The 144,179-nt window shown below is 45.0% G+C and overlaps 1 protein-coding gene across 2 annotated transcripts; it reads left to right on the top strand.

Moving 5' to 3' along the window:
* Positions 1-26,633: 26,633 nt before the first annotated feature.
* Positions 26,634-132,084, top strand: CMTM8 (CKLF like MARVEL transmembrane domain containing 8). 2 transcript variants are annotated; one of them, XM_045776105.2, is made up of 4 exons: positions 26,640-27,527; positions 118,988-119,161; positions 129,736-129,852; positions 131,648-132,084. In XM_045776105.2, the coding sequence occupies exons 1-4, from the start codon at positions 27,381-27,383 to the stop codon at positions 131,729-131,731; spliced, it is 522 nt and encodes a 173-aa protein (XP_045632061.2). In that variant the 5' UTR covers positions 26,640-27,380; the 3' UTR covers positions 131,732-132,084. The 2 variants fall into 2 exon arrangements, with proteins under 2 accessions (XP_045632062.1, XP_045632061.2); XM_045776106.2 differs by lacking the exon at positions 118,988-119,161 and having other exon boundaries at positions 26,634-27,527.
* Positions 132,085-144,179: the final 12,095 nt, after the last annotated feature.

The raw sequence follows: 144,179 nt of genomic DNA, 5'->3' as shown, positions 1-144,179 counted from the left end.
GGAGTCTAATCCGGCATTATGTCCCCAGTGGTCAGGCCTGTGCCTGCCTACCAGGGGATCTTTAGTAAGTATTTCTTGAATAAATAAATAGATTTTTTTTTTAATTTTAAAGATTCCTTTGACCTGCTATTTCCCTCTGTTCAGTAGTTCTGGCCTATAAAAATACACTGTCATGTTTTCCAAGCCTCAAACTTGGAAATAACTTCAAAACTGCATTGTGCAAATACCCACATTACCATTTGTTTTCCTGGATGTCACTAAATGCAATCTCAGGAGTGAAGGAAATGACGCACGAAATGTAGGTGTTTCCCAAATAAATTAAAACCCAGAGCTTTTGAGAAACGAATGTTAAGTGCAGTCTTACAGGCAGGGTTTTATGATGCAACTAAAACACTGGCGTACTTTAAAGAAAAACTTATTTCCAAAATCATTACCGCTAAGTAGACATGTGCTTGACCCACTGATGTCATTTGTTACTTTCAATTCAGCGTCTTGAAACTAGGGTGGCACAGAATTTAAACGAACACCGAGTCCACCAAAGCCCATTAAATATTCTGTGTTGACATCTGTCCGGCCTGTGACTTGACGTCGGATTACACGTAATAATAAAATTTGTTAATAGGTCCTTCTACGATATAGATACTTCGTAGAATAATTTTATTTGGGCATAAAGAATCCTAGGAGCCTCTTGTCGTATAAATAGCAGGACTTTCCCAAAATACTTGGATGTTTCAAAAAGAAATGATCTTGTCAGGTTCCTGACTCAGCTAGTACACCGTGGTTATCGGATGTAACCATTAGGGGAAGCTGGGTGAAGGGCCCCCGGAACCTCTCTACTGATTTTGTGACTTCCTTTGAGACTTTTCTTCATCCGTTTGAGCTGCTATAACTAAGTGCCATAGACTGGCTGGCTTTTAAACAAGAGAAATTATTTCTCAGTTCTGGAGCCCAGAAGTCTGAGATCAGGGTGCTGGTATGGTTGGGTTCCAGTGACAGCCTTCCTCTGGGCTGTATCCTCACATGCTGGAAAGACAGCAAGCCAGCTGGCTGACCTCGTCTCGCAAGAGCACTAATCTTACTCACGCGGGTTCTCTTCTTATGACCTCGCTCGTCTCCAAATACCACCACCCTGGGGATTTGGGCTGCAGCTTACGAATTTGGGGGGAGGAGCACAGATATTCAGTCCATAACAAGACTATCATCATCTCAAAATAAAAAGTTTTTTAAAAAGTTAAATGATCTTTTGGATCAATAGATCCTAGCATTGTGACTGGCAGGTGATTTGCACACCATTAAAAAGTAAAGAGATATTGCCCTTTGGGGAAAAAGTACCCTTGCATTGATGTTAGCATATCTATTCATAATTTTAAAGATTTTTTTCTTTTTCTTTTCTTTTCTTTTCTTTTCTTTCTTTCTTTCTTTCTTTCTTTCTTTCTTTCTTTCTTTCTTTTTTTTTTTTTTGAGAGAGAGAGCACAAGTGCAAACAAGGCAGGACAGAGGGAGAGGGAAGAGGGAGAGAATCTTAAGCAGGCTCCATGCTCAGCACGGAGCCCAATGCAGGGCTCGATCCTACAACCCTAAGATCATGAACTGAGCCAAAACCAAGAGATGGAGGCTTAACCAACTGAGCCCCTTAAGGATTTATTTTTAAAAATCCTGCTTAAATTGAAAATGAAAGTGATGGTTACTTCTGAAGGGTGGCCTGGGGAAGCAATAATTTTCATTTCTTGCATTTCTTTACTGACGGAATGTTATACATGAAGTTTTATTGCTATTGTAATTTGGGGGCACAGAGAGCTCGCAGTGGACATTTCCTTAAACAGCGACAAGACTCAAAGCACCCAGGGGCGCCTGGGTGGCACAGCGGTTAGGCGTCTGCCTTCGGCTCAGGGCATGATCCCGGCGTTGTGGGATCGAGCCCCACATCAGGCTCCTCCACTATGAGCCTGCTTCTTCCTCTCCCACTCCCCCTGCTTGTGTTCCCTCTCTCGCTGCCTGTCTCTATCTCTGTCGAATAAAAAAAAAAAAAAGACTCAAAGCACCCAATGAAAATGTTCCTGAATATTCTTCATTATCAGAAGGAAATCTTAAGCCATTTTCAGTGGTTCTGAGAGTTATGTTTTGGGAATAATTTCAGCAAGGGAATACATTTTAAAACATCAAAACTACTATTTCTACCACTCTGCTAAATAAAAGTAAACTACTAAATTAAAACTGAATCTTAGCATACATTTCTCCAGGTATTCTAGATCTCTTCATGAAGGATTAGACAGTCATTATAATTTCATAAAGTAACATTTTTATATTTTCAGGATCAAAATGTATCATTCTGCAGCCACAGGCAAGTGCACCATACATAATTTTATCTTTCCAGCACATGGTATCCCTGTAAATACTGAAAGATCTTAATAATTTTTGACTGCAAGCTAGATTGCATTTTCCAGCTGGTCTTGCAGTGGCTAACCCTGCTAAATAAAAAGATTCTGGAACCACTGCTGTATTTGGAACACTCCCTGGCCTTTGATCATATTTAGCTCCTTCTTCGTTTCCCCCTGCCTAGGAGGTTAGTATAACACTACCATTGACTTTCTCTTCCCCACCCTAATAATGGCCAATTGCTGATTAGCTGATAGGCTCAAGCATAATTCAGTTAATAGAATGAAATCACTAAGCCTGGGCTTCATCAATGTATCTCGATAAGAATACAAATGGCTAACAGACACATGAAAAAATGTTCAAAATCATTAGTCATCAGGGAAATTCAAATAAAAACCCCATTGAGATACAACCTTATGGCAGTGAGAATGGCAAAAATCGACAAGTCAGGAAACGACAAATGTTGGAGAGGATGTGGAGAAAGGGGATCCCTCTTGCACTGTTGGTGGGAATGCAAGTTGGTACAGCCACTTTGGAAAACAGTGTGGAGGTCCCTTAAAAAGTTAAAAATTGAGCTACCCTATTATCCAGCCATTGCACTACTGGGTATTTACCCCAAAGATACAGATATAGTGAAGAGAAGGGCCATATGCACCCCAATGTTCATAGCAGCATTGTCCACAATAGCTATACGTGGAAGGAGCCGAGATGCCCTTCAACAAACGAATGGATAAAGAAGATGTGGTCCATATATACAATGGAATACTACTCAGCCATCAGAAAGAACGATTACCCAACATTTGCAGCAACATGGACGGGACTGGAGGAGATAATGCTAAGCGAAATAAGTTAAGCAGAGAAAGACAATTATCATATGGTTTCACTCATTTATGGAACATAAGAAGTAGGAAAATCAGTAGGAGAAGAAAGGGGGGGTAAACAGAAGGGGGAATGAACCATGAGAGACTATGGACTCTGGGAAACAAACTGAGGGCTTCAGAGGGGAGGGGGGGAATGGGATAGACTGGTGATGGGTATTAAGGAGGGCACGTATTGCATGGTGCACTGGGTGTTATACGCAAGTAATGAATCATGGAACTTTACATCAAAAACTAGGGATGTACTGTATGGTGACTAATATAATAAAAAATTATTATTAAAAAATAAAAAAAAAAGAAGTATCAGTCCTTTAGTGACTGGTTCTCAATTCTTCAGTAAACATTTCCTGAGTACCTACCACATGTCAGATCCCATTGTAGGCACTGAGGACACAAGGATAGAAAGAAAGGCACAGGTGTCTCCTCCGTAGGGAAACACCAGAACCCAGTGTGACCTGCAGAATAATTGGGGTGACCAGGTAATATATCCTTAAAGACAGCATTGAAAGTCAGAGGGGACAAGAATAGTATGGTATCTATGCAAGACATGTAGACTCAGATGGTTCCCGGTCCTACAGGAAGTTTATACAACGCGTTATTTAAAAAAAAAAAAAAAAAAAAAAAGGAAGGAACGAGCTGGAAAAACAGAATTGGGATAAAAATCACCACCCATTTTGAATCCCCCAGTGCGTTAAAGCTACACTCTGAAAAATCATGTGCAGCTAAGTTATTTAACTTGTAAAGGATCTTCATTCAAAAGACTATCGTAGAGAAGGCATTTTTAAAAGCAAGGTTGCCCAGCGTAATTTTTGAAAGTTGTTTGGGCATTTGGATATATCGAGAAGGTTAAAGATAATTTATTCCTGGAACAAGGATGTCATAGATCTATTCATTTCATATCAAAAGTTAATAAACCAACTCTAATGGAGTAATTATTTGAAAGCTCCCATCCAAATCTCTTTCTCACCTAGTGCTATTCCCAGCACCCTTTAAAACTGCAACCCTAGCCACGGCAGACAATTATATATGCTTCTCTGGTTTAAGGAGTAAATTAATTTTGCATGTAATTCCCCCCAAAGATCTACGTGAGGGGCAATTCTATGTTACACTTTTTTTCAGAATGGCAGTAAACAGTACAAGACACGGATATGAAACCACACCTTGCTGTGGTTAAAATGTCAAACTCTTTAAAACCTACGTGCTGAGATATTTCCAGTCCAAAAAGCCAAAGGTTTTCTAGAGGGACTTAGCTGGAACCCTGTAAAGTAACTTTTCTGTGTATGTCTTTCATGGCTGCGCCTATCAACAGATACGTTTGCTTCCCCAAATCAGCTGCATGGGGAAAGGTGGCCACGGATACTCTGTATACAGAGGCGTTCCGAGGGAACAAAGTCTTGTTTGCCATCCAAACACGCCACTCCATCAGGCCGGCTGGAAATGACATTTGCATGTGTGTTGCAGATACCCGAGCAGTAGGTCCATTGTGAAAAAACACCTGCATACACACCACCTGATATTTTGACAAATGTGGGCTGTTCCTGACCTGGGGGGGGGACCCAGGCTGCTGTAGGGAAGAGTACTGAGTTCGTGTCCTAGCTTCGGGCACTCACCCACCGAGCTTGCTCTTGCATCTGAGAGTTTGGGGCTCCGTGGGCTCTAAGCCTCCCTCCCACCTTCCTGGCCCAGTCCACAGCCTTGAGACAACATGTCATTGGGAGCAGCTGATGGGAGCAATTTTCTTTTCAGATGAGCATTCGGGCTGAACTAGATGGTACAATGTGCCAAAGAGGACAGGGGGAGGTGATGAAGGAGGAGAGGCCATAACCTCTATCTGGATGCACAAGGCTCTGCCCACCCCCCCACCTGTGAGTCCAGCAGGGCTGGCCTTCTGTGGGACACTTAATAGCATAAAGATTCAGGGCAATAATATAAAAACTCAGAAGTCATCTACAGCGTGGCCTCACTTGCCAACAAATAACCATGATGATTATCACCCAAATAATAATAATTATTGCCACTGATAATAAACTTTAAGAAGGCAAGCCCAGGTCTTGCGGCGTCAGAAACTTTTGCAATCTCAAGGGCCATCCTTAAGAAAGACAATATACAATTATAAATACAAAATTAGGCAAGAAATGTAAAGACATTGGTAGGGGCCCTCAGAGAGCTTTTGGAAGGATCTGAGCAATGGAGGAGCTTAGAGCGTATCACCTTTACTGTAAGCCTAGCTCTGCTGGTGCTACTAACAGCCTAGGACGTAAGCCCCACCAGGGCAGGGGTATTAGTCTACTGTCTTCACCTCTGCTCCCCACCCCGCATGCCCAGACCGCACACAGTGGCCGCTAAGTACTTGTTGCACAAATGAACGAAGGGCGAACGTGCCATCTAACACTGCTATGTGCAGGAACTATGCTGAGCATTCTACATGTATGAACCTGTCTGATACGTGCCGTGACACTGTGAGACCATAACTGCCCATGGTTATTGTTAGTTGGTGGCAGGTGGTGGCTGTTCTCAGCGCTTTACAGTGTGAATATAATTCTGACAAGAGCACTAAAAGGCAAGTGCTTTTATTAAGATCCTTGGTTTCCAAACGAGGAATCCAAGGCACAGAGAAGTTAAGTCAGTTGCCAATGGTCACACAGCTAGAAACGGCAGAGCTGAGATTCAAAGCCACAAATTCGGGCTTCAGAATCTGTGCTTCTGGCTATACTCCTGCCTCCCAGATAAGACACAGGGAGCTCCAGTGACCAGCAATATTGAAAATAGGCCAGCTTTTGCTCATGTCTCAATTCAGTCCAAGCCTCTTGCATTTGCCTAAGATATACGCACCTTGGATACCACAAATATTGACTACCTACCAGCAAAGGCGACAAATGTGTCTCAGCTCAGTCCTTATTAGAATCCAGTCTTTGCTGAAACATGAGAGGAAAGTAAGAATTGAGTTGAAGTCACACCGGAAACCTACTTGGAAAAAGGGGGAAAGTATTGGGTGCCTTTCCATTTCTGGGGTTCTGTGGCAATTACATCACCACTGCTGCCTCTCACCCCCACCCCTCTACTCTTACCCCAGCCCGGGGGCCCAGCCTGGTGAGAGAAACACTTTCCCAGTGAGGCCACTTGACATAAATCGATTTTAAAATAAGATTGGAATATATTTAGGTCATGTCCCACTCCCTCCACCACCACCAGCAAATAAAAATCTGGCTCTGATAATATCAAGGAACTTGGATTCAAGACATATTTATAAAGAGGAATGACTGGGCCATCCCTCCAGGGAGAGTCATCCATTTCCTTGTATTTTGGGAAAGTTATTTAATCTTTTTTGAGCCTTTACCGGTTTCCCACTGAAAAGTAAATCGGGACAACGACACTGAGGGGGATGATTCTGGTTGCCCTCTGGATCTCCCCTCGACCCTTTCCCATCCTCTGGCACCAGGCTGCCTTGGGTAGACAACAGGGAGCCTCAGCACGTGGCTGGAGGAAGGAGAGAAGGAGGAAATGAGGTCAGGGTGTTCATTCTTCCAGAGTCTTCCCTGCAAGGTCAAGGTAGGCACGGGCTGGCTGCTTCAGCTTTCGTAGGACAGCACCCCCACCCCCCACCATCATCACTCAGCCTCTCCTGTCCTCCCTCCCCCAGGCCCAGGAGCAGTCACATCACCACCTGGTCCTCACCCTAGGCAACCGCACCCTCCCACGGGGTTTCCCATTCTTCTCACAACTTCCTAAAGAGTACCTTTGCTAAACTCTTCACCAAGTACCCAATCTGAGTGTGCGGTCAGTTTCCAGCAGGGGCCCTGAAATGGGGAGAAAGGGAATTTGGAAGACTGTTCCTCCTGCTGGCAGCTCAAGGGAGCCAGCTGGGCCTTGGGTGGGGAGAGGGGAGGGGCGGGGAGCGGGTGCACAGCTGCCACAAGCACCTGCCTCCTAGAGCCTAAATGCATACCACCTGTGGCAGGGGACGCACTGGGTCTTTGGGAGAAGGATGAGTCTTAGAACTGAAACTGTTTAAGAGACCCCAGCCGGAAGACAACACTATTGGTTATTAGACAATTCTGCAAGTAACACTGCATACGAAAGTTCATTATTAGTGAAATAATTATTATTAAAGGAATAATCTATCTGCTTTATTAAGTTAGTATCATTGATATAAAAAGTTAACATTTTGGAGTTAGTAAGAAGTCAGTTTTTAGAAAGGAGCTTTGTAGACCCTTCCCTGACTGACCCCTCACAAAGAGCCTGTCCATAAATATTTGCAAACCTCTATCTGATAAGGGGTTAATATGTAAAATATATAAAGAACTCATACAACTCAAAATCAAAACAAACAAATAATCCAGTTAAAAAATGGGCCCAGGGGCGCCTGGGTGGCTCAGTCGTTAGGCATCTGCCTTCGGCTCAGGGCATGATCCCAGGGTCCTGGGATCGAGCCCCACATCGGGCTCCACGCTGGGAGCCTGCTTCTTCCTCTCCCACTCCCTCTGCTTGGGTTCCCTCTCTCGCTGGCTGTCTCTCTCTCTCTGTCAAATAAATAAATAAAATCTTAAAAAACTGAGGGCTTCACAGGGGAGAGGGGTGAGGGAATGGGATAGACTGGTGATGGGTAGTAAGGAGGGCACGTATTGCATGGTGCACTGGGTGTTATACGCAACTAATGAATCATCGAACTTTACATCAGAAACCAGGGATGTACTGTATGGTGACTAGCATAATATAATAAAAAAAACATTTAAAAAAAAAACGGGCCCAGAGGCGCCTGGGTAGCGCAGTCGTTAAGCGTCTGCCTTCAGCTCAGGGCGTGATCCCGGCGTTCCGGGATCGAGTCCCATATCAGGCTCCTCCGCTGGGAGCCTGCTTCTTCCTCTCCCACTCCCCCTGCTGTGTTCCCTCTCTCGCTGGCTGTCTCTCTGTCAAATAAATAAATAAAATTAAAAAAAAAAAGGCCCAAACAGACATTTTATGGATGGCCAACAGGTGCATGAAAAGATGCTCAACATCACTCACCATCAGGGAAATGCAAATCAAAACCACAATGAGATACCACTTCACACCTGTTAGGATGACTTTTATCAAAAAGACAAGAGACAGTAAGTATTGGTGAAGATGTAGAGAAAGGAAACCTTTATATACTGTTGGTGGGAATATAAACATTGGTACAACCATTATGAAAAACAGTATGGACACAAAGATAAACTCTAAATGGATATAAGACCATAATGTGAGACAGGAATCTATCAAAATCCTAGAGGAGAACATAGGCAGTAACCTTCGACATCGGCCACAGCAACTTCTTTCATGACACATCTCCAAAGGCAAGGAAAACAAAAGCAACAACAAACTTTTGGGACTTCATCAAGATAAAAGGCTTCTGCACAGCAAAAGAAACAGTCAACAAAACTAAGAGGCAACCCATGGAATGGGAGAAGATATTTGCAAATGACACTACAGATAAAGGGGTGGTATCCAAGTTCTATAAAGAACTACTCAAACTCAACACCCAAACAACAAATAATCAAGTCAAAAAATGGGCAGAAGACATGAACAGACACTTCTCCAAAGTAGACACACAAATGGCTAACAGACACATGAAAAAATGTTCAACATCATTAGCTATCAGGGCAATTCAAATCAAAACCACATTGAGATACCACCTTATCCCAGTTAGAATGGCAAAAATTAACAAGTCAGGAAACAACAAATGTTGGAGAGGATGTGGAGAAAGGGGAACCCTCCTACACTGTTGGTGGGAATGCAAGCTGGTACAGCCACTCTGGAGAACAGTATGGAGGTTCCTCAAAAAGTTAAGAACAGAGCTACCCTATGATCCAGCAATTTCACTAGTGGGTATTTACCCCAAAGATACAGACATAGTGAAAAGAAGGGCCACATGCACCCCAATGTTCATAGCAGCAATGTCCACAATAGCCAAACTGTGGAAGGAGCCAAGATGCCCTTCAACAGACGAATGGATAAAGAAGATGTGGTCCATATATACAATGGAATATTACTCAGCCATCAGAAAGGAAGAATACCTACCATTTGCATCTACATGGATGGAACTGGAGGGGATTATGCTAAGTGAAATAAGTCAAGCAGAAAAAGACAATTATCGTATGGTTTCACTTCTATGTGGAAAATAAGGCATAGCATGGAGGACATTAAGAGAAGGAAGGGAAAACAGAAGGGGGGGAAATCAGAGGGGGAGACAAACCATGAGAGGCTATGGACTCCGGGAAACAAACTGAGGGTGTCAGAGGAGAGGGTGTGGGGGATGGGTTAGCCCAGTGATGGGTATTAAGGAGGGCATGTATTGCATGGAGCACTGGGTGTTATAGACAAACAATGAATCATGGAACACTACATCAAAAACTAATGATGTAATGTATGGTGACTAACATAATAAAAAGAAAAAAAACAGTATGGAGATTCCTCCAAAGAAACAAACAAAACAAAACAAAACTTGCATGGTCACAGGCCTGGATGCTTGACCATGCCAAGGAGAACTATAGTGAAAACATTTCTTGGGTATTTGCTACATGCCAGATGCAAGTCTCTTACCTATACTTACAAAAACCCGATTAGAAAGGAAGCACCATTATTATTCCCATTTTTCAGATGAGGCCCCTGAAAGCATAAGTAGCATGCACAAGGTAAAAAAGTTAATAGTGGCTGTTCTGGTTATCTGTTGCCATGTAGCAAACCAGCCCAACAGCTAGTGGTGTAAAACCACCACCATTTTATCATGTCAGGGGTTCCAAGGATCAAGGATTCAGACAGGACAGTACAGAGCTGATTTGTTTTTGCTCTATAATGTCTGGGAAGACTTGGGCCTGGGGGCTGGAATAATCTGAGAGTTCTCACTCACATGTCTGGCATCTCGGTGGAGATGTCTCCAAGGCTGGGCTTACCTAGGACAGTAGTCCAGAGTGCCTAAACATGGCCTCTTCGTGGGGCTTGGGCTTCCTCACACCTGGGGGCCTCAAGATAGTCAAACTTCCTACACGGTAGCTCCAGGCTTCAAAAGTGAATATTTCCACAAAAAAGGTGGAAGCTGCATAGCCTTTATGACTTAACTGTACAAGTCACATAGTAACACTTCCACACACATACAAAGGTGGGACATAGATGAGGGGACACAGACCCCTCCTAATAGGAGTATCAATTAATTTGGAGCTGTTTTAAAACCATCACCATAGTGGAACACAAATTCAACCCTGGCCAAGACATCAGAGGTGAGTGACGCCATCTTGGATGCTCCAGACCAGTCCATCCACCAGTTGAGCGACCTCAACTGACACAACAAAGGTCAAAGAAATCACCCAGCCAAGTCTTCCTCAAATTCCTCATCCATGGAATCTGGGGGGAAAAAACAAAACAAAACAAAACAAAAACAGTGGTTGCTTTCAGTCACTTAATGTTGGGTAGTTTGTTACACAGAAATAGTCACTGGAGCTCATGCCTTTATCTCACGCAATCCATATGGCAACCACTATTGCTTCCAGATTAGGAAACCAGGGGAGGAGATGGTAAATAGCTCCTCTGGCACTGCCCAGCTAAGAACTGGGGCTGTAACCCAGATCTTTCTAAGCAAGCAATGCCTGTTCCTTCTACTGTCACACACTGCTTCTAGAGGGTGAGAACAAACCTGGATTTAAAAAACTGCGGAATGCTGAAGAAGCCCTGGGATGCCTCCCTCATGCTTTTGTCTGGACCAGGCTTGTTCAAAGATTACTAATGATGAAAACAAATACCTCTCCCCACGGTTCTAGGGCTAGACTCCAGTAGTCGCTTCTATGGCTTCAGCCTCAGAAAGGTCTTAGAAAAAGGTTTGTTTGTTATTTATACTTCCCTGGGTTTCATGTAGGACAGGAAGCAGCTGGAGAGAGCAGATGGGATGCCACTCTTGGGCTGGGATGGGACTGTCCTTCACTGCCCTCCCACAGACTGACTTCCCATCTCAGTTAATGGCAGTTCCATCTTCTTGATGCTCAGGCCGAAACCTTGGAGTCACTGTCAATTCTTTTTCTCACACCCCAGACAACCCACAGCAAATCCTGTTGGCTCTATTTTGAAAATACATCCAGAATCCAACCGCTTCCCACCTCCTCCACTGCGACCGCCAGGATTAAACTGCCATTATCATTCTGCTGGCTTGCAGAGGTCACCTCCTCACTGGTCTTCCTCCTTTCTACCCCCTACAGTCTAGTCACATGAGTGGCCCTTGTAAAATCCACATCTGAATGTGCTCTTCCTCTGCTTGAAACCATCCAGTGGCTTCCTCCTCTCACTCAGAACAAATTCCAAGGTCCTCACTATGATCTAGAAGATGGGGATTTGTCCCCAGCACCACTGTGACCTCATTCCTTCTGTTTCCCTCTTCCAGCCACATTAGCATCCTTTCTCTGCTGGGATGTCTCTTGGTGCCCACTCTGCCTAGGGGGATCTCTCCACATCCTTCCATGGGCACGAGCGCCATGGCTCCACTGAGATCTTTGGGGTAGATGCTGCCATTCCCTAGAGGCCCTCCCTGGCCACCCTAGGTGAACAGCATACACTTCCTTTCCTCTTTCCTCCATTATTTTTCTACATGTCACTGATCTCCATTCACAATTTATTTTCTCTCTCCCTCCCTGTTATGTAAGTTCTATGAGGGTAGAGATTTTGTCTGTTTTGTTCACTGTTTTCTCCACAGCATCTGGCACAGTTCTTGGCATGTAATTGGCACAGGATTATTACCAATGCTGTTGAATGAATCGAGTCAAAGACTCTCCTGAAAAATCTGATGACAGCAAAGATCTTCCCCTCAGATAAATGCCCAGACATGGATCTGCAGACAATTTCTGGGGGCTTCCAGGTCCCCAGAATGTGTAGGTTAAGAGCCTCTGTTTAGAATGACAATTTAGGGGCTCCTGGGTGGCCCCGTCGTTAAGCGTCTGCCTTCAGCTCAGAGCGTGATCCCGGAGTTCTTGGATCAAGCCCCACGTCAGGCTCTTCCACTGGGAACCTGCTTCTCCCTCTCCCACTCCCCCTGCTTGTGTTCCCTCTCTAGCTGCCTGTCTCTCTCTCTGTCAAATAAATTAAAAAAAAAAAAAAAAAAGAATGACAATTTAAATAACCAGGAACTCTAACCTCTAACTTCTTGAAAGCTGAATGCCTATCTCAGGTGCTAATTAGACATGAATCACTAGTTAGAGTATTCATATACCGATTCAACCAATATTTACTGAGTGCCAGTTGTGACCAAGGTCTGTGCTAACCCCTAGGGGAATAGAGGTACATGTCCTTAAGATACTCACTATAGAAAAAAGACTGCCAGGTGAACGCCTAATTCTGACAAGGTCATTCCAACAATAGAGTATTGTACATGGTCTAATGATGGCAGAAGGGAGGCCATGACTAACTGTTAGGTGGGGCAGGCCCTGGGGCAGGGTCTTGAAGCATCAATAGGAGTTTGTCTGGCAGAGACTAGGAAGAAAAGGCATCCAGGCAGAGGGTCAACACGCATCCACAAAGAGAAAGCGACGCATTTGGTCTAAAAATACAACTTGAACACAACTGTCTTAGTTTAGATTTCCCCCAGAAGCAGACCTGAGAGAAGGAATTGAGCATAAGTAGTCTACTCTGGCATCTGAATGGAACATGAGAAGAGAATTGGGACGTGATAAGGGGAAGGGATGGCAGCCAATAAAGAGGGCATTGTTAAATTAGTTACAGACTCTGAACACCTGAAGCTTAGTCCCTCGAGGAAGCTCCAAGAAACGGTGTGCAACACGTGACTCAGAATTCTCCCGCCCAGGGGCACAGGAGCCGGGGTATGTATACTCTGATTCCTGAGAGCCATCCCTGAGGGCTCCATCTCTGTTTTTCAGCTCAGTCTACCTCCCGCAGTCCAACTTCCCTTCAGAATAATTGGGATGGCAAAGGAGGTAGGATTCTCCCAATTGTCTTCAACCAATCAGGGTCCAGCCATGGGGCTATGAGTGGGGTCAAACTCATTTTCCCACTATGGCTATCCCATAATGATGGGGGATATGATAAATGTTGGGGAGGTAACCTCAATGTCCACCAAACCCATCCTGTTATACATGAACTCATCCTTCAACTTTAAAGACCTGGTTCAAGAAGATTTAAGGAACCATGGCATATCTTCATAGTTCCAAATGCCTGCTCATTTGAACCAGATTTGGGGAGATGACCAAGCTCCTGGTTCATTCAGTCTTCTATCTCTGGCTGTGCCATATTTCACCAGCCTCTGATGGCTGGAGTCACTGATTGCTGCCTACCTCCCACAGATTTAAGTTCTCTGGTTTTGAGTTTCAGTATCTGCCTCAACCCATTTTAGGAAACATGATTCTTCCCCAAGGGGGAAAAGGAGGGAGTTGAGAAGATTGAAAGGTGACAATGAAAAGCCCAGGATTGGGTGATGATGGCCATTCAGGGCAGAGCACAGACCCTTTCCTGTGAGGCTAATTTTGAGGATAATAAAGCAAAGGGGTCCCCTCTCCCAGTAAAGGTCACCTTGTATAAAAGGACAATTGTTCCACAGTAGTTTTCTGGCCGAAACTGATGCTATCTGGCCAAAAAAAAAACATGAGCTTGCTTGATGGGCTCTGGAGTGCTTTTTGGTTTAGCTGCTCAGACCAGGAGCAAAGCACAAATTGAGTAGCCCAGAACGCTGAGCTCTTAGGCAAAATGGAAAATCTCTCCACGCGGAGACATCCGACCAAGAAAAAAAATGACATTCTGTGCTGTGGACATAGAACTGAGCCTCAAAATGTCTTCCCTTTTCCCTGCCTTCAGAATGTGGCTTGGAGAGAATTCCAGGCTGACACCTAGGGGTGCAGCTCTAAAGAGGAAAGGGCTAGGGGATTAGGCATACAGTTTTCAAGTCAATACTCATAAAGATTTAAGTTGAATCTTTGGGGCTGTATTTTGCCTGGAGCTATTTACCATCCTTAAGCCTAAGTCAAATAGCACAAACAGGATAACCACTTCTCACAATTGATTCACCAACCTAACATGTGGGCTTTGCAGTGTTGGCTTCCCTAAATTATTTATTTATTTATTTTTTGGTTGAGGAGAGGGGTGTATGGGAAGGAAAGACTGTTACAGCCCTGGTTCTCAAATGTTGCTGCCTACTACGGTCATCGTGGGAGCTCTTAAAAACCCCAATATCCAGACTATACACCAATTAAATCAGAACCCCTGAGGGTGGGACCTGGCCTCAGTAGTTTTACAAACGCCCCAGATGACTCCAAGACGCAACTCTGCTTGAAAACCAGGGTCTTGGGGCAGCGCTTCTCAAATTCCAATGTATACACGAGGCACCCTTGGATCTCGTTAAAATTCCGATTCTAGTTTCACAGATCTGAGGCCGGGTGCGGGACTGAGATTGTGCCGTTAGAAGAAGTCCCCAAGAGATTCTAATGCTGCCAGTATGGGAACCACTCTTCAAGTAGTGACATCTTCAGATGTTTCTTTAATGGAAGAAGTGACAAACCATAGAGCAGAGGGGACAGCCTATCAGAACACGCAACTTTGTGCTTAAAATCTTTCTGAAAGAGTTCTTCTTTGCTGCTAAATACATTGCAAACACCTTACTATGGCCTACAAAGAATCATCTGGGGGACCTCCCCAAAACACCGAGGCCAGGATTCCGTCCCATCTAGACCAATTAAATCATAGTCTCTAGGGGTAGGGCTCGGACTTTGGTGGTTTCAGTTTCCCCAGGTGATGCGAACATGCAATTAGAGTTGAGGATCACTTTACTAAGTCATCTGGCCCCTACTGCTCCTGTGGGAATGTTTCTCTCCCCAAATCCACATGGTCGCAGTGCACCTATCATTGTTGATGGCATGAGGGGGGTAAGCAAGGGGCTTAAGCCCTTGCTAATTCCCTTCCCTGGCAATTTGGGTGGGAGATATAGATTCCAGCTTGGTCTGGCTGCCTGTGTTAACCCAGGAGATATAAGGGGGAAGTTTGAACATTTTCTCTCAAATAGACCAGGAACCGAGAAAGTTGGTCTCCTGCAGGAAAAGAAAGAGTTCAACAGTACTTTGGACTCGGGGGTCTCCAGGTCTCCCATCTTGGGGCTATATGTGGAGGGAGCAAGTGAGAACCTCAGTGACCACTGCCTTTGTCTCTAGAAGAGGACCAGCTTCCAGGTTAGGAAGCAAACAATCCTTGCAATCTGGAAGGTCTAATGTGACCAACAGACCTTGAACATAGTCAACTTTTCAGGAAAAACCTCTGAAACTCAGGTTAAACACAGTAAATCTGTGTTGTCAGCAATTGGCTTTCCTCCCTCCACCATTAAGATTCATGAACATGAGAAGACACTCGGCAAGTGTGACGAATAAAGACTCTGGGTTCTCTTGTATTTGGAGAGGAGTCATCAGCCCTGAATTTCTACGGCTGTGTTGACTAAACCTACGCCCTCTGTTGACTTTGGGGGTATAATTGCTTGTCTTGTCTGTTTTCTCATCTACAAAGTGGAACTAAGAGTACCGATCTGATCAGATTGCTTTGAGGAATAAGTAATAAAAGGGTTATGAATCACGATATAGATGTTGTAGAAATGCCTCTTATGAATGAGTCACCTTTCCCCGGAGCATTGCTGTAGAAGAGTGAAAAAGAGGCCTTTGGAGAAGGTTAGTGGAAATCCCAGCCTATCTACGTACCAGCTCTGTGATCTTGGCAAGTTACTTAATCACTCTGAGCCTCAGATTGCTCGTTGCAGGTACTGGCTCACAATGCCTATTTGCAGAACTTTGTGGGGAGTGAAGGAGATAATGTGTGAAGACACAGGATATATAGCAGGTGCTTAGAGACCTGTTTCCCTTCTCTCCGTGACCTCTTTACCGAAGGTAGATTAATTATGATATATTAACTACCTGTCCCTCCCCAAATAACTGTGGTTAAAATCAGATAGTCTTTCTCCTGTAACAACCTGAGCATGGGCAGTCCAGGTTGATGGGGTAGTTCTATGATGCTGGGCACACAGTCGCCGTCTATCCTGTCCTGACATCCTCGACGTGCGGCTTCCATCTTGTAGTTTAAGATGGTGATTTCCAGCCAGCAGGAAGGTGGGGGTGGGCAATAGAGAGCAAGCCTCTCCCCTTTGAGGCCATGACCTGGAAGTTCCACTCACATTTCATTGGGCTAAATGTGGGCTAGAATGCAAACTCGGGAGCCCCACTGTTGGGGCTCCAGTTCCAGCTCTAGCACTTGCTTTCCACGTGGTCTTGCTAAGTCACACAGTCTTTGCGCCTCTGTTCCCTAACACTCCATGTGATTGTGAAAATCAGATGGGCTATATGTGTAAAGCACTTAGAATAGTTTCCTGTCACACGTGAGTGTAAGCCATTATTTTTATTAGTTTAGCCACTTGGCCACATCCACCTATGAGGGGGCTGGGAAATGTCCTTTGGCATGTGGTGTGTGTCCAGCTAACGCTCTGAAGCTCTGTTAGTAGAGGAAAGAGGGGAGAGGGGACATTTGAAGACAACTTGAGTCTCTGTTATGTAAGAGTGGCCAAAATAACGAAAAACACTACAGACGGAAAGTGACTGAAATTTCTAATGCAGGTCTAAAAAACCTACGTAAACTCCATATGTGATGGGGTGGGTGTGCTCCATTATAGAGATGGAGACAATATTAAACATAACAGCGTGTCAGGCTCCGTGCCACGCTCTGTCTCTGTCATCTGTGGTGACCTGTTGACAGGCTCCATATTCCTCTGATTTCATGAAAAGGAGCACTTCTTTTTTTCTTTTCTAAAGATTTTATTTATTTATTTGAGAGAGAGTGAGAGAGAGAGCATGAGAGGGGTGAGGGGCAGAGGGAGAAGCAGACTCCCCGCTGAACAAGAAGCTCGATGTGGGACTCGATCCCGGGACTTCGGGATCATGACCTGAGTTGGAAGCAGATGCCCAACCGACTGAGCCACCCAGGCGCCCAAAAGGACCACCACTTCTTTTTACTCCATTCTCTCCTCAGATTTTGTTGAGGGCTTCCCCTCTGCCAGCACTAGGCTACGTGTCCATGGTGGACTCCATCATCGCTGGCACGTTTAGGGTATGTTTTGAGGGTTCTACAGGCAAGGCACCAGAACTCCCCACCCTGAAGAGCACAGATGTACTGAAGGCGGTCCACTTGCTCCTGCTCCAGCGGCCCGCACCTCTGAGCATCCCAGGAGACCTAACTGGCTTTTCTGGTCACAGATTCACAGGCCAAGGAGGGGGAGGAACCACAGTGCAGTTTGTCACCCAGCAGTAAATCGGATGCTACTATGACTTCAGCTGTATAAACGAGGCCGAACTATCCAGGCTCAGAGCCTCTCCCCCAGCCCCCAAAGCAAGCACATACCTCCACCGAAGGAACAGTTACTAACCTTTGCGCAAAGCAGATCTGATCGCAGGCATTAAAAAACCAAACAAGGTGATATTTGGTATTGTAAACAGAGAAGTGACAGAATTTCCAGAGCAAACCTACAATATACTTTACGTTTTATTGGCCTGCGACTCTTCAAGAATGTATCTCTTTGTACAAATCTGGTGTTTTTTGGTGCTTCTGGGACTCTTTGGAGAAAGACTCTAGCTCCCTTTACATTTCTCAGCGCCATCATCTCTCCTCAAATAGTTAATCATCAATAAGCAAACCCTCCAATTAATTCTTTCTAAAGCAAAACCACATAGTAAGCAAATATCCACTCCCTAAATTCCTTGCTTTTTAAAAACATTTATTTGAGAGAGTGTGTGTGTGCCCGAGTAGCAGGAGGGGCAGAGGGGAAGGGAGAGAATCTCAAGCCACCCCCCACCGAGCACGGAGCCCCGTGCAGGGCTCCATCTCATGACCCTGAGATCAGGACCTGAGCTGAAATCAAGAGCCGGACGCTCAACTCATTGAGCCATCCAGGTGCCCCAACCTAAATTCCTTGCTTTACGTGTTCCTCTCAGAATCTTCTGGTGAGACACATTATGGGTATAATTGCTCTGCTTTTCATCTCTGCTGTCTAATTTTTTTGGTGCAATTGTGCCTTCACTTTGGAAGATTCCTGGCACTTCTTTGGGTGTAGTCAACTTTGAAAGGGCAGGTCTTTGCTCATGCAACACCTTGGGCAGAAGAATTTGCATGTGGGTAACTCATTCATGCTAATGAATAAAGGGCATTGGGACCTTCACATTCACCTCTGTTTTCAAATTGTTATGATGGCTTAGAGTTTTTTCAGTCCTACAAATAAAGCCTGGAGGTTTTGGCCCATGGAACCTTGACAAGGTGCTATTAACAAGCGCAAGATACTTTTAGCAGCAGCTGCCTTCCCTTTCCCAGCATTCTCTGGAACTTCTAAGGCGGCTTCTCCCAACTCTGCGGATCTCCTCTCTGAAACCGACATCCACGTGGCTTGGCCTCATCCTCAGACACAGTCCATCGGTGGGTTTCCGTCTGCTTGTGATCTGGGCTGTTGCCGTGTTTGAATGTGATCAACAGGCCCCTGCGAGATGTGTTGCAGCAAAGCTGGCCCTTCTTTCAACAAACCTGTTATTTTCCACTCTGCAATCTGGCATGGGGGTCAACTAGGCTGCCTTAGGGGGGAAAGTTAATGGATACCCACCCCTCCACCCCCCACTCCTCTTAGTGATTTTTGGTTTTGCGAAAATAGTGTAAGTGTCCTCGATCTAATTTTCTACTGGGTTATAAAAGAAATTGCTGAAAATGTAAACAATCTGTGGACCAAAAGAGCCTCAATTATCTGACCTTGACTTTATTCACCCCTCTAAGAAGATTATATATACATACACAAGCGCGCGCACACCCACACCCACTGCTGCACTTCTCCACGACTCGCATAGGAGCGGGTATGGTATGGCCTCCAGAGGCATAAATGCCCATGGATGGGATTTCTCCATATCTTCCCTTTGCCACATGCAATGTAATAGACGTTTATTGACCAAATGGAGAAGGAGCAGGAAGGGCCCATTGTTTTCTACCCTGCAAGGCCAGGAGGGCTCCAACTCCCTCCAGCCACTTCTCTCAGCAAACACACTGGTCCAGCGCTTCCTGGTGGGGAGGGGGGGAGAGTTGCATCCCTGCTCCTGAAATTTCCTTCTCTATCCCCTTATTCTTTGCTTAGTTAACTTTGAAGGGCCCTTACACATAGTTAAAATGTCTGCTCCTTGAGGAAACTGTCTCTGCGCCCCAGGGTGACCTTGCTGCCCTCCCCCTGTGCTGGTTGCCCCTGGGCCCACCCTGGCCTGGCAGGGATCCCACCCCGCTCACTGTCCAGCTCCTGAAGACATATTCCCAAAGGGAAGGGACAGTGACCTTTTCCCAGTCTTAACGTTCCTTGGCTTCAGAAAACCCTCTCTGCCCTTAGCACCATTCCATTTATTTCACATTTCACTCACCACTCTCCTTAGAGTTCCCTCCAGCTCCTCTGCTCTTAGAGTCACCCTCTCTACCTAAACTCTGCATGCCCCAGGCCTCCACAGGGCCTCCCAGAGCAAGTTGGGGGTCTAAAGGGCTAGAGAGGCAGAAGGGGGCCTTCTCCCTTTGCCTGAATCAGATGGGACCAACTGATGGTTCTCAGATATGTTTGTTCAGCCCACAAAGGTGGCATATATAGTTTTAAAATAATGTACATTAGCTGCCCATATATAAAAATCAGATTTGCTAATGATACCAGGGCCCAAATTCTTACATGGTAACAATCAGGTGGAGCAGAAACGCAGCTGGGCCCTTCAGAGCATTAGAGCTCTTTTTCACCACAGACCCCACTACTCTCTATTGCATTCTCCACAACCAAGTTTGAAAGTTGGGTGCTGATTTTATTGCATTCCCAGATTCCCAAATGTTGCCTTATGGTAATAGGAAAGGGAAATATTTCTGGTTCCTGTGTGTTTTCTGTACTAAAGCAGACAAATGAAAGTACAACCCAGGAGGTCATATATTTCAAAAAACATGGGAGTGAATATACACCTTTGTATGATTGAAGAACTTTCTACAAAGTTAATATTTAAGCTCAAGGGTGTCTGGTTCAGAAGAATACAATTCGAGAAGCCATTCTGAAATAAATCTAGCCTGATTCGCTTGTCTTACCTCATCTCCTAACCCCAGAGGATTTAAAACCTCTGTTCATACTGATAGAACCTTTCAGAATCCAAACAAATCCCAGACCCAGAGATTTGTTGGCAAATGGATTTGGGCCCTACCTCCATTGTTTTCAGACTGAAGCCAGACCCGACCTCCCGGTAGCTTTCGGACTGGAGTGGGAGTACATTCTTACTTCTCAGCCAAGCTCCTGGTTTCCCTACAGGATGTGTTCCTAAGAGGAGGGGAGGCAGGAAGTTGTAAGGTAGATAAACCCCCAAATCAAACGTGTTTGGAAAACGTGAGCTACAATTGGAATTAAATAACTTTATTCTTAATCAACCATAAATTAAAATTAGTTTTATCTTAACTTTTCCTTTTGAAGTAATTTCAGACTAACAAAAAAGTTGCAACATAAATAAATGAATAAATGAATGATGAATGAATAAAGATTTGCTGTAAACTTTCACCCAGAGTCCTCAAATGTTAACATTTTACGTATCGAGAGTACCAGGATTAAAACCATAGAATTAAAATTGATACAATGATGTTATCTAATATACAAAGTTATTCAGATTTTACCATATGTCTCGCTAATGTTCTTTTTCTGACCCAGGATCCAATCTAGGATTTCCCATTGCATTTAGCTGTCAGGTCTCCTGAGTTTCTAGCAGTGTGGAACAGTTCCTCAGTGTTTCTTTGTCTTTCATGACCTTGACACTGAACTTTAAAATGTCCCTTAATTTTGTTCTGTCTATTCTTTCCTTGTGATTAAATTCGGGTTATTCATTTTGGTAAAAGTATCACAAAAGTGATGCCTCCTTCTCAATGCATCGTATTAGGACATTCATGCTGTCTGGTGGTACCTTTGATGTCTGGTGGTGTCCCGCAGGTTTCTCCAATGCAAGGTTACTTGTGAATTACAAAGGGAAAATGGTATCTTTTGGAGAATCCATGAAAACATGCTGTACACCCAAAGCAACGTACAGATTCAGTGCGATCCCTATCAAATACCTATGACATTTTTCACAGAACTAGAACAGATAATCCTAAAATCCGTAGGGAATCACAAAAGACCCCAAAGAGCCAAAGCAATCTTGAGAAAGCAGAACAAAGCTAAAGGTATCACAATCCTAGATGTCAAGACATACTACAGGCTGTAGTAACCAAAACAGTATGGTCGTGGCACAAAAATAGACACACAGATCAACGGAACAGGAAAAAAAAAAGCCCAGTAATAAACCCACGCTTATATGGTCAATTAATCTACAACAAAGGGAGATAAGAGTATATGCTGGGGAAAAGATTTTTCAATAAATGGTGTTGGGAAAACTGGACAGCTACATGCAAAAGAATGAAGCTGGACCACTTTCTAACACCATCCACAAAAATAAACTCGAATGGATTTAAGATCTACATGTGAGACCTGAAACCATAAACTCCTAAAAGAAACCACAGGCAGTAATCTCCTGGGCATCAGCCTTCGCAACGTGTTTCCAGATATGTCTCTTCAGACAAGGGAAACAAAAGCAAAAGTAAACTATTGAAACAAAAGCAAAAGTAAACATCAGAATAAAGCGTTCTGCACAGTGAAGGAAACCATCAACAAAACAGAAAGGCCACCTACTGAATGAGAAAAGATATTTGCCAATAACATATCTGATAAGGGACTAATATCCAAAATATATTTTAAAAACTTCAACACACACACATACATACACACCCCCCAAATAATTCGATTAAAAAATGGGCAGAGGATCTGAACATACGTTTTTGCAAAGACATCCAGCTGGCCAACAGACACATGAAAAGATGCTCAACATCACTCATCATCAGGGAAATGCAATCAAGACCTCATCGAAATATTACCTCACACCAGTCAGAATGGCTAGCATCCAGAAGGCAAGAGATAAAGGGGCATCTGGGTGGCTCAGTCAGTTAAGCATCTGACTCTTGATTTTGGCTCAGGTCATGATCTCAGGGTCATGAGATCAGGCCCCACGTCAGGCCCCATGTGAGGCTCTGCGCTGGGCATGGAGTCTGCTTGAGATTCTCTCCCCCTTCCTCTCACTCTCCCTCTGCTGCTCACCCCCCCCCCATGCACTCTCTCTCTAAAATAAAATTAAAAAAAAAATTTTTTTTTTTTAAGATTTTATTTATTTATTTGACAGAGATAGAGACAGCCAGCGAGAGAGGGAACACAAGCAGGGGGAGTGGGAGAGGAAGAAGCAGGCTCATAGCGGAGGAGCCTGATGTGGGGCTCGATCCCATAACGCCGGGATCACGCCCTGAGCCGAAGGCAGACGCTTAACCGCTGTGCCACCCAGGCGCCCCCTAAAAAAATTTTTTTAAAAGACAAGAAAAGCTAGTGTTGGTGAGGATGTGGAGAAAAGGGAACCCTCACATACTACTGGGGGGAATGTAAACTGGCACAACTGTTGTGGAAACAGTAGGGAGGTCTCTCAAAAAATTAAAAATACAATTATGATACGATCAGTAATTCCACTACTGGGCATTTATACAAAGAAAACAAAAACACTAATTGGAGATACATGCACCCCTGTGTTTACCGCGGCATTATTTACGATAGCCAAGACATGGAAGTAGCCCCAATGTCCATAGATAGATGGATGAATATGGATAGAATCTTACCCAGCCAAAGAGAAGAACAAAATTTTGCTATTTGCCACAACATAATGGACCTGGAGGGTATTATGCTAAGTAGAAGTCAGAGAGAGAGAGACAAATACCATATGATTTCACTTATATGTGGAATCTAAAAAACAAAAGAACAAACAAAAAACCAGACTCTTAAATACGGAGAACACCCTGGTTGCCAGAGGGGAGATGGGTGGGAGGATGAGCAAAATAGGTAAAGGGGATTAAGAGGTCCAGATTTCTAGTTATAAAATAAAGAAGTCAAGAAAACAAGAGGTATAGCATAGGGAATATAGTCAATAATACTGTAATGATGTTGTATGGTGACAGCTGGTGACGACACCTACCATGGTGAGCACTGAGCAATGCATAGAATTGTCAGATCACCATGTCGTGCACTTGAAACTAACATAACATGGTATGTCAGCTATACTTCAATGATAATAAAAAAAGAAAACGACTTTATAAATGAGAATGCCCCTTGTTCCTCTCTCAGATAGCAGGTAGAAATCACAAGGCGTCCACTTCTTTCATCAAATTATTGATAAGCCCTGGGCCCTCATGGAATGGTCTGGGCTCCACGGACCCTTGAAAGTGCTAGGTCTCAAACTTGCTTGTTGGGTGATACAGTCTTATGGAAACCATATCTCAGATTCTGTATAAGCCCTCTCACGTATTACACACCACACATCTCCCTCGTTCCATGCAAACAGGTCACCTTGATTCCTCTATCTATTCGCTCATCCTGGCACTTTGGTGTCACTTCGGCTGTTCCTGTAGGCTCCTTCTCCTCCGTTTTTATCAATTATATGCTTCCCACAAGTCCCTACTCAAAGCTTTATTCTGCATGAAGTCTTTTATGGGAGAGTAGGGCCTATCTTTTCTTTCCTGGCTATTTTTCTGCACTTAACAATAAAGTTGGGTTTCAATATTCATTCAATACCTCCTATAGCAGGGGGGAGGGAAAAAAGGTTCATTCATAGACCCTGAAGAAATGGAAAAGAGAAGGGCACAAAATTAATGAATTCTGAGGCAAAGAAGAAAAGACCAAGCTTTATGGATATCCAGAGGAAATCACAGAAAAGGAGGCAAACTAGATTTTGAAGGATGCAGATTTTGAACTGTGGGTGAAGGCAGGCAGCTTTCTAGGTTGAGAGTAAAGCTGGTTATAAAGTGGTCACACCCACAGGGACATACGAAAATGTACCTGGGGCTGGAATGGGAAGCATTCTAGATGGGTTGGGAAGAGACAGGTTGGGGCACCGAATAGAGGCCCTTACAAAGTGCACAGAGGAACATGAGCCCGGCTTTGAGCCTGGGATTTCAAGACGATAATTCTGGCAGGAGGAAGGAGGGGAGTTTGGATAATGGTATTATTGGAGGAAGGAATACCAGTCAGGAGGATTCCAGACAGAAGAGGAACACCTGAACTTAGGCAGCAGTTGGAAAGAGGCAGCCCATTTGTCAGCATCCAGTGCATAACTGCTTGCTTGCAATTCTGGAATCTAAAAGGCTGGAAACTAATAGTTTCTTCTCAAGTTTGCAGAAAATTTATTTTATGGAAAACCTGACCTAAACTGATGTGATGCTATTTATGGTCTTTATTTATCCTACTTCATGGATTAAAAGATGGCCACCATTCTTTTCCGCTTCTCCCAGCTAGAGGTGGTATCTATTTCCCCCCTGTTTGAATCCAGGCTGCTTTTGTCACTGGTCTTGACCAATAGAATGTACTGGAAATGATTCTGTGTAGCTCTCAAGGCTGGGCCTTAAGACATCTACAGCTTCTGCTTTTGCCCCTCTTAGAATGTTCTGGAAGACAGTCATCATGTAGAAGTCCAGCTACTCTGAGCCTACCATACTGTGAGGACACCCAGATTTCATGAAGAGAGGCTACGCAGAAGAGCACTGAAGTGCCAGATGGGAGCCAACAAAATGTCAGTGAAGACTTTTTGGACTTTCTAGGCCTGCCCAGCCACCAGCTGAAAGCAGCCGAGTGAATGACTTCAAGCAACACCACACAGAGCAGAAGAATCTGTCAGCCAAACCCTGCCCAAATTCCTGACCCACAGATTCATGAGCAAATAAGATGGTTATTTTAAACCACTAATGTTTGGGGAGTGCTTACTATATTGCAATAGATAACCCAAATACACACTTGTGTCACTTATGTATTTTTATTGCAGAAAATGGCTGCCTTGATGAAAGTGCCACCCTAGACCTCACCAAGGGTGTTATGTAGTATATGGTCTGCGTATATTTTACCTTTTTAAATTAAAAAAAATCTGAATTTTGAAATCCACCTGGGCCCAAGGGTTTTTGTTTTTTGTTTTTTTTTTTTTGAGAAGGAATTGTCCTTTGTATTACAGAAATAGAGTTGTCTAGACTTCCTTCCTGTCTTCCTGCATTCACTAAATGTTATGCATGATGCCATAGACTTTTTCCCAGCCACCTCCTATGTGCACCCCTGATTTCCCAGCTGCATGGCCAGGTTCTCTAAAGCAGAAGCTCTCTAAAGTATCGGAGTCCCTTGGAGGGCCTGTTCAAACGAACACACCTTCTTGGGCTCTGTCCTCAGTTTCTGACTCAATGGATCTAGGGTGGGGCTTGAGAACTTGCATTTCTGACAAATTTCTAGGTGAGAGAACCATTGCTCTAGGGGATGGTGCCATTATTTCAATTTTTGTTGCGTTTACCCACCAGCGCAAGATACTCAGTAAACACTCATGGATGGGATTTCTCCAAACCCACATCTTTATAATGCTGTTGAAGCCTTAACTTTTACTCCCTGAGGTAATCCTGACTAGGCCCTAGACTTAGAAGAATCGAATTCCTTGTTTTATTAGATTCAGTTTTTGCTTTCTTCTCACCTGATAGGACCTCGTGAATAAAATGTCCTACTGGCCTCTTTTTTGATCTGTCTTGGAGCAGATCAGAGGGAAGGCTTTCCCTGTGACCTGGAAGCAGTCCTCTATGTGTGACCAAATTCTTATTCTTTTCCTTCTGGTGGTTTCCGAATAAAATCCGTTTCCTGCCAGCCTTTTACAAAAGAGAGGAAGGGACCCCCCCCCCAGACGATCCTCTTTTTTGGCGACAGGCCCAATCTCTCAAGGCCCTCATTTTACAGGTGGCACCACTGAGGCCGAAAGAGGTGGAGCCATAGGCTCCTGGTCGCAGCTGGAAAACGCAAGCGCCGTGCTGGAGCTCTGGGCTAACCTGACCCCATAACAAGCTGTCTCCCTCACCGGGGCACCCTCGTCCCCTCCCCCATCCCAGGAAAGCACAGCCCGTTTGTCATAAACTTCGCTTTGCATAACCCACACCTTTCAAGCTTCCCCCCCGCCCCCCCAAACATTCCTTCCGAGTGCGACGGGATGGTCACACTGATTCATCTTGACCAGGGACCCCAAATAACTCCCCCGTCCAGTCTCCCGGCCAGGCGCCGGCACCCAGACTCCATGAATCCGGGAGAGAGCCACTGCGAGCGCCGGGAAGAGTCTCGCCCTCGAAGCCCAGCGATTAAGTTGGTTCCTCAAATTGTTCCCGGCAGGAGGGGCAGGAAATAACGCGGGCCTTCGGTGGCGGCCGCACAGGGAGGGGGAGAAGCTCAGGCCGCCTCCCGGGCAGTCGTGGCGGCCTCCCATCGATCTCGGGTGTAAGGTCCGGCCGGGTCACAGTTCCGGCCGCTCTTTCTCGCGTTCGAGTCACCACCCGACCCCCGGCCTCTGTTGTCGCGCAGGGGCAGGCTCCCGGAGCCGCGGAGCCCCCAGGGGCCTCGCTCTGCCGGTGGCCGCGTAGCGCCAGCCCCGCCGCCAGGTGGAAGGAGACAGGTCAGCGGAGCGGCCCGCGCGAGGGGGCGGGGCCAGGCGGGCGAGCTGCGGCAGGCGTCCGGGACCCCCGCGCCCTCTCCTCCGCGCCGCCCTCCGGGTCGTCCGCCCCGCGACCCCGGCCGCGACCCGGCGCCCTCCCGGCCGCACCATCCCGGGCAACAGGTGAAGAGGCTGCCCGTCCGCGGCGCCTCCGCGGGGCGGTCCTTCTCCAGCCCGCCTCGCGCCCGCCCCTCTCCACGCCCCCTCCCCTCCTCCCGGCCTCCGCCGCCCGGCTCGGCCGCCCGGCGGTCTCCCCTCGCGCGGTTTCCTTCTCCTGCCGGACCCCCGCGCAGCCCGAGAGCCCCGCGCCGAACAACCGGGGGCGCCGCGCACTCGCACGGCACGCGCCGCGGCGGGACTGGCCCCGGGGGGCGCCCCCGGCGCGCCTCCCTCCCCGCGCCCGCCGCGTTCCCCTCCCCCCCGCCGGTGTCCCCAGGGCTCCGGGCCGCGCGTCCAGCCCCAGACGCGCGGGGGGTCCCCGAGGAGGGGCCAGCCCGGCCGAGGCGCGGCGATGGAGGAGCCGCAGCGCGCCCGCTCGCATACCGTCACCACCACTGCCAGCTCCTTCGCCGAGAACTTCTCCACCAGCAGCAGCAGCTTCGCCTACGACCGCGAGTTCCTCCGCACCCTGCCCGGGCTGCTCATCGTGGCGGAGATCGTGAGTGCCGAGCGCGCGGGGGGAGGGCGGCGGGGGCGGCGCCGGGGCACCCGGGCGGCGTGCCTCCGCGGACCCGCTGCCAGGGAACCCTTCTGGCTCCGTCTCGCCTTCTTCCCAGAGTGCACAACTCCGAGAGCACCTCTCCGGGCGAGGTCCGATCACCTTGCGCTCTTTTGGGAAAGAGGGTCGTGACCCTCAGGATGTCTGCTGGGGGAGAGACCCGACTTGCTGGGCCCTCTCGGTGATCGTGGCGTATCTTGGGAGCGGGATGCTTGGTGGGCGTTGAGTTTGTGTTAATGAGTGTCGCGGACACCTGATGCCTCCCTTGCCTGATCTCCACGTGGATTGCCTCCTCCCTAAAAGCAAAGCTTTCTAAAGCTCAGGGGGGCGGAGGGGACTTTTTTCTTTGCCTGTTTATCTCCCTGGTAGTAAAATTGAGGTGAATTAAGAAACTTTTACTGATTAAAATCTGAGGGCCTCAGCTCCGTTGAGGACCAGAAGGTTTTCTGCCTGGTGCGGTGCACATCTTGGTTTAGGCTCAGAACATTCCTGGGGAGGAGGCCTGGCATGTGCATTCTCCTCTTCATAGGACATGGAAGCTGAGGGGTCAAGTGATTTCTCCTGAAGTCCCAGCCAGTCCTTCTTGGCTGGAGCCCCTTTAACAGCTAGTGGTGGCTACCGTCTGTTGTCCTCACCGTGGGCCAGGGTCCCCTCAAGACCTTTGGATGCCTTTGTGCCTTCATATAACCCACATAACAGCCCTACCCTGTGAGGGTAGCTTCAGTTATTCCACTTTACATGGGAAGAGACGGAGACATAGAGAGGGGAAGTCAGTCAAACCTGGGGGTGGTGGGACTGCCCTTCAGCCCCAGGCCTGCCTGACTCAAGGGCCCTGCTCTTAACTGCTAAGGGGTATCCTTCCCAGCTGTCTAACCTGTCCCCTTTCCATCACATGTCACACACATTCATTTACACATTGGTGGAGTTGAAATCTAGCTTACCTGGAGTTAGAGAATGTGAGCTATGGTGGTATAGACGTGGCAGAAGACCCAGAATTTTCTCTGAGAAGCCCCCAATAAAGCCTGGGTACATCAGGTAGCTTACTTGCTCCTGGGAAGCCTCAGACCCTACCCCAGATCTACTGAATCGATTCCCATGCACAGAAAGTTTGAGAAGTGTTGGCTCAGCTCAGCCCCCAGCTGGTTCCCTCAGCTGGTATTGAGGATTCAGGAAACCCAGTAAATCAAACGAAGATATTGGACTCACTGTGCAGGGCCCAGCTTATAGGAATTCAACAAATATTTGCTGTGTGAATGAAGTACTTGGCATGCTCCCCTGCTCCGGCAGCACAAAGCTAAAGGCAGAGATGGGGGCTTCTCGCCGCCGGGGTGGATTCAGACCAGGCATGGAGTAAAAGTAAAAAAAACAGCAAGAGAGGCTGTTTTGTTTTCTGATTTGTGATCAATATGCTCCATGTTCCACGCTTTTTCAGAAAATAGAAAAGTGAAGGACAAAATGTAAATGGCCCATAATCCCATCACTGGAAATAACCATAATGGTTGATATTTTGCATGTATCTTTTTAGATTTCAATAAATTTTTTTTAAGATGGAAAAACAGGTAGGAAAAATCACCCATACCACTCCAATAGGTTAATTGTTATTTTTGACAACATATATATGCACTCGTTTTAAAGAGTCAGTCTTAGGGGCAGGGTTGTAAGTTTGCCCCACCGTCTCCACTTTCAAATCTCTTAGAACCATACATGTTTATAATGTGTTCCTTGATTTTTTTTTTTTTTCAGTTATAAGTATTATCCACTGGCTTCCCCCTCTGAGAGACAAGGCTTTAGTGCTCTCAGACCACCTTTTACCTACCCCACCCACCCCGTGTTATACATACATCCTTCCTGTCTCCCATTATATTTTAGGTTAGATTAATAACCGGTGTCGTGTTGACCTTAGGACACCATCGACGCTGTTCACAACTGAGCCACTGAGTAGTCTGGAAGCGCTTTTACTTTCCTTTCCAATTTGTTTCCCTGGAGTCAGTATTTTTTTTTTTTTTTTTCATTTCTTCATTCTCAAGCTGTTTAGTCACTCCTTTTACCTTAATTGTTGAAATCTCCTACCAGGCAACTGAGAGACATCTGGGATTCTATCAAGATCATCTCATGACCAGCTCTCTCTGGGAGCCTCTGACCTGCTCCCACCTGGCCTGCTCACCTGAGCACAGGTGACACAGCATGGGGTCTCCTGCAGCAGCCCCCTGGAGATTCTTTCTCTGCCCTTCTCTTCTGGGTTGGGTCCCCTGCTTCTCCTGACCAGTGTCCCTCTCTGTTTTGCCGTACTCCCAGTGGGGGAACCACACGGACTTTAGTCGTTTCCTGAGAAAGGATGTATGTGTGAATTGAAATTTATGTCTTTCCAAAATATCTTGATTTAACTGTTACATATAATTAGTAGTTGGACTAGGTAAAGAATGTTAGATTGGAAATTGTTTTACTTCAGAATTTTGAAGTATTCTTCCATTATCTTTGAGCTATTATGTTTTTTGTTTTCATAAATTTCAATTCTTCATCCTTTTTTTTTTCTTTCCCTTCTAAAAGCCTGTAGACTCTTTCTCCTAAGAGATCTCTCAGATCACACTACGTGCCTTCTTCTGAGTCCATCTTCTTCCATTATACTGAGGACCTCATGTCCTCTCTCAATCAGGAAAACTCATGTATGTGTAAGGAGATTTTTTTTAAATTGATTTTTACCCTTCTGTTTTCTTTTTTTGTTTTTCCTGAAATTCCTTTTACCCTTTTTCTTCTATGCATGTATTTTCTTATAATTTTACTCGTGGGTTTGTGTTTCGTGACATGCTGTGTTCACTTACCATACCGTAAGCATTTCTCAGGATCTCAGATCTCTCAATTATTATAGTTTTCTGTTTTAAGGAAGTACTGAATTTTATTTCCTCCATTTTCATGTTTCAGGGTGCCGGGGTAGCTCAGTTGGTTGGGCATCTGCCTCTTGATTTTGGCTTGGGTCATGATCTCAGGGTTGTGGGATCAAGCCCACACTGGGCTCTGTGCTGGGTGTAGAGTGTGAAGCCCGCTTGGGATTCTCTCTCTCTCTCCCTCACCCTCTGCCCCCGCCCCACGCGCGCGCACGTGCTCTCTCTCTCAAAAGAAAAATAAATAAAAGTTAAAAAAAAAAAGCAAAACTAACATGTTTCTAGATTTTACTAGTATAGCCAGTGCTATAGCAATTTTCCTTCTTTGTTCCTCTTCCCACATTTATCCAGTGATTTTTCTCAAGGGAAAGTTCTTTAAAGTACAATTATGTGTCAAAGAGTACACAAGTTAAGGGTTTGTTACATATTCTGAAATTTCCACAAAGTTCTGCTGGTTTAAATTATTATCAGTAGTGTGAACATATTAAATTAAAAATACTTTTAAGTTAGGAGAATTTCTAAAATAAAAATATGAAGGATCATTTTAAACGATATATGCTTTATTGATCTAAGATACTTTTTTGTTCATCTTTTAAGGTCTAAATCAGGATGTGGCTTATCGTGGATGGCTTCTTGGTGGTAATGCAATATGGTACCACTGATTCTTTATGGGGGGGTTAGGGGAGCAGGTTTCAAACTATTGCTGTCCCACCCTGGCATTACGATAGACCTGCCCCCAGAAGAATGTTACTTTCTGCCTTGTTTGTTTACAAATACTGAGAGAAAGAATTGCTGAGACTCTGACTTCCTGCTTGAATCTGGGAGAAATGAAATAATAGAGAACAAAACACATTGTTTCCCCAAATCTGTTGTCAAATTCGCTAGCCCTGGCTTTCCCCCAGGAGTGAGTGGTCATAGTTAACCTACTCAAACACTTTGGGCTGTGCCAATGTAACATTGTGTTGAAACCAAATTGTAGTCATTTCCTTCCGTTTCAAGTTTTATAACAAGCTAGAAGCAATCCAGTACTTGACCTGTGATTTGTAGGATGCTGTGATCTTATGACAATTACGAGTACTTGAAGAATTGAAGTGATTTGTCAGAAGCTGAGTTAATTGCACCCTTCCTGTTATTGGTGACTTCAAAATGAATTACAGCATCCGTATAATAATGTTAGGTCACCTTTCATATACTACTGTCATGAGCGGGCTTAGGTGGGAGAGGACGAATAGAGTTTACTGAGAGCTGGAATCTAAATCATACTATCCTGTTGAATTCTTAAAAAAAAAAAAAGAACATAGTTTCCATTTCATAAAAAAATACCTAGTCTTTGGAGAAAAAATAGAAAAATGTAGTTAAGAAAACCCTCCTGTAATTCTAGCCCCCATGGTGGTTCCTAACAGGCATGGTACTAGGAGTGGATAGGATTTAAAAAAAAAATTTTTTTTTTTTTTTGGTTATTGTAATACCTGAAGCTTCTACTGGTGTTTAGTGCCCTGGGGGTCAGGGTCGCTAAATGTCCTGAAGTGCTTGGGACAGTCCCCAGCAATGAATTGCTTTACCAATTGCCAACAGCACCACTGTTAAGAAACTCTGAGTGCATCACTATTTAGCACTTGGAATAAACCATTCCAGAATTTTTCAAGTGGTTATGTATCATTTATCTGTAATTTTTTTTTTTTTTTTTGATGCAGTCACTTGTAAACTATTCTTTCTGGCCATCTGTGCTGGATATCTCCCATGTCCCTCAGATCCACTCTACACCCTCCTCCACTCTGTTCTCCTCCCTGAAGGCTAACTTGTGTGGACTGTCTCAAGGGGCTCCCCTCTGATGGGTCACTGGATTCATCAAAAGTGGTACCCGCAGGAGGCTACGGGGTGAGAGGAGAGCGGGTTCTGGGTATTCAGTCCCTGGGACTCCTCCCTGCTGACTCTGAGCAGCTTGACTGTCCCTCCGTGGAAGGCGGGCTGTCTGGCCGCCCCTCCGCACAGCTGTTTTCCCTGGCTCTGATAGCCCGTCACTCCCAGCTGCTTCCCATTGCCAGGCCCTGCACTATCGCTGTGGTTTTCCTGCACCCTGCTTTATAACTAACACCTTTATTAAACTCAACTCGGATGACCCAGTCTGCAAGTGCCGGGTGTCCTGCTGAGCCCTGATAAATGACCTTTCCTCATTAATAATTAATTTCTTAGGACATTCTTAATGGCCACATAGTATTCCATAAATATCCAGGCTCCTAGTGTTTAGGGTATGTCTCTTTCCTTTATTTATTTCGTTTAATTTCTCTTTTTTTTAAGATTTTATTTATTTATTTGACAGAGAGAGAGACACAGCCAGCGAGAGAGGGAACACAAGCAGGGGGAGTGGGAGAGGGAGAAGCAGGCTCCCAGCGGAGCAGAGAGCCCGATGTGGGGCTCGATCCCAGGACCCTGGGACCATGACCTGAGCTGAAGGCAGACGCTTAAGGACTGAGCCATCCAGGTGCCCCTGTTTCTTTCCTTTATTTATTTATTTTTTTTAAAAAGATTTTATTTATTTATTTATTTGACAGAGATAGAGACAGCCAGCAAGAGAGGGAACACAAGCAGGGGGAGTGGGAGAGGAAGAAGCAGGCTCCTAGCGGAGGAGCCTGATGTGGGGCTCGATCCCATAACGCCGGGGTCACGCCCTGAGCTGAAGGCAGACGCTTAACCGCTGTGCCACCCAGGCGCCCCTCTGTTTCTTTCCTTTAAACACATAACAAACTTCCTTTATGCTAACTCTTTCTGGTGGTTCTTTAACGTTTCCTAAGGATGAGTACTTAGAATTGAATAAAAGGTCTATGAATTTTCTTTGAAGTCAAGTTTATTGAGGTATCCAGTAAAATTCACCCTTTTTAGTGTAGAGTTCTGTGAGTTTTAGCATATGCATTCTTAAAAAGCAGTTCTATGGAGACAGATCATAAAATCGACCCTTTTAACGTGTACAATTCAAGGGTTTTTAGGATACTCACAGATTTGTACCACTATTTTAGAACGTATTTGTCACCTCAGAAAGAAACCCCATACCTATTAGCAGTTACTTCGTATTCTTCCCTCCTCTCAGCCCTTGGTAACCACTAATCTACTTTCTGTCTCCATAGATTTGTCTATTCTGGACATTTCACGAAAATGGCCCTATAATATGTGGTCTTTTCTGTCTGGTTTCTTTTACTTAGCATGATGCTTTCAGTGGTCATTCCTGCTATCGTATGTTTCAGTACTTCATTCCTTTTATTGCCAAATATTCCATTGTATTATATATATATTATTTTGTTTATTCATCAATTGATGGACATTTGGGTTGTTTCCACATTTTGGCTATTTTGAATAATGCTGCTGTGAACCTTCATGAACAAAGTTTTTTTTGTGAACATATGTTTTCACTTCTCTTGGGCACTTACGTAGGAATGGAATGGCTGAGTCATAGGGTAACTCTTTGTTTAATATTTTGAAGTGCTGCTAGACTGTTTTCAAAGTGGCTGCACTACACTACTATCCCGCCAGCAATCCGAGTTCCAGTTTCTCTACATCCTCACTAAGATTGTTTATTTTCTGTCTTTTTGATTCTGGGGTGTGAAGTGATATCTCATTGTGGTTTTGGTTTGTATTTCTCTAACGACTAATGGTGTTGAGCAGCTCTTCATATGCTTATTGGTCATTTGTATATCTTCTTTGGGGAAATGTCTATTCAAATCCCTTGCCATTTAAAAAAATTATTTTATTGTTGAGTTGTAAGAGCTCTTTACATATTCTGGATACAAGTCTTTTATCAGATACATGATTTGCAGATATTTTTCTTCCATTCTGTGGGTCGTCTTTTTGCTTTATGTGATGGTGTCCTTTGAAGTGCAAAGATTCTTAATTTGATAAAATCCAATTTATATATATTTTTTCTTTTGTGACTTATGCTTTTGATATCATATCTGAAAAGATTTTCTTAATCCAAGGTCCATAGTAAATCCAAGATTTACTTTATGTATTCTCCTAAAAGTTGTATAGTTTTGTCTTACCTTTGAGTCTCTGATGCATTTTGAGTTACTTTTATATAGTGTGTGAGAGGGGTCTAAGTTGATTCTTTCCCATATGGATATCTAATTGTCCCAGCACCATTTGTTGAAGAGACTATTTTTCTCCCTTTGAATTGTCTTGGCACCCTTGTCAAAAATCAAATGTAGTGTAAGGATTTACTTCTGGATTCTCAGTTCTAGTCCATTGATTCTGTGTCCTTTTGCCAGTCCCACACTCTACTGATTACTGTAGCTTTGTAGAAAGTTTTGAAGTCAGAAGTTGTGAGTGCACCAAATTTGTTTTTCTTTTTTCCAAATTGTTTTTTGGCTATTCTGGGTCCCTTGCATTTCCATATGAATTTTAGTATCAGTTTGTCAATTTCTGCAAAAAGGGGCAGCTGAAATTTCAATATGGATTGTGTTGAATTTGTAGATCAATTTGGGGAATATTGCCATCTTAACAAAATTAAATTTTCCAGTTCATGAACATGGGATGTCTTTCCATTTAATTATGTTTTCTCTAATTTCTTCCAACAATATTTTGTAGTTTTCAGCACACAGGTCTTGTTTTTCTTTTGTTAAATTTATTCCTAAGTATTTTATTCTATTTGATGCTCTTGCAAATGGAATTATTTTCTTAATTTCATTTTCAGACTGTTCATTGTTAGATCATAGAAATCCAATTGAGTTCTGTATCCTTGATCTTGTATCCTACAATTCTGATGACCTCATTTATTGGTTCTAATAGTTTCTTTCTTTTTTTTTTTTTGTGGTTTGGCATATATGTTTTTAAGACTTTAGATTCTGCTGCCAAGTTGTACAGAAAAGTTTATACCAATTTGCATTTCCTCTAGTGGTGTTTTAGTGTGTAACAGGGTTTGTTTCTGCAAATAATCAAACTTTCTTTTAATATTTGCCAGTTTTGTTGGAGTGGGAGATACTCAAAATAATAAAAACTAGTTTGGCATAGACACCACTAGTCAGAAAGAACATCAGCTGATATTTAGGGGAACCCTGGACATGTGAAAAATAACAAATTGTTTTTATTTGCATTTCTGTGATTATTAAAGATGAATATTTAAAATATGCTCATTAGCCATTTATTTCTTCTTTTGGTAACTGCTGGTTTTTTTCCTCCACTTAAAACATGGGCTCTTTCTTTCTTTAAAAAAAAAAAATGTTTTAAAGATCTAAAAGAGAGAAAACGGAAATGAAAATTACCTCCCAGGAGAGAAATAAGATTGGTTTGGTGAATGTGTTTGAATGGGTTGTTTGCTTTTTAACTGCTTATCTTTTTATAGGTTTACCTTTTTTGATAACAAGAATATATTTATGAGTCAATGGAAGTAAAGAAGCCTACAGCAAAGAATAAGTGCTCATTGTAAAGATAAATTTCAAATCATTTATATATAGAATGAAAACTGAAAGTCTCTGCTAACCTATGTTCTTTATTCCATCCCTCATCTACCCACCTGCCTTGATGTACTTACCATTCACATTTCTCCCAGACCTTTCTCTGTATATATGCAAATATACAGTATGACACATATACATGAATGAGCATGTTACATATATTCTGCAACTATTTCATCATTTAATAATATCTTGATCTTTTTCTATATTCTTTGTTGATTTGTAAGTTTCCTATATACTATGGGTATTAATTTTCTCTGTTGCTTGTTAATAGCATCAGTCATGCCATTTTCATCAAAATACATTTCTAAGTTGCATGAAATCTAAACTGGTATCTTTGGGGCACCTGGGTGGCTCAGTTGGTTAAGTGTCAGACTCTTGATTTTGGCTCAAGTCATGATCTCAGGGTCATGAGGTCATGACCAACATTGGGCTCCATGCTCAGCGTGGAGTCTGCTGGAGATTCTCTTCCCCTCTCTCAGCCCCTCCTGCTGCTTGTATGCTCTCTAAATAAATAAATAAATAAACAAATAAATAAATAAAATCCTTAAGCCTTTGTCTTTATTTAGCCTTCTAGGGTTTACTTTGCTTAAACATGGCTTCCCTACCCCCAGGATTATGCAGATATTTGAAGAAAATATAGAATTTTTTTTTACTGTTAAAAGTATTTACTATCTTAAGCTATAAGTTCCTTTTGTGTGTGATTTCACTTTTTTCCCCAAATGGATATGTAGTTGTCTCACCATTAATCATATCATATTCTCATATATATGTAACTATTTCTTGACCCCAATCTGTTCTATTTCTGAGTCAATTCCAAACCCTTTTAATTACTGTAGCTTTATCATGAAATTTAATATCCAGTAGAGTCTTACAGATTTTTGGACTTCTTTACTATTCTTGTATATTTACACTAATACAAGTGATTTTCAGAATCAGTGTTCCTTAAACCACCTTACAACTTTGAGTTGTATTAAATTTATAAACTAATTTGATAATTTAATTATGTATAAATAAATTAATTATAATATTATAAATTAATATGATATTGAATCTTATAACCTAGGAATATTGTATCTCTCTAGTTATTTGGGTCAATTTATGCTTTTGGAGTCCTAAGTTTTTTCCAGATGAATCTTATGTATTTTTTTTTTAAGATTTTATTTATTTATTTGAGAGAGAGAGCATGAGTGGGGGGAGGGGAAGAAGGAGCGGGACAAGCAGATTCCCCACTGAGCAGGGAGCCCAATGCACAGGGCTCAATCCCAGGACCCTGGGATCGTGACCTGAGCAGAAGGCAGGCACCTAACTGACTGAGTCACCCAGGCATCCCCTTATATATTTCTTACTAGAATTAAGGATTCTTAATTTTGATAAGGGAGATTTGTCAGAAATTGATTGGATTTATCAATTCCTGATTATTTGTGGTATATAAGGAAGCTGTTATTTTTCTTATTTCAATCTTGTGTGTAGCCATCTTATTTGAGTTACTAGTTCTAATAGTTTTATTTATTTTATAAGTAAATTATAGTAGTATCTGTAGATAAGGATTATTTTCTTTTTCCTTTTTTTAAGATTTTATTTATTTATTAGAGAGAGAGAGAACACAAGAGAGAGAGCACAGGAGGAGGAGAGGGGCAAAGGGAGAAGCAGCCTCCCTGCTGAGTGAGGAGCCCAATGCCGGGCTCGATCCCAGGACCCCAGGATCATGACCTGAGCCAAAGGCAGATGCTTAACCAACCGAGCCACCCAGGCACCCTGGATTGTTTTCGTTTCCTTTTTATATTTATACTTTTCTTTTTTTTTCATTATTGCATAGGTTGGGACTACCAGTGTAATGTTGAATGATTGGGGTGATACGAGTGTCCTTGGCTGGCTCATAACTTTAGTTGGGCTGTTTCCAGTGTATTAATGATAGTACAGGTTCAACTGTAGGTTCTGGTAGATATTCTTTGTTGAGTTAAAGGAGGCAAGTTTAACTTGTACCTATTTTAATCAAAAATGATTGTTGAATTTAGAAGATAGGATTTGGGGGAAGGAGTGTTTATTGTTGTGATCATCCAGGGTTTTGTTTCCCTTAATTTGCTAATGGAGTGAATTATATTAGGAAACCTAATGTTGAATTATTCTTGTGATCTTGGAATAAAGCTCTACTTACTTATAATATATTCTTTTAATATTCTGTTGTATTTTAAAACTTTTTTTTTACTCTTGAATTTAATTTGTTAATATTATATCTGGTTGTTTCTACACTCATGTAAGACCAGCCTTTTTGATTCATTTGCTGTGATCTATTTTGTTTGATTTTAATATCACCATACAAGCTTTTTTGGCTAACATTTATCTGTTACGTTCTTGTCCCTTTATTTTGAATTGAAGTGAGATTCACAAAACCTAAAGTTAACTGTTTTATTTAAGTTCTTATTTTAATTCCAGTTAACATACAGTGTTATATTAGTTTCAGGTGTACAATATAGTGATTTAGCAATTTCACACATGGCCTAGTACTCATCACAATAAGTGCCCTTCCCAGCCCCCATCATCCACTTCACCCATCCTGTTACCCCCTTCCCTTCTGGTAACCACTAATTTGTTCTCTCTAGTTAAGAGTCTGTTTCTTGTTTTGTCTCGTTCTCTCTTTTTTCCCCCCTGTGCTTGTTTGTTTGTTTTGTTTCTCAAATTCCACATATGATTGAAATAACATAAACTATTTTAAAATGAATAATTGAATGGCATTTGGTACATTCACAGTGTTGTATAATCACCACTTCTGTGTAGTTCCAAAACATCTCATCTTCCCAGAAGGAAACTCTCCCTTTATTTTTCACTTTTTTCTTCTTGTTATAAGTACATCTTCTATACTCATCATAGAGCTAAATTTTATTTCTTTACCCAATCTGAGAACTTGTTTTCAACATGGAAATTTTATCACATTTATATTTATTGTGATAACTTATTTAGAACTTTTAGTTTTCCTTATTTTTTCCTCTAGTGAATGAAATTGTAAATTCTATTTTGTTTGAAGTTTGCTTTTTAAATTTTAATCAATGTACCTAAACATATTTTTCTAACTACCCAGAAAATTAAAACCATTCAAAACCTCAAAACCATTCAAAAAACAATACTGTCCTCCTTACCTATTCTTTACCATATACTTTGTGTTAGGCAATTGTTTCTGGACTTTTAAAATAATGCCTTTATTGAATACAGTTTCCACATTAACTCATTTAAAGTGTGCAGCTCAAGTGACTTTTAGAACATTCACAAAGTTGTACAGCCATCACCACAATCAGTTTTAGAACATTTTCAGCGTCCATTCCCAAAAGAACCCCATACCCATTAGCAGTTATTCTCCATTTTCCCACAACCTCTCCCCACTTGCTCTAGGCAACCACCAATCTATAATCTGTTTCTATAAAATTTGCCTAATTTGGACATTTCATATACATGAAATCCTATACTATGCAGTCCTTTGTGACTGGCTTCTTCACCTAGCATGATGTTTTCAAGGTTCATCCATGTTGTAGCATGTTTCAGTACTTTATTTCTTTGTATTTCCAAATAAAATCCATTTTGTGGCTATATCACATTTTGTCCCTTCATGAATTTATGGACATTTAATGGTTTTTTCCCTACCTTTTAAGTATTGTTAATAATGCTGCTAAGAATATTCATGTAGAAGTTTTTGTGTGGACATATATTTTCATTTCTCTTGCATGTATTCCTAGGAGTAGAATTGCTGGGTCATGTGAAAACTCTACATTTAACCATTTGCAAACCTACTGACTTTTTTCCAGAGTGGATGCACTGATTTATAATCCCTGCACTACTTTTTAGTTATTTTTAAAAGATTTTTTAATGAATTTGTTTTTTAAGTAATCTCTTCACCCAGCACAGGGCTCAAACCCACAGCCCCAAGATTAAGAGTCCACTGACCAAGCCAGCCAGGCACCCCTTGGCACTACTTTTTAAAAAGTTGATTTCTTAGGAATCGTTTCTTGCTGGTTGTCTGAAGCTTCCCACTCATATGACTGAACAACTATTTAGACTTAACAAGTTTCGATTTTTTTCACACTCTTTTGTCAAGTTTTTGTGTCACTTACTTTCTTGATTTATTTTTCAATTTCCAGATAACTCCTTGAGTCATTGTTTTAGAAAGAGTTTGAAGATGGTAACCTTCTTAAATTATTGCACATCTAAAAATATTTTTCTTTTAGCTTCATACTTGGGTGATAATTTGGTATAAAATTACAGGTCTTAACATTTCTTTTCATTAATTCTTTGAAAACCTTGCTTCGTTGTCTTCAAGCATCTGGTATGGTTAATAAGAGACCTGATGGTCTGGTAGACCCTAGACAGGCCTGTGAGGTTCAGTCCCTCCCAGGCCTTGTCCATCCATGATTGTGCATTCCCACACACTTAGCTGCAGCACAGCCTTGCATGAAGTGACTTGCACATTGCATTACCCGTGAGAACGTAGAAGGATGGCATTGGTGGTATAGCAAGAAATTGTGGGTGGAATATTGTTTTATTGGAGTGAAATGGTTTGTAAAAGGTAGTTTTGCAACCATATCTGGTAATTATTCTGGAGCTTCAGGTCATTGTGGTTGGGAATTAAAGAAGATTGTTAAACCCTCACTTGGAGTCTTCTGAGTCCTGATGGGGTCTCTCCCTGGGCAGGCAGAGTGCTGTTGCCCCGACCTGGGATTGATGGAGAGGACCGGAAGTCCCTCTCTCAGGGCAGTTCTGGCCTGATGGCCCCCCGTGTCCCCTGCTGAGAACATGTCCTTTGCATCTCTTGTAGGACATAACCTTTGTAATATTTAAGTCAGAGCGCGTGTTTGCCCTCGGCTATAAACCCACTCCTCTGTGGGGATAATGTTCTTATTTCCTTTTAAGCAACCAAATGTGTTGTTGTTGTTGTTTTTGATCTCCATAGAAGCTTTGACAATTTTCTCCCTATCTTTAGAGATCTGTAGAGATGACATACTTTACCACTGTGTGTCTAGAAAAGCGTTCTTTATTTATCAGCCTTCATTGGACTCTCTCTAGCTACTATCCAAATCTCTCTTCAGCACAGAGAAACTTTCTGTATTTCCTGCATCTGTTCTGTTTTCTCCTCCCCAAAACTCTTTATTCAATCCAGGGATTCCAGGAGAGATTAAACTGTCTTCAGCATCTCCTTGCTTCCCCCCACCCCAAACTTTCCTTCTCTTTGTTCCTTTTCAGAGTTTTAGAGAAATAACGGTTCCAGCCCAAATTCAGATTTTCTGTGGAGTATGTTCTTTTGGGCTTTGATATTTTGAATTCCCAACAGTTTGTTATTCTTTTTCGTTTGTAGCCTGGTTGCTTCTTTTTTAATTGAATCATTTTAAGACCCTTTAGTATATTTGAGCTTTGTTTGCAGAGAGACCACTTCTGCTTGTCGAGTCTGTTGGCTCGTTCTCTGGCTCATTCCCTCACTCATTTGGTGATTCATGTTTGTCGGTTTGTAAGTGCAGATGAGACGGCTGGAGAGAGTTCGCTTAGTGTGAATGAGAGTCCTGTGCCCCTGGCAGTGGACACAGGTTTTCATCACATGACCTGTATCTAGTGGGTTTTGTGTTGTTTTGTTTCCAGAGGAAGAGAACTGTTAAGCCAGCGGAGGGGGAACATTAAGGAATAGCGTACCTGCGTGGACTTTTCTACGAGGTGTGCACATAGCGTGTTGGGGCATCTGGCTGTCTTGAAGCTTTGTCTTGGGGGCTCTTTCCAGAAGTAACTGCTGGAGGGAACTGGGAGACGATGATTAACTTGGCAGCTTCTAAGCCTTCGAACTCATACTTCGCAGATGACTCTTGGCCTATTCCTTCCCCCACTTCGGTTGTTAACTCTAGTCTGGATTTTTCTTAGGGTCTGTTTGAAAGCTCACCTTTTTTGATAGGTCCTCAATTTTCCTTTCCAGAGCTGAAGGTTAGAAACCCCACGTTTGTCATTATTTTGTTCCCGTGTCCCTCCCAGGGGTCCCTTACTGCGCCAGGCTGCTCTATCCAGCTTTTCACCACTACTCTGTAGTTTTTTTTTTCTTCCTTTTTTTTTAGATTTTGTTTATTTGACAGAGAGAGTGTGCATGCACAAGCAGGGGGAGCAGCAGGCGGAGGGAGAGGGAGAAACAGGCTCCCCGCGAGGCAGGGAGCCCCATGTGGGGTTCAATCCTAGGACCCTGGTATCATGACCTGAGCCGAAGGCAGACGCTTAACCAACTGAGCCATCCAGGTGCTCCAGCACTACTCTGTATTTTTAGATTACTTGTGGGTTTTGTTTGTTTTGTTTTGGTCATTTCAGTGGGATTTAGGGAGGACGAAGAGGTAAGCATACAGGTCTGGTCAGCTACCTTGAAAGAGAAGTTCAGCTGTTTTGTTATCCACTTATAGGTACTTTTAATGTACAGAAGGAATATTGACCTTCTTTCTGTGTTATAAATATTTTTTCCAGCCTATCACACCGTTATTTTATTTATGATGATTTTATTTACAAAGTCCGAAGTTCATCTTCAAATTGATTCGTCTCATTCCCCCCACACTTGACATGGTGCTTAGAAGTTTGTTCCTCACTAACAAAAACCAAATACATTAGTATTTAACCTTTTTCTTTTAGTACTTTTTAATATTTAACCTTCATATTGAAATTTATTGTAGCAGAAGGTATAAATTCAAGTTGTAACTTTGTTTCCAAATGTCTGTTGAGTTGTCCCAACATGATATACTGACAACTCTATTCTTCATTCACTAATCTGGGTTGCTTCTTTGTTTCATATACTTAATTCTTGTATCTTCTTGGGTTCAACCCTGTACTTTCTACCCTATTCCAGTCTTTGTTCTCATATTTTAACGTCTGTAGTTCTAGGATACATTTCACCATCTGCTAGGGTAAAACCGCCTCAGGCATAACTTCTAGAATTTTTTTAAGCCCTGTGCTGCTGTGTCCCCTCTCTCCTGTCAAACCGTATTGGCTTTTGATTGGATTTTTATATAATGTGTGGATTAATTTTGGGACAAAGGATTCACATTACTTTAGTTCCTACGAAGATGACTTCTCGACTGTTCCCTTGTCTTCAGTGATATGGGATGTTTTAGTATTGATTCTGACGCTCTTCAGGGTCTTTTCCAGGGTTTTACAGTGTAAGTTAATAATGCATCTCTTATTCAATCATCAGGTATGTGGTGAATATTTATTGTGGGCCAGAATCTGTGTTTGGCATTTAGAATATAGTGGTAAACAGCACCTTTCTATTTTTATTATAACAAATGATCAGTGATAGGACGTAAGACATAAAAAAGAAGAATATGCTTAGGGAGGTACTCAAGGATAGTTTAGAACTTCAGATTTTCAAATTTGAGCTGAAATTCAAAAGGCATTTATTCCTTGGAGGCTTTTGGTCCATTATTCATCTCAAAATCTAAAATATAACAGATGCAAAATATAGGGTTTTTTTTTTGCTAAGATTTATGACTAGAACTATTCCCAAGAAGGTAGCAGTACTTTTCCTTAAGTGAGTATTTTACCATTAATTTTTTTTTTAGATTTATTTATTTGTTAGTGGGGTGAGGGGCAGAAGGAGAGGGAGAGAGAGAGAACCTCAAGCAGACTCCCCACTGAGTGCAGAGCCAGACGTGGGGCTCGATCTCACGACCGTGAGATCACAACCTGAGCTGAAATCAAGAGTCGGATGCTTAACCAACTGAGCCCCCATGCACCCCATTAATTTTCATTTAAAATGAAATTATTTATTTATTTATTAGGTTTTATTCATTTGGGAGAGAGTGAGTGAGAGAGAGCATGAGCAGAGGGAGAGGGAGAAGCCGAACAGGGAGCCCAATGAGGGGCTGGATCTCAGGGCCCTGAGATCGTGACCTGAGCCGAAGGCAGACACTTAACCGACTGAGTTACCCAGGCACCCCACTGTTAATTTTCATTTAAAATGAGATGAATTTTCATTCTTATTATCTCAATTGATATTAAGCCAGCCCAAGTTTTGGGGAATCCCTTCTCACGTTTACCTCTCTAGTTGAGCCTTGATTTGAGGAAACAGTTCCTAAATGATACATGAATGAGCCAACCATACTTGTGGAGTGCAGAGTGAAACAAGTTCCACCTAACTGCTTCTACCTTTTCCATACCCACCCACGGATATAGAAGAGGGAGGCTCTACCTGTCCAATAGAATCTCCTTTCAGTGGGAAAGCAGGAGACCCATTGTCTTGGTCAAGGTTCAGTTGCAGATGACAGTATCCACTCTAGCTGGTTGAAGCAGCAAGGGATTTATTATGCATCGTTAGATGGCTTCCAAAATTTTTTGGAGGGCTGGAAGAGCAGGCTTTCAGTTAAGCTTCCAGAAAAACCTTTCAGAGTCACATGTTGGAACTCCCCTGTCATGAGTAGAAAGGCAAAGAAGTAGGATTTACTCTCACAACTGCTGGATCCTCGGCCTCCATTGCAACACATGGCCCCAAAAGGCTGCCTCCTAACTTGCCTCTCAGCACTATGAAGCAAGCTGCGGGACCCTGGGATTCGAGGATAGCGGCCACAAGCAAACCACTTCTTGGTGTGCGGTGGGGACACAGAAGCAGCCAAAGCTTGTCTTCCAGCCCCATGATGTTGTCTTTTGCTTTCCAAGCCTTGGATGAGTGTGTCTGCCCAAGCTACATCGTGTGCGGAACCTGGGCTGTAGTCCGCTTTCCAGCCTCTGGTGAGCAGAAGGCATATTGCAAGGGGAACCGAGTGGAGTTGAGGCGACCTACCTGAAGAATTTAATCACAGCCACTTTCATTGAATTCTATGAGGCTCAGTGTGTTGGAAGTGAAAGATCTGTGATTTGTCATACCTCTAGGACATTCTAAGGACTTGCCCTTTTTCAGTTTAGACATGCATTCAATTTCTAGCTATATGACCTTGCACAACTGACCTAATATATCCTGAACTTCCATCTATAATAATGAGCAGGGCGATGATGACTTCATTGTTAGCGGAAGATAAAATGAGCTAAAATACATGTAAGCCCTGTCCCGGACGTAAGCATTAGTTTATTTCCTGACTAAATATAGATTTCTTGCCTTCTCCCCTCAGTAGATCCAGACTGTGTAGATTAATCCCACTTGGACAGGGCTGCCTTGAGAATGAATGGTCATATCTTAGCTTCTAGTGAGTTTTTATGCACCCAGCAGTGAGCTTGAACGGAGAATTTAGCTTCTGGGGTGTGTACTGAGGATAGGAGTATGATGATACTTACAACTAAAGAAAGCTTAAAGGCTACAGCGAGAACTACAAAGACCCATTTATGTAACCTTTTAACATGATCAGTTCGCTTGGACTGTGAGCAGCTGCAGTTATGAATGGTACCAGCTTTGTAGCTGCAGTGGAAACATTTCATCCACTTAACGTTCCTGTGTAAACTCTGTTCAAAGAAGGTCTGCAAAGCTATGGGGTAGGTCAGTTTTCCGGAGGTCTGAGTTTAATGGCCTGTTTTGGAAAAACATACAAAGTTCTGACCTTCTTATCTTACCTTACCCTGTCCTTCATCTATCCACAACTTAATTATAAGTGGTGCCACTTTCTGGGGGGGAAATAATTCAGAGGAGAAAGACATCTTTATTGTTGATTTGTAACCTGCCTTGTTTCCAGAAAGGACTGGAGACAGGACAGGCGTCTTTAAATCGAGGTGGGTGGCTCAGTCTGCCTTTTGCTCAGGTCATGATCCCGGGGTTATGGGATCGAGCCCTACATCGGGCTCCTTGCTCAGCGGGGAGCCTGCTTCTCCCTCTACCTCTGCCTTCTGCTCCCCTTCCTGTGCTCACTCGCTCTGTCAAATAAATAAAAATAAAATCTTAAAAAACCAATAAATTGAGGTTTTAAAGGATACAAGAAGAATCTATACAGGGGGCGCCTGGGTGGCTCAGTCCGTTAAGCGTCTGCCTTCAGCTCAGGTCATGAACCCGGGGTCCTGGGATCGAGCTCCATGTGGGTCTCCCTGCTTAGCAGGAAGCCAGCCTCTACCTCTCTCTCTGCCTGTCCCCCCGCTCATGCTGTCTCTTTCCATCTCTCAAATAAATAAATAAAATCTTTTTAAAAAAGAGTCTATACAATCTTTACCAATCAAGGATTGACAAGCATCAGAGATCACTTCAGAAAGAGAAAAATTTTATCGTAAGCACTAAACCGTGAGCAGACCTGAAGGGGCATTCCTGAATAAGATTCTTCAGAGACAGAGAACCGTTGTGCGGCCTGACACTGTGTGTGGTGGTCAAGAGGAGAAAATATCCAGGACTTCTCAGCCCATCTGCCTCAACTCTACGTTTACTTTAGGGGGAAAAAAGATCTGTGTGCTTTGAGGCTCTGGCCTCTTTCTGGTTTCACAGACCCAGAAATTTCCTTAGAGATGGAGTCTTTTGAGGAGACCCATGTAATCGCTGTATTTCATATTCTACTAGCTTATACTTTGGGAATCATGTCTCAGGTTCCTTTAACTGTGACATGAATCTTGAGTGGTTTTCCTGTTCATTCACATTTCAAATCACGAGCTTATGTTCGCGCTGCCCTGGGAAGCTAATGTTGGATTTTTTTTTTTTTTTTTAACTTCCCTCTATGTGACGAGGTTGATTTAGTGAAAGGTGGAAGACGAAAGCTCAGTGAACTAGGTCACCGGTTAATACCAGGCTGGCTTAGCTGCTAGCCTGTGGAAAGGGAGCTCAGATGGGAGGTGGTGCTTGTGTTTCCTGTCCCTTGGGGGCCTGGAAAAGGTTGGGCCACAGTAGTTCAGTTGCTGACTTGCTAAATCGAGGAGTAGGGAGGTTTCTTCTGCAGACTCGTACCAAGCCCCCAGAACTAAGAATCCTTAAACCTCTTTTGTACGTGAAATATCATATGGTACTAAACTTATATATGGTCTAAAGAATAATAACACAAGTATATGCCAACCACTCAGCTTAAGAGAGAGAACTCTACCATATCTTAGGGGCCCCTTGTGTGTCCTGTCCATTTTCCCAGAGGTAACTCCTATCCTGGCTTTGTGTTCTGTGAAGTGCAAAGTGTTCCAGCCATTGTTTAGCCTTGACTCATTTTGACCTTTACAGAATATAGAATCATGCGATACTTTCTTCTGTTACTTTTATTCATCATTGAGTGTTTTCCATGTTGATCCATGTAGCCGCCCATCGACTTTTAAAATTGTATTGTTATAGAAACGTATCATCATTTGCCCCTTCTATGTCGATGGCCACCTGGATTGCCATGTTTTAGAATGAGTAAGTTTTCCATTTTGTATTTCTTATCCGTTTTCTTCTTTTGTTTGGAAGTTCTGCTGTATCTGTCCTTTGGTGGATTCCTTAGCTATCTTTTTTTTTTTTTAATTTTTAAGATTTTATTTATTTATTCGACAGAGAGAGACAGACAGCGAGAGAGGGAACACAAGCAGGGGGAGTGGGAGAGGAAGAAGCAGGCTCATAGTGGAGGAGCCTGATGTGGGGCTCGATCCCATAACGCCGGGATCACGCCCTGAGCTGAAGGCAGACGCTTAACGACTGCGCCACCCAGGCGCCCCTGGATTCCTTAGCTATCTTAACATTCATACTTAGTCTGCTATACAGGTTGAAATTAATGTGTATTTTTAACCTGTTCCTAAGCAAAAACAAGGACCTCAGAACTCTAATTCAGATGACATCCCTCACAATTTATAATATTGTACTCTTTTCCACCTACATGTTAAGCATTATAATTATTGTATACAGTCAACAGTTTTGTTTTACCCACAACGCACATGGTTGCCCAATATCTTTGCTCATTGCTTTTTCTTATATCTCAGGCCCACCATCTGTTTTTGTTTTTACCAAAATCTTTTTCTTCCTCATTCTTGAAAGATAATTACACAGACTACGGAATTCTAAATTGTCAGTCCTTTTTGTCTCCGTTTATTGAAGGTGTCATTCTTTTGTCTTAGTGGTTTCTGTGGCTGCTGTTGAAGTTGGCAAGTTGCAGTTTGCCTCTCCTTTTCAATGTGGCTTCTTTTTCTTTTAAAATTGTCTTTGTCTCTGTATACAGCAATCTCATTGTATGTCTACGAATTTCTTTTTATTTATCCTTGGGTTTAATAAGGATTCTTGGGTCCAATTATCCATCTTTCAACAATATTGGAAAATTCTCAGCCATTATCTCATGAAATGTTGAAAATGTTGTCTTTCTCATTTTATTTCATCTCCTTCTGAAACTCTAATTAAATATGTATTAGATCCTCAGACTTTATCTTTTGTCTTTTAAATTGATAATTTCCCATTCTGTGTTCCTGGCCTGCATCTTATTTATTTACTTATTTACTTACTTATTTATTTATTATGTCTTCTATTTTAATAATTGTTTTTTTTTGGCTGTTTAATCCGTACATTCAACTTTTAAATTCAATTCTTTACATTTCTAGAAATTCCTTAACTTTTTCAGATCTACTGTGCTCTTTATAGCCCACATAGACTCAGACCCAGACCAAAGGAGAGACTGAGTAGGGCTCTGAATTGAAGGGGATATTTTTTGCTCTCTGCCCACTGCTAAGATTGAGATAGCTGTTATCTTGCTGTTCGCTCTGGACAGTGAGTTAATTCTTACCTACCTTGACATTGAAGGCATGGTCCTTTAAGATTCCAGCTGTACATGGGTGGGGGTGGGAGGTTGTTTCCTGTTAGACTTTTCACCTTGGGTGGGCCCTTGGCCTTAATTATCTTCTACCTTCCAGCACCAAGATGGAAGCTTGGCAAAGGATCTGAATAGCAGTTTCTGAAAGAAAATATACAAAGGGCCAATAAGCACATGAAAAGAGACTTTCTCCTTAGTCTTAAGGGAAATGCAAATCAAAAGCACAATGAGATATCTCCGCCCCCCCAATAAGGTGGCTCCAATGAAAAAGACAGGCAATAAGGAGGCTTGGTGAGGGCCTGGAGGAATTGAAACCCCCAAGTGCTGCTGTTAGGATTGTTAAAATGGTGCAGCTACTTTGGAAAACAATCGGGCCATTCTTCAAAAGGAAAAACAGAGTTATTATATCACCCAGCAATTCCATTTCTAGGCATATGTTCAAAATAACTTAATAAAACAAACTTCTGTTAAAAAAAAAGTTGAACATGGGCACCTGGGTGGCTCAGTCGGTTAAGCATCTGCCTTCGGCTCAGGTCATGATCTCAGGGTCCTGGGATCAAGTCCTGCGTCGGGCTCCTTGCTCAGAAGGGAATCTGCTTCTCCCTCTCCTTCCGCTCATTCTCTCTCTCTCTCTCAAATAAATAAATAAAATCTTTAAAAAAATTGGACATGAATGTTCATAGCAGCATTAATCATAATAGCCAAAAGGTGGAACAACCTTAATGTCCATCCACTGATGAATAGATAAGCAAAACCTGATATATTCATACAATGGATTCATTTAAAAAAACTTTTATTGATGCGTTTTAGAGAGCAGGCCTGCAGAGCACGAGTTGAGGGGAGGGGCAGTCAGAGAAGGAGAGGGAGAGAATCTAGAGCAGACTCTGAGCTCATGAGATCATGACCTGAGGCAAAACCAAGAGTCAGAGGCTTCACTGACTAAGCCACCCCATGACCCCCATAGAATGGATTATTAATTTAGCAATAAAAAGGAGGGAAGTACTGACACAAGCTACAGCATGGATGACCACTGAAAACGTTACGCTAAGTGACAGAAGCCAGACACGGAAGGCGACATACTGTAGGATTCCATTTATATGAAGTGTCCAGAAAGTAACTCCACAGGAACAGAGAGTAGGTGACTGCTGTTGGGGCCTGGCCCTGGAGGGACAGTGGGGAAATGATAAGCGAGTGACTGCTAATGGGTGTGGGGTTTCTCTGGGGATGATGAAATGTTCTGACATTAGATACTGGTGATGGTTGCACCGCTTTGTGAATATACTAAAAAAAAGTACTGACTTGTACATTTTATGGTATACAAATTAGATCTCAAAAAAGCTTTTCAAAAAAAAAAAAAAAAAAGGAAACTCAAGGTAGGTCCCCATGAGTTTCAAAAAACTGTCAGCATGAAAACTGGCTTTGGCAGTCGATGATTCCCCAGGATTCCTGTTTTATTTCCTTTTTGGCCTCTTCGGGTTCTTTCTTTTCATGGCAACTCAGCAACATGTTTAAGAATGTTTTAAATTTTATCTCTCCTTGTTTCATTTGGGAGGATAACCAGCCTGTCCTACCACTAGAAAGTGAACGCAGAATCCTTTTAGTTTTTCAATTTTAAAAAAGTTCAAGTTGCTAAGGAAAATGCTAAGAACAGTATAATGAATTTCCTCCTCCATTCACTCTGGTTTCTCGAATGGAAATATCCTACTTCTTCCTCCCTGTCTATTTAATATTTTTGTATGGAACCATTTTAGAGTAGGTTGCAAAATTCACGACCCCAGATACCCCAGATATTTTGGCATGTGTCTCCCAAGGACAAGAATATTCTCCTTTGGAACCACAGTATAAGTGTCAAGTTCAGCAGATATACCCTCAATACTACGACAGTTCATACTTAACTTTTACCATTTGTCCCCATAATGCCCTTTATGTTTATTCACTTTTTTCCTATCAGGATGTACTCCAGGATCATGGCTTACATTTACTTGTCCTGTCTCTTTAGTGTCTTTTAACCGAGAACAGTTCTTCAGTCTTTCTACCTTTCACGACTTTGGCAATTGTGAAGAATCCAGGGGAGTGGAATGCTGTGTGGAATGCTTCTCGAGTTGGGCTTGTCCAAGGTTCCCTCCTGTGTAGATTCTGGTTACATTGTCAGAAATACCACTGCGGTGACGTGTGTCCTTCTGGGTGCAGTGTCGCAGGAGGCACGCGATGTCGCCGTGTCTCATGATGAGGGAATCTAACCTAACGCCTTTCCCGAGCACCACACGTGGCATATTTCTGAGCAGAAAAGGCAGAATTTGTGGTCAGATGTAGCTTTCAGTCTTGGCCTAGCAACTAGTAGCTCTCTGATCATAAACAAAATATTTAACATTTTAAAGCCATCTGTAAAACAAGTTCAGTAACACCTACTTCTTGAGACTATTGAAAAAGCAAATGCAAATTCGTGGAAGTTGTTTAGCACGGTGACTGGCACGGGAGGAACTCATAACTCTTGTTTTGGGAGAGGTGATGTTACACCTAAGTGTCCTAGGAGCCTCCCTGGCCCTCGAGGGTATCAGTGAAATTACTCAGAATCTCGGTCCTAAAAGCCTCCCACAGGCTTCTGTAATTCTCAGAGAGCCAGCGTTCTCTTGGTCTTCTCTGCCTTCTCACCCATCTCCCCTGCCCCTTGCTATTGTCTATCTCCAGTGCCCTAAGAAGCCCACTTGCCTGACTGTTGGGTTAGTTTTAGGCATTGACCAGCGATGGGCAAGAGGCTCTTGGTAAAGGCAAGCAGACATCCCACTCCATTCTCCTCCCCCTCTCGTTTTGTCACCTTCCCTCCCGGATTACTCATCCTCCTCCCCTCCAAATCCTTCTCCTATTCGGGGAAACTCTCCAGCTCCTACCTCCAAACTTGCGTGTCTTACCCAGCGGGAGCACCACAGAACAAAGGCTCTGCACCAGACTGAACACCAGGTCCCTGGAGGGCAGAGGTGTTAGGAGTAGGAACCTCTTCTCCTGGAACACGATCTTTATAGTGTGTTCATTGTGATCCTTGTGCAACAGTAACGCCATGGTGTTTCTCCTATCTTTACATCGGCTTGCGATGGCAGTGCACGGTTTCAACCTGAATGGGGAGTATCTTCATGGAGCCCCTGCCCTGCTGGCAATTAGAGCGATCGATCGCCTGTGGCTAGTCGTGGATGTTTGCATAGACGTTTAAACCTGAATTCCAGGGGAAAGATGGGCTCAGCTGAAGTTGCGTCACACGGGATCTTACTTTTTAGGAGTGTAAGTTGGGACCCTGCAGAGGGACGAGGCCACCTAGGTTATTTTCTTGTAACCATTCTCGTCGATGGGTCCCACAAAATGAACATCAGATGTCACATCTCCTATGTCTCATGCCACCGCCCACTCCTTCTCCAGGGAGTGGTTTGTCTGGGTAAACTTGTTTGGTGAGGCTACCGGACCTTCCATATGAAACGGAGGGATGCCTTTCTCACCTTCGATTTTTTGCATGAATGGGTGACACTTGCCTGATACTATTGTCTCTCCCCCATCTCGTGAGAAATTCCTTCATTTTGAAAAGGAGGGAGAAGAAAGAGAAAGAAAGGGGCAGTGTTCCACCTGGTAAAGGCCTCTAGTCTCCAGGGAGGCTGTGCAGTGGGCAGGTAAGACCCCAGGGCCGTTGCTGCTGCTGCCTGACACGCTTGGGCGGTCAGTTCTCCAGGGAATGGAGCTGCCATGGAGACCCTGTTTGAGGGTGATGAGTGTTTGTGGGAGCACTCTTGTGTTCCCCAAGCTTTCAGGACTCTGAATATCTTGTCACTATTATCACCCTAAATTATGTTGTGAGTTCCAATAAAAGGTCTTCGTTTCAGAGAAGCCTGAGGAACAGAAATGCGGATGGCCCCCTGACTGGTTTTGTTGGCCTGTATAGTGTTGGAAATTGGAATTACTTGCCAATATGTAAAAGTCAGACATCTTAAGAAAATCTACATTTCCACATTCTCTTGGAAAATTGGACAAATGTACAGGATTGGACCCATAATCCCTCATGGCAACAATCCTTTGGAGCCAAGAAATGGCTGCCGTCTGCATGTAAGAGTGTTGGTCAAAATGCATGTTTGACTCTTACGACAATGACCAAAATAAGTGTCTCAAACAAGATAGGAGCTTGTTTTTCTCTCATTTGACAGTCAAAGCGCTAGTTGTCCAGGGCAGAGAGGATGACTCCACAATGTCAGACTTCCAGCTGCTTCTGTCTTGTTTTCTCTGTCCTCCACGTTGGGTTCCATCTCGTGGCCCCTGTGCTGTTTCCCGCCATCATGTCCACTCCAACCAGTAGAGTGGGAAGGGGAAGTGGAGGGTGCACACCTTCAAGCCCCGGCCTGGAAGTTGCATGTGTATCACTTCTTCTCCCACTCTGTTGGCCAGAATGTACAGGTGTGACCACATCTGGCAGCGGATAAGGCTGGGGAAGCATGGGCTCCACCTCTATGGCCATGTGAATAGCGAAAATCCAGTTCTCACTAAAGGAAGAAGGTGAGAGTGGGTATCGTGGACAGCTAGTGTTCTGTGCCACCATAGGCCAAGAGTCATGGTCATTCATTGCTTTATACTGATGTGTTTCATTCATTGATGAATGTTACCTGTTTGATCCCTATAGACAGTTGAAGTTCCATTCTCAGCTCTGCCCTGATAATCTCATGCAGCACACTTCCATGCTTTTTTTTTTAAATTCTTTATTTAAATTCAATTTAGTTAACATATAGTGTGTTATTAGTTTCAGGGGTAGAATTTAATGATTCATCAGTTGCATAGAACACCCAGTGCTCATTACATCATGTGTCCTCCTTAATGTCGATCACCTAGTTACCCCCTCTCCTCCAGCGACCCTCAGTTTATTTCCTATGATTAAGAGTCTCTTATGGTTTGTCTTCCTCTCTGATTTCATCTTATTTTATTTTTCCCTCCCTTCCCCTATGTTCATCTGTTTTGTTTCTTAAATTCCACATATGAGTGAGATCACATGGTATTTGTCTTTCTCTGACTTATTTCAGTTAGCATAATACCCTCTAGTTCCATCCACGTCATTGCGAATGGCAAGATTTCATTCTTTTTAATGGCTGAGTAATATTCCATTGTAGCTCTATACCACATCTTCTTTACTTTCTGCTGCCTCTGCTTAGAATTCTCTACCCTCCCTTTCAGGCCTGGCAAACTCCTCCTCAGATAACTTGGCCCCTTCTTTCCCTTCCCAAATTGACTTCTCTCTCTGTTGCCTCATCCTAATACATAAATGCTAATTTTTATATAATACCTTTTAGTTTATATACCTTTATATATTCAGTATACCGACTGCCTGGCAAAGTACTTGGCATATAACAGACTAATGATCAGTACCATTTACTGACCATTCAGAGAAAGATACTTTCTAAAGTTTTTATAAACATTTGTAATATCCCGCAGTGAAATAGCGAGTTAGTCATGGCTTTTGCAGTTGTAGATGATGAAAACTTGGCCTAGACTGATTTGAACAGCAGCAAAAAAGGACGAGTACTTGTTAATTCATGTATCTGACAAGTGGAGATGTGGGTCTAGCTTCAGGTATGGCTGGGACCAGGAGCTCCCATGATAGAACTAGGTCTCTTTCCATCTGTTGGCCATGCTTTCTTGTTTATAGACTTTGTTCTCAGGAAAACTTTCTCTGCATGGTGATAAAGGTTCCACTCACAATGCAGTATTATCCTTATAGTTTACTGATTCTAGAAAAAAAGAACATGAATCCATTTCTTCACGGCGGTAACCAAGTGCTGGAGGAAGTCCCTCATTGACCTGACTCGGGTCCTATGGCCATTCCCAGTCCATTAGGTAGGGCCAGGGAGATAGAGTACACTGGCCGTACTTGGATCATCTGTCTACTTCTGGTACCAGGGTGTGGAGTCAGCCCTGCTCAAATTACATTACAAAAACATGAGCCTGCTACATTTGAAACTATCATTATCCCATTTACAGATATGGTGCCTGAGGCTAAAAGTAATGTGGTGACCTAAGGTCAAACCTGAAAGTGGCAGAGGTAGGAATCGAACCAGGTCTTTTTGGAGCTAGACGGTAGGTAGGCTCTTCATTCACTGCACTCAGTTTTTTCTGGAATGAAAGATATTGGAACTCCTCTCCATGTATGGGGAAAACTCTGAGGTTTGGTGCTGCTGTGTGTGGCAGTCAAAATATGGAAATAGCTGATAGCCCCACAAGGGCAGGGTTTTATGTAGAAATACAAAGGTAGCGGTGAGCTCTGTTTTCCCTGGAACACCTGCAGCGGCTAGGCGTGAAAATGGTTAGTTGGCCAACAGAAGAACTCATTTCATGGTGATGAGAATGGGAGGAGTTAGGTAGCTAGATTCTTCTCTTCTCTTGGAACACTTTGGTTTCTTTAGCACATGGATTCTCAGCAGAGGTGATACTGCCCTCAAGAAGCAAAACCGGTTCTTGGTGAGAGGACAAGAAAAATCTTATCCTTTTTGTGTATAAAGTATATATATATACATATCGTATATAAATATACAGTTTATTGTATTAAAATTGCATGAGGAGAGGCGCCTGGGTGGCTCAGCTGTTAAGCGTCTGCCTTCGGCTCAGGTCATGATCCCAGAGTTCTGGGATCGAGCCCCGCTTCGCGCTCCCTGCTCAGCGGGAAGCCTGCTTCTCCTTCTCTCACTCCCCCTGCTTGTGTTCCCTCTCTCGCTGGCTGTCTCTCTCTGTCAAATAAATAAATAAATCTTAAAAAAAAAAATTGCACGAGGAGGATATGCCATGGTGGGTCCCCTCTTGAAAGCAACAAGAAATTTCCCCTCAAGGTCATCTGTACCTTCAGTTGTCCCCTCTTTTCTCTGCTCCCCTTTAAAGCAAAACTTCTTGAAAGACTTGTCATTATTTCCTGACACTTCCTTTCAGCCATTTGTTCTTGAGATCCTCTCCAATCAGCCTGTCACTAACCCACCCAGCCAGCTCTGGTCAAGGCCAGAGGTGGCGTCCGCTTTGCCAAACCCAGTGGTAAACTTGCCATCTTCATGTCGCCAAACCTGTGGACTACATTGACACAGTTAACCACTCTCTCCTTAAGTACCTCCTTTTCTTGACTTTGGGGTTACTGTCCTAACTGCTCTCTCTTACCTGACTGGATGAGCTCCTCATCTCCCCAGCTGTAAGCACAGGAGAGCCAGGGCTTGGGCCTTCCAGCCTTTCTCTGCCTAGCCTCGTTCCCCAGGTGCTCTCCAGCATCATGGCTTTACACGCTGTCTGTCCAGGACTCCCAGTTTCTTCCTCCAGCCTGGACCTTTCCCCTGAATCCCAGATTTGTAATTCCCCACACACTGTCCCTCCTTGTGTCATAAGCAACTCAACCCCAAGTACCACTTTTCAGGAAATGTAGGGGACAGAGAAACATGTAAAAGGACCCATGAGAATGCAGCCAGCAAAATCATCACTAGGACAATTTCTCCAAAAAACCAGTGTTAAACTGAAACACAGAAAGGCGTGTTGGAGGAGAAACCTGCCGATGAAGGGACACTTAAGAGGTAAATGTCAGTCAGTTGCAATATACAATATATAGACCTTATTTGGATGTTGATTAAAACCAACAAATGTAAAAGAATCAGGGCTATTTGAATATTAATAAATATTGATATTAAATAATTATTGTTAATTGGTTTTTTTTTTAGTTGCGACTGTGGTGATTTGGTTATGTTAGGAAAAAAAGTTCCAAAAAAATGTACCCAGAATGTTATCAGTACTCACCACCTCCAGTATTTCCATCCTCAGCCAGACTAACATCCTCTCTTGTTTTATTTTGACAGTTGCCTCTTTTTTAAAAATTTACTTATTTTTTTGAGAGAGAGCGAGAGCAAGCAGCAGGAGGGGCAGAGGGAGACGGAGACATGCAGACTCCCCACTCAGCACAGAGCCTGTGGGGGGTGGTGCTGGATCCCAGGATCCCGAGACCAGGACCTGAGCTGAAATCAAGAGTCAGATGCTTATATGTTAATTAATTGATTTTAAATAAAAAAAAAAGAAAAAAGATGCTTAATTGACTGTGCCATCCAGGCACCCCCTTGACGATCGCCTCTTAACTGGCCTCCTTGCTTGTACCCTCATCTCCGACCCCCCAGTCTGTTCTCTAAGGTGTGTCATATTATGCGACTTCCTGCCTCATTTGGAGTCAGAACCCAAGTCTGTTCAATCTGCAAGGCCCCGTGTCCCACTCCCCTCCTGGGTCAGCCCCTCCAGCCACTCTGGCCTCCTCCACTCCACTTTACTTTTCTCCATACCATATATCACCATATGACAATCTTTTTTTTTTTTTTGTTCTGCTACTTCCCCTAGAATGTGAGCTGTATGAGAGTAGAATTTGTATTGTTCATTCCTGTATCTCCAGGGTTTCAAATAACTCCTTGCACATAATAGGCACTAAGTAAATGTTTAAGGAAAAAAAATTTTTTTCCATGGGAAGAGGAGTGGGGAGCATTAGGAAAAAAGTGGTTTTGCAAAGGTTCCTTGGAGTTGAGGAGCCCTAAGGAAAAAAGATTGAAAAAAAGGCCTTAGCTCCTGGGGCGCCTGGGTGGCACAGCGGTTAAGCGTCTGCCTTCGGCTCAGGGCGTGATCCCGGCGTTATGGGATCGAGCCCCACATCTGGCTCCTCTGCTATGAGCCTGCTTCTTCCTCTCCCACTCCCCCTGCTTGTGTTTCCTCTCTCGCTGGCTGTCTCTCTCTCTCTGTCAAATAAATAAATAAAATCTTAAAAAAAAAAAAAAAAAAAGGCCTTAGCTCCAGCCATGAGGAGGGACATGGTTCTCTAGGGCCTGCTCTTGTTACTGAATTTCTCTTTCCTTTTCCCCATCATTGGGACGGTCTGTGTTGTTTTATCTACGACGTCTAGTTGTCATACAGCAAAATTTTGCTAGTTGGCTCTCGCCGGGGAAAGGCCATTTACATTCCTTCTTTTTGGACGGAACCACAGCCCCTTGAGCTCTTCCCGTGTGGCTAATATTCTACCAGTCACGATGCGGAGCTGCGGGAGATGTGGGCTTGCCCTGCGCCTGGAGACGTCTCGGACTTGCAGAGCCCAGGCTCGCGCCCACTATAGGCGTACGCAGCCTGCGCAGCGCACAGTAGGGCAGTGAGCGTCCTGTCCTGGACGTGAGCCGGAGCTCGCGGAACGGCAGCTGGGGGAGCTCACTGACGTGCCGTCGTCCACGGGCCGCTTGGCGTTTTAGGCTCGTGGTAGGCTGGGCAGTGGACCGTCGTGTGGGACTGTCTCCTCCAGGGCGGGATAGTCAGCACCCCTGGCTCCCAGGACTTACCTCGACACCAAAGACAGGTGCAGTGTTCACGCATGGGCACGCATCCCCCCGATCTGAGAGCTGAGGTACCCGAGGCGAAATAAGGAAGACATGAAGGCAATCCGTTCAGAGACTCAAATACACCATTAGTTTGTGGCCAGAAGACGGTGCTCTAGATATATTGAGGTGCCTCTGGCATCTTTTTCTGAGACGGTTCGTAATAATTTGTAATTGTAGCCCACTTCTTTCTAAAAAGAGTTTGAAGTGTGGACATATGAGGACCTATAAACCTCCATGCACATAGACACGGAGATTTAACAAAACGGGCGTGGAAAAAAAAAAATCTGAGCAAACAGGACGAAGCAGGAAAGGGAGCCCTCGGGCTAGGACGGGGCCTCTGTTGGAGGACCCCATGCCGCCTGCCACACGTGCCCAGGGACATGAGCTGGCGGGTCCGCCCCTCTACGGCCACTGTACCTTTCCTCATGATGCATACAATTTTTTTCCTTTATTCATCACATTTTTTTTTAAATTAAGTAGGCTCTACACCCAATGTAGGGCTCGAACTCATGGCCCTGAGATCAAGAGCTGCACCCACTGAGCCCACCAGGTTCCACACCCCCATTGTATTTTTTATTGAAAAAATTGACGTAACTGATTCTATACCATTATTTTAAAAGTGGGTCTAGGCATTTTCGTAGACATTCTAGACGATTCATGTCTGGCTTCAACACTGGTCGGTGATCACAGCTCACAGAGGCCACGAACTGTGTCGATTCACCTTTGTACTCCAGTACCTGGAAGACAGGAGGAACTCAATACATAGTTTACTGAATAAATGAATGGTGTTACAGTTCTCCTTACGGGAAAAGAAGAAACCAGGCAATTGTTTGAGGGAGAGTTGTTTTTCTCCGTCCCCCAAGTCTATTTTGAGAGTTTTCCATGGGGGTAGTTATTACTTTTTTAAAGATTTTATCTTTTAAGTAATCTCTGCACCCAACAGGGGCCTTGCACTCACAACCCCAAGATCAAGAGTCACGCTCTCCACTGACTGAGCCAGCCAGGCACCCCCTCGTGGGAGCAGTTATATCAAGAATGTTAAATGGTGTCCTGAGTCTTGTTCTCAAGAAAACTTGGGAGAAACTTCTCGGAATTCATGTGGCCTTTACTCATAGAGGGGAAGTTGAAGGTGTGTCACTGAAGGGCAGTTGAATGGAGGAGAGTCTCAGAGACCCCGGCTAAGGCAGTCTAGGTAGGCGCATGCCTTCTGGCCATCTGCCCTGATCCAGGAATGAAGCTTAGAACCCTCAGGGAGGGTGGAGAGCAGTCCTTAAATACACTGCTTCCAGGGCAACTGTGTACACCCCAGGGGCTGGTTCTGTTCGAGGTTATGTAATACAGCAGTAAAGAGCAGGCACCTTGCGTGGAATGATGAACAAATCTACACCCCCATCCTCCCAAAAAAGACTATATGCCAAAGTGGGTGAAATCCATAGACTCCGTAGACTAGTGAAGTACACTGTGCATGTATCCGTGTCTTGGTTTTGGCAAAGCACTGTTGTTATGTAAGACACCGCTGTTGCGAGAAGCTGGGCCATGGGTACGGAAGACTTCTGTCCTATTTTTATATCTTCTTGTGAGTTTATGATTAATTCAAAATGAAACTTTTTTTTTTTTAAGTGGGGTCATGGGAGTGCCTGGGTGGCTCAGTTGGTTAAACGGCCGACCCTTGATTTCCGCTCAGGTCACGGTCTCAGGGTCCTGGGATTGAGCCCCATGTCGGGCTCCCGGTCACTAGCAACAGAGCTGGATTCCTTCCCATCCTACCCCATGCTGAGTGGTGACTCTTCTCTTAGCACTTACCGTGACTGGAAGCTACGTATTTGCTCGTTGCCTTTCTTCGCTTGGAATATAAACTCCTCGAAAGGGGAAGTGGATCTGTTTTGTTCATTGCCGAATTCTCCAGTACCTAGCACAAGGCCTAGCACCCATTTTTTTTTGTACTCAAATGTTTGAGTGAAGTTAGCACCGCTGATTTAAACTCTGAGACTGTTCCGTCCTTGTCACAGTGAGAACAGTCCCACCTGCTCAGGATCTCCGGAGAATCATGTGTATGTAACGTTGGCGAGGCTCAGGGCCTGCTGGAGAGCAGATGCTCCACTCCAGAGGTCAGCAAACTTTCCGTAGAGGACCAGACAGTCAATGTGCTAAGCTCTGGGGGCAGCACAGCCTTGTTGTCATTGTCCCCACTCCCTCGCCACTGTAGCACAAAAGCAATCATAGATAACATGTAGTGAATGTGATCATGGCCCAATGAAATCTTATTGGTGAACACGAAGACTTGAATTACATATGGTTTTCACATCACAAGGTATTCTTTTTTTTACCCCCCAGCCATTTAAAAAATATAAAAAACACCCTTAGCTCATGGGCCATACAAAACTACGCAATGGGCTCCATGTGGCCTCCAGGCCCCAGCTCGCTCAGTATGGCAGGCACCGCGATTTCCTGCAAGTGCGTTCTCCATATTGCCACAGGCTCACGCACACACTGTGGAAACTAGACACTTTGGTGGCAAAGTTAATGTTCCGTCACAAGAGGAGATTTGTGTCCTGGATCATCTCTGGGCTGGGAGCAAGGCTGCTCCTGTGGCCTAAATCAACCCAGTCTGCATTGTACTCTGGAAGCCCCATCCCCCACATGAATTCTTAAAAATGCTCTTGCTGTAGGTACTTCTAGAGTGTTCTCCACTTGTCTAGTGGAAAGGTCAAATTGAATTGGGCTCAGACCCCCTGGAACAGCCTCTTCAGCTCCATGAGCTTGGGCAGGCCACTCCACCCTCTAAAACTCATTTGTCTCCATTTAAAAATCAGAATGAGGATGTATTGTGGCTGCTTCCCATCTTGTATTTTGGGCTAGGTAATATCCTTTAAATTCCTTTTCTGCCTAAAATAGTTCTACTCACCCAGTACATTAAGAGGTTGTTTGAGAATTGGCACAAAACAATATATTAAGGTACCAAACATTTACCCACCATTTTTGTTGGGCACCTTCTGTGATATTTAAACCTAGATGAGGGAAGGGACTTCCCACCTCAAATGGAAAAAGGTAAGATTGTCACCATTCTTTACACATACACAGAGCTACTCAGTTCTCTCGGTTTGAAGTTTTTCTTCAGTATTTTGTCTTTATCAGAATTAGCTTGACATGTAGTCATAATCTTTTCCCCAAGTTTTATTTAAACTTCTCAGATATTTTGTTCTGGAACAGGGTGGAGACCAAAGTGATAGTGTTTTTACTCTTAAAATCATGAAACACTTTAGCTGTTAATACTATTAAATTATTACTAGCTGAATGCTTTTCTTTTCTTTCTTTCTTTCATTCTTTTTTTTTTTTTTGAAAGAGACTGGAAGAGGGGCAGAGGGAGAGGGAGAATCCCAAGCAGAGAATCCCATACTCAGCACGGAGCCCAATGCAGGGCTCAATCTCATGACCCCGAGATCATGACGTGAGCTGAAATCAAGAGTCGGATGCCTAACCGACTGAGCCACCCAGGCGCCCCTAGCTGAATTATTTTCTTTGTGTTCAGATAAGTTGTAGGTAGATTGATTGGGTGAAGACCACTAGTAAAGTTTTATATTTTGTCTTTGTATGTGCTAGGAATTCCAATTTTCTGCCAATTCAGAATAAAGTTAAATTAGAACATTAGGGAAATAATAGTTTCGTGGAATATATAAATGCCTCTTGGAAGGTGTCTAGAGGTTGATTAGATAGAATCAGAATAAATATTTTCAAAAATGATTGGTTAAATAAAAATCTACATTATGCCATGTGTCCTCTACCTTATGGAGACAGCCAGATCAAAAAGGATGGTGCAAGTCTGTTGAATCAGACTTCCTTGATAGGATTATAGAGAAAACCACAAGAGAAGCTGGAAATACACTCATATGCCAGCTGACTCTCACAAAGCAGCAGTGTTCTGGGCTTGAGGTTTGGCAATGAAAGAGGCAGTCTGTCGAGGGCCTTTTAAAAAAATATTTATGAAATCTTAACTCACGTGATCTATACTATTCACTTGACATGACACATTTTATTGTGGATCATAAAACTAAGGTTCCAGAAGATTAAGTCACTTGCCAGATAACAGCTAGCCCTGGGATCTGAAGCCACGCAGCCAGACTGTACAACCCATGATCTTTTCACAACGTCTCTGTGTCCAGGAGTCTGCAAACACAAGATGATAGATAACAGAACCCCTGCCCTCAAGGGGCTTGGACTTTAGCTGAGGAACTGACTTTCATGCAGGACGGTAACGAGATGAAAATACAGCCATCATTTCTAAAGCCGTTTTTTCCAAACGGGCTATCTCATTTGAATTTCCTGCAACTGTAAACTAACGGAGGCACGTGCCATTAGCTCCCTTTTTCCTGGTGAGGAGACCAAAAGTCAAAGAATTAGTGACTTACCTAAAGTCCTACCAGCAAGAACAAAGCAGAGTCCTGATCCTTTGTCTCTCCCAGTTTCCTTCATACCTGAAGTTGTCGACACCACTGCAAATAGGGGCCAGGCGGGCAGAATGAATGAACAAGCAGGCTGGTCACCGGGCAGCACGGAGCGGTGGGTGTGTGGTGAGCCAGAGACTGCACCTTCTGGCTACAGGACACTGCTTCCTGGCTGCAGCTGAGTGCTGCCAGAGAGGAAGGGGAGGCTCAGCGGACCTGCTGATTTTTCAGAGAAGCCATAGTCTGAATTTTAATATAAATTTTCTTACTGTCCTTCTCTTAAAAAATTCTCAAACTGCTGTACTTGTTGGTGAGAAGGTACAATGGTAAGGCCACTGTGAAACCCAGTATGGCAGGCAGTTCCTCAAAAAATTAAAAATAAGGGCACCTGGGTGGCTTAGTTGGTTAAGCGTGCAACTCTTGATTTCGGCTCAGGTCATGATCTCAGGATCATGAGGTTGAGCCCTGAAGTCAGGCTCTACGTTCAGCAGGGAGTCTGCTTGAGATTCTCTCTCCCTCTCCTTCTGCCCCTCCATCCCCCCACCCCTGGCTTGTGTTCTCTCTGTCTCAAATAAATGAATAAAATCTTAAAAAAAAAAATTAAAAATAGAACTACCATATGATCCAGCAGTTTCACTTCTGGGTTTAATCCCAAAAGATTTGAAAGCAGGGTCTTAAGGAGATATTTGCACATCTATGCTCATAGCAACATTAATCGCAGTAGCTAAAACATGGAAGCAACCTGAGTGTCCATTGACAGGTGAATGGATAAGCAAAATGTGGTATATACATACAGTGGAATATCATGCAGACTTAAAAAGGAAAGAAATTCTGATGTGCTGCATAAAACATGGATGAACCTTAAGACCTCATGCTAAGTGAAATAAGCCAGTTACAAAAAGATAAGTACTGTATGATTCCATTTAGATGAAGTAGCTAGAGTAGTTAAAATAATACAGACAGAAGGTTAGAATTCTGGTTGCCAGGGACTGTGGGGAGGGGAAACGGGGTTTAGTGTTTAATGGGTATGGAGTTCAGTTTTACACAACGAAGAGAGTTCTGGAGATGGATGGTGGTGATGGCTTCACAACAAGTGAATGTCTTCAATACTACTGAACTGTGTACTCAAAAATGGTTAAGATGGTAAATTTCATGTGGTGTGTATTTTACCACAGTTTTTTTTTAAATTGGGGGAAAAATTTTAACACTATGTAAAAACACTGTGTGTACTAAAAAGATTTGGCTGTTGGTCCTCAAGTGTGAGAATGAAGTCTGCTGTATACTCTGTGGCTTCTAAGACAAACTGTGATTGCATTTCCCCAAATGCGTGGCAAGTCAGGAAGCTTCAAACAACCATGGTGTCAGGGAAGGCTTCCTAAAAGAGGTGACATCTGGAAGGGGGCTTTCAGGATGGATAGTAAAAAAGAGCAGCGAGGTCTTTCCCGACTAGGAGAGGTAATCCGAAAGGAGAGAAGGTGTACAATAAGTGCTGAGCACCGTGGCGCTCAAAATATTAGCCAAAGTAATAATACTAACAGTGATACCAATATGCTCTTAATGTCATATTAACAGGAAAGCCAGTCTGATTGAAATGGGTGCATGGAGAACGTGGGGCCAACCACCAAAAACCTCCAGCAAGCTGCATACTTAATGATGAAACTTTAAAAGCATTCTAATCTGAAATCAGGAACATAAGTGTGTTCATTATCACTGTGTATATTCATCACAGTATTGAAGGCCCTAACCAGTGTGGTAGAACAAGAAAAAGAAATAGCAAATATAAGGATTGAAAAGAAAGAAATCACGCTGTCCTTATTCATAGTCAATATTAATTATCTACAAAGAAAATCTACAAGTGATTAGAATTCTAGTGTTCCGCAAGGTTGCTTGATAGAAGATCATAATACAAAGTCAATTCCGTTTCTGAATACAAGCAACAAACAGTTTGCAAATATGACTTTTAAAATTTATATATGACCTTTGTGGAGCAAAACTATGAAACCTCATTGAAAGCTAAAGATCTAAATAAATGGAAAACTATACCATGTTCATGAATGAGAAGCATAAATATCACAAAGATGACAATTCTTCCCCCAAATAAGTACATTCAAAGTAATTATAATTCAAGTCACAAAAATTTTATGTGGGTAATTATAAGGGCATGTCACTTAAGCTGTTTCTAAAATGTGTTGTATGTAAAGCAGTCTGAAGCCAAATTTAGAGGTCTTTGGTGCCAGAAGATGAAATTTTGATCTGATCTGAATGCTAAATGGCAGTGTTTCTTAGGCTAGGGTCAGTGTTTGTATCTTTAGGAATTTAAAAAATTGTGTTATTTTAATGTGATAAGCAAATTCTGGACATTCTGAGTTTTCCCAAGGGCCTCCAGGTGACTTCAGGGCACACACTTGTGTTTGTAGTCAGCTTGGTGCTGTTACAGGAATACGTCCTAGGCTATGGAGAAAAGAACAAATGGACTGATTGATTGTATAAGTGTCTAGTTGACCAAGTGTAGGCCATGTTGGGTGACAGTCCAGAAAGGAGCTTGCAGCCACTAGAAAATAAGTGATTGAATAATACTTTTTTTTTTTTAAGATTTTATTTATTTATTTGACAGAGAGAGCACAAGCATGGGGAGCGGGAGAGGGAGAAGCAGACTTCCTGGTGAGCAGGGAGCCCAATGCGGAGCTCAATCCCAGGACCCTGAGATCATGACCTGAGCCGAAGGCAACCGACTGGGCCACCCAGGCACGCCTGATTGAAGAATTCTTATCACGTAGGATATGTTAGATGATACTGCCATAGTAAACACAAAAGAACTAAGATGACTGCTGTCTAACCATATCTGACTTGCAATTAGTGATCCAGTTTCATAAAATCTTACTACCTAATAATATCTAATATTGATTTGAATTTCATTGGATTTATTGTTTTGTTCTATTTAATTTGCAAATTTGATTTGGTTTTCTCATTGCGGAGGAACCATAAGTAAAATATGTACCTTTAGGTCCTGTTCCTACTGACATTACATGACTTGGCCATGAATGAAGGTTGTCTCAAGAATTATTTCCACTTTAAAGAGACCCAGACACCATTCAAGCTTGAGAAATACTGAAATAGACTGAACAGGGCTGGGATATGAGGTAGATTTTGTTTTTGTTACTCTTCTTGCAGTTTGCAGGATAGATGGGAGGTGAGAGGCAAAGATGAGTTTGGGTAGAGAAGAATATTCGTTGAAGGTCAACTGTTGACAGGTCTCGAAGCATTTCATTTAATCCCCTTAAGACAATCTGTCAAGTTAATTTCCTCATTTGAGGAGGGCGTAAAAATTACAAATGGGGAAACCAAGGCTCAGTGAAATTAAGTGACCAGAGCTACAGAGCTAGAAGTGAAGCAAGTGGGATGTCAGTTCAGATGCTACCAAATGATAATACAGGGATGAATGGTGGCCTCACTGGGACGGTCATAGCTGGATCCAGAAAAAGGAATGAATCTGGAAACCTTATATCTTGAATTTTCCTTTCCCCACCTAAAGGTCTGAGGTACCCAGCACCTGCCTGGTGTATGACAAGACCAGCCAGTGACCCTGGCTCTGGAAGGTCTGCTCCTCAAACTCTGTCTCCTTAGAACACACTCCGCTCTTGTGAATTTACTTTCCAGACCAGCAGAGGCAGCCCTGCCCCTACTCTACATAAGGCCAGTGGGAGAGAAGATGCCCAGCCTGTGTTGTTGTTTTTCCATATTGGTGATTAAACATAGGACGTATACTTTTTCTTGGATGTTGGGAAAATAAATCAGGTGAGATTATGTGTCCTTAAGCCCCTCCGTTGCTCTGTTGCTCTCATTATCTTCTATCCAGATTTTTCTCCTGTGGTTTGATTTTTAGCTATCTGGTCTGGAAACAGAGGATATTTCATGTCTCGGAAGGCAGGTATTCAGAAAAACCCAAGCATTCCTGTGCTTGAGTTTGTGTGTGGTAGAAAGGCTGCCTCCCTCATTCAACCCACATCGCCTTGGATTTTGCCCCCGCCCCCTTCCCCTGTGGTGCAGGGCACCTTGAGATTGGAGCAGATCTCGAGGAGACCATCAGCTCCTCATACAGAGATGCCACACTTCACAGTTGACAAGGCCGAGGCCTCGAGATGGGCACACTGCATGTTCCTGACAGAGTTCGATCCCCAACCCAGGCTTCTGACTCCCTGGCCGGAGCTCTCCTGCTGCTCATACATCACAACTTTGTGTTTCTTCTCTCTTCAACTTAATTTCCAAATAGGTGTATACTAGGTACTGTGTCTACATGGAACAAAAGGCGAATTGGAAAAGCAGCACAGATCTCTTGGTGTCCCCATCCCACCCCACCCCCGCCATGAACCCCACCTCTTACTCTTACACAGGGCAACTTTGAGTTTCTTTTTTTAATTTTTTAAAATTTTAAAATTTTTATTTTATTTTATTATTATTATTATTATTATTTTAGTTTATCCTTCTGTTGTTTCTGTAGGCCGGGATTTCTCTACCTCAGCACTACTGACATTCGGGGATGGGTAATTCCTTCTTGTGGGCGGCTGTTCTGTGCCTTGTGGGAAGCTTACCATCCCTGGCCTCTACACATCAAATGCTAGTAGGCTCCTGTCCACCGTCCCCTCCCCAAGCAGTGACAACCAAAAATGCCTCCAGACATCGCCACATGCTCCCTGGGGAGCAAAATTGTCCTTGGTTGAGAACCACTGCTTTAGGCAAACAGAAGCAAATGCGAATATATATCTTAATTTCCCACCCCTTTTTCACTTAAAGGTGGCAGTCTGTGTGCAGTTGGCCCTTGAACAACACGGGTTTGAACTTTGTGGGTCCACTTACACTTAGACTTCCTTCAACAAATACAGAACAGTACTGTAAATGTATTTTTCTTACGATTTTCTTAATAACATTTTTCTAACTGTCTTGTGAGAACATAGTCCATAATACATATGCCATAGAAAATATATGTTAATGGGCTGTTTATGTTATCAGTAATGCTCCTGGTCAATACTCGGCTATTAGTGGGTAAGTTTTGGGGGGGTGGGTCACCGGTTCTACACAGATTTTTGACTATGTCGGGGTCAGTGCCCTGAACCCCTGCGTTATTCAAGGGTCAGCTGTACGCAGCTCCTCTTCCTGAGATGTCTAGCTGTATTTTTTCCTTTCACATGTATAGATATCCTAGAGATCCCTGGTCAGTACGCGGAGGTTGTCCTCACTTTGGCAGCTGCCTGGCGTTCCGTGCCGTGGAGACGTCATAGTCGGTTCCACCAGTCCCCTCTTGTTGGGCATGTCTTTTCAGTCTGCTGTCATCCGGCTGTGCTCGGCTCTTCCTTGCGCGGGGTTATCTGTGGGATAGACTCCGGAAGCAGGGTTTCTGGATCAAGGGTAAATGCACTGTCAGCGGATTTCCCCTTCCCAAGGGCCATGACCTTCGATACTCCCATCCGCAATGATTGAGCGGCCTGCTTCCCCATGGCCCCACCAGACGTGTTATGAAGCCTTTTGGATTCTTGCCAGTTCTGTAGATGAGACATGCTTCTTGTTCCCTAATAGACGAGCACTGCGTTTATTTTCATAGTCTTGTTCATTCTGAGCAGGAGCTCAGGGAAACCTGCTCTGCTTTCCCCTGAGTGGCAGGTGCCCTACACCGGTCTGGTTGGGGGCCTCTGCCCTTGCCATGCCCTCCACTAGGAACGCTCTTCCTCCTTACTTTCGAATTTTTCACTGTTCTTTGAGGCTTCCTAGTGCTATCTCCTTTGAGAAGCTTCTCGATTCTCAATTCTGCTTTCTACCCCATGTTGCAGTCATTTCCTCCTCCATCTCCCCTCTGGCTTACCCCAGTTGCCTTGTGCTATTGCCCCTCACAGGGCTGTCATGTTGCCCGGAGTCAGGTGGGAGTCCGACGTCACACAGGTCTGGTTTTGAATTCCAGCCTTGCCACTTACCATCTATATGTCTATGGTCAAATTTCTAAACTCTGAGCCTCAGTTGGGGCGCCTAGGTGGCTCAGTCGGTTAATCATCTGCCTTCAGCTCAGGTCATGATCCCAGAGTGCTGGGATCCAGCCCTGCACTGGGCTCCCTGCTCAGTAGGGAGCCTGCTTCTCCCTCTTGCTGCGCAGCTCCCCAAGCTTGTGCTCTCTCTCTCTGTCAAATAAATAAATACAATCTTAAAAAAAAAAACAAACCCAATTCTAAGCCTCACTTTCTGTGCCTGTAAAATGGGAACAATGCTTCCTTGTAAGATTATGGAGAAGAGTAACCAGAGAACCCACATGATGTATGCAGCAGCATATAGGCATTTAATAAATGCCTGCCCCCCCAAAGCAGTTTCATCCATTTGTTTTCTACAGTGTCTTCCATGTACTCTTGCACACAGTAAATAAAGGTATCACATCTATTCTTTAAAAAAACACAAAAAAACCTCTTTGTATAAAATGAATAGTAATTTATTCAACACGTACTTGAGCACCTATTGTATTCCAGGCACTGATCTCAGAACTGAGGATTTAGTGGTGAAAAGAGACCAAAATCCCTTCCTGTGTGGCTTACATTCAGTTGTGGTGACAATTAACAGAAATGAACGATACCTAGTAAGTACAGATACATCTATTCGATACCATTTCTGAAATCCTGTAGCATCATCATTTTTGTTAATTGCTTCAAGAATTATTCATTTCTTCTTTACTGCATGGTAAGTTCCCTAGGGGCCCGAATGATGACTGCTTTTTGCAGAACCTCCTTGGTGCCCAGTCTGATGGGAGAAATACAAACCTGGACCTATTAATGTCTGCCCTCTGCTCGAACCCCTCCAAAGCGATGCCGTCCAGCCTCCTTCTGGGGCCCGCCTACTTTTCAGCCTTGTCTGTTACCTGCCAGTTTGCCTGTCCCTGATCCCTGCACAGGCTTCAGTTCCACTGGCCCTCTATGTTCTAGAATGCCCTGTGCTGTCTCACGTCTGGGCTTTGTGCATGCCGTTCTATTTGCCTGGAATAGTTTCCTTGCCTGCTGCCCCTGGCCAGTGTTCTTCTGGTGTCCGTTAGATGTCACTTCCTTCGGGAAGCTGTTCCTGATCCCCCCATCCCTCAGTCTGGGTCACATGCCAGGCTTGTGTTTTAGTAATAATCAGGATTTCCTTCTCTGCAGACTTCCACAGCCTTATTTTGAAATTGCAAGTTTACTTGTCTCAGTCTCTCTAATTGTGAAGCCCTCCTGGGATTAGGGATGTGTTTGTCTCTCTCATCCTATAGTCTGTCCACAATGAGTACCGATGAGTGTTGGATGGACAGATGGATAGTCAAAGCCTAGAATGCGCCATGGGTACTTGTTCTGACTTGTCTTTTTTATTCAAGTCAGCCCAGTTGGAACCTGTTTTCCTTCGTGGGAGTCTGGTTTTTCTTTGCCACTCCCTTGAGATAGGCAACATGTTCTGCTTCTGGCTCCATTACTGGTCTGATGACCCTTGAGAGATCACATATTCTTCTGGAGTCTTTATTAAATGACCTACTGGGGCTGTAGAGTTGCTTAACTCTGAGGGCTCTGTTGTCATTGTATTCCATGGGAATGGTGCCCTTAGGGTTGCATAATTAGCTGTGTTGCTTCACGAGTTCCTGCCAGACTTGAGGTTCCATAGGTCAGGCCCCTGCCTTTCCCATCCAGGTTTTTTTTTTTCCCCAGGAAGAGCAGTGCCTAATTCAAACACAGGGGACAGGAGGGGCGTGTGTGTGCACCCCTTAGTGTGCCTTTGTGTGTCTGTTGGTCCTGAACCTTGCCAGTAGAGGGCAGCAGAGCAGCCCACCATACTGTTTACATTTTAATTTTTTTTTTAAAGATTTTATTTATTTATTTATTTATTTGAGAGAGAGAGAGAGAGAGAGAGCACGAGCCGGGTGAGGGACAGAGGGAGAAGCAGGGTCTCTGCTGAGCAAGGAGCCTGATGCGGGGCTTCATTCCAGGACTCTGGGATCATGATCTGAGCCGAAGGCAGCCGCTTAACTGGCTGAGCCACCTAGGTGCCCCTAATGTTTTTTCTTTTTAAGGATGATCCTCTTTTTTTTTTTTCCGCTAAGAAGGCTCCACACCCAGCGTGGAGCCCAACGTGGGACTCAAGCTCATGACCCTGTGATCAAGACCTGAGATCATGAGTCAGACATTTAACCGACTGAGCTCCCCAAGGTGCCCCTTACATTGTAATTATTTTGATAAGCCATCATGAGGTTAACCTTTTCAACTCACCATCTATGTGTTTGCTCCCAAAAGATGGTTGTTTCCTGGAAGATTTGTGGTCTAGCCACTGAACAGAGAGAATAAATCCTATTATGTGTTAATGTAAGAAGATGATTTTAGGAGAATTGCTCTCTGCTTATGAAGAGAGATCACACCATTTCCTCACCTTGAGTTGATGCAGTCTACCTAGATTTGAGCAAAGCCATTCTCTTCTGTGAGCCAACATCTGTGACTAAAAACTCCTGTTGTGGAGTAAATGGTGGCCTCACACAGAGAATACCCCAGCCCCTGTCAGCCCAGTTTGCGGCTGGGATGGACATTCTAGGCTGCTCTGTCTGTCTGAAACCCAGCAGTATCATCACAGCATCTTGTGCAAAACGGTGAAAGATAACAATTTCTTCTATTGTGCACCAGCCTTATCTGGAGGAACATTTAATTACCAGCTGTGGGAGTTAAGGAAAAATAAAATTCTTAAACTCGGGGGGATTTGGCAGTTGAAAATAAAGGCCTGTGTGTAGGAAAATAAGATCTGTATGTGGGAAGGAATTGGGGAAATCATTCGGGTACTAATTTAAGGACCTGAAGTGTTTGTTTATGAAGGAGCTCTGGATAAGAATAACATTTTAAAAGTCAAGATGGTGAGAAACTCAAGGGCAAAGAGGTCTGGTTTGTGTTCTCCAGCAGGGTTCATGGTCATTAGCCGTGTTCATTGCTCATAGAATTCCAACAAAATCTTTATAATCTCCTAACTGACTACAGGCTTTCTGTGGATATTAGAATATCTAAAATATGAGAAATGCTGTTGACATGTGACTTTTTGCTTTTTGAAATCTTTCCTTGTCTTAAAATTTTTTTTTCAGAATAAGAACTCTTGGTGTGTTTCCAGGGAGACCCTAGCTAGGAATTTTCCTTACATCCAGCCTCCACTTATTAAAACAATCCTGATTTCATATTTTTATTTGCTCTCTTATCATCCAGCCCCGCATCAGATGAGGGTCACATCTCAAAGAGTGCTGTTTCCATACAGAATATTCTGTGGACCTGGATATATAGTAGGAAGTGAGAGAATGTCAAGGCACCATTTCTAAATGTAAATGTTTTTTCTTTCTACCCCTCCTTTTCGGACAAGAATTTAAAAGAGAACATTGGTTTGAATCAATGAAAATATGGGCTTAGGTTACCCTATATTTTGTAAACACCTTGGAATGCCAGACTTCTATCTCCTCCGCTCTCCCTACTCTGGAGATAGGTTTCCCTTCTACAGGAGTCATTGACCCAAGGGGAAAAGCACACATAGATTGTTAGAAAGGCATTAAAAAAAAAAAATTATCTCAATGTTGGAAATAAGGCAAGAAAAGATTAGTGAGTGCCCTTTTAGTATTCTTCTAGAACATTGTTTTTAACAAGTTCGCTGAAGATCACCTGATGTTCTAGGGCAGAAGTCAGCAATTTTTTTTCTGTGAAGTGCCAGATAGTAAATATTTTAGGCTTTGCAGGCCATAGGGTCTCTGTGGTAACTACTCAGCTCCTCCGGTGTATTGTGAAAGCAGCCGTGGGTAAGACATCAACAAATGCATGTGACAGTGTTCCAATAAAACTTTATTCGTGGGCATTGACATTGGGATTTAACATGATTTTCATGTGTCATGAAATCTTTTTAAAATTTTTTCAGCCATTTAGGGGCGCCTGGGTGGCACAGCGGTTAAGCGTCTGCCTTCGGCTCAGGGCGTGATCCCGGCGTTCTGGGATCGAGCCCCACGTCAGGCTTCTCTGCTATGAGCCTGCTTCTTCCTCTCCCACTCCCCCTGCTTGTGTTCCCTCTCTCGCTGGCTGTCTCTATCTCTGTCAAATAAATAATAAATAATAAAAAAAATTTTTTTTTCAGCCATTTAAAATTTTAAATATCCTTCTTCACTCACAGGGGCTATGAAAACAGATGGCTGTTATTAATAAGTTGCAAATGATTTTTGTCCAGTTGAGATGCAGCTGATTTCTCCCAGGTAGAAAAGGACCACGAAGGGTTTGACTTTACGGCCTGCAGCACATGAACTTAGTTTTGTACCTCCATTTCCTGTCTTTTCGAGCATTCAGTTTTCCACAGGTTCCTTCCTTCACTTAGGTTTTTATAACCCCCTTTGGGCCAGTTTTGACATCCTGTTGATGCCATCATCAGTAAGTTAAATCAATCTGTCATGCGCGTCTGTGTATTTATATGAGAGTCAAATATTTAACGTTTTGAAAATGATAGTTAGACAGCCACATTGACCAAAAATATGTGGAACATTTTGAACGATGTATTAAATTCAGTTCATTGATTTTTAGAACTAAGAACGGGGCCACTCAATCAGTCATTCAGTATAAGCGTAAAGGGTTTACACCTCATCGTCCCTCCTGCCAATTAAATGCAGGAAGTGGTCGAGGGAGAGTGAAGGTGGATGAAGGGGGGCAAACAGGGCAGGTGGGGTCCCCTCTTGTGCTCACTTGGACTTGGCAGGGTTGGAGTGTTGCTCCTCCCAGCAGAGTGGGGACAATGCCCTGGGGGTGCTTGACATCTCATCCAATTTTCTGGCACGATTTCGTTTCCAGTCAGAGGTTCTTATGGTAATATTTTTAGAAAGAAGAAGGAAAGGACTTTTTTCTTTCAGAAGGCCTTAACGTGAAGAAGCCAGGTGAGGTCCCAGAGACCATTGGACTGGGTGTGAAGAGGTTTGTCGTTTTGAGTCTGTGACCAACTGACTATGTGACATTGGGTATCACAGAACTTTTATTTTTGCATAGTAAAATGAACAGCTTGCACTCCATAGTCACGGATACTTTTTCTGGCGCTGAAATTTCACAACCAAAAATAGACTCAAATTCCATTTGGTGGAATGGAGTGGTCACTGATTTCCTAATTTTTTTTTTCCTAAGTAAGCATAGTCTGTGTTCAGAATCTAGATTTCCAGATTTGACTTCTTTTTTTATAAAAGCTATAAAAGACGCTCTTATAAAAAAAATTAAATACCATCTATAGTAAAATAATCTATAAAAGATAACCACTTGCAAGTAAATTCTCGACTTGGAACAAGTCGTGGTGGAAAAGTACAGAATGGAGCCGCCTGCCTTTGTTTGCTGTTCGGGTTATGGTGCCAAGTGCCTCCAACAGGATCTTTCTGTTGCTTAGACTTTAGGGTCACTTCCCTGTGCAAAGTGGGTTTTAAGTCTGAGAGCAAAGATTTCCTTGGCTAAGGGAGGAAACGATGAAACAGAGCTCCAAAAGAGCAGGTTGGCCTCCTGACAAGCCAGCTTGTTGGTGAAAGAGATGGCAATAGAAGATAAGGGGTCAGAGGCCCCTTTGAATGTAAAAGTACACTTGTGGGTGCTTGAAATTCCCCGGGTATTTCAAGCCCTGGGAAGAGATTATAGCAAATCTCAAAAGGCATTGGCTCTAACCTTTTTGGGAGGTCAGGGATCTGTTGAGAACTGAGGAAAGTGAAGGTCCCATTTCTCATAACATGTGTGCATGTGCGTGCACACCCGCACCCTCCTCAGGGCCCCCCCCCAGTCCCACCCCATACACCCCCACCAAGTTTTCCCTTAACTTCAGGATCTTCTTTTGAGACCCCAGACACAAAGAGACTGCTTGCTAAATTTGAACAAAGGGACCTGGGCGTTTGGTGTGAAGGACCCGGTGTCAAAGTTTTAACACCCAAGTGGCCGTATTAAAATATTAAACTAATTTTTCCTCACTAACCCCTTTGCAGACAACCACATGCTCAGTTGTGCGGCTTTCTTCTTTTTGTAGCAAACTGTTCTTGTTGACTATTACGTGAACTCTAAACTGAATGTCCAAATTGCACAAGTCCAAAGTCCAAAATAAATTCAGGTTGTGAATAAGTAAGGTTTACTGAAGAAAATCGTTGTCATCTTATTCTAAATTGCTGATAATTACTGCTTGCTGCAAGTGCAGGCCTTTCCTGGCAAGATTTCTCTACATTCCCTTGAGAGCATTTGCGTTAGCAAATTACAAAGATTACTTTAATCTTTGCCTGGGATTCATTTGGTGTGTGCATAAATCTTCAAGCCCATTATCATATCGATGAGAAATTTCTAGGGTTTTTAAGAGCTCTGATTCATCAAAACTTCTGATTTCAGTTCATTCTTAATGTGACAACAGAGTCAAAACATGTTGGATTGGATTCAGGGATTTTTTTTTTTAATCTTATGCTTCCAAACAAAGTAACTCAAGTTACTTCAGATTTCAGGCAGAATATAATATTTGGTTCTTTTTAAAATAATTTTATTTTTTATTTTTTTTAAAGATTTTATGTATTTGAGAGAGAGAGTGAGCAAGAGAGAGAGCGCAAGCAGGGGCAGAGGGAGAGGGAGAAGGAGACTCCCCAGCTGAGCAGGGAGCCTGATGCGGGACTGGATCCCAGGACCCTGAGATCATGTCCTGAGCCGAAGGCAGACGCTTAACCAACTGAGCCACCCAGGTGCCCCTAATATTTGGTTCTTAATACCTTTTCCCCCTGTGCAGTGCATCTCTGAAGCATTCCGTCTTGATTACATACTCATAGCAGCAGATCTGTACCTGGTGTTCTCTGCTCCTCCCCCAGCTTTAATTTTGAAAACTTTCAAATCTATAGGAAAACTGAAAGAACAATTCATTCTCCCTCACTTAAATTTTGTAGACTCCTTCCTTTGCATTTGCCTGCTAACATTTGCTCTGTTTCCCTGTGTGTTTGTGTGTGTGTGTGTTCATTTATTTTTGTTATTGCTCAGTCAGTGTGAAGTAAATTGCAGATATGATGCTTACTCCCTAAATACTTCAGTTTATATCTCCGAAGAACAAAGATGCTGTCTTATACAATCACAATACCTTCATCACACTGGAGGAATTTAGCATTGATTTAATGCTGTATAATGCAGCCCCTATTCAGATTTCCCAAAATGCCACTTACCCCGACTTTTTGTTCAAGGATCCAATCAGGATCTATAAATTGCATTTGGTTGCCATGTCTTTTTAGTCACTTTTAATCTGGGAAAGTCCCCAGCCTTTTCTTGCCTTATGACATTGACATTTTAGAAGAAGCCTAGCCATTTTCTTCTAGAATGTTCCACAGCCTGGTTTATCTGTGTCCTCATGGTGATTGTTCACATTAGACAGTTTGGACAAAAAAAGACCTAGGTGGTGCTGGACATTTCTGATCCTATCACACCAGGAGGCAGATGTTAGCAGGTTGTTTCCAGTTTGGTGCCACTGTTTGGTCACTTGGTCACAGGGATATCTGCCGGATCTTGTAAAAGGGACCTTCTCACTTATAATAAGTCTGTGAGGACATGTTTTGAGACCATGTGACAACCTTTCACCCACCGATTTAGGCATCCCCTGATGATCTTAGCATTATTTTGATTCGAAGTTGGAAGTGGCAGAGGGCGAAAGTGAAAATATAAAGGACGAGTATCCAGTCAGATCTTTGTAGAACCATCCTTACTTGTATAATTGCAAGAAGTGAATGATGTGAGTGCTCTGTGTTTTCCAGATCGTTACACTCCATCTATATGAACAAAAGTAGCGTAGTTCGGCTCTGTCTGTCCGTAGAGAGGCCTTCAAGGCAAATACTTGTCTGGAGTCGGTAGCCTGCCATGATTACTGACGGTCTGAATGAGGTTATTAAAATGCCTGATGTTCGCCGCGGTGGCACACACAAGAGAAATAAGCCAGAATTCTTTTAGCTTGGTTACACATTGGTTTTCATGTTTTCGTTAATAGCCTGGAGCGGGAATGTCTGCTTCAGCCGCCGCAGCCGGTTCATCGCCTGTGCAGTGTAACAGAGAAAAATTAGCCCCCTGTCTCGTGGACTTAAAGACACAGATTTACACTTTGCAGAGAAAAGGTTTAGCTAAAACTTATAAGGAGAACTATTTCTGTGCGGTTGTGAAAACTCCCGTGAATTCTCCATTGCATGTTTCCCCGTAGGGTAGCGAGCTAAAGCAGTTTGGGGCTGCTGGGTGAGAGCCATCGAAGAAGGAAGAGTGTCGGTCATCTCAGTCCTCCCCGGGAAGGACTATGGACAGAACGATGTCATTGGAGCGAGCTCTAACAGTATCTGTGTCAAACTCATTCAACGTTTCCAGGGTGCCGTCTCAGAATTGTAGCATCGTGTAGCCCAAGCCTTTATTGTCAGGGCTTCCCAACCAGGGAGTGATTTTGACCATCAGGGAACAGATGGCAACGTCTGGAGACATTTTTGATTGTCAAGCTGGGAGGGCTCTATTGGCATCGAGTGAGCAGAGGCCGGGGACGCAGCTAAACATCCTATAGGACTCAGAGCGCTGCCCCCTCCACACACACAGCTGTCAACGACAAAGAAATGTCAGGTCCAGAATGTCGGGAGTGCCAGGGTTGGAAACTCCTTTACAGAATGATCGAGTTGTTTACCAGTGTGTGCAGGGGATTGCCGTGTGGGCGCCGGGTGTTCCGAGAAAATTGACTCCACACTCAGAGCTGCCGTCTCGTTAGGAAGACAGACCTGTAGACACTCACAAGACTGGGGTAAATGCACTTCCTTATTCTCTTACGAGCTTCCTTACCTGAGAGAAGATGGTGCCGCAGGCTCTAAGGCGAAGGCGGCTCTGGGCTGGAGCTTACCGGGGGGAGTGGGCATCCCTCAGTGCAGGTACTCCTCAGGTCACACCCTTATCATGGGTGCGCGTGAGCCCTCAGGTCGTTTCCCCATTTGTCCCTCCATTCCCACCACACCATTGGCAACCGTGTTTATGGGTTAAACATGACTCTTTAGTTTTGCATGGTTTTTTAAAAATAAAATACGCATAACTGATTTGGATGGCTACCGTAACACAATTATATTTGCATCAGTCATCTCATTCAGTCCCTTTTCCAGTTAGCTCTATGTTTGTTACAATCAATCATCGTGCTATGGACCCATGTATTCTGTTCATTCTAATTGCTGCGGAGTACTCCTGGGGGGGGGGGGTGTCAGTTAGTTACACTTTGCAGTAAACCACCCCAAACTCCGTGGCTTAAAACAACAGTCATTGATTTTCATGTGTCTTTGTCATTGGTTGAGTGGCTTGGCAGATCTGTGTCTGGTTCGGCTCATCTCAGCTGGTGTCACTCATTAATCTCTGGTCTGCTGGGGGCTGGAAAACTTACAAGGCCTTTGGTACATTGTTGTCATCCAACAGGCCAGCCCAGGCTTGGTCACACGGTGACAGGGCAAGAGTCCAAGAGAGGGAAAATGCACGAGGTCAGGACTTGAAACTTACACACAGTCATTTCTGTCATATTCTATTGGCCAGAACAAATCACAGGTCTCACCCAGATTTGGAGTGTGGGGGGGAAGAGTCTACCTCTTGATGGTGCAGACTGAAACGTCACAGTGCAAAGGGTGTGGTTATGGGGAGAGTCACTGGGCCCATTGATATAAGTAGTCACCCAAAGCATGCATCTGCTGCCTTTCGCCCATCCAGCCTCCCAGTGACACCTGTCCAAGTCGCTTCCAGCCTGGATACTGTGACAAACACCCTTGTGTGCGTTGAGGATGGACCTTTGGACCTAAATAAGAACCGTGGGGATATATTTCCAAGAACAGGATTGCTGAGGCCATCGCACACGCCTCTCCTTCCTTTGACTGCATACAGACCTTCTCCCCGATGCCGGCTGTGGTCCTCACTGCCCTCAGCACTGCTCAGGGCTCCTACCCTTCCGCACCGCAGCTGGCTCTCAGCACTGCCCAGCTTTTAGATGCTGGCTGGCGTAATACGCATGAAGTGATATCTGGTTGTCATGCTTTGTTACGCACTGCTCTGATGACTGAGTCGGGACATCTCTTCAAGTGCCCGTTAGCCCGCGGACTTCCTGGGCAGAGACACTGAAGAGAGAAGCCGCTTGGGGCAGAGGGTGACGTCTGTCTGGTATGGCTGCAGGAACAGCAGGAGGCCAGGCTGGGCACTGAAACAAGACTCCCTCGTTGACAGGTGGGGACTCGGTGGTGAGGGCAGTGGACAGGCTGAGGTTGGAGGTGAGGCCTTTGCATTTACGTTCTTGTTCGAGAGGGGTTCTCTCGACAACAGTATGAAGGGATCAGAAGGGACAAATACTGCATTATTAGGTGCTGGGTGTCTCATTGGAAGCTGGTTTAGTTCAGCTGAGAAATGATAAGGTCCTGAGGTGAGGCCACAGAAAAGAAGAGAACAGCTAAAGTCCACGTGACCTGGTAGCTGATCAGAAGGGGGAGCGGAGGGGACAGCAGGGGTCTACAGCGTCTTGGTGGTGTCTGTCTTGGATGGGAGGGGATACGGTGTTGGCATGAGTTGTTGGGGAGCGTGGGAGGACGCACAGATCCTGGGGGACAAGAGAAGTCCTTTGGGGGCTACATTAAGTTTAAAAGCCTATGGAGTGACAAGGCAAAGATGTCAAGAGAGCACAGCCGCGTGCGTGGATGTGCAGCTGGAGAAGAAGTTGAGGTCAAGGGTGAGGGAGTGGGAATCGCCCGACAGTGGGAGCAGGTGCCTGCCAGGCGTGGGTGCGTCAGAGGCAGTGATTCTCCATCTTCAGCATGCGTCAGAATCACCTGGAAGATGGTGAAATCACGGGCCACTGGATCCCACCTCCAGAGAGTTTTAATTCAGTAGGTCTGGAGGGAAGCCAGGGCGACAAACTTCCAAGTGATGCTGATGCCGCTGGTCTGGGCACCACGCTTTGAGAGCAATGCGGAGCGAGAGCACAAATGGAGAAAGGCCACGGAGGCTCATGGTCAGAGAATGGGCAAAAATCCCCACAAAGCCGCAAAGGAACCTGAGGCAGTGTGAGCCCTTCGAAGACAAAGAGAATAGGGTTTCAACAAGGAACTGAGATGCCCCTTAAGGCCATTCATTTTAGAAGCTCAATTCAAAAGGAAAAGAGAGGGACATAGAAAAAGAGAAGGTAAGAAGCATATTTTCCTTGCCTTCTTGTTTTTATTAGTAGTAACATTATTTTAGGATGAAAGAGACCTAAGCATCTTTTTAGGACAAATTAAAACACAGGTGAAGAGTCGCTCCTGCCTCAGGCTCCCCCCACCGCTGTCTCCAAGTGGGCATAGGTGGGAGGGGGCCTTTGGGCTAAATGGCCCTGCCTCCCGAGCATCAGAAAACACAGAAGCAGCTTCCAGCTTCGTGTGTGTAGATTGCCAGGGGCGATAGTGATGGATTGTAACGGGGAAAAAAAATCAAGCTGGGGGGTAATACAGTGAGTTTTCTATATACGGGAAAACAAAGGTATTAACTCTCCCACCCCATCTGTGTGTGTATTTGCTTAAAGGAAACCAGACAGATTTGCAAAAGAGCTCTTTAGCATACCCGCTAGGCATTTCCACCCCACAGGTTCTTCCCCGGAGCCAGAGCCGTACAGCACTGGGTGAAACAGTGGAAAGGATGTGGGGAGATCTAGACTCTTTGTGTATGACCTTGGTATTAATCTCTGTGCCTCAGTTTCCTCATCTGTACAATGAGGCTCATCATGGTACCTACCTCACGATCCTGGTAAAGATTAAATGAGACTATGTATGCAGTCCTTAGGACACTGCCAGGCACATCGTCAGTGCTTAAATAAACATAGTCCGCGATTATATTTTAATGTGGGTTGATGGACACAGTGCGGCTTAGTGAATTTTAGTTTGTTATCTGTTAGATCGCATGGTATCGACTGTTAGGAAAATAAGGTGGTAGCACCTTTAGGAATCTAGGGTTCAAAACTGTTTCTCATTTTGGGGTCACAGCAGCCCCACCAATTACAGATGGTACTTCCTCCACATGCTGTCTGCTGGAGAGTTGTCATGATAGCTCTTTAATTGACAATGACTACAGGTGAGTGGCGCTCCCCCGGGGATCGCCAAGGCCTTCAAGGTGATGGCATTAGGAGGTTGGGAGGATTTAGGACGTTTGAATATTTCACAGAGAGGACCAGGTAACCGTGTGTCCTGGCGAGTACTTGTGTCTTGGTCATATGTACTGAGTTGCTTATTTCTAGACAAACATCTTTAACCCACTGCTGGTCCACCGAAACGTCGAGTGGTTGCAAAGCATTGCCTGGGCCTGCCTTGACTTCTCCTGGTGCGGATGATTTGAGTTTAAATTTGGAAAGGGTGCCTGAGCTGAAAACCAGTTTCTTCTTTTGCCCGCATGCTGGACTCGTGTGCCGACAAAGTGTCCCAAGCTTAGGGCACCTGGTATCTCATTTTTCCTCAAAGGCCAGCCCCGTGAGAGCCCAGCCATGTTTTGAATAATTCAGCTCTTTGAACTGAGCCTTTGGTCCATCAGGAAGTCCAGAATGGATGTTCAGATCCCATGCTAGCCTTGTCTGTGTGCTCTGGGCTTTGTGACTTCCCAGTTCACAATAGGGCACGGCACCTTTGCAGGTGACCCCACACCCCCCACGGGCTCTTGGTGTCCATGATGGGAGAATTTGTTTGCTCCCCTGGGCATCCGATGACTGCATTTGGTCACCCTGGACTATGCTTGGTGTTGGCTCCGCTTTCTGCAGGATTATTTGAGATTCTCACAGCCGGTCTTTAGATTCCTAGCAGTCTTTAGACGGGAAAAGAGGAAGCAAGCAAATGACATTCAAAACAGGCCTAAGCCAAAACAGAACAGGAAATTCATCCACTCTAATTTTTACCATATAAGTTACATGTGTAGAAGAGAGCGGTGGAGTTATGGATGATTTTGTAGATTTTGTGGGGTTTTTTTTTTCCTGAATAACTCAAATATCTCAGGGCAGAAGAAGCCATATCTGTACTCATCTGTGGGGGAAGGTTCTGGAGATGATTTCATTGGAAGGGAGGGCCCATCAGAATTCTACCGCAGCAGCTGTGGAGCAGAAGAATTTTGCTAGCACTGTTAGGCTGCAGCTTGAATTTACAGCCCAGCTGTGGTTTTGTTGCAAGAAAAATTATACCTGAGTTGCAGATATGCTGTCTGGAGGCTCTTTAGAAATCTCCCATCCAATAAATAAAATCTTTTTTTTTTTTTTTTGAGATTTTATTTTTAGGTACTCTCTACACCCAACATAGGGCTCGAACTCACAACCCCAGATGAAGTGTCACATGCTTCACCAACCGAGCCAGCCAGGTGCCCCCGGTAAATAACATCTTACTAGGAGGCTTTGTCTTTGCCTACGAAGCATGCCAAAGGAAGAAATGAGTTTAATGAAAATAGGCCAGAGTTGGAGGTAGCCCCTTACCACTTTCCTCTAGGGTTATTTTCCTGCAACACGAGGAAGAAATCATACCGCTGGGGGCAACACTGACGTTGTGGGTTTCCTCCTAGGAACCTGAGAATTTCACTGTCAGGATTATGTGTTGGTAATCCTTTATCATCAGCTAAGGGCACAGGCTTCGAGCAATGCCAGGTACCAGGTATGCCTCTGAACCTGCAAACTATTTAGGAGATACTCTGACTCATTTTATAGGATTGGTTTGCATTCTTTTTAGTTTTTTTTATTTGAATTGATTTTTATTTTACTTTAGTTAAGTAGGCTCCATACCCAATGTGGGGCTTGAACTCATGACCCTGAGGTTAAGAGTCACACACTCTACCAACTGAGCCAGTCAGGCGCCCCTGGTTTGCATTCTTATGTTATACAAGTATAAAGAATTATAGAAATTTGGAAAAAGTTATAGAAATTTAGAAATCAGAAAAAAATTTTAAATACCTATGCTAGTATGCTTTTCATCCTGGACATTTTGTAGAGTATATTTCTTAATGCTTTAACAATTAATAAAGATTGTGATAAAGAAAACGTAACTAGGGATGCCTGGGTGGCTCAGTTGGTTAAGCATCTGCCTTTGGCTCAGGTCCTAATTCCAGGGTCCTGGGATCGAGGCCCACATCGGGCTCCCTGCTCAGCGGGGAGCCTGCTTCTTCTTCTGCCTACTGCTCCCCTGTTTGTGCTCTCTCTCTCTGTCTGTCAAATAAATAAATAAAATCTTTAGAAAAAACAAAAGGAGGTGTAAATAGTCGGGCCCGTTTATCCACTGGTGAACAAATAAACTGTTGTGGCAGAGCATACACTGGGATACTGCACGGTAATGGGCATTACTGATGTATACAACAATACAAATGAATTTCAGACAGTACCTTGAATACGAGAATCCAGACACAGTAGAGTCTATACTGTACCAGGGTCAGCAAACCCCAGTCTACAGGCCAAATTGGGCCCACCGCCTGTCTTTACAAAAACACCAAGAGTGACTTTTCCAGTTTTTTAGTGGTTGGGGAAAGAAATTAAAATAAGAATGCTATTTTGCGAAATGTAAAAGTTACTTGAAATTCAAACTTGTGTCCACAAATCGAGTTTTATTGGAATGCAGCCATGCTTCATTTATGTGCTGTCTGTGGCTGCCTTTGTATTGCTCAGACAGACTTGGCTGGTGGTGACAGACTGTACGGCCCGCAGAGCCTAAAATAGTTACTGTCTGCCCTTTGTGGAAAAAGTTGTGCTGGCCCCTTTACTGTATGATTCTATCCATATGAAGTTCAAATACAGATTAATCAATAGGACAGAAAACAGATCGGTAGGCTGCCAGGTGGTGGCAGGAGGGTCTGAATGGAAATGAGCCCAGGGGAACTTTGGGGGCAACAGAAATGTTCTGAGTTTTGACTGTGGTGGTGGCTCATGAATGTATACATTTGGCAAAACTTATAAAGCTGTATACTTTAAATGGGTGTCATTTATTGCATGTAAATTATACTTCAGTGAAGTTGTGAAGAAAAAATTGGCTCCAAATGCCCCCACCCCCATGGTCATTCAGCAACTCTAAATTTTGAGTTCCTTCCTCTGTATACAGACGTATAAACATTTTCTGCAGTTGGAATGATAAAGCATGTCATTTTGGAAGGAATTTGTGATATCTTCATTCTTTTGTGTCCATCCCTGGGTCAGTTCTGGTGGAAGGAAGTTTGTCACCTAACTTAGGATGATGCTTTCAAAAGGTGCTTCCTGAGTCCAGATCCGCCATTGTCCCCCGTGGCATTGGGCATCACACCGCCATTTTGCTTATCACACCGCCATTTTGCTTTCCAGTTGAAGAGGAGTCTGGCTAAGTACGGGCATTTGGTCCATAGGGCTTCAGAACCATCCTAGAATTTTCCCTTGGTGGCCAGTCACCCTGGCCCCCAGCCTACCTGTGGCTTCCATGTCTGGCCTGACCCTGTCCCCTCCACCCTCTAGGCCACTCGGTTGAGCTCGACCCCTTGCTGTCTGCAGCTTCGCTAACCTAGAGCTCCTCCCTCCCAGCTCCCTTCCCCTCCCTGGGCTCCGGCTGCCCCTCCTCATGCTTTCCCCTCCCGGCCCACCCCTGGTGACCACGAGGTCCCCATTGCTGCCTCCGCCACACCTCCGTCTTCCTCTCAGTGAGGTGGCCTCCTGCCCTGCCAGGTGGTAACTGCCCGATGGAATGGTGAAGACGAAGCGATGTCACGCGTATGAGAGCTGAGGACGGCGCCTGGCACAGAGCAGGAGCCCGGGGGCGCTCACCGCCGTCAGCGCCACCGCCGTCGCGCGCCACAAGCTGCTCCTGCCTCGGTCTTCTCTCTCCGCCTTTAGGGCCAGAAGCAGTTAGATGCTTTCGCCGGCTGGCATTTTTCACTTAAAATATCTGCCTCTTAGGAAGGAGATATATTTGACATCTGGGCTACGAGCTTGGTGCAGAGCTAGTTTTTTCGGGTTTCTCATTGGTTTTGTGTGTTCGTTTCCTATTGATTCAATAACAAACTGTGACAGACTTCGTGGCTTAGAGCAACACAGATTTATTCTCTTATAGTTCTGGAGGTCCGAAGTCCAAAATCAGTCTCACTAGGCCAAGGTCAAGGTGTTGGCAGGGTTGGTTCCTTCTGGTTCCTCGGAGGGAGAATCTGAGTCCTTGGCTTGTGGCTTGTGGCTCCTTCGTCCATCTTTAGAGCTGTCTTCAAATCTTTCTCTCTGACTCTCTGCCTCTGTTTTTTCACTTTTAGGGGCCCTTGTGGACCCTTGGGCCCATGCAGTGATCCAGGATACCCTCCCTGTCTCAGGATCCCTAATCCCACCTGCCATGTAAGGTAACGGCCCCAGGTCCTGGGGACTAGGACGTGGATGTCTCTCGGAGGCTATTACCCTTCCGTCCACAGTGTCATCCCTTCTCCCCCTTTTGCCTCTTCACCTAGTCTTTTAAAGCAGCTGTTTTCAAAGCATCATGCATCCATCGGTCCCACGTAAGTTGTTAAATATAGACTGTTGAGCACCCCCCACACTACCACCCACCCGGAGATTCTGACCCGGGAGTTCTGGGATGGGGCCCAGGCACCTGCATTTTTAACAAATGCACCAAGAGATTTGGGTGCTGGTAGTCTAAGCATCACCTTTTAAAAGGAAGACCATTCAGTCTCAGAGGTGCTCCCAAGACTAGTTCCTGCAGAAGGTTCTACAAGGATTTCTCTCTCGTCTTGGAGGCTGGTACAGCTGCAGTAGCAGCCAGACCCACAAAAGTAGAGCCTTAATGCTTTGTTCTGCATCAGCTAGCGGCCCCTCTGGAGAAGGGGGAGCAGTGGATTCAAGGTAAGAGAGTGGCAGCTTTGTTTTTCTATGGTTGTGCCAGGGTGAGAGGAAACACTGTGTTTGGGGATGCCTGGGGAAGAAGGGGATGAGTGGGGTGCCTCTTGGGAACACCTGACCCACAGTCACTCTGTTAGAAGTTGAGGGGCGATTAGAATGAGTCTTTAGGAGCTGACAGTGTGAAGGCAGGTCTGGCTCAGGGGGAGTGTGGGTAGGAAGAGGAAGACCGGAGCCTTTTTCTTAGTGCATCCATTTTCTTTCCTTTCATTATCGGTAAGGAGGGAGGATGGTCTGGGGCGGGCTTTGTGGATCCGTCTGAGGCATTGCCGGTAGGGATACTGACAGCCTTTTACAGCGACCTGGAATTGTGTGTTCTAGTGACATAGCTTTACACTTTAGTAAGTGCTAGAAATCCCCATCCCAGCTCTCCGGATTCTCTGTGCACGCTTCCTGACTTTTGAGTGCTGCAGTGAGCCTTTGGTGGTAAACTGAGTGCCGTGGGAAAAACAAAGTTGGCTAAGCCACAGTCCTGCTTTCAAAACTTTACAGTTCAAGGTTAAAAGAGATGTGGGCAGTGACTGTGAAGCACAAGGCGAAGAAAGTAATAGAACAGAGGCGTGACTGGCCGGGTGCTCCAAGAGGACTCCCCACAGTGAGATTTCCTGGCTTGCTGGGTTTCAGGTGAAAGGGGTTCCATGGCCAAGTAAGTAAGGAAAAGGCCAGGTTAGACAAAGTTAATTTTATTACTGTGAGTCCTTTCAGACCCTTTAATATATTACATTTCCAAGAGATGGCTAGAGTCTACCTTTCCCAAATGAACCTAACTGTAGACTCTGTTTTCCTGGAGGACCTTTGAGAACATACTTTGAAACATGTGACTTACGGAGCAGGTGGCATATTTTTTGGTGGCTTTTGGTGTTAGATACTAATTCCTAAATTATCTGGAATTGACAACCTATACTTCGTTCCTTTTAAGAAAGCCAAATGCTCTCACTCTCTCTTTTTTTAAAAAATAAATTAGCTCTATTTTGAGAATCTGTTGACGTTCCTTGAAATAACTAGACATCCTCTGGGATGTTACAAAAGGAAATCACTGAAATCTGAAACTTCCGTGATTCAGTCTCTTTACTTGCTCAGGTCCATCAACTGGTGAAGCAGATTTGATAAAGGTTTGGCCATTGTCTTTGAAAAGAGAATTCCTCTGAGATTAACTCAGACTTTTCCAGATGCCCAGTGTTTACATGTTGGGTCTCAAGACTTGACAGATGGGCAGCTTTTTCAGAGTAACTTAGAAGATGGGTAACAGAAGGCATGACAAGAATGTGACCTTTATTGTTAGAAGGTTTGTGGCTACATGGGTAAGGCCTTATGGAGACACTGAATCATTCGTCGATAGCTACGCTATCTGAATGTGAAATGAAAGCTGAATGTAAGAGTGCCTGCTTGCTAATTCTGGGGTTCTTTCTTCCAAGACAGCAGCGCGTGGAGACTCAAAATGTATTCAAAGGGAATGATGTTTGGGGTGGAGGTGGGAAGGCAGGTTGAATGATTGAAGTTGAAAGCTGAATTTTTCAATAAAGTTTTTAGAAACCAGTTGGTTATATGGCAAGAGAACTCCTCAGGGCTAACTTTCTTTCTTTTTTTTTTTTTCTAAGTTGTAGAATATACAGACTGTTGTGATTGTGTGTGTGTGCGTGTGTGTGTGTGCATGTGTGTGTGAAACATTTTCCATTTATAAATATTTCAGGGCTTAACACTCAGATCAAATCCCTGACTGACTGTGAGCCCAGATTTGAAGGCCTGTTTGCCAATACGATAGATATTTTCCTATGATAAGAAAATGCTTTTGTGTTTAATTTATTCTTAAAAATGTAGGACAAGCCAGTGTTTGAAGGTTGAACACCAGACTTACATATTATTGTAAGAGACCTAACTTTTGGAAGTGGCTTGGGATCTAAATTTGGAAGTTTTCTGAGTCTCTAGGGAATTGTGCACAGACAGGCAACAGAGGGAGAGGGTGCGGCGCATCTGACATCAACTTGTCACTCACAAGCTGTATGACCTGGGACATGTACTCACGCCTGGGCTTCTTTCCTCATCTGAATTGAGGTTGGTCATAGGACTGACCTCAAGGCCGTGTAAGGAGTCAGCTCAGAGCACTGCCTGGCCCTTAGGGGCTGCTCAGTAAATGTTAATTTATTTTTTTATGTAATTACTTAAAACCTAAATTAAACAATAAGTATGGACAATTGTGATTACTTTTCTGAAGTGCATTCTTCACGTCCAACTTGGTCCATCTTCCTTGAAATGACATTTAGTAGGAAAATAAACAATAGCTATCACAAGGATAAATGCAGGTATTCTTGGACTCACTTCTGTATAAATTTACCCACAACAAACCTGAACGCATACAAAATGGTACCTGTACAAGGTGATTCTTGGCAGCAGTGTTTGCAATAGCAGGAGACCGGAAATAACCAAATGTCCACCAACAGGGAACTACTAGCAGAGACACTGTGTATGATCAGGAATATTATGTAGAAGTTGAATGAGAAATAAGGATGCTTTCTAAGTTCTTAGAACAGATCTCCAAAATGCATTAAGTTGGGATAGCAAGGGGCAGGGAGTTGAGGGAGTTAAGTATAATTTTGGAAAGATACACAGGAAACTAATAACAGTGTTTGCCTCAAGGGGTTAAAGAGGGAAAGCTGTGGCAAGAGAGAGACTAAGAAGGGGGTGGTGATAGACTTCTCACGGTCTCATTTCTTCAACTTTTTAATTTCTGAGCCTTGTCAGTTTATTACCTATTTGAAGAATTTAAATAATCAGAAGGAATTTCAACCCCAGTCTTCCTCCTTTGGTAACAAGGTGTCTGCAGGAAACTGTCACCCTGTTAGTGTTGCAAAGACTCTGGGAATTTTCTGCTGCCTTTAGGTCTCAGGAATATGTGGTTTTATTTTTACTTCTTTATGGGAAATTTCAAACCGAGCGTGATAAACTCCCATCTGCCCACTGCCCAGTTTCAGTAATTACTAATTTATGGTCAGTATTATTTCATCTATATTCTTACCCATTCTTCCTCCCTGAGGATTTTGCAGGAAATCCTAGAGGACATGTCATTTCATCTGTAAATATTTTAGTATGTAGCTCTAAAAGATAGGAATTTTCTTTTAATATCTTTTAAATGGTATATTTTAAAATAGAATTTTTTTAAATTAAATTTCTGTCCCCACCCCACCCCACCCCCATCATATGCAAAGTCACTCTACTATCACACTTGAAAATGGACCATGCTAGATTATTTTTTGAAATATGAATCCCCAACCCAGACTCTTAAAAGGTTTTACCACTTCATCTGTTACTCCGCCTTGACATTTCAGACACTCTTCAGAGAGTGACTCTTGGCATCTCCTACATGTTGAGTTTGTCCTCAGTTGACCAGTCTGGTGGCTTTTCATCCTATGAACATGTAGTTAACAATATTATCACTAGCATCAGCGATTCCAATTTTCCACTTCCCACCCACTTAAAAAATCTAATAAGGGTAAAAGGCAACAAAATGTTCAGATACTGGTGCAAACTAGCTCCGCAGTGAAGGTTTGGTGCAAACTAGCTCCACGGTGAAGGTAGGCATGACAGAGCTGTCAAAACCACCCTTGAAAAAACAACCCTCGGTGGAAACATTGGTTTGTCAGCTGATGTCAGGATGCTTAACATTAAAGGCGTTTGAGGGTTGCAATCAGTAATGTGCAAAAATTGAACTCGAAAGTTGAGGCCCCTGTGTATTTCCCCATAGAGTTCTGCTCTGCTCTGAGCAGCTGTGTGCGAGAGGGAGTGCCCGGAAAAACTGCTGCTCCTTCTGACTAGGGGTGCTGCACGTCTGATACCTAAAAATCTAAACTGACCCCAGCAGGGCCACTCCCTCGGATCCCCAGCAAGCTTCCCTTGTACGTGCGAAATACGGTTGGATTTAAGAGCAATGAACAGGTATGCTCACACAAAAACTTGTACGTGAAGGTTCAGAGCAGCCTTATTCACAAAAGCCAGAAAGTGGAAACAACCCAGATGTCCGTCAGCTGATGAAAAGAAAAACACAATGCGATATATCCTATAATGGAATGTGATTCAGCCATTCAAAAGAATACATACCACCGGGGCGCCTGGGTGGCTCAGTCGTTAACCGTCTGCCTTCGGCTCAGGGCGTGATCCAGGTGTTCTAGGATCGAGCCCCACACCAGGCTCCTCCGCTGGGAGCCTGCTTCTTCCTCTCCCACTCCCCCTGCTTGTGTTCCCTCTCTCGCTGGCTGTCTCTCTGTCTGTCGAATGAATAAATAAAATCTTTAAAAAAAAATACTTAAAAAAAAAAAAGAATACGTACCACCGATACCTCGGCAGCCTTATGCTCCGTGAAGGAGACCAGACACAAAGGGCTGCGTATCACGTGACGCCACTTACATGAAATGCCCCGAATAGGCAAATCCGTAGAGATAGATTAGTGGTTGCTTAGGGCTGAGGGTGGTCGTTGGGGGCGGGTAATGAAGAGTGGCCGCTGGTGGGACAGGGGTTTCTACAGGGTGAGAAAAATGTTCCACGACTGTGGTGATGATTGTACAATTCTGAGCAGACACTAAAACCCATTCAGGTGTACCCTTTAAATGGGTGACTTTTCTGATGTGTAAATCATATCTCAATACAGCTGCTCTTACAAAAATAGGATTTGACTGACGTACCATGCCTCAAGATGTACCTGAATCCCCCCCTTGGCATTTGCCTTTGTTTTTTCCTGGAGTGGGGGTGTGGTGCATTCCCGGGGTGGGGGGGTGTGGTAGTTAGACGAGGGAGGGAGGAGATGTTTCCTTTCACCTTTAAAGCTCTGTGTAAACTTAGTGTCTCTCCCGGAAAAATCACCTGGAAAACAGTAGCGACTTTATTTGACCGCATCATCTTATTTTACTTCCAGCCCTTCATCTGGGGTTATGACAGTTGTTCCTTTAGCAGATAATAGCTTCCTTCCTTCTCTCCCCGCCCCTGCCCCTGCCAAACTTATTTTAAAGCCTCATTGTACTGCTTGGGCCACAGCTGATGACCTTCCTTTTCTGGGGTTGTCCTGCGTTGGAAATTGCTTTGGTCTTCAAGAACCAGTACTGGTATCTGCTAAGGATAGGCCCTTTTATTTATACAGCCCAACCAGACGGCGGGGTGTAAAACAACACGCAAGTCGGAGGGGTAGTTTCCTGCTAGGGAGAGGGCCACGCCAGCATTGTTCCCAGGAAAGCGTGGCGCTATTTAAACAACAGTGGGGACCTACGTGAGGCTCGGGTCATACACCAGCTTGTCCATTTGAAAATCCGCTGAAAACAGAAGACCACTGTGGGAAGAGAGGGAAGAGCAGACAGCTGGCAAAAGTGTGCGTGTACCACGTGAGTGTGCGTGAGTGTGGACGGACTCCACGTGCCCCTCTCCAGAGCATTGGGAGGAAGAAGGAGAGGCAAGTCCTGACTCCTTCACTGAAATGCTACGGTGAGGAGGAATGTGCCTTCCTGGGTAGGGAGCCCCGCCGCATTATCCCCAACTCGGTTTGATATGAAGGGAAACTGTAATCTGCTGGATCAGGAGGCGGCAGCCTACAGCCTGGGGGCCGACTGGCCTGCTGCCTGTTTTCAGAAGTTCTTATTCAAACACAACCCTGCTCATTTGTGTACACATCGGCTGCTTTCGGGCCTCAACCATGGAGACGAGTGATTGCAACTGTCTGCCCTGCAAAGCCTAAAATATTTACTATCTGGCCCCTTACAGAATAAGTTTGCTGGAATTCCCTTCCCCTGGGGAACAGGCCTTTATTCCTGGTACTTGGAACGTGATCCTAATATGTGTTCGAGGGGAAAAAAAAACCAACCACAGGTCGCAGAGCTATCCAGCGAGGGGTTCAAGAACCCAAGTTTCATGCAACCCAATTTAGATTATTCCGATACAGCATACTAGCTGTGTATTAATCAGAAGGTTTCTTATGTTTTCCTTCTTGGAGTGGTCAGGAAGGCAATTATTTGGTCATCTTTCAAATATTCTTTACTAGTGTGTTCATCATTCTTTGGGAGCATTTGGAGTCGGTGCTGGCTGTCATGAAAATAATTTAAATTTTGCATGACCCCAAGTTTAATATTTTCCCACAAGTATTGTAACCTCATAGATAGGTAAGTAGCTTCTTGGCTGGGCCACTTTTAATGCTGCACTGGTCACGGACACCTGTTGAGTTCTTTGCTCATAGAGTTTCTAGAAATTGTCAGTCCTTCTCCTTACGTAGGGTGGTAGCGGGAGCAGCCGCATGCGGTTACTGTGCTATTACCCCCACAGACCCTGCCCCAGCCCAGGCTACCGTGGTGTGGTCAGGGGGCAGGCACCTGACCCAAGCTGGGCCAATCATCGTATTCCCCAGGAATTTGGACTTGAGACTGAGTTGCTGTAGTTTCTCCCTAAGTGACTAGAGCTCTGACGTTTGACAACGCGGGTGGCTGGGATACAGGGAAATGCGGAGACAGAGACAGCAGAGGGAGCGTCTTATGGTCCCCACAGCATCTTGGTAGATCTTGGTTCTTGCTTCTCCAAACTCGATGTTTGGGGGGCTGGGTGGGGTTAGACCTCATGGAGAACTTCATGTGCTCTGACCAAAGACATTGACCCAGGTGCCAGGTCTGACCTTGCCTACAGACAGGTGGCAGTGAGGGCCGGCATAGCGGTTGTTAAGTGGCTTGGAGATGCTCATGCCAAGAGAGAGGGTATTCAGATGGTCTGGTCGGAAGACAGGGCCAAGTCCTCCCCGCCGCACATCTGGCAGCTGCTGAGCTCCCGAAGCCAGCGGGAGTGAGCGGGAGCGATAGGGACAGCTGGGTGGCTGCCGTGGGCCGGCTCTGGTAACTTTCTACGGGTCATCTGTCTGTCAGGCCTCCTGGCCCCCGTTTGTTTCCTGGAGATGCATTCCTGAATTTCCAGGAGTCAGCAACAGTGATGAAACGACCATTTCCACATGTCCCCCCATTCTCCATCTCTAGCTTAGGTAACATAAAAACAAGCTTGTTGGTGTATATGTGTATGTACATAAAATGAATTTTTCAGTTAATGTCAGCATGGCCAAACTTTGACTCTCAAACTTGGTAACTTTTGCTCAAAATGTAGGCCCGTGGCTTTTATTCCTTTTTTTTTTTTAATTAAGATTTTATTTGTTTATCTGACAGAGAGAGAGAGCACAAGCAGGGGGAGCAGCAGGCAGAGAAAGAAGTAGGCTCCACACTGAACTGGGAGCCCGATGCAGGGCTTGATCCCAGGACCCTGGGATCATGAACTGAGCTGAGGGCAGACGATTACCCAGCTGAGCCACCCAGGCGCCCCCTATGGCTTTTATTCCTAATCGTGCTTGCACATAAATAGTTCCCTATTGTTCCCGAACCAGAGACCAAGATTTCCCAAGCTTTGCTTTTTAGCGCAGAGACTCTGAGAGCTTTGTGGCAAGAACCCCTTCCACTTGAGCTTGCCCAGAATGGCGTCTTACCCAAGGGGCCTGCTCTGTACCTTTCTGGCTTTTTGAGCATAACTCGGAAGGGGTGGCCAAAGATCGTATAAGTGGGTATGGCCTTTGGAAGTTAGAAAAATCAGGTGCAGATCTTCCACCTGTTGCTGGCTTTGGGCAAATGGCCAATTTTGCCTTTGTGTCTCCATTTTTAAAACGTGGACAAAATTACCCACATTGTCAAACTGTTGCAGTGACTGGTGGTGATACTTAGGAATCCCTCAGTTCATGATATGAACTTGGGGAAGAGCTGTTTCTTTCTTTCTTTCTTTCTTTCTTTCTTTCTTTCTTTCTTTCTTTCTTTCTTTCTTTCTTTCTCCCTCCCTCCCTCCCTCCCTCCCTCCCTCTCTCTCTCTCTCTCTCTTTCTTTCTTTCTTTCTTTCCCTCTATAAAATGAGGTAGGCCAAGGCTGACCAGTTTTGCTGGTTGCAAAAATTTAGGTGGGTCAGCCACGAATGGCTTTGAAACGGGTGAGGTGAATTTTGGGGATTTCTGGCCAACTTTGATTTGGATATGCTAGCCCCATGTTGCTTCCCTTCATGTCTATGTTGTTTACAATTATCAGACTTTTAATTTCACCAGTGGTTTGCAACATGACCCATTGCACCATTAAGAACAGTAAGGTGTGGTGTCTAGAGTCTGGTTGTAACGCTGTTTGCTTATCACATAAACCATTGTTTCCAGTCTGGGAGCTGTACCTGTACCTCGTGAGTTCTGAAATAGAACAGCACTGTGTATATTTGTTACGTATATTTGTTAAAATCTTCTGCCTCCAGTGGGCAAGCCGCAGTTTGGTGTAGTCATCTCGGGTTTCTGGCTTGTTGTGGTGCGGCCTTCTCCGACACGGAACTGTCCCCCACGCTTCTCTGAAACAGGGGAAGAAGCTAGCAGTCTCATTTAGGGAATTATTCCCTCATTTAGGGAATTATTCCTGTTAAACTCGTCTAAGGCGAAGGAGACTGGGGTCTCCCACATCCTCTTGCTCAGGAAGGAGTTTAGCGAACTGTTTAAAATCTCAGCCCGACTGGCAGCAGCATCTTGTCCCAACTTTAATGGGAGCCTTGATTTATGACTGTCCCCAGTGGATCATTACATGCCTGTTTAAACTATGGAGCAGAGCAAACGGTGTTGAGGTGTGACTCAGTTACACGGGGAAAAAGAAATTCCAGTAATAGAGATGCATTGTTATTGGCAAGCTTGAAAAAGCCCCCATAATCGCCTGTTCTTCAGAGAAAAGTCTGTGCTGAGCCACGGATAATATGCTTGCCCCTACAGTAGGGGAGGGGGCTTGTCTTTTTTCCACATTCGGTGGAAGAAAAATGTCACAGTAGGTGTCTAAATTAGCAAGTCTTGTTTCTGTTTTTCAGCCAAGATAGCCCAAACCTCTGAGAGCACACTCATTTTCTCAGGGATCAGGATCTCATCCTGAAGGCCCAGGTGAAATTTTATTTTTAAATTCCTGGGAGCTGTCTTTTCCTCTGCAATATTTCTGGTTTTCATTTTCTGTCACTTAGTCTGTTTGGGCTGCTGTAATGGAATACCATAGACTGGGTTGCTTATAAACCACAGAAATTTATTTTTAAAGATTTTATTTATTTATTTTTTAAGCAATCTCTACACCCAATGTGGGGCTCGAACTCACAACCCCGAGATCAAGAGTAGCACGCTCTACCCACAGAGCCAGCCAGGCTCCCAACAACAGAAATGTCTCTCTCACTGTTCTGGAGGCTGGGAAGTCCAATAGGAAGGCGCGTCGGTGTCTCGCGAGGGCCTACTTCCGGGTTCATATTTGTGGTCTTCTCTCTGTGTCCTCTTGGCGCAAGGGGAGAGTGAGCGTCCTAGGGCCTCTTTTGTGAGGACACGAATCCCACTGATGAGGGTCAGCCTCATCACCTTCCGAAGGCCCCAGCTCCAGACACCACCCCCGTGGGGATTAGGTTTCCACCTGGGAATTTTAGAGGAGCACAGACATCCGGTCTGTAGAGGTGCCGCGGAGGGATTTATCTGTGATTGTACTTCATCCCCACCTCACCCCAAATCTTCGGATAAAACTGACACTAATGTGGCTTCCCATGCTCGCAACAAACTGCCAGGTCCTTCCCAAAGATTAGCTGTGTGCTGTACACGCTTCCCTCTCATCACTCAGTAGTCTCGGGGGAAGTCCCAGGGGCCCAGCGGCTGACTATAAAATACTAGATTGAGCATTTGAACCCGCCAAGGGGAGGCGTGTTGCTTCCCCAGGAGCATGGCCTCAGCCAGGGTGCAGGCTCTTCGTGGGACCCCTGAAGTAAGGCAGCTGGGGACATCTGGCTTCGAACCTTGTCTCAGGAATTCAGGTCTGCGGCCAGGGTGCCGAGGCGGCCAGGAGAAGTGTAGAGGCCAGCCTGGCAGAGCTCCCGAGCCACACTCTGCCCATCCGGCCGCCTTCTAGGCAACATGACATTGAAACAGATCCTCCTGGTGACTAGCCCACCCTCCATCACATGACTGGTTCTCCCATTGCCAAAGGAGATTTTAAATATGTGCCGGGGCACCTGGGTGACTCAGTCGGTTAGGCATCTCCCTTTGGCTCAGGTTGTGATACCAGGGTCCTGGGATGGAGCCCCACGTTGGGCTCCCTGCTTAGTGGGGAGTCTGCTTCTCCCTTTGCCCCTCCCCTGCACTCATGTTCTCCCTCTCTCAAATAAATAAATAAAATATTTAAAGAGGTGCCAATTCTGAAACGCTGATGCCAGAAAGACCTGTTTCAAAAAAAATGCCTCTAGTTCCATCATGCCTGTCTGGTGAATAAATTCTGAACTCCTTAACCTGCCGTTCCGAGCTCTCCATAGGATGGCCCCCACCACCTTCTCCCTCCACAATTCCCACTGCCATCCTGAGTGCTGCCAACCCTCTGGCCTTTGGCCTACATCTTTAAAGCAGGTAGGTGCCAAGTCCCAGCCTCATCCCTGCCTGGAGAGCAGCTGCTCCCTTGAGGTCCTGGGCTCCCTGATGCCCTTAGTCCTCTCGGAGCACCCAGAATTATTTATTGCTCTATTGCTCCCCTTGAAGGAATCATCCAGCATTTCATGACATGATTGCACTTCTTTGGTCCTTACCATTGCCTGTGCCACAGGGTTGTTTTCTGTTTATCTCCCTGACCACACTGAGCACTCATTCTTCTAGGGAAAGAACCGTGTCATCTTTCTTGTATGCACCGGCCATGTGCAGGGCCTGTCTCTTCGGCTGTCCTGGTGTCCGGTAACCTTTGTGACCTCCATTCAGCTGCTGGAAGAATGAAACATGGAGTTTTATACTGATGTGCTATAAATAGATGCCATCCAGGAAAATTTGAATTTACATGGAAGCTAAATTAGAAAGGCGATTATGCCCCCAAACAGGACTTTATGCATCCTCTTGTGAATAGCACTTCGCTAAGGCTCTTAAAAATAAATTTTGATTTACAGCAACCTGTTAACATCTTCGAGGAAAAAAAGCTCTTAAAATGTTGGGGCTCACCTATATTTAAAACATAGTTGTTGGTACATTTTAAAAAGGTATTAAGAGGAAAATGTTAAGGACTGTTCGATTTAAAAATAAACTCTTACAACTCAATAATGAAAAGACAGCCCAACTAAAAAATGGGAAAGGGACCTGAGTCGTTTCTCCAAAGAGAAATGAATGGCCAGTAAGCACATGAAAGGATGCTCGCCATCTTTAGCCGGCAGAGAAAAGCAGGTCAAAGCCATGGCGAGCTACCACTTCACACCCACTAAGATGGCTAGACTCAAAAAGACAACAGGTGTTGGCAAGGATGGAGAGAAACGAGAACCCTCACTTACTGCAGGTAGGAATGTAAAACCCTGCAGGCACTTGGGAGAACAGACTTTCGTTACCGCAAAAGGTTACATATAGAGTTACCATATGACCCAGCAATTCCATTCCTGGGCACGTGCCCAAGGGAACTGGAAACGTCTGTCCACATTTAAATGCGTACACACAAATATTCATAGCATTATGCATAATAGCCAAAATGGGGAACCCACCCAAATGTCCATCAGCTATCTGATAAATGGGTAAATGAAATGTGGCGTGTCCATGGGGGGATATTATTCATGAATAAAAAGGAGTCAAGTACGGCTACCTGCTACTATGTGGATGAAGGTTCAGAACGGGCCAATTCCTGGAGGCAGTAGATTGACAGTTGCCTGGAACTGGGGGCTGGGATGGAGTATGGTTAATGGGAAACGGGAGTGACTGCTAGTGGCTACAGGATTTCTTTTTAGCATGACAAAAACGATCTAAAATTGATTGTGGTTTTACTTACACGACTCTGTGAATATGCTAAAATCCATTGCGTTATACACTACTTTTAGTTGTGTGCTGTGTGATGTGAATTATAGCTCAAAGCTGTTACTTTAAAAAATCTGGGGGAAAAATATATTCTCTACCCAGCCAGATTGTGGATTAAGTATAAAGGCAAAATAGGCATTTTTAGATAAAGGACTTCGTTAGGAAGCCGCCAACAGAAGCTTCCAGCAGCAGCCTGCATGCTGGACACTTTAACTTAACTGATTACGAGGGTGATAAGGGGAAACATCTTAAGATACAGATGCCCAGGCCTTCAGAAATGCCACTGTAGTCATCTGGGGTGTCCCCAGACATCTGCATTTCTAACAAGCGCCCACACTCTCTCCCAGCAAGTTCCTGTGCCGGGCATGGTTTCCAAGAGCCTTACCAATGGCAGCCCGTAATGCTCAGAATGACACTGAGTGTTAAGCTCCTCTCATTCTATATTGGAAACATCCTCCAGCATTTGAAGCACCTTTACCAAAGTGTTAGCGGTAGTGTTCTCTGACTCAAAAAGGGTGAATGGTTTTTGTTTTTGTAATGCTTTTCAGAGTTTTCCAGGTTTTCTACCATACATTACATGCCACTCTTCTAATTTAAAAACCAAGTTCGCAGACTTGCACAAGTCATTGGGATGCATGTGCCAAATCTGACAAAACGACTACCGGGAGAAACCCTGACGAGATACTGGGGCTCCCGGCGGGTCAGTCCTGGCAGACAGAAGCCAGGCCAGTGTGTCCTCAGGCCGGTGCTGAAGCTGGAAGGCCCAGCTGTGGGGGATGCTGTGGGAGCCATCGTTCCCTCCCTCGTGGAGGCTCTGCTGGCTTCTTGAAGCAGACCTGAGGCTTGTCTGGACTTCCGAATGCTGGCTGGAGTGTGTGGCCTGGGGAAAGAGGGCCGCTCGCGGGGGGGGGCAGGTGTCTGCGTGCTGGGGGCGAATGCCTCCTCAGTCAAGTATTACGTCACCCTTCACCTTGAGAATCCAGTGGTTCCCACCATCTTCGTGTGTCCCCTCCTCAGCCCTTGACTATTCAGTGTCTTGTTGGCGGTCTCCTCCTGAAACTGCGGGAGCCCCAATTTTCTTGTCTCTGATTGCTTCTGGAAGGTAGTATGTAGGTGAACCGTTTGAATGTGAAAAGCTGCTGGCTTGTTTTAGAATTCATTATCTGCCAAGGGGAATTTTATCTTTAAAGAGGTTGTCTTACTTTAATTTTTTTTTTTTTTTTGAATGCCTGAAGGTTTTTGTTTTTCACTCTGGGAGTAAAGTTTGAATTTGAGACTCCCGTGCAAAATTGCCAAAATTATCCCATTGCATTTTTCTTCATTGCAAAGTAGAAAATTTGGCACATGAGGTGTTTTTGAAGGCAACTGGGGGGTTCCATTCTGAACCACGAAATGGCGTAAACTGTGCTGAACCCTTTCCTAGCCCTTAACGTAGGTACAAATTGCATTTTCTATATGGAAGGTCAAAAAGATTGCCTGTTAGGGGAAATGGAATGCCTGTTAGGGGAAACTGCCCAGACGGTCTGCAAGAATATGGCAAATTGGCCGCCTTCCCCACGTAGATTCTTTTCTGTCGTGGTAATTCTTTACTCACCGAATATTAGAACCCATGAATGTGTACAGATATCTCTGTGCTATAAAGGCATGTGATCTTTGCCATCAAGGAAGCAGCACTTAATTGGTGCTTTGGAAAGATCAACAAAAGCGACAAACCCTTAGCTAGACTAAGAAAAAGGAGAAAAGATTCGAATGAAGCCATCAAATGAAAGAGGAGCCACAGAAAAGAAAAGGACGACAGGAGACTACTAGGACAACGGTATGTCAGCACGTTCTAGGGTAACCGAGAAATGGATACGTTCCTGGAAACATACAGCCTTCCAAGACTGGATCATGCAGAAATTAAAAATCTGAACAGACCTGTGATTAGTGAAGAGATTAAATCAATAATCAAAAACCTCCCAACAAAGGTAAAGTCTAGGGCCAAATGGCTTCACTGGAGAATTCTACCAAACATTCAAAGAAGAATCACCCCAATGCCCCGGAAGCCCCTGGGCGATCTTGTGGGGGAGGGGGAGGATAGGGAGAGGCTGCTTCCCCCATTTGGGGGCTACGTCTCTCCTTAAGTACCTGCCCGCTCCCTGAGGAAGAGCACACCTCTGTCACACTCCGTGCATATCGGGAGGGTGGAGGCCTGGCTGGGGGCATGAGCTCCATCTTTCCAGGGCTTCTCTGTCTGAGATGGAGGGAAGGGAAGGGACTGCCTTGGTGTCCTGGGCCACCCATGGGTCTGTCTGACTGGTTCCGGGCTGTGCCGTCTGCACCATGCCTTTTCTGGGAGAGCTGGGGTGGTGTGATACCTTCCTATAGACGCCGTTCTCCCTGCCCGTGTGTTTTGTGCTCACCTCCTGACAGGTGTAGACAAGGGAGGACCGTTCTGTTATTTTGGTGTCAGATCCATAAGCTGGAAGTGAGTGGGGCTCTCCCATCAGAAGCAAACCAGCTGTATAAAAATGTGGAGGTCAGACTCGCCTTAATCCACAACTTGACATTTCTAAACTTGTTTTTAGGGGCCAGATGGTTACCTTTCCCCATATCTGCTGCTGTGACTTAACTGTCCATGCCCTTGGCCCCCACTGAGCCTGCTGCCGCTGCTGCCATTGGGGAAAGGCTAACTGGGTAGCACAGATGTGTTGAAGATTGCCCGTTTCCAGGTATTTCCTGGACAGACCAGTATGGTTTAGGGCTCCCTAAATTTCCTTCTGCTAATCCAGGAAGCACGGAATTAAGAAGAATGGACACAGCAGAGAAGTACAGACTCCGAAGAGGCAAGCATGTCAGCTAGGGCCTTTCAGCTCCATGGAGACAATGAGGCTTGCAGGCCAGGAGACCAGAAGCCTCACTCGAAAATGAAGCCTCTCCTATCCTGCACTCAGAGACGCTTAAGCAGCTGGGGGTGAGCGGACCCCAGAGAACAGCAGCCCTGACAGAGAGCCGAAGAGCCTCCTGCCCAGAATACAGTAGTTCTCCACGTGACAGCTCGGCCCTTCACACCCAGCATCTTTGGTGGAGGGAAGCCATACTCCTCCCTGTTTGATTTTTATTTCAGTCCTTTTGAGGTCAACATGAAAGAGTGGCTGTGTGACTTCTGATATCATACTGTTTACCTCCGCGTCGGAGCCTTTTGGTCTGATCTCCTCCCTCCCTGGTGCCTAAAGGTACTAGAGGTGGGGCCATCCGCGGTGGAAGCAGGCTCACCCGGCGAGCAGTCCCTGCAGGGCACCTGTGATGAAGTGCGGTCGGCACAAATCAAGGCCTGTGCGCGTAAGACTTGTCCTTGACCTCCGAGGGAGCTGTGGACCTGTGGGCGGTGCTGGGAGGGTCTGTCGCGGAAAGGAGTCCTCGGACCCGGCTTTGAGCCAGGGCGCTACCCGCGGCACGGAGTATGGTGCTGGACACGGCCGTTCGCTGCTGAGCCCCAGAGCCGAATGGAGATGGTGATGTCTGCATCATGGGGCGGCTGTGTGGCTAAATGGGGTGAGAGTGTGTCACTGGTGATACTTTAGGTAGATGCAGGATGGTTAGTCATTATGGGATCCAGCGTCTCCCACATACAAGTGAAAGGTGCGATTTTTATGGTAACTCTCACTTGCCCTTGTTCCTTGCTCTTCCCCCCCTTCCTATTGCTTCTTTCCTATCAACCTTTCATCTCCTGTTCCTTAAAGGACGTCCTTTGTCCTTTCCCTCTTTGCCTTTTATATCCCCACACTTCACTAAAACGGAAGGAAACCAGCGTTCACATAAATTTGCTGGCAGAAGCGAGTCGGGCGGGGAGCCAGGTTGGCATCGGACCACGAAGGGCTGCATCCAGGCACGGGGTCGGAGGTGACCTTGACGTATCACCACTTCCCCTCCCCTCGCTCCCGGAGTGTCCCTACCCCACAACGTGTTCTGGCTCCTTGAAGATTCTAGGCTGTTTGGCTAGGACTGGCTGTTGCCTTGCTTTTCGGTGACCTAGGACCCAACGAAATGTTTTTCAGTGATTCGTGGAGAATACTGAGATGCCGTGTGTTCTTTGTGAGACCTGAAAAGATCTTTGATCGGGTCACTGCCATCCAAGATTCCTCTGAAGTCCCTGGTGCCTGGGGCTCCAGGTAGAAAGGAGGGGTGGGAGGTGGGGCTTCTCAAACTTGAGCTGCAGCGGGGCTTGTGAAAACCCGTCGCTGGGCCCTTCCCCACGAAGGCTGATTCAGCAGAGCTGGCTGGGCCTGAGTGTCGGCATTTCTGGCAAGTTCCTGGCGATGCTGATCCTGCCGCTGTGGGGACCACACACTTGGTGAATTAAGGCTCGAGGGCAGGGGTTGGCAAATGATAGCCTGCCCACCAAATCCAGCCTGCCACCTGTTTTTGTAAATACAGTTTGAGTGATACAGTTACTCCCAGCCATTTGCATATCGTCTATGGTGGCTTTCGTGCTACAGTGGCAGGATTGGACCGAGGGGACAGAGACCATATGGCCCACAAAGCCAAAAATATTTACTGTTCGGTCCTTTACAGAAGAAGTCTGCCAACTCCTGTTTAAGCAGTTCCTCAGCACCCTGAGCCCGGTGGTTCTGATTACGGGCCAGGACCCCCCATCCCTGCTGCTTTCACTGGCGAGGTGCTCTCTAGGTCCCTCACTGTCAGGTTGCCAGTGATGCTGAGCGTGAAGTCACATTTCCTGCAAGAAAACCCATGAGAACAGTAGTCACCGCTGTTCACCTAGATCTTTGCACATCACAAAACATCGCGAGACCCTGCAGCAACTTTGCTGGTGCTGTACCCATCCTACGGAGGTACACACTGAGGCCCAGAGGAGAAGTGGCTTGCCTGTGCTTGCACCACAAGTTAGTGACAAACTTAAGTCTTCTGTCCTTTCTGCCTACCGCACTGCCTCTTGTGTATGAGCCCAAATTGGATGGAACATGGTGTATTAATCATCCATTACCATGTAACAGTCACCCCCAAACTTAGCTTCAAAGAGCAGTGAACATTTATTATGGCTCACATTTTATTTTGTTTTTTTTTTTTTAAAGATTTTATTTATTTATTTGACAGAGATAGAGACAGCCAGCGAGAGAGGGAACACAAGCAGGGGGAGTGGGAGAGGAAGAAGCAGGCTCATAGCAGAGGAGCCTGATGTGGGGCTCGATCCCGGAACGCCGGGATCACGCCCTGAGCCGAAGGCAGACGCTTAACCGCTGTGCCACCCAGGCGCCCCTCACATTTTATCTTGGGTCAGGAATTCGAGATCAACGTGGCCAGGCCATTCAGGCTCAGGTGGTTTCCTGAGGCTCCATCAGATGTCATCTAGGGCTGCAGTCTTTGAAGGCTTGATTGGGCCTGGAGGATCCATTTCCAAGGTGACTCACTCACCTGGTGGGCAGGTAGATGCTGGCTGTTGATGGGAGGCCTCAGCCTCTCTCCGCATGGGCCTCCCTACAAGGCTGCCTGAGTGTTCTCCTGACATGACCTCTAACTTCTGTGGAGCACACCGTCCGAGATTGAGACAGCAGGGGGAGAGCTGATCACTTAGGCTCCCAAGTCACATAGCATCACGTCTGCCATGCTTTGATCATCAGAAGCAAGTCACTACATTCAAGAGGAGCCTACACTCAAGGGCTGTGTCAAAGAATTGGTGGGTGTACTTTAAAACCAGCCCAGTATGCAGATTTCCATTCCATTGCCTGCTGGGAATATTGGGGTCCTGAGGTATTTGTCTCCGGGTGTATTGTCTCCAGGCAGGTCCAGTTGATCATAGACTGAAGTCCTAAGCAAGAGCAAGGTCAAGTCACAAATTCTTCGCCACACCTAAGTCTCAAGCTTTGATTTGCTCTGGAGCACCCCAGGGGTGCTTGAGGAGGGGTCAAGGAGGGCCAGAGGGAGACACCCACTCTGATGGCATATGTGAAAATAGGAAGAAGACCACATGCTCTGAAATCCCCCAGGTGATTCAGATATGCTCCTCCCTTGTGCTGGCCTCCCCACTCCCATTGGAAAACTGCTTTTCTTACCCCAATCTTCCCATTTCCCAGATTGGAAAGAAGAGGCTCAGAGATGCCAAGTTTCTTGCTGGAGAAAGAGGCAGAGTCCGAGGCCCCTTGGCTGCACATACTCTCCACAGTCCCTCCTGTAGAGTATTAAACACACGTTTAAAACCTCACAGGGGGACACAAAGAAGGCCGTGAACTGGTGGATTCAATTTGTCCTTCTGTGTCTTTCTACTAATTAATCCTATCCATTCGGCTGGCTACGTTTCTTGTCAGATCTGTTTCCAGGCAACGTCTGGTTCTAATGCGTGTGTCCCAGACCAAGTTTAATCTTCCACGTCCCGCCACCTCTGTGCAATGTGCTGTGAGTATAGGAACTCATGCAGACAGATGGTAAACTCCGATATCTCTCCATGGAACGGGCATCTTAGCACCTTCATCTTTCACAAGCAGTGCTTGGCCACCCTCTAGTGGGTAAATGGAGAAGGTCACATGCTTGCTGAACAGAAGAGCTACATTATCATCTGGAAGGGGTGTGGAGATGACTGGCTTCGAGATCCCTTTGACTCTATAAAGAAAATAGGCCGGTGATGGGTATTAAGGAGGGCACGTATTGCATGGTGCACTGGGTGTTACACACAAGTAATGAATCATGGAACATTACATCAAAAACTAGGGATGTACTGTATGGTGACTAACATAACATAATAAAAAATTATCATTAAAAAGAAAAGAAAAGAAAATACTCGGCAGGCGTAGGCAGCAGTCAGCTTGAGGGCAGCATCATTCTTTGATGGTGCGGGAAAGGGGTACAGGCTTTTATCCTTTCGTCTCTTCTGGCTCAGTGGATTAACAGTCTGGTTTATTTGAAACAATGCAGGAACCAAATATATGAAGTACATGTGTACATAGGTATGTGTGTGTATTTCTTGGGCAAAGGGTGGCGTGGGTGCTGGTCAACAGGAGTGGCTAATTTTTTTCTATAAAAGGCCAGATAGTGAACTCGGTAGGCTTTGCAGCCAAGGCCACATGTGGTACTCTGCCACGATAGCATGAAAACAGCCGTAGGCAACACGTAGGTTAATGAGCACGGCTGTGTTCAGGGCAGCATCTACAGGCGGTGGGCTGCAGGCGGCCACAGGCCATAGTTCTCAACATCCTGGTGAAGAAGAGTGAACTGAATTGTGTTTGTCTCACGCTAGACGGTAAATTCCTCAGATGCAGCGATTGCGTGCCTAGGCCACCCCTGGACCCTCCACCCAGCCCTGGGTCTGGCATGTAATGGGTGCTCAGAGCACATTTGCTGACCCAAGGTGGCTCTTCTGTCAGCCTCTGTAATGTAGCAACTTTCTTCCATGATTTCTTGGAATTCATCGAGTTAAAAGCACACTCTCTGAATCGGGGTTTTAAACCATCAGAGCAAGTAGGATTCGCTGCCATCCCTATTTTCCTTCTACTTGTCCCTCTTTAAAATGAACCAAGGTGTCACATGTGAGTCTAATAGATAAAAAGGCCTGGTCATGATCAGCTCCATGCCAGTCTCAAGATGGCGCTCCCCAGGGGCCCCCGCCTTAGCGGGCAGCTGCCGGGAAGCTGGTGTTGCTGAAGCAGGGGGTTTGCATCAAGGCATCTGCTCATTTTACCAGAACCTATTTCTGCCCAGAGACTTGGACTTGGGAGGGGCTGGTGACATTCTGGGTAACGCTGCATCCCTAACACAGCAAGAACACAGCCCGGGAGCGAGCTTCTCTGTCTCCGACACCAGCCTCTTCAGTCCTGCAGGTGGCTGTTCCTCCTGGGCAGGTTTGTGGTCGGCCAAACCACTGTTTCTGCCGTTATTAATCACAATAGTAGCGTCCTTGATAGAGCAGATTGTCTTATCATGTAGAAAACACGTATCATCCCCCTACTACAGATGGAGAAACCGAGACACCGATCAGTTCAGTGGTTTGGGCACGATATGGGTGTTGTACAGCAATATCGTTAAAAGTTTGGACTATTATTTAAAATACCGTGCCTCAGTGTCCCCATAAAATGGTAGAATGGTCATGATGGCAGTTATGTTAGTTATCATGTGGGTTAAATGAGCTAAGGCATGAGCAATACTTCTTTACTCTGTAGTAGGTATACTATTGCTGGGACCTGGAGCCTGGGCGTAGAGTAGCTGCTCAATAAATATTGGGTAAATAAATCAATTTGCCCAGTCACACAGCTGGTAAGAATTCAAAGCCTCAATCTTTCTACCAGGCCAGATGGCCATGGCATCATACCATTTAACCGAACAGGAGCAGAGGACACAGTAATGGTGACATTGAAAGTGTCCATACTAGACAGGGAGGACAGAGCTTGAGGGTCAGACACCCCCAGTCCGCTTTGCCTGCCATCTTGTTCATATTCATGCTTACAGGAGAGCCCTCCAGTTCAAGCCATACATCAGGAAGCTGGAAATAGATATGGCTCCTTGACTCCATGCAAGTGTAAAGATCTTGAATTACAGAGAAAAGGCTGCTTTTTACCTAAGAAAGGAAGAGAGGAGGCGTTCCTGAGTCTTTGTAAATCTGCTAATAATACTAGCATAATAGTAACAACAGACACAGCACCTAGCTTGTACCAAGCACTGTTGCGTGTATATTACTTAAATGTTTTGTCTTCCCACACTTTTCGAGGCATGTTTCGGTATCCCCATTTTACAGATTAGAAAACTGAGGCTCTGGTTAGTGATGTGAAAATGTTGGGGTTTGGAATGAATGGTCAAGAAAGAATTCTTGAGGAGTCTTCAGTGCAAAAAGAATGGTTTTATTAAAGCATGGGGACAGGACCCGTGGACAGAAAGAGCTGCACTGGGGTTGTGAGGAGTGACTGATTATATACTTTCAAGTTGGGAGGGGATCAGGGATAGTGTAAGTCTCTAAGGAATTTGGAAACAAGGTTTCTAGGACCTTGAGGGGCTAGCTGTTACTAGGAAAAGGTCATTTACTACTAGTAAAACCTTAGTCATGAGACCCTTCAGATGTGTATCAGTGGGTCATATGCTTGGGGGATGATTGCTAACATATATCTTGGGGGGGTTGGAGATGAAGTTTCCCAAAGGAATTTTTATATGTTAAAGAAGACTTACAGGGTCCTGGAAGTCAAGCTAAAGTTAAGCTAACATTGCCTTTTGCCCTTAGCAAAGTATCAACATCGAGGCAGTTGAGCCCCTAAAGGAAGGTCACTCTGCCTATCTCAAGGACTTGTCAATGGACTATAAGTTGTAAGGAAATTTATTACTTTTTTTCTTTGCCTTGGTTCTCCATGTCAGTTAGTAACCTGCCCAAGGGCAGGGAGCGGACCCCAGAGTACATGATTTCCTCACTGAGTGTGCTCTGCCTCTCAGTCCGAATTACCGTGAGTGGTAGCGTCACTCCGACAGTGGGGAAGGAGAAGGAAGAAATGGGAGAATGAGAAATCAAGACCTTACAGTATGAATTAAAGCATCACCAGACTGGAAGTCACGGCTCGATGCTGCTTCTGCTTTGACCACTGACTAGCTCTGTGATCGTAAGCTCGTCGCTTCTGAGCATCTCCTAAACTTCTCTTCCAGCACTAACATTCTTTGGCCCTCAGACCACCAGGGAATGAGCCTTGACTTTGAGAACAGGTGCCGTCTGGAGACTGATACCCAAGTGCTGGGCCCTGGGTCAGCCTCCTCTGGAACTGGATGTCCCGCTGATGTGCCTGTATCAGGACAGACCCTCCGGGAGACTCAGGGCACCAGGCCAGCGGGGGTATCTGTCTCAGTTTTGAGCATTCCCTCTACCTAGCACATTTTGCCTGGCTAGCTCCCATTCACTGATCAAATGTCAGATTCCCTCTGACCGTGCAGGCGTGGTTGGGTCCTTATGCTTTGGCATTGTCGTATCAGCCTCCTTCCTTTTATGGGACTCACACAGTTGATAGTTAAATACCCCCGGATGTACCTACTCCGAGGACCGCGGGTAGATCTGCAAGAGCTGATTTCCAGTGCCGCTTCATTGCAAGGAATTCATATGGTGAATGATTGATAGCGCAGGGAGGTAGAGCAGAGGTGTGCTGAGCTCACACCTGGAACAAGGCAGCTCCCCGGGGCAAAGCCAGCTGGCCGCAGCCGGCACCTTGCTCCTGGGGCAGCCTCGTTCATCATCAGAAGTCACCTATCTGTCTTCAAGGCTGACGTACAGATGCTGTGATGGTGCTTGTACCAGTCAAGACTAAACACAGAAATAAATCAGCCAACCTGTGCGCCATCGCGGTAGCATTTCCTGCCCCACCAGTAACGCCAGAGAAACTCCCGGCTCATCATCGATGCTCCGTGGGTATTCGAATAAATGAGAGCCCTTAATGTCGCCACCAGGTAATTCCTCTGACCAGCAGAATGGCTGTCCCAAAGTTCACAGGCTTTCGTAGACTTGACTTCACAGGAGAAGGCTCACAGGCACACTTATTTTGTCTTTCAGCGTGATTTTTAAAAGTCTAAAGCATCTGTTTTCTTAGTTTGCAGGATATTCGGATAAAGGTATGTGTGGGCGTGTATACACGAGGGGCGGAGGAGGGCTGTTGGACTCAGCTCCCTGAGATCCTCAGGAGGTGACCATTGATGATTTCAATTCGCGCACATACAACATACACACAGATATCTGGTACCGTTCAGAGTCGAGGCAAGCAATCTCGTGCCAAAGCACAAGGCAGTAATTGAAATATTCCATGTTCTTAATGACCCTGGGTCATCAAAAGGTTTTGCTGTGTTAGGAATACTCAATTGTAAAAGGGAGATACAAAAATCCGTTGAACTCCGTTGAGCTCTTTACCCTATCGTTCATGGGGGAGGTTGGAGAAGAAACTGTACTTAGTTCACTAAAAAATGAAAATCTTTAGCTTGACAAAGAGTATCCATCCACTGTCAACAACAGACCTCATACAAATGTAAACATCCAGTGAACGATAAAGTAGAATAAAAGGGATGGTCACCGTCATGTGGTGGAAAATGGCTCTGGAGATTCAAGTTAATGCAACACAAGAGAAACAAGTTGTATAAATATTGGAAAGCATCAAACTGTTATTGTAGCTGGCTTAGCCAGAAAATTCTGGGGAATCAATTGAGATCAGAACTGAAGGGCTTACAACAAACCTCACCCCCATCCCTCCTGACTCCAGGGTCTCTCTCCCCAGAGACAGCCACTTAGGATACCTCTGGCTTTACCCATATCCATAGTTACAAATAATGTGAGCAGTGCCATCTTCCAACTCAATTTCACATGTTAACTAGTAACTTCCTGTTACCTTCTGCCTTCTCTTGGGCCGCCATAACAATAGACCATAGACTGGATAGCTTCTACTCACAGTTGTGGATACTGGAAGTCCACGATCATGGTGCCCGCGGGGTTGGTATCTGGTGAGACCTTTCTCCTTGGGTTGCAGACAGCTGCCTTCTTGCTGGACCTTACATGACTTTTCTTCAGTGCATGTACAGGGGCGGGGTGGGGTCAGGGGTGCTTTCTGGTACCTTTTCTTATAGGCACTGATCCCATCATGAGGGCCCTGCCCTCATAACCTTACCTAAACTTAAGTACCTCTTAATGGCCCCACCTCCAAATACCATCACATGGGGGGGGGCAGGCCTTCGACATATGAATTTGGGGGAGGGGGGCGGGACACAATTCAGTCCAGAGCACCTCTCCTGTTGTTTCCCTTCTCCGTGTTATAATTCATTAAAGTCAATGTTTCGTGTTTATTGTTATCTCCATGCAAATATTATTTAGGGTGGAGTGTTGTACTGAACACCTAACTACAAACCACTGTTGTAGTTTCTTTTGGTTTTTACCAGCGTTAATAACAGTACTGTTGTTTCTATTGCTGTTTCTATTTGCGTAGGGGTTTTTTTGTAGCTAATTTGTCTCACTTTTTTCCTCTAATAGCCTCTCAGGAAGGTTTCCCACAAGGGCAGTCACATCAGATCATCACGGTGTAATTTTTATCCTGGATGAATTTCTCCTGGGGACCTGCCTTCGCTTTGGAATTCCCTCTACCTTTGTGTTGGGCTGAATTTTTTGTTTCCTGGATCCCTTATCTTCCCCTTTCTTAGTTTCTTCCCTCATTTTGGTAGAGCCAGCTTCCTAACCGCCTCACCAGGTTAAAAGAAAAGTAAAGCCACACAAGGCAGGTGGTGATGCCCTTTGCAATGCCTGTCTTCTGAGTCACCGTCCCAGTCTGGCCCGGGCACCTGTCCTGTTTGATTCTCCTCCCCTTGGGGATTGCCCTCACCTCCCTCCTGTGTAACTCTAAGTCTACAGGTCGGTCTAGACCATGTTTCCTTTTTTAGAGTTTGTGCCCTCATTTCGGTGAGTCATAGCCAACATTGCATGTCTGGGGGAAAAAAATGTATTCTCCTCTTGCTCTTCATTGATAATTTTCCTGGGTAATTTCTGGGTTAGGAAAGTATTTGCCTGTGTCTTCTAATATCCTATTGCTTTTAGTAAAGTTTAAAAGCTATTCTTTAAAAAAAAATGAAATAAAATAAAAAGGCTATTCTTGTTTCTGATCCTATCCCGGTGTGTAAGTGACCTGTTTGTTCTTTGGTCGTTTAAAAAATCCTTTCTTTGTACCTGATATCCTGAAAGTTCATGATGTACCTTTTCTATTTGTGTCTATTTTCATCCATTGTGCTGGCTTCTCAGGGGAGCCCTTTTATGTAGAAATTCATGTCCTTAAATCCTGAGGTTTCTTGAGTTATTTTGTAGTTAATTTCTTTCCCTCCTTTGTCTCCAGTCTCTATTCCTGGAATGTATCATTAGGATAGTTGACCTCCTGAACCTGTCCTCTAATTGTCCTCTTTTCCCGTTTTTTTTTCTTTTTATCTTTTTGTCTTCTTGCTATCTTTTCTAGGAGGTTTTCTCAATTTTATCATGTAACACTTTCATGGAGTTTTTAATTTCTACTAGCCTATTTGTAATTTCAAAAGCGAATTTTGTTCCTAAAGGACTATTAGTGTCCTTCCCGTAACCTGTTTCTGGTTCACTACTGTAATATCTTTTTTTCCCTGAGGATACAGATCTTTTTTTTCTCCCTCTTCAAAGTTACTTTCTTCCAGTTTGTTTTTTGGTCTCAGCTCTCTACCCGGTTATATGGGCTTTTTTATCATCATAGATCTGGTCACCTTAGTTGTCTGCCTGCATTTTAAAAGTGCAAAGCTGTCCGGATGCTCTAGGCACGTAGATGCTGCTTACCAACTTTGAACTCCGTTGTGGATTGACCTGGCCAAGCTGCGTGTTGGTGAATCCCCAAGGTCTTTTCTCTTGTGCGAGTGAAGGCTTGGCTGCCAGTGCCCTAAGAACCCAATGGAGGGGAAAGGTTAGGGATTAGATGAATGGGGAAGTCTTCACGCTACAGGGTCATTTAAGTCTACTGTTTTCAGCACCATACTCAAACCTTCAACTGTGCCCTTCAATCCCAAGACCCCTTATTTTTTGTTTTACTTTCTTTAGAGTGGTTCTCAGTCAAGGGTGATTTTGCCCCCAGGAGACACTTGGCAACTTCTGGAAACATTTTTGATTGTCATTAAGAGGGAGGGGGAAGCTTGCTGCTGGCATCTAGCAGGTAGAAGCCAGGGATGCTTCTAAATATCTTGCACAGGGCAGCCCTCCGCAACAAGAATTGTTGACCTCCGGAGTCAACAGGACTGAGGTTGAGAATTTCCTACTTAGAGAATAAACTTGCAGACCAATGACAGAGGTGGGGCAATCACCTGGTTGCTTAGAGTAGAGCGGAAGTTTAAGCCATGCCTTCTTTCTTGCTTTCTTGCCCTCCCTCCCCCCTTCTCTCTCGCCCTCTCTCTCCCCTCCCTCCCTTCCTCCCTCTCTCCTTTCTTTCTCTCTCTCCCTTTCTTTCTTTCTTTCTTTCTTTCTTTCTTTCTTTCTTTCTTTCTTTCTTTCTTTCTTTCTTTCTTTCTTTCTTTCTTTCTTCCCTCTGTGCCCAATTTGCCTCTCAACCTCATGACCCCAAGATCAAGAGTCACCTGTTCCACTGACCAAGCCAGCCAGGTGCCCCTTCCCTTTTTTCAAGTGATCTAAGACATAGCTACTTTCAAACAGCTTTCCGAAAATCCTCCTTACTTTAGCCATCCCCCCCTTCTCTCTCAGTCCCTGTCCCAGTCCCAGAGGTGCCTGGGTCTTTTCAGACTTTGCAGCAAGCGTGGTTTGGTTCTTTACTTTCCCCGTCAACCAGCTTAGTTAGACTCCAGCCTTCTCACAGTAGCCAAGTCCGTTATCCGTCATCCATATGTGTTCCAAGATTCTAACACTGTGTCGCTTTTGTCTCCTTTCCTATTCATCCCATTCTCGTGATAATTTTAGAAGGGTTTGGGGAAGGAGCAAAATTAGAATCATGTGTTCAATTTGACATCTTTATCCAGAAGCCTAGAATACATGCCGAAGCCACAGTGGCTGGCCGTGGTACAGCCGTCACACAGATGGGCGGAGTAGAATAAAGATTCCAGGAACTGACCCGATAATATGAAAAGTCACCAATATTCAATAACAGATCAATTGACTATCTGCTAGAAAAAATAAAATAAAATTGGCCTTTCCTTGCCCCATATATAGAATGCAGTTCTAGTTGGATTGAAGACCTAAACCTATATACAAGCTGTAAGAAAATATAGGAGAATATTTCCATAACCCTGTGTTGAGGAAGACCTTCCTAAGCAGGTGGGAACAGAAGAAGGCTTAAAGGGGGACCAATGAACTACGTAAAAGTTTAAAACTTCCATAGGACCAAAGACTCTGGTAAAAAACAGTTAAAAACAAACCTGGATGGGAAAACTATTGCCACATATGTAGTTGGTTACCATGCTTCTTCTGTAAAGACCTTTACAAATCAGGAAGAAAATAATTTTTTTTAAACATATCAATAAATAAGGAAGGAACTCGAGGTGGCTAGTAAGCGTTTGAAAAGGTGCTGTATCATCCTCCCAACTAACCAGGAAAATGTAAACTGAAACAAAAATACATCCGTATTTTTAAGGTGTGGTCTCCAGACCAATAGCATCAGTGCCCCATGGGGACTTGCAGACCTACTGAAAAAGCTCGGAGAGCGGGACCCAACCCTCGTGGTATAGCCAGCCAGGCAGGTGATTCCGAGTAGCCAGGAGAATGAACGAACGACAGTCAGTGTTGTGCTTGAATCGGAACCGTGCTGAGTGAAAGAAACCAAACGCAAGAATACATACTGTAGGATTCCATGTAGATGAATTTCAAAAAACAAGCATCACTGATCTAGAGGGATAGGAAGCAGGGCGATGAGTACCCTTAGAGGTGGGAAGGAGTAACTAGAAGTGAGAATGGAGCCTCCAGGCACTGGTCACGTTCCTTTTCCCCGTGGGGATGCTGGTTATACAGGTTTGTGCGGTTTGTGAAAATTCATCGAGTTGTTCATTGCGGATTTGTACGTTTTCCTCTATGCTGCAATCAATTCAGTAAAGCAGGGCAAGGTAAAACGTGAGACCTCTCTCCGTTTTTTTTTTTTAATTTTATTTTTAAGTCATCTCTACACCCAGCGTGGGGCTCAAACTCACCACCCCGAGATCAACAGTCTCATGTTCCACTGACTGAGCCAGACAGGTGCCCCAAAATCTTTTTTTTTTTTTAAGATTTTATTTATTTATTTGACAGAGAAACAGCCAGCGAGAGAGGGAACACAGGCAGGAGGAGTGGGAGAGGAAGACGCAGGCTCCCAGTGGAGGAGCCCAATGCGGGGCTCGATCCCAGGATTCTGGGATCACACCCTGAGCCGAAGGCAGACGCTTAACGACTGAGCCACCCAGGCACCCCAGAAATCTCTCTCTTTCTTTTAAATTGGGTTTGAAATGATTTAAAACATGGGAACTCAGGGTCGAAGGGAAAAGCATGCTTTAGTACAAGTACAATTAGTACAAGGCTTTGATGAGTGATTTGACAGTACCGCTAACATTTAAAATAGCCTAGAAATTCCGCCTCTCTGAATCCATCCTGGAATTCAGGTATATATTATAAGAATGTTCCCTGGGCATTTTCTACAAGCATAAAGGAGACAACTTAAGTTTGTCTCAATCGGGAACTGGTTACATGAATTATAGAAAACTGGGCAACTGTCAAAATTGGCGTAGACCTACCGGTATGTAGTCACGTGAAAGGAGGTCCCCCCATGGTATTGTTCACGGAGAGAAGCCAGAGAAGCACCATGTACAGCATGACCCATATTTTCAAGAGAGAAAGAAAAGGATGTATAGGTGGTAGTTACAGATGCAAGGAAAAGAAGTTAGGAAAGGTTGATTTAAAATTTTTATATTGGTTTCTCTTGAGAATTTACAACTGGTGGGTAGGGTTTGTTGCTTCTTTGTATATTTTATATATACCTTCTATATTTCTGTGTTTATTTTTACCTGCATTTATCACTTTGGGAATTTTTTTTTAGGTCTTGATGAAGTTTATTTTAAATAAATGTTTTGGAATTAGATTATACTATATGTATGTATTTCTTTGGAGGCCAAATTGCCTTTTTTTTTTTTTTTTGGTGCTTCGTATTAAATTTACTTTTTTTTCCTTTACAGATCACCCAGTTTATTTTTTAATTATTAACATGTATTATTTGTTGCAGGGGTACAGGTCTGTGATTCATCAGTCTTACACAACACACAGCGCTCCCCACAACACATGCCCTCCCCAATGTCCATCACCCAGCCACCCCGTCCCTCCCACACCCCCTTCATTCCAGCAACCCTCAGTTTGTTTCCTGAGATTTAGAGTCTCTTATGGTTTGTCTCCCCGTCTGGTTTCGTCTTGTTTCATTTTTTCCTCTCTTCCCCTATGATCCTCTGCCTTGTTTCTCAAATTTCACGTACCAGTGAGATCATATGATAATTGTCTTTCTTTGATTGACTTCCTTCACTTAGCATAATACCCTCTAGTTCCAACCACATCGTTGGAAATGGCAAGATTTCATTTTTTATGGCTGCATAATATTCCTGTGTGTGTGTGTGTGTGTGTGTGTGTGTGTGTGTGTGTGTGTATCACATCTTCTTTATCCATTCATCTCTTGATGGACATCTGGGTTCTTTTCATAGTTTGGCTGTTGTGGACATTGCTGCTGTAAACATCGGGGTGCAGGTCCCCCTTCGGATCACTACCTTTGTATCTTTGGGGTAAATACCCAATAGTGCAATCGCTAGGTCATAGGGTAGCTCTGTCGTTTTGAGGAACCTCCATACTGTTCTCCAGAGTGGCTGCACCAGCTTGCATTCCCACCAACAGTGTGAGAGGGCTCCCCTTTCTCCACATCCTCGCCAACATCTGTCGTTTCCTGACTTGTTAATTTTAGCTATTCTGACTGGTGTGAGGTGGTATCTCACTGTGGTTTTGATTTGTATTTCTACTTTGGGAATTTTTTTTAAGTCTTAGCTTTACCATTCAAAAACGTCTTAGCCTAAAAAATGCTCATCAGTTGAAAAAAAAAGCAAACAGTATTTTTGTAGTCTAAGCAAATAAAGATTTAGAGTTTGTCTTAAGCAAATAAAGAGCTAGAGCTCGTCCTAAACACACACACACACCCAGCAGGAGATGACTAACATTTTTGTAGAGTGATTTTCATCAGTATTCGTTACAGTGAGAGACAAAAGGCTTGCTTCTTATTTCTGTTACCTAGGAAATTCACTTGGGTAGAATCCTTTTCTTGATGGGGGCATACTTTTAACTGTGTTTGCTGGTGAGGTCATGGGTCAGGTATTTGTGCTGTTTGAGAGCTGGCTCAGTTAACGCTACTGTCCCTGTGTATAAAAGATGACCTCTGCTAGCACGTTAGACAAAGCGTCTGTAGACAGTGGACCCTGCTTGCTTTAATAATGAAAAGCGTTTTCGCATTCAGAGCCAAGAGCTGTTAGCTGAGCCGGTCTAGCTGGACACCAGCCCGTGCTGGAGACTCTTAAACCCTAGCGTTCCCCTGGGGAGACAGCCTAACCCTGTTTGCCATGCTTCTTCACACAGTTATGTTTCCTCTGTGTGTCATCAACAAAGGGCCGTTCTGACCCTTCCAGTTTGAATCAAGACCCCCGTGATGTAATTTCAGACCCCGCCGTGCTGGATTACATCTATTACCAGTCTCGCTGAGCCAATGAGTATCATATATATGTGTGTAGATTCCCTGTCAGTTATGATGAATTCAGGCCCGAAACCCCATTAGTGTGAGGCTTAGCACTTTCTGGAATTCTGTCTCATTTTGTACATCTTCACTTTTGATGAATTCTGCTGCCACGAATGTAAGTACAAAAACACATCTCCATTAAGCATTGCTATGGAATTCATATACAATATCAAATAGGTACAAAGAACAGCAACTTTCAACTCGAAAGAGGGGAAGCAGCAACATTTAGAGTCTGTTCTGTGCTCCCCAGCACGGCATCCAAACTGTAGCGGGGGGTGGGCGTCTCTCGGTGAGCAGTGTACAGTGTCCCTTGGAAACCTGTCTGAGGGCTTCCTGATCTCCCAGTAAGTCTTCCTTCTTAAAGAGGGGCCCGCAGTCTTATCCCTGCAGCGTCCACTTCTGATCCCTCTCTGGAGGCCCTGGCGCCTCAGACTGGGTAGGTTGAACACAGAGCTCAGGAGCTGTGGTGAAGATCAGCCCCTCAGCCTGTTCCTGTTTCATTGTTCAGGTGAGGAAGTGACAGCCTTCATACACATCATACATCTTTCCAGAGACTGTGTGTCTTTCCACCTATCCTAACCTACTAAATCTATTCAAGTCCTGGCCCGGCCACTTCGGAAGCACGTCTGGAACTCCCTCACTTCCCAATATTCGCTGCCACCATCTTGGTCTTCAATACGTCATCTTCTCCCACTGGGACTATTGTGACAGCCTGTGAGCTTGTCTCGTCACACACACACACACACCCTTCCCCTCCAGATGTCTATTCTCCCCAAGCAGCCAGAGTGGTCGTAGCCACACTAATGTGCGTTCGCTCCTTGGTGAGACACAGATGGAAACCAGACCAGGCGGAGTGGTCGCACAGCGAATAAAGAGATCTCGGAATCACTTCCAAAGCTGTGACTCCCTGAGCAAGGGTGAAGGGGTTCCTTTCATTTAGGCTTAGGATGGACATTTAGATAGGGGAGCCTTGTCATTCCACGTAAAGGGGAGTATAAGGCTGCGCACGCGCCTTAAAGAAACCTGCCATATAACATACATTGTGTTATATAAACGAGGCTGGGGCTGCTCCTTGGAGCTTGCGTGGAGACTTTTTTTTAAAGATTTAATTTTTTTATTTTTGTGTGAGAGAGAGTGAGCCGTGAGAGAGCATGAGCAGGGGAGAGGGGCAGAGGGAGAAGCAGACTCCCCGCTGAGCACAGAGCCCCATGTGGGACTCGATCCCAGCACCCTGGAATCATGACCTGAGCCGAAGGCAGATGCTTAACCGACTGAGCCACCCAGGTGCCCCGAAATGTAGTATTATAATGAAGTAAAGGTAACTGTCAGTCGTTCCCTAGGTCACTCCATGGTCTGTCTGCAGAGGCGTGAGTGGGGGTTAAGTTCAAACCGATGTGGGGGCTCTGGGCCACCAGAACTCTTGTCTGGACAGTCGCTGTTGCTTGAGGGGTAGTTTCCGTTTTCATCACAGGATGTTATGCCCCTCAGATCTTTTGCCAGAGTTAAGAGATAAGCTAGAAAGAAGAGCTTAAGGAAAAATGTGGGACAAAGGTCAGTGGGTACAAGCAGGTAAGCAGTAGAGGTAAGGTCTTGGGGTCCAGCTGGTGACAGTATTAAAAACCTACCCTGGTCGTATCACTGTCTTGCTCAAACCCTGTCACTGCCCTTAGGAGAAGGTACAAAATTCTTAGGCCACCTGGGCCCATATAATCTGACCCGCCCCATCCTCTCTAACATTTTGTACCAATGTCCTAACTTGGTATTTGTTCTTATAGGTTCTGGAAGGCAGCAAACCCTTCCCCACTCCGGACCTCTGCCCATGACGTCTTGCTCGTCTCTCTCACTAGCTCTTACTGGGTCTTCAGGCTATCCTTCAGCATGGCCTTCCCTGACACTTCCCATGCCTACAACAAGGTTGTCTCTCTCTGTTATACACCCGTACCACACTCTTCATTTTCCTTCATAGCGTTTTTCACAATTACAATTATTCAGAGATTTCCCCCCACTAGACTTGAAGTTATGAACAGCAGGGTCTGTTCAATGTGTGCCCACCCGTCCTTGGGGCCTGATAGCAGGAAGCCTGGCAGAGTTTAGTGCTCTCCAGGGTTAAGCAACTGAAAACGGTCTTCCTAGATTTGTGATTCAAATTGCTGTAGTATTTTGTTCCGTATACCACAAAGAAAGCTAAAACAAAAATGGAATAATTTGTCCTGAGTCTTACAGCTAGAGCCTGCCCTGGGCTCCTGGGGTTATGGTTTGGATACTAACTTTTTCATGACTTAGGAATAAAGTCCTGGTCCCTGGAAGGTGCTGGAATTCGAGATGCATACTTTGCTCTGGCCTGCCTTTGGTCAGGACTAAAGATGCCCAGTTTGGATCAGTTTCTTTTCCCTTGATGAAATCTTCCTCTAGTCAGTTGGTGACATTGATTTGGCTTTGGGTTTGGTCTTACTCAGCACTGAAGATTGGGATGGCTCTTGCTGGAATAAATGTACAGCTTATGTTAAAATGCTGAATGCTGGGGCGCCTGGGTGGCTTAGCCGCTAAGCGTCTGCCTTTGCTCACGGTCATGATCCCAGGGTCCTGGGATCGAGCCCCGCATCGGGCTCCCTGCTTGGCGGGAAGCCTGCTTCTCCCTCTCCCACTCCCCCTGCTTGTGTTCCCTCTTCACTGTCTCTCTCTGTCTGTCAAATAAATAAATAAAATCTTTAAAAAAAAAACATGCTGAATGCCAGTGTCTGCACTGGGCCCTTGCATGTCCTGTTTTCCAAAAGCTCTCTCAGGCCACGTGTAATTTGCCGTCTGCAAGGGGGGACAGCGGCGGCAGGTGGGGAATCCTCAGAGGTTCATCCCTTGAGAGCAGGTCAGTTCCATGGACCTACGGTCTTGTTCCTTGACAGGCATCGGCTTGTGAGCAAATTCAGCCATGGTGTGTGGTTTGTCCCTTTGTAGTATTTTAAAAATCGTTATTCGTGCTCACATTTAAAAGTCAAGATTATATGGGGCGCCTGGGTGGCTCAGTCGACTCAGTGTCTACCTTCAGCTCAGGTCATGATCCCAGGGTCCTGGGATCGAGCCCCACATCAGCTCCCTGCTCAGGAGGGAGCCTGCATTTCCCTGTGCCTGCCTCTCTCTCTCTTACACAGAAATAAATAAATAAAATCTTCTAAAAAAATAAATAAAAATAAAAATCAAGATTATCATGTACAAACTTGACTTCCTGTGTTTTCTTGAGGGAGAAAAAAAAATAAAAGGAAGAACTAGCAAAATTGATACAAACAGGGGAGCCTGCCTGGCCCGATCAGTGGAGCATGGGACTCTCGATCTTGGGGTCAGGAGTTGGAGCCCCACATTGCGGGGGTAGAGTTTACTTTAAAAAAAAATCGGCCCACAGCAGTTGGCTGGTGCTGAGTAGAGACTGCCCCTTACAATAGACACAGTTTTTCTTGTTTCTGGTCTCTGCGCAGCCTACCATGTACGTTTATTGTACCTTCCTGGCATTTGTGGGCATGTGCGTTTGCATCCCCTGGTTTGTATTCGTAAGTCACGTGTGTGTGTAAATAGGAACAAATGCTGTAAACGACACTCTGTATGATTTTTTTTCTCTCTCTCTCCGCTTCCTTCTCTACTTTCTCCATGTGTCTCCCTTTTCTTTTGCACTGCCTGTACCATTTTACAGGTTCTGGGACTGCTGGTGTGGACGCTGATCGCCGGAACCGAGTACTTCCGGGTCCCTGCGTTTGGCTGGGTCATGTTCGTAGCCGTATTTTACTGGGTCCTCACCGTCTTCTTCCTCGTCATCTACATAACCATGACCTACACCAGGATTCCCCAGGTGCCCTGGACCACGGTGGTAAGGAAGCCCGGGGTCGTCTTCTTGTCCACTGCCCACTAGTTCGATGGAACTTAGTCCTTCTTAGTCCTTAGTCCAACAACTCAGGGTTGTCTCTCTGCCAGCAAAGCAAGGGACAAAGCCAGGGAGAACCCTACACAGCAGGTGTTTTATTCCTGAATATGAAACTGGGCCTGTTGGAAGGTCCAGGAATTTCTTTTAGGCAAAATAGCAAACCAGTTCTCAGAAGACTGAATGAAGAGAAATTCAGTTCTTCATTCGTTCCCCATAAACACCGTGACCTGGAAACAGGTACCTTGGGGCACCAGCCTCAGCAGATCTCACTTCCTTCAAACCCCTCCTGGGGCCACGACCTTCGCCCTTTGCGCACAGAGCTCTTTGATGTCGGGAGGCACAGTGTGTGCGGAGTGAGAACGAAAAATGAAATTGCTGTTAGAATAACTAGGTGTCGTCGTATTCGGAAGCAGGAGTGGTCAAGGGTGATTGGATGCCTGTCCTGGCTGCAGGCACCGTGCTGGGTGCGGGATAAGCTAAAGGGAAACACACGGTCGGGGGTGAAATAGGTAAGAACACGTACCTGCCTTGGTCGGCTCCGGCGCCGTAACAAAATACCATAGACTGGGTAGCTTAGTGACAGAAATTGATGTCTCACACTTCCAGAGGCGGGAAGTCTAGCATCAGATGTCGGTAGAGCTGGTCACTGGTGAGAGCTCCCTTCCGGTCTTGCCGTGGCCTTGCATGGAAGAGAAAGAGAGCGCGAGCTCTCCTTCATCTCTGCTTGTCAGGGAACCGACGCCGTTAAGAGGATCCCGCCCTCATGATTTCATCGAACCCTAATTACCTCTCCAACGCCTCATCTCCACGTACCATCCCTTTGTCAGTTAGGGCTTCAGTGTGTGCGCTTGGGGGGACGCAGGCGTTCAGTCCATAACATTCTGCTGCTGACTGCCCCAAATCGTGCCCTTCTAACATGCAAACTACATTCATTCCATCTCAGCATCCCCAAAAGTCTTAACTCATCGATGTCTAAGATCCAAAGTTCACTTAAGTATCCTCCCAATCAAGTGTGGAGAGATTGGAGGTACAGTTCAGCCTGGGGCAGGATGCCTGTCCAGCTGGGAGCCTGGGAAACCCGACGAGTTATGTACTTGCAAGCCGCAGTGGTGGGACAGATGTTCCCATTCCGAAAGGGAGAAATAAGGAAGAGGGAAGGGGTAGTGAGTCCCAGGCAAGCCCAAAACTCACAAGGCAAGTTCCATTGGATTTGAAGGGTCCAGAATAAGCCTCTTTGGTTCAGTGCTCTGTCCTCCAGGCCCATTGGGGTAGCATTGTCACCCCCATGCATCTGCAGGGTGACTCTGCCCCTGAGGCACTGGGTGGGGACATCCTGGCTCACAGAAACCCGAGAGGCAGCCCAACCCTTAGAAACTGAGGAGAAAGCAGCCTGCCCCCTGGGCCTGATGATCTCTGAATCAACCTGTGGGTGATTCATTCGTTTTTCTTGAAGATTGGCACAGATTCACAGCCAAACGGCTCTGCGGTTCTATCGTATGGATTCCAAGAAGTTCGACAGCGCTCCTTTATTTGGTCCCATCTCCACCCGTTTTCATTCAGACTGGCAGCGTCTCATGGGTGCCATCCCTTACCTGTTTGTGGCTTCCGCTGACACACGGTTAGCTCTGTGGTTTGCACCCGTGACCTCTTCATCAAATGGTTGTTTGGCTACACCTGTACTGTTCTCTTCAGAGCAAGTTATTTTTTTTTAAATAGATGTATTTATTTATTTGAGAGAGAGAGAGAGTTGGTGGGAGGAGCAGAGGGAGAGGGAGAGAGAGAGACCCAAGCCGAATTCATGCTGAGTGCACAGCCCAACACGGGGCTCGATCCCATGACCTCAAGATCACAACCTGAACTGAAACCAAGAGTTGGATGTTCAACCAACTGTGCCACCCGGGTGCCCCAAGCTTTCTTCTTCTGCTGCTTCTTTTTTTTTTGCCATATGGTTAGGCTGAGAATTTTCCAAACCGTCAAGTTCTTCTTTTTTGCTTAATAATTTCTTCTTTAATTCTTCTCTCTCCTTGTGCATTTTACTAAAACAGGAGGAACGAAGCCGCTGCCTTAGCACTTTGCTTAAAAATCTCCTCATTTAAATAGCCGGGGTTTGGGTGGCAAGCTCTATCTTCCACAAAACACTAGAACAGTTCAGCTAAATTCTCTGCCACTTTATGACAAGGATCACCTTTCCTCCAGTTTCCAAAAACATGTTCCCCATTTCCATTTGAGATCTCTCCACCGTGGCCTTTACCATGCATATTTTTACTAAGATTCTGTGGTTATTTCTGCATTCTCTAAGAAGATGGAAGCTTTGTCTCGACCTCCCTAAGTCCTCACTGGAATCACCTTCAGCATCCATGGTTCTAGTATGCTCTTCAGAGCTCTGCAGCCTCTACTCATTATCCAGTTCCAAAGCCAGGTTTATATTTTTAGGCCTTTGTTACAGCAGCACCCCACTGCTGATTCCAAAATCTGTCTACCCCACTCTCGATATAAGTTCCATATTAAAGTTCTCTAGAGAAGCATAGGCAGTAGGCTCTGTGTGTGTGTGTGTGTGTGTGTGTGTGTGTGTGTGTAGAGATTTATTAGAAGGAATTGGTTCACGTGATTGTGGAAACTGAGAAGTCCCCAAATCTGCTGTCCACAAGCTGGAGACCCAGAAACACTGACGGTGTAGTTCCAGGCTGAGTCCAAAGGCCTGAGAACCAGGGAACCTGATGCTGTAAGTTCCAGTCTGAAAGGCCCCAGGCTTGAGACCAAAGAAGACCTGATGTCTTAGTTCAAGCCCAAAGGCAGGAAAAAAGACTGATGTCCCAGCTCAAGGCAATCAGGCAGGAGCAGTTCCCTCTCATTCAGCCTTCTTGTTCTATTCAGTTCTTCAACTGATTGGATGAGGCCCACCCACATTAGAGAGGGCAGTCTGCTTTACTCAGTCTATAGATTCCAATGTTAGCCTCATCCAAAAACCCTCATAGATAGACCCAGAATAATGTTTGACCAAATATCGTGCACCTGTGGCCCAGTCAGGTTAACACATGAGATCAACCCATCATGGTACCCTGTACAAAGTGTTGATGCAGGTTACCATCTTAGCTGGGACAGCTGGGAACTCTTCCAAGAGGAGCCGGCATTTAGTGTCATCTTGCAGACCGATCGTGAACACCCTCAGGGGAGCTCACAGAGATTAAAGGTGAGGTCTCCCTGGCCTTGGAGCATTTGCAATCTTGTTGGGGAGTTTGAAGTGGCTGCATGATTAAAAAACAAGAGAACCCCCCCCCACTTGGGGTGTCTGTGTATGAAACAGAGCTTTAGAGTGATAATCTTTTTTATTTGTGTCTTTTCAACCAATATATCAGAAAAATATCCAGTTCCAAATAACTGATAAACCAGATTTGAAGCATAGTGTATTTGTGGGCTGTAGACTAAAGTGGACTTGGCAGGCTTTTCACACGGCACCATCACTGCTCAAAATGTACCTGGCTTCGTTCTTTCTGGGAGCTGCCTTCAGAGCTAAGCTAACCCACAAGAAAGCAGATCTTGTTCAGTTTCACGAAACACACAAAACTCTTAACAGTTTCCCCAAATACGAAAGTGAGGATTCTCCACTACGATTCTCAAGAATATGGCTTTGAAAGTAATTCCAGTCGAGGTGCCCAGAGCCACCTGGGGCAGCACGTACAGCCTTGTTGAAATTGGGGTCCTGCCTCCCTGGGAGGAAAGACTCATTTGGATGTGGGGAACCAAAAAAGGTGAGCACCTCAAAGTCACAATCACATGGGAATACCGGGTGAGGACATTTGGTCCAAGGGACCTGGGGGAATGGAAGGAATGCTGTTTTGGAGAAAGAGGGGTCTTATAAGGGTGTGTTGAGTGAAGTGCTTGTGAACTGGGAAGATGAGAACTTGCAAACTGTCATAGGAGAGCAAATGGGTAAGATGCAGAATGAGTCGTACCTCTCATCCCACTCTTGCTGAGTTTCAAATCCTAGGTATGTTATCTGGACCAGGGCTTAGCAAACTTCCTCTATTCAGGACCAGCCAGTAAGTGTTTTCTCTTTGGGGGGCTATGCAATCTCTGTCACAACTACCCTGCCTTCAGCATGAGATCAGCTGTAGACAATTTGCAAGTGAATGACCATGACCGGCCTGCCAGTAGAAACTTCAGTGCCAAAACTGGCTGTGGGCCAGGATGGGCCGGTGCCCATAATTTGCTGACTTCTGCTCCAGATCATCTCTGGTCTCTCTTCTCTAAGCCTAAAATACTTTCACTGATTTTTTTTCATTAAAAATTTTAAATTTTGGGGCGCCTGGGTGGCACAGCGGTTGAGCGTCTGCCTTCGGCTCAGGGCCTGATTCCTGCGTTGTGGGATCGAGCCCCACATCAGGCTCCTCTGCTATGAGCCTGCTTCTTCCTCTCCTGCTCCCCCTGCTTGTGTTCCCTCTCTCACTGGCTGTCTCTCTCTCTGTCAAATAAATAAAATCTTTAAAAATAAATAAATAAATAAATAAATAAATAAATAAATAAAAATTTTAAATTTTAAAATATTTAAAAATAGTTTAAGGTATTAAAATAAAATTTTTAATACCTTAAAATTTTTAAAAATTTAAGATTGATTTATTTATTTGAGAGAGAGAGAACGGGGGGAGGGGCAAAGGCAGAGGGAGAGAGAGCACCCTCCAGCAGATTCCCCGCTGGGAACGGAGCCCTACGTGGGGCTCTATCCCAAGACCTTGAGATCATGACCTGAGCCGAAATCAAGAGCCAGCTGCTGAACTGCCTGAGCCACCCAGTGGCTTAAAATTTTAAAAGTAAATTTAAAAGTTTAAAATAAATTTTAAAATGTAAAAATAAAATTTTTAAATAATTAAAAATAAAAATTATAAGGTTAATATTAAAAATATTTAAAAATTAAAATAATGCTCTTGCTCTGTCGGTAGAGCATGAGACTTTTTTTCCCCCCAAGCAATAACAGCATTTAATTTGCTCATAAATGTGTAATTTGGGAAGGGCGCAGGAGGACAGCCTCTCTCTGCTTCACTCAGTCAGCTGGGAGAGCTTGGAGGAGGACGGGGGCTGGAATCACCACATGTCTAGTGGTTGATACCGCCCGTCAGGGGGACCTCCGCTAGAGCCAGGGCTGGGATACCTACACGTGACCTCTCCGTGAGCCTGCTTGCATGGTCCACGGCCCACTGGCTTGGGTTCCAAAAACTATTTTTTAAAATTCTTTATTTAATTCAGTTTCAGTAACATATACTGAATTATTAGTTTCAGGGGTAGAATTTAGTGGTTCATCATTTGCCTGCAACACCCAGTGCTCGTTCCATCAAGGGGAGCGTGAGACTCTTGATCTTGGGTTTGTAAGTTTGAGCCCCATGTTCGGTGGAGAGATGACTCAAAATTAAAAAAAAAAAAAATTGAAATACTGCTTTTAATGGTACTTTTTTTTTTTTTTAATTAACATTGCTCCCTTCTGGCACTTCCTAGTTTTAAAATGCTTTGATTTGCATGATCAGAATTTAGCATCATGAAGTGTGTCCCCAATTTATAAAAAAGAAAAGGGCGATTCAGAGCCTCAGGACTTGGCACGGATGCACAACAGCGGGGTCCCTCTCGCCTGCCTTCCGTCCAGCCTTTCTTCCTGATCTTGTTCCGCTCCATGCACACCTCTGCCTGAGTAGTAAATAGAACCCCGCCAGCAGTCAGGAGTCCAGGGCTGGTAGGCCCCTTAGAGTTGCTTAACCCTGCATCTCATCAAGCAAGACCGTCAGCCTTCACCTTACACGCTGCACACTCACGCGCGTGGCAAGAGCGGACAGGTCCTGCAGGGGAGTGGAAACTCAGAGAGTGTTAATTCTCGCCACCCAGACGCACTTTTTGGGGCATCGTAATCAACTGGGGAATATTCTTCACTTCCCAGAGACATAGTTGGAAATGTGCTCTCAGAATGGTTGGATCTTCTGTTGTTTGTTTCCCTCCCTAAGGCAATCTGGAAATCTGGGCATTTGTGTGAACTGTTTCACTTTTAAAATATTTATAGCCAAATTTTAAAAACTTCTTTTGTTGCCGGCAGCTGCTACAGGTCAAACGTGTGACTTGGGGATGGGGGGGGGTTAGTTCCTGCTGTGAGAAGCCCCTTTGCGCCTCCTCAGAGCGTTTGTGGGGTAAGCAGCGCTAAGTGGGATCTGGGAGAAGTTCTCATGTGTAGCAGCTAAGGTCTCAGATCGTTATTACCTGTGCCCAGCAGAACCTCTTGTAGAAACAGACTGGTTCAGACGCTGGCCCCCACTGTATGTCCCACACTAACTGGAGCCTGGCGGGGGTCAGGCCAACCCAGGACTCTGCTGAGGCAGCTGATAGGCTCCTGGTGCCAGAGTGAGTCTTCTAGAATCTTGCTGCTCACAGTGTGGTCCCTGGGCCAGTAGCATCACATGGGAGCTTATTAGAAATCTTCAGCCCGGCCCCAGACCTACTGGATCAGAAGCTCTATGGAGGGTCTGGCAATCTCTATTATAAGCTTTCCAGATCATTCTTAGGCACCTGAAGTGTAGGAAACGCTGGCTTACAGATAATTATAGGTCCACACCCCTTACCTGGAAACTTTAGGCCAGATATGTTTGCAATCACATTTTTTTTTTCAAATTTTAGAAGTAATCTGGTGCATTTAGTACAGAAGGTGACACCTCCCCCCTGAGTCTGGGGGCAACGCTGTCGTCAGACATGTTGATGTTTCTGCAAGAACACATGCATTTTCCTCCTAAGAGGGTTACTAAAGACTGCATTGCCCCCATGTCAGTGCAAGCCAGCTTTTGCTCCCTAATGACTTTGGGATCTACTTTTGGTCTTCAGAGCATTTGGGGAATCTAAGATTGCAGAGAAGGGATCAGTAGAGCAGCTTTTAGTCCCCTGGGAGCTTGGCGGGGAGACCGCCCATGGGACCCTACAAAAGCCAGAGTCTCATTGTTTTGCCGGTAGCTCTTCGCTTGACAAGGCATGAGCTTTGCCCTGGAATTGGCTTGACAATAGGCGTTTTTCTAAATGCATCGAAGGAGAATACAGGTGCAGAGTCAGATGGAGCGGGCACCGCAGCGGGTTCCTGCGAGCACCTCCGAGCTCCCGGGCAATATCGTTCACCCAGAGAGGCTGCGATAGCTTTCTGACAAATCCGATCTGAGCTGAAACTTCAAAGCAGTGCAGTTTGTCCTCCTCAGAGCACTGAGCACCAGGACACCACAAATGCTTTTTCTGAGGATTCGTCCTCTGCCACTCATCCCTGTTGGCCTGGTTACAAGCACTGTGAGCAGTACAGGGCACAAGGCAGGGGGCATGGCGGCCTTCCTTCGGCAACAGCAGCCACCATTTATGAAGCACCTACTGTGTGCCAGAGGTCATGCTGGGTCCTTCTTATCACAGCATTTCACCTCACACTAACTGCAGAGAGGGAATGGATTATTTCCATCTTGCAGGTAAAGAAACTGAGACACTGAGAGGATTCTGATCGGAATGGGATGCAGGTGCCCGGATGCCAACCACAGTTGTCAACCCTGGCGTCTGCTTGGCTCCCAGGGCACACGAGTGCCCTGTTTCTAGCCTTCAGGAATTCTCTGAAACCGAGAGAACCCGCTTCCTCTCTATTGGGAAGGGATGAGGCGTTCTTAGCAGTTAGGTTACCAGTAATACGGTGTGGAGGTCAACAAGGGAGCTAGCTGAGGGTTTTTATCTATGGGTGCCTTTATGCGGGGGAAGAGGACATTTTATACCAAGGAGGGATCAAATTTCAGAAAAGAATAGCCTCCCTCCACCTTCTCCCCAAAAGGAATAACTGGAAACCTTTTGTAAGACACTATTTGTTCTCTGTTCCCTGGGGCCCAGGGATGCTTTGACAACTGACATTTGAGTTGGAGGGACTCGATGGTCGTTCAGCTTGAAGAGTCTCGGACTCGGGTCCTGTTTCTCTAGAGCAGTACGCCCTTGTGTCTGTGAGGCTCGGGGCTACCCCAGAGCCCGCCCAAGCTTCGTGTCGCCCTTCTTCCCTTCTGTAGCCACACAGATCCCTCTTTTTTTTTAACTCTATAACAATCTCAGATCCGGGTTCTTTGGCCTTCTTTTTTCTTTCCTCTCTCCACCTATTTTCACTAGTTTCCCACTCCAGGCATCCCCTGGACATACTTTGGGAGTCCTAGGAAGATGGGGGCAGGGAGCTAGTAGGTTTAGCTCCGAGGTAGCCAAATGGAGGCTGTGAGAACCCAGCAGGACCCCTCGGGGAGGTGCATGGGGGAAGGAAGGCCTTCCCCGCTTCTCTCCAAGGGAAAGAGAGTTTCTTGTTTCCTTGGAAAAAGGGATTGGGCCACACTTAGTACGGAGTCGTGTCCCCACTCCATCTCTGGCTCTCCACCCACACGGCAGTGGGGACAAGGCCCAGGGACTGTGTCAGGACGGTCCTGGCCGGGCTGGCCTCTCAGAAGCTCTCTCATGTCTCCCCTTGTATGGGGACTGGACATGCATGGGTGCCCCCAAATACATGTTTAAAGACGTTCCTCACAGCATGTCGGTAATCCTGGGAAAACGAGGAACATCGAATGCCCATCAACAGGGGAAAAGTTAAATTCTGAGGTGTTTGTGTCATGACAAGAAATGAGGTCCATCTGTTTGGACTGACGTGTAAAATTGTCCTTGTTATCTTTCTCAGTGAAGAAAAAAACGCCAACAAAACAGAAAAACCCCACCAAGTTGCCTGACTATATGGCTCTGTTTGTATAACATTGGGTGTTTGTTTCTATCTCAAAGGAAAGCGTTGAGGTGAAAGGAGTAGACTGACTTTTTACTCCAGATTGTTCTGTGCAGACAGGATTTTGTTTGGTTACCATGAACATGCATTACTTCCTAATTTTTTTCGTAAGCATTTTAATGTTTCAAATGTACTCCATGGCTAATTTATTGAATAGATAAGCTTAACCGCTACCTTTAAAAGGCCACAAAATGAAAACCGAAGTCTCGCACTCCTCAGAGGTAACTACATTGAACTGTTTCAGCATTTAAAACAAACAAACAAACAAAAACAAAGATAGGAAGTCCTTTACTTAGCAAATAGCAAATGTGCAAAACTCTAGAGGTAATGTGCAATTAAAAAAAAAAAAACACTAGATTTTTTTAAAAAATACACAGATGTGTTCCTGGACCAAAAAACCCCCACAACCAGCAAACAATGAATCATCCAGGGAAACCAGGGCTTCCTTTGGACACATTTCTTTTCTTTCTTTATTTTTTTAAACTTATTTATTAGAGAGGGAGAGAAAGAGTGAAGGGGAGGAGTGGAAGGAGAGGAAGAGAGAGAATCTCAAGCAGACTCTCTGCTGAGTGGGGAGCCCAAAGCAGGGCTCGATCCCAGGACCCTAAGATCATGACCAGAGTCAAAATCAAGAGTCAGACACTTAACCAACTGAGCCACCCAGGGGCCCCAGGGGCCCCATTTCTAAAGGCATATGAGCACTGTGGACAGCCTAAATCCTGGGGCTGACCCTGATCATAAAGGCTAATCTCCTTAACCCAGGACAATGTGAGCCAAGTGTGGAGGTGGGAAGAGGGATACACAACCTACCTCAGAATGCTAGGACCTGCATCTGGAAAATTCTGTGTACCTTTCTTTCACCTAGAAGAAAAAGATACCGCTCCCCCCTACCCCTACCCATTCCTGTCTCTCTGAATGACTGAGGGAGAGCTGTTAGACCATAGCGGGCCTACTCCTGAGAGCCACCCTCTTCCTACCTGTATAAAGCATTGGTTTTCCCTACCTCTCACCCTTGTTGAGACAGGATCAAGTTTTGCACATTTCACAGTGTGATTTCCTAGAGTTTAAATATAACTGAAAACCGAATATCTACTTGGATTTACATCTCTCTTTTCTGTAAGAACAGGAAAAAAATAAGACGAAGCCAGGGGTGAGATTAGTTCCCAAGGGCTCTATTAATATGTATAATCTTCTTTCCATTTTAAAGAACTTGCTGCTAGGATTGAGGAGTTCACCTAAATGTCCCTCCCTGCTTAGCCTGGGGGGAATAGAAGATCAGCTGGGCCTGCTTTGGGAAGAGCTGTCTCCCCGCTCTGGGTCGGGGACAGGTGCTGAAGGGCTGTGGCTGCTGGGGCCATAGTCTGGGCAGAGGTCGCTGGGGGCCCCCCGCTGCCTGTCTTCCTCAGCCAGTAGGTCACCAAGGCTGAAATCTGGATGAAGCAAGGATCAAGAGCAAATGGAGAGAGTGGTGGCTGAAGGGACAAGCAAGGCAGCCTGGGTGTCTTGGGGGGCAGTGGAGGGGTGTCTGGGTGTGCTGTGTATAAGCCGGTGGGGAGCCCCCTCCTCCCGGAGGCACTGATGAGCTGCTTGTCAGAGCCCTCATCCCCGCCCCCTCCAGGTGTCCAGAGGCACCCCTGACCACACCTGGCGTGCAGTTCTGCACACTTCAGAGATCCAGAGGTGCCCAGACCTTCCACGCTCCCTGACCACTCCACCCCTCTGTCTCCCCCAGGGTCTGTGCTTTAATGGCAGTGCTTTCATCTTATACCTCTCGGCCGCTGTGGTGGACGCATCTTCTGTCTCCCCTGAGAGGGACAGCCACAATTTCAACAGCTGGGCAGCTTCATCGGTGAGTGAGCGAGCACTTTCACCTGCCCCACCCCCCCTCCTGCATGGTCAGGGTCATGGTCTCCTCCTCCCAGTGGGGCTGGGGGCCCAGGAGGAGGGCCAAGTGATCTGTAGGGGCCGGAAAGCATCACCTGCACTCGTGACACTCTGGCAATTAGCTTGTTGGTGTGAAAGCATCAGAAATTACTGGGGCCTCCTGATGGCCTGAAGTGCGCAGAGGTTAAAAGACCCAGCTTGAGTGAAAGCCAGATAGCTGGAACGAAAGAAGTATTTGAGGAAGAAAAAATATCTGAGCCAGTCTAAGAATAATTCTACTGACTGCAGTTCAAGTGGGGAGACAGTTGCAAAAAAAAAAAAAAAAAAAAATGAGCACACTGTGATTCTATTTCTACTTGAGAAGTGGAGATGTTTGTTTATGCAGTGAGAACGCCTAGGAAAGCACACGCCAACAGAGGTTCCTTCCAGAGACCGTGCTTGGATGATGAGGGGGGCGGCCTGAGGAGCTTCTGCTTTTTAGTTTATGTGCTTCCGTACTGTTTGCATTTTTAAGCCATAAATGTGTATTGTAGTTCTGATTTTAAAAACTTATTTTAGAAGTTTCTCTGAGATTGGCCTTAAAATATTCCATTCCCAAAAGAAGTAGTTGGCGGGGGGTGGGGCACAGACAGGAATACCAAAATGATCACGTTAAAACTGATCGATGATATATAGCCGTTCATTATATTCTTTTTTTTTTATTAAAGATTTATTTATTTATTTATGCGACAGAGATAGAGACAGCCAGCGAGAGAGGGAACACAAGCAGGGGGAGTGGGAGAGGAAGAAGCAGGCTCCTAGTGGAGGAGCCTGATGTGGGGCTCGATCCCGGAACGCTGGGATCGGCCCTGAGCCGAAGGCAGACGCTTAACGACTGCGCCACCCAGGCGCCCCTCTTTTTTTTTTTTTTTTAAGTAGGCTCCATGCCCAGTGTGGAGCCCAACATGGGTGTTGAACTCACGACCCTGAGCTGAGATCAAGAGTTGGATGCTTGATCAACCAACTGAGCCACCCAGGCATCCCCCGCCCCCATTCCTTATATTCTTATATTTATATTTGAAATTTTCTATTGAAAGGCAGAGAACACAGTGCACATGGTTCAGTCAGTTAAGTGTCTGACTCTTGATCTCAGCTCAGGTTTTGACCTCAGGGTCTCGTGAGTTCAGCCCCACACTGAGCTCCATGCTGGGTATGAAGCCTACTTAAAAAAAAATTTTTTTTTTCATCACAATCTTTAGCAGCCCTGGGCTGCAGGAATCAGCCAGAACTGGGCAATGGCTGCCCCTTCAGAAGGGCCTGCTTTTCCCCTGCTCACCATTCACACCCTGTGGGTTCATCGCTTCCTCCCACCCACTCAGCTCCTTTATTTAACTGACCCTATGGCAATCTGAGGTGAAGCCCTGGTCTAAAATTGTCTGCACTAAATTAGGAATCCATGTGCTTTTCTCAGATGCACACCACCATAGTCACCGTGAAGTGAACACCCTGTGGTTATTTGGGCAAAACTACAAGTTTTCCAGATATGTTTCAAAAAAAAAAAAAAGAAAGAATGAAAAACCCAAAAGCAAAAGACCCCCAAACAACCAGCAAAGCCAGAGAGCATTTCAGAAGGAAGGTAATTGAACCAATAAAGCAATTTTGGATGAGAAAGCCTGGAGTCGGGATGCTATGAGTGCCTGATTCAATGGAGGTGAAATGATAACTTTTGCTAATTAGAATGTGCCCTAAGCCCTCTTTCTATTATGCTCTATTTTCTCCAGTTCTTCGCCTTTTTGGTTACCATCTGCTATGCTGGAAACACATATTTCAGTTTTATAGCTTGGAGATCCAGGACCATACAGTGATTTGCCGTTGTGAGAATTAAAAGGGAGAAAACAGGAAGAATCTCACTGTAAAAACAACAACAACAACAAACTGTAGGTATAATGTATATTTCCAGAGAATTGTATTTAACTAATGTTTTTATATACTTAGTTAAATTTGCTCCCGGTGGTTTGTTGCAATTAAACTGGATACTTATTTGCAAATTGTTGTAGCTTATAATGAACTCTTAAATATCTTGTTGATGTCTCCATAGACCTTATTTTCTTAGACAATGTATAAATAGATAAATTGCTAATGTCAAGACTGTTTCGAGTTTGTAAACCTAACTTTTCAAATGCCGGATTCTTTTCCGATTAAATGTTTCAAAATCTGGGGTAAGGTGTCTGATTTGAGAAAGGAGACCTACTGCTAAAGCCCAAGGTTGGGTGCTGTGGGTAAATCTTCATCCTCACAAGGCTGCCCAATTGCAGTATTGCCCAGACACCCTTGTCCACAGCCACCAGGCCAGGGTAGTAGGAGAGACCCATCTCCCTGAGACTGGGGATCATCAGTGGCCATGATTCTCACATGTTAACCAGGAGACCCAGAAAGCATCCAATGAGACATTGACCTAGCAGTTCGGCAGTAAGCTCCCCCTAAGTGATGGTGCTGAGTGCCCAGACTGATGTGCTGTGTGGCAGGTTTTTCCTAAGACATATTAAAAAATATGTGCATAACCATTAAACCGATAAATACTTGCATGTACCTTAAGATGCTTGCTGACCCCACAATGACACACGTACCGTACTTTGTGGAAAGTACCTGACCAAGACGTCTCCTGTCTCCAGGACGAATATTTTGGGGCACGGTTATTAGATACCATCAGATGGTGGAAGAACCCCGGGCAGCAAAGCACATGTGTCTTTAGAGGAAGTGTGTCGAGGCACGATGGCTCTTGCTGGTACGGCTGTGTATGTTGGGTGATTTTTTTCAACGTGGGCTTCTTTTGAAAAACAAAAAACCACAGAAACGTTAGTAGAGTTGATAACAGTGAAAAGTCATAGTTGCGCACTCCGTGGACATAACGCCCGTGGCCTCCACTGTCCCGCGGTTGGGTAGCAACGCTGTTTCTTTCTGCTGTTTGTTGTTTGGCTCATCTTCCTGTTGAACTGTAAGCTCTTAGCCAAGTTCTGTTGACCCCTACGTAGGAGAGTTGAGATTTCTTCAGTGTCTAACACCCACCACAGACCCCTCCACAGTTCTGGATCCAAAGTGGTAGTGGGGGGGGGCACCAAGATTAAGGTGAGTGGAGGGTCCGCACAGGTGGGAGTGAGTGGATGTTGGGGGTACAAGAGGCCACCCTGAGCCCAGCCCTGCAGCCGACCGTGACAGTTGAGCTTTAGCGACATGACGTGCAGGTGGTCAGGGCTGCGGTCCAGGGAAGCTGCATTCCTAGCCATCACCAGGCCAGCCTCCAACTCGCCGATTTTGCAAGAAAAGCTGAAATCGCTAGTCAGAATCTGTGTGCCCTGCCTCTCTGTTCATCTCTCTCTCTCTCTCTCTCTCTCACTCACAGAGGCATATTCATCTTCCATGTACTCGGTGGGTGTTTCAAGTACTTTGTATTGCAACCAAAGCTCCACACGAGGCAGAAAAACTGTAACCTCCAGATGTGTCTGTTTCTGGAAACTTCTGGAAACAGCCGTCAAGAAAGGAGCCTGTTTTATGTCTTCCCCACCCCCTGTGGGGTGTGTGTGTGTGTGTGTGTGATTTCTATAACCATGCCCCATTTATAGGAAGTAACTTCTGTGGTGAAAAGTTCCATAAACCACTTTGAAATAGTCTCCAAAAAAGACTACAGCTATAGGTCTTTCTTGAACCAGTAGCACCAAAGAGACCTATTTCAAGAGAACAGTACTCATTTGTGTCCCTGCAGGGGCATTTGTTGTCTGTATTTGTGGTTTTTCAGGAGCTTGACCATTTGTGTGATCCTGAGAGTTTGCCAAAAAAACAAAACAAAACCCAGAAAAAAATAATTTTTTAACTGAAAGGAAATTCTTATTTCCTCTTTTGAATACTGACTTTGTTCATGAATTTTTAAGTGTGGGTATTTAGACAACAAAATGACTCTCTGTTGTTCAGATGAAGCTATAAGTTTTGAACTGCTTCAGTTTTTCTCCTAAGAAAGAAAAACAAACAGCCACGTGCGATACAGCCAACATGACAAAAAGAATAGGTTTCTGGGGTTTGAAAGGTATTAGTACAAGGATAGCATACAACGTGCTTAAACTGTTCTCTGGCATCTATGCTCGCCATCGACCCTCCCCAGACCGTCACGTCCTCTTTGATGGAGCTCGGTGGGTTTTGAGTTTGATGTATTTACCCACTTAGGGCCAATCAATGACACACTTTAAGCAATTAATCTCTCTCTATCGCAAGGTCTACCTCATAGCCCCAGAAGATAAATATTTAGCCAATATTTGAAAAGTATAAGAAAACCTAGAGAGTAGACGTTCAATATCAATTATTTTTGTACGTTTGAAAGTTGCTGCTTTCACAGAAAAATCCCTTCGGGGTATCAGCCCACAAAAGGGTTTAAATACAGGGGCGCCTGGGTGGCTCAGTCGTTAAGCGGCTGCCTGCGGCTCAGGGCGTGATCCCGGCGTTCTGGGATCGAGCCCCACATCAGGCTCCTCTGCTAGGAGCCTGCTTCTTCCTCTCCCACTCCCCTGGCTTGTGCTCCCTCTCTCACTGCCTGTCTGTCTCTGTCAAATAAATAAATAAAATCTTTAAAAAAAGGGGGGGTTTAAATACATAAAGTGATCTCTGCATAGAGCATGGACATTTAAAAATACTAACTGCAGATACAGCCCTGGGTAGAAAATCAATTTAAAGTTTGTAATTTCTATCCCCTAGACAATTATTATTTTAATTGAAAAGAAGGATTTTTCACAGAAAAAGTAATCCGGGCATATAAAGCTGGGGCACATGAGCAAACACATACCTTGTAAGATGACAACCTAAGAACTTGTTCCCTTGGCCTTAGCAGAAGTTCTGGCAGTGTGCTGCTGCCCATGGTGGGTCTCAAGCAGATGGCTGTGAAGGAAGGTAGGATGGCTATCCCCAGGTGGCTGACTGAGAGTAATGGGCAAGATTAGAATAAATCTGGTTACAAGTTAGGGGGTAGGTGAACCTAGGTGTTTGCTATACAGAAGAGGATTGGGCATGAGGGAAAATGCTTGGCAACACAGAGGTGATGACTTCAGAAACTAAGGAAGGTGGCTGACAAGAAAGTTGTTGGTCAAAGAGACCTTGCATTTGGAAGATATGTTTTGAGAAAACTTGAACGTCAATGACAGAGGTTTTTTTCCCTAGAATATTCAGAATAACTAAATCCAGGAAGTAGTGGAGCTCGTCACTGCCTAGCCCACATCTCTTCTCCCTCCTCTTGTTGTCGCTCTTAGTTTTTATTCAATAAACACCCACCCACTTACACCCCAGCTTCTTGGGGGAAGCTGACTCCACCAGGACCCTGGGATGGGGGCCTGTGGCTCTAAGCTAATTCCACCCGCTGGCCACACCGATTGGTTCAGGGATGGGCATGTGACTCAGGGCTTGCCTGTCATGGAGTTCTGAAGTAATGAGTAGGCAGGAAGTTGTTGGTAAATATTCTGCGACCACAAGGGGGAGCCAGTCATAGGATGAAGGTGGCTGGAAGGAAGGGCAAAGGGATGGAAAGAAACTTCATGGTTACATCATTGAGCCACTGAATCCACTCTGTCAAACTCTGGGCTTTGCAACGACATGAGCAATTATACTCACTTTGCCTAGACTAATTCTTGTGACTTGCAACAGCGGGCATCCTAACCAGTGCACAGGACGTCCTGGCGCGTGGCTTTCAAGCAAACGTGTAACGCCTTGGTTCTGATTTACTTTCTAGTAGTTGCCACAAGGCTCTAAGGAGATGATAGTAATGACGGTGTAGGGCAATGTTAGTCCCAGTACTATTTAGCAATAGGAAGGTAGAAAAGGGGGCACCTTGGGTGGCACAGTTGGTTAAGTATCTGACTCTTGGTTTTGGCTCAGGTCATGATCTCAGGGTGGTGAGATCGAGCCCCCTGTCGGGCTCTGTGCTCAGCCAGGAGTCTGCTTGAGATTCTCTCTCTCCGCCTCCCTCTTCCCCTCCACATGCTCGAGCTCACTCTCTCTCTCAAATAAACAAATCTTTTTTAAAAAAAGGGTAGAAAAAGGAAGATTTGAGAGTCCACTTGAGAGACTGACTCAGGCCTTTCCAAAGCTATTGTTTAAGGATGGTGATGACATGGAAAGATCCTAGAAAGAGAAACAGCAGGGGGATGGGGACTCAAAGGAGTTTTCATGACCTGACTTTGGTCATTGCAATATTAAGACTGCATGTGAAAGAAACATGATCAGTACGGCCTCTGATCATTTTAACTTATAATGAAAGCTCTACCTTGTTGTATCTCAAAGACAATTAGTCATCCTCGAGAAATGGCTTCCTTCTCTAGAAGTAAGTTGGCCCTTAGTGCCAAAGAATACTGACCCTATAAGACTGAGGATTATGCCTCAACTCTTGACAGGAACAAGGTACATATTTTTCTAGTTAAAACCACAATGAGAGGCTACATCACACTCACCAAAAAGGCTAAAATTAAAACGACTGGTGGTACCAAGTGTTGACCAGGTCATGGAGACTCTGGAGTTCTCATTCATTGCTGGTGGGACTGTAAAATGGTATAATTATTTATAAAGTTAAACATATACTTATCATATGACTCAGCAATTCCATTCCTAGGTATTTACCCAAGAGAAATATGTCCATAAAAAGACTTAGGCAAGAATAGGCACAGCTGCTGTATTCATAATTGGCCAAACCTGGAAACAACCAAAGTGGCTATCGAACAGTGAATAAACAAATTATGGTGTATTTGCACAATGGAGTACAACTCAGCAACGAAAAGGAGCAAACCGTCACATGTAACAATGTAGATGAATCAGTAAAATATTATGCTGAGTGAAAGACACCAGATTTAAAGAAATAGAGTGTTTGATTCTATTGATATGAAATTCAAAAAACGAAACAAAACAAATATGTAGTGATAGGAAGCTGACAAGCGGTTGCCTGAGGTTAGAGGTGGAAGGCATTACCTAGAAAGGGGCACAGGGAAATGTTCTGGGGCAACAGAAATAGTGTACGTCTTGCTTGTGGGGGGGGTTGCGTGTGCATATATATTTGCCAAAATTCACAAACTGTTACTTAAGATGGGTGCGTTTTGTTTTATGTAAATTACACCTTGATAAAGTTAATTTTATCGGGACGCCTGGGTGGCTCAGTAGGTGAAGTGTCTGCCTTCAGCTCAGGTCATGATCCCAGGGTCCAGGGATCGAGCCCCACATCGGGCTCTCTGCTCCGTGGAGAGCCTGCTTCTCCCTCTGCCTGCTGCTCCCCCTGCTTGTGCTTGCCCTTTCTCTCTCTGTCAAATAAACAAATAAAGTCTTTATTAAAAAAAAAAGATAGTTAATTTTTTTTTAAAGATTTTATTTATTTATTTGACAGAGAGAGAGACAGCCAGCGAGAGAGGGAACAAAAGCAGTGGGAGTGTTAGAGGGAGAAGCAGGCTCCCAGCGGAGGAGCCCGATGCGGGACTCGATTCCAGGACTCCAGGATCACGCCCTGAGCCAAAGGCAGATGCTTAACAACTGAGCCACCCAGGCGCCCCTAATTTTAAAAGAAAAACACCATGGGGCATTTTGGAATGTCCTGATGGCCCCTGTCCACCTCTGCCGGGCTGTTGAATGGCTTATTCCCGTCTTCCTCCCAGCTGGTTCTGTGATGTGTCGCAGAGGTGGGGTAGTGCGTTTTCATCTCCGTCTTCCCTCTGGAGCTCAGCACAGGGTGTGGAACATAGTACGTGTTCAGTGAATGCCAGCCGCAGTGAAGATGCTGGGACGTGACTGCGGAGTCCCAGAAGACCTCGAAGGATTCGCAGGTTAGAAGACAAAGAAGCTGAGCGTGGCTGTAAAACCAGCACCGTCAGAATGCGAGACCGGTGAGCAGCCGTGGGAGGGAGAGGTGGGCGAGTGAGTGCTCTGCGCATGACGGGGACCCAGCACTGAGCGGGCCACGAGGGACCGACCTGCAGGTGAAGAGCCGAATCCATGGATCCGCTTACGGTGCCTGAAAACGAACGTCAGAAAGTGCTCAGTAATGACAGCTACCAGGTGGCTACTGGGCTGGGTACCTGGGAGAACACACAACTAGCTGATTGGCTTCTGGAAGGCATAAATGACTAATGGCCTAACAGCCTCCAACCACTTAATGATACAGCGTTAGGTTGAACTCTGTGAAATTGCCAATATTTGACTCTTTGACCTACAAAAATTTCAAATGAGTCAACTTACAATTTTATACTCGGCAAGTTGCCTTCATACAGATATCGGTTGGTCCTCAGAACATCTGTGTCTTAGATCAAGCAGGTGTCCACAGCCCCGTTTATCTGATAAGGACAGTTGAGACTTAAGTATCAGTGGTTTGCCCAAGGTTCCACCGCGAGTAATTGGAGTAGCTTGGGCTGACATCGTGCAGGTGTTCTTACCCCGGGCTGTAGCTCCCCCAGCCTAGCCGACTGAAAACCTCAGCAGTGGGAGGGAAAGAAGCAGGTGGAAACTTCATAGGGTGTGGGGATAGAGTGGTAGAACATTTCTAGAAATCTGTGTGGCAATATATATGAAGAGTCTTAAAAATATTCATTTCCTTGGATTTGGGGATGCTTCTCTTAGGAGCCTGAGGTCCATGCACAAAGATGTTAATCCTCGTCTTATGTATAGTAGGAAAACAAACAGACAAACAAGCAAACAACCACGGGGGTGCCTGGCTGGCTCAGTCTTTAGAGCGTGCAACTCTTTATCACAGGGTCATGAGTTCAAGCCTCGCGTGTCGCATAGAGTTTACTTAAAACAAAAACAAAAATTAAAAAAAAAAAACTGCCTCAGCCTAAAACTCTAACAGAAGAATGGTTAAATAAATAAGTCCATTGAATGAGCCTTTAGAAATGAATGCACTACAACCCACTCCCTCCCGAATTTATTCCAAATCAGAATTGATTAGCACCATTGTTAATGATTAGACTTTGTATTTTTAACACACTTCTCAAGCTGTGCTGAATTGCGGTTGCTAAATTGGTTATTAAATTGATCAGTTGTTAAAGGGCTGTCTTTCTGAAATTACATAATGGAGAAAAATAAGTTGTCTATGAACACACGAATCAACGCTGTCACTGCAGACTGAGGAATTCTTATTAGAACCTGTTGATAGTGTAAGTTGGAGTTGACAAAATGCAGAGCAAACCAAATTGTAAAGAGTGGTGGGATCATGGGGTAATTTTTATTTTCTTCGTTGTTTTCAATCTGCCCTAATTTTCTATAAGGAGCAGGAAATACATTCATAATCAGGAAATAAATATTTTTTAAAGATTTTATTTTTTTATTTACTTGTCAGAGAGAGAGAGAGCGCATTAACGCACAAGCGGGGAGGGGGGGCAGCAGGCAGAGGGAGAAGCAGGTTCCCTGCTGAGCAGGGAGCCCGATGCGGGATTCAGTCCCAGGACCACGGGATCATGACCTGAGCCAAGGCAGCTTAACTGACTGAGCCACCCAGGTGTCCCAATAACAAATACTTCTAAATTGAAGACGAGAGCAGGCAGTGGTTTCAAGGAGGTTGGAAAAACCAGGATCCTCATGATTAGTGGGAGAATTAACATCTTCATGTCCCCCTTAGGAAGGCGGACCAGTGGCCCCCAGGGCAATTGCGTGAACACCATTCAGGGGATTATACCCATTGTCTGTCTCCTTTTGAAGGGAAGCAGAGTCCTCTTTGGCCACCATTTCTCTCATTTATGAAAGATTCCATGGATAAAGTAGGAAAAAGAGCCTCTCCCCTCTCCTGCCCCTACCTCTTCTCCCACCCCTCTCCCTTGATAACTTCATAGAAGGAATACTGATTCTGATAGAAGACATTAGCATAAAAAGCAAATTATTCCTTATACTTGTATGTTACTTTACCAAAGATAGGTGGTACCCATCCACTTCACAAAGAGGAACGCTGACCTTCAGACAGCCTCACCTCTGGGCAGACCAGCAGCCAGAGTCCCATCCCCTTACTCCAAAGGTCAAGCAGACGAAACCAGGAGCTTCCTGCAGACCCTCCACTGCCTAAGGAAATAGGGTGTCCTCCCCCTGCCCCACCTCTCCTAAAATGCACAGCCCCAAAGCATGCGTAAGCCACTCATCAGCAAGTTGGAGGCATTCACGAAGAAGACTGTGTACAGGAAGCCTGCCGTCTACTTGAGACATGGCAAACACATAGGAAATGAACAAAACAAGGGAAAACCGTCTCAGGCCGGGGCTTCACTGCCTGATGCATCAAATGTCACCATGCGTACACTGGCCAAGAGCACACCTCACCTTGCCAGTCCTACTGGAGCAGGCTAACATCAGCGGCAACCAGTCTGCTCAATGACAACCCACCATGTGGTGGTTTTTCCAGAAACATGCTGGGCAGGAGGGGGAGGTAATGAGGAGCCACCTGTGCAATTTAGTGCCGGATTTTCAAATGCAGGCTGGAACCGAGCACAAATGGCTGGAATGGGTTTTTGCTTTGTTTGGTTTTGGTTTTTTGTCTTTTGCTACAATGCTGTTTGCACCTGTTAGCCAGTGCCCTAACCTGCCAGGCCCAACCAGCTTTCATCCCAGCCTGTTTCACATTCCGCTAACCTGTACCAAATGCCCGAACAAGCATAATCTCAGTTTTGCCTCACAGCAGCCCTGGGAGGAAAGCTGAGTCTCCCTCCACCTTGCAGATAGGGAGATCCATACCCAGAGTGGCTCGGAGAAGCCTGGATCCCAAGCCAGGACTGCTAACTCTGAATCCAGTGCTCTTTCCGCACTACTCTTTCCTTGACTCGCTAGATATGTTTTCTCTCACTTTTTCCCCATTTCCAAGTAGAGGATTATTCTGTATGCACAACAAAGAATGCAGGCTGAGCATGCACGTTCAGACTTAATTTTAATTTAATAGAACAGTGAAATTGATCTGACCTGTTTAATGAGAATCACAATTATTCTTGGGCTGCCTGGCAACTAAACATAAATAAATGGTAAACAGTTTGTCCACTGTCATACTGAAAAATAATAAAGAGGCACTATTTGGTGCCAGGCATTATGATTGGTGCTGAGGGTGTCAGGATAAAGGCCAAGAAGAGCCCGCATACTTCAGAAGACTTGCAAAAGATGGCCTGACAATGTCACTGCACAACTTCCTAATCAAATGGGGGAGATTATTTTCCGATCCTCTAGAATCGGGGCAGGTCCTGTGAACTCATTAATCAGTCGAATATGGAGGAATTATGTTCCAGTTCCAGGCATAGCCTTTAAGGGACCTGGCATCGTCCTCGTCCTGCCTCCTGAAATGTTCGCTGCAGTGCTCTCGCTGCAGTGCTCTCTCTCCGAACCCCACTGTCATGCTCTGAGAAGCCCAAGCCGCATGGAGCACTCCACTTGACAGCCGAAGCTGAGCTCTCCGTCAACAGCCAGCAACAACTGCCAGACATGTGAAAGAACCTTCCAGGACGTCCAGCACAATTGAGCCTTCACATGACTCTAGCCCTGACACCCATCTGATTCCAACCGCATGAGACCGCAGGGGAGAACTGCCTGGCTGAGCCAGGTCGAATCACGAGAACCATATGAGAGAGTAATTAATGATTGTAAGCCCCTAACCTTTGGGCTGGTTTGATATGCTGCAGATGATAACTGGATTAGGAAGAATAGGGTCAAGTTTTCATCCTCATTTTATATATAGGGAAACTGAGTCCCAGAGGGGCTCAGAAACTTCGCAAATTCACAGAGTTAGTAGGTGGCAGAGTTAGGATTCAAACCCAAGGCAACATGACCTTGACTGCGGAGTTTCCACACATAATTTCTTCCCTCCAGAATCTCCCAGTCTGGGAAGAGAGACAGCTAAGCCTGAAGTGTAGTGCACCAGACATCTGCAATGTCGGTGCAGGACTGGGTGCACACACAGGAGTGAGGGGACCCACCAGTCTTTGCCATGTTGTCTTGCCACCTCTTCGGCCTCATCTAGCACCTTTCCCTCTTTTGGACCCCCATGCTCAAGCCTCAATAAACTTCATGCCCTCTGATACATCATGCCTCTGAGTATCTGAACTCTCTCCTCCAACTACCAATGGCTGGTTAACAGCTCATTATCCTTCCATGTGTAGTTGAGATGGCCCCTCCTCCAGGAAGCTTTCCCTGAGTCGACAATCACAGCTCTCTCTGTTACCTGACTCTATTCCCCCATATTGTTATGGGCTACAAGCTCCCTGGGTGAGGGAGGTCCTCTTCTATGACTTGTTCTGCCTAGCATGTGGAAGGGTTATGACGCGTGAGTCAGAAATAACTAGGTAAATCCTCTTTCTCCCCCTCCCCGCCGTCCCAGTGAAATTTTCCCCCAGAAGCTCTTTCAGTTAGATTGCCTGACATTCTATTATAGTTCCCAAAAGTCTTTTATTTCACCCTTAGAAATGGTCTCTGATGCTTATGGTTATGGAAACAGCACCTACTGGGGTCCCTCAACCTCCAGGTGGTGGATTCTTCTTGTTTAAATACATAAGGACATGAGGAATAATTACTTTTGAATGTTTGGTGGAACTCTCCAATGAAACCATCTGGACCTGGAATTTTCTTTCTCTTTCTCTTTTCTTTTAAAGATTTTATTTTTAAGTAATTTCTACACCCAACATGGGGCTCAAACTCACAACCTGGAGATTAAGAATTGCATGCTCTACCAACTGAGCCAGCCAGACACCCCTTGAAATAATAACTTTAAAAAAAAGGTTTTATTTATTTATTACAGAACATGTGTGTGCATGTGCACATGAGTGGGGGAAGGAGGAGAGGGAGAGAGAGAGACTCTTCACACAGACTCCTGCTGAGTTCAGAGCCCGATGGGGCTTGTCCCCATGACCCATGAGATCATGACCTGAGCCGAAACCAAGAGTCAGACACATAACCAACGGAGCCACCCAGGCACCCCTGGAATAATAACTTTAAAAAAATGTAACATTTATTACTACGAGCCAAACACTATCAGAGTCACTGTCCATGTATATCATCCCATTCATGTCTCACAGTTGCCCTCAGGGTCAGTTCTGTTGTCGCTCTTCTTTGCAGATGAGGCAATGGAAGCTCAGAAAGGTTGGGTAACTTGCCCAAGGACACATATCTACAAGGGATGGAACCGGGAGCCAAACTCTGGTGGTTTGGTTCCTGGGCCCTGCCCCTTGGCCACACAGCCAGGTAGCAGAGACAAAAGTTTCAGGGTCCCACCCAGAGCCAAGGACCAGGTTTCTTATTGGCCCTCAGTAATGAGCATACACTGCTCTCCATCCACTGGTTTCAGCCACTCTGTTCCACTCAACCCTCCTTAGTCCCTACCATGGCCTTTCAGCCTCACAACTTCTGCCCTCACTCTTGTGGTCCTTTGGCTTCTGCTGCCCCTCCTTGACAACTGCTAAGCCCTCCCAGTGACTCCAAGTCAGACTCCTCAACAAAGAGGATCTGATGGGCTTCTGTTGGGCAAAGCTCTCATGTCAGGCCACTCCAAATGCTGCTGGCCGACTCCTAGCTGGGCTGCTTCTGGCTCATGGGCCATCCTGGTCCAAGTGGATGTGGCCAAGAGGTTAGCGACACCTGATGTTCAGGTTAGGGACACCTGAAAGTCTGGCTGGTTCTCAGAACCTAAGAAACTTCTGAAACTTCAACTTAAAAAGGATTTTAAAAGGCAGGTATTAGAAGAGTCATGGACATAGATGTTTTTGCCTTCCTATCTCAGGTTGGGCTGCCCTAACAAGACACCATAGACTGGGGGCCTTAAACAACACACATTGATTTTCTCACAGTCTTGAAGGCTGGGAAGTCCATGATAAAGGTGCTAGCCAATTCCGTTTCTGGTGAGAGCTCTTTTCCTGGCTTGCAGATAGCAGACTTCTTGCTGTGTTTTCACATGGCAGAGAGGGAGGGAAAGAACTCTCTGGTGTCTCTTACAAGGGCACTAATGCCATGGGCACTAATCCCTCATGACCTCATCCAACCCTAATTACCTCCCTAAGGCCCCATCTCCAAATACCAAAACACTGGAGGTTAAAGCTTCAGTGTATGAATCTGTGGGGAACGCATTCAGTGCATAACACTGCCTAATATTTATTCCCCTTTCTGGGACCTGCACCCCGATTTTCCTATTGGGAATCACCCCTCCCCCACTCAGTTCCTGTGATTCTGGAGAACTACCCACACACAGCTACATGGGTAGGTAGAAATTGGACTGTCCAATAGAAATATCTACCCCCTGGATATAATAATCATTATATTTAATAATCATTATATTTAAAAGATAGAGCCATGACCCAT

The sequence above is a fragment of the Ursus americanus genome, chromosome 20 (genome assembly GCF_024610735.1).
Source record: "Ursus americanus isolate L20-20 chromosome 20, mUrsAme1.1.p, whole genome shotgun sequence".
NCBI lineage: Eukaryota > Metazoa > Chordata > Mammalia > Carnivora > Ursidae > Ursus > Ursus americanus.
This window is presented reverse-complemented; position numbering and strand designations above follow the sequence as displayed.

What these genes read in the sequence shown, in the direction of transcription:
- CMTM8 (XM_045776105.2), top strand. Translation starts at nt 27,381, where the DNA reads ATGGAGGAGCCGCAGCGCGCCCGCTCGCATACCGTCACCACCACTGCC. An exon ending in AGGTGCCCTGGACCACGGTG is followed by an intron (nt 119,162 to 129,735) that starts GTAAGGAAGCCC and finishes TGTCTCCCCCAG; the next exon opens with GGTCTGTGCTTTAATGGCAG. An exon ending in ACAGCTGGGCAGCTTCATCG is followed by an intron (nt 129,853 to 131,647) that starts GTGAGTGAGCGA and finishes TATTTTCTCCAG; the next exon opens with TTCTTCGCCTTTTTGGTTAC.